This window comes from Hypanus sabinus, chromosome 22 (genome assembly GCF_030144855.1).
Source record: "Hypanus sabinus isolate sHypSab1 chromosome 22, sHypSab1.hap1, whole genome shotgun sequence".
NCBI lineage: Eukaryota > Metazoa > Chordata > Chondrichthyes > Myliobatiformes > Dasyatidae > Hypanus > Hypanus sabinus.
Window position 1 is genome coordinate 28,456,457 of NC_082727.1, and position 144,179 is coordinate 28,600,635.

At 41.8% G+C, this 144,179-nt stretch overlaps 1 protein-coding gene across 4 annotated transcripts; it reads right to left on the reverse strand.

Annotated features, from left to right (window-relative positions):
• Nucleotides 1–7,978: 7,978 nt before the first annotated feature.
• Nucleotides 7,979–106,542, reverse strand: cabcoco1 (ciliary associated calcium binding coiled-coil 1). 4 transcript variants are annotated; one of them, XR_009507430.1, is made up of 9 exons: nucleotides 106,442–106,542; nucleotides 86,983–87,089; nucleotides 73,927–74,096; nucleotides 72,431–72,575; nucleotides 52,881–52,953; nucleotides 38,366–38,482; nucleotides 38,138–38,269; nucleotides 13,656–13,781; nucleotides 7,979–13,523 (listed from the first exon to the last, which is right to left on the reverse strand). XR_009507430.1 is itself a non-coding variant. In XM_059947370.1 (8 exons), exons 1-8 carry the CDS (start codon nucleotides 106,520–106,522, stop codon nucleotides 13,707–13,709), a joined length of 900 nt encoding a protein of 299 aa, XP_059803353.1. In that variant the 5' UTR covers nucleotides 106,523–106,542; the 3' UTR covers nucleotides 7,979–13,706. The 4 variants fall into 4 exon arrangements, 2 of the variants coding, with proteins under 2 accessions (XP_059803353.1, XP_059803354.1); XR_009507429.1 differs by having other exon boundaries at nucleotides 7,979–11,726; nucleotides 13,467–13,781; XM_059947370.1 differs by having other exon boundaries at nucleotides 7,979–13,781.
• Nucleotides 106,543–144,179: the final 37,637 nt, after the last annotated feature.

A 144,179-nucleotide genomic window follows, 5' to 3' on the forward strand; every position in this document is an offset into this window, starting at 1 on the left:
ACCCTTGCACTCAAGAATTGGTGGATTTATTCAACAAAAGATTGATAATATTGTAATAATTTGTCATGTGATAATTCTGATGTCTCAACTTTCAATTTCATGCATAAAATTGTGGCAAAATCAACTACCAGGATCAAAATGTAAACAACTTTCTTCTAATGAATGAAACATTTTTGTAACTCACACAATAAACAGTTCTGTGAATTATTCACCACTTTAAAAAATTTCTTCCCCCAGCAGTTAATCTGATCAACCATTCTAATTAGCCACCCCCAGCCCCATCTATTACTAGATGAATTACTATATAGTTCAGGAGCATCTTTGCGAGAAGAGGAGTTGTCAATGTTTTCAGTCAACACTCTGCACCGACTGATTTTTCTTATATTTGTCAGGCGGCCCAGCAGCCATTTGGGAAGAAGGATTATAGGCAGTACAACCAGCAGGTGTAAGAACAGAATCAGTCTTTGAATGTCGAAGGTGCACGAGGTGGGAGCAAACGCATATCCATTACCTCAGTCACTGCACTGTAATACGTTAACTATATTTTATAATGCCATTTACATTGTAAATACATGCTGGCATTAATGTACTTCTGCACATTTTATTTCATATTTGTTCTTTAGCCTTTAAGTTTACTTTTATGTATTTATTTATTCTTTTAACTGTTAAACGCTGTTTTTGTTCATGTCTTGTCAACACACTACAGCAATTTCCTAATACATGTAAATGTTTATGATGAATAAAGTTGATCCTTGTTTAATGATCTTAGTTGCGGGTTCCCATAAGTCATGGCATTTAAATCTAGAAAGAATGGAAACATATCATATGTGGCATTGTGAAAGAAAAATACTGACGACTAACACCCTTACACTGATCAGATTCTGGGACTCAGCATTTAAAAGGGAAATTGATGCAGTCACAACAAAAATGCCTTTGAAAACAACTGCCTTAAAATGCACACGAACCACTACTTAACAATAGAGGATTGTCTTCCAAGCACATTACATTTTAATTGACAAATCCATTAAATTTACCATGGTTTCAATAGAAATGTAATCTCGTATATCAGGAAGAAGCTCGTCCAGTGTCTGCTATATTAATTAGCAGTGCAGAGTGAGGGAGAGATGGACTAATGCGTGTGGGGGATGTGAAAGCAAAGGTCAGCCTTTACAATCAGTCAATTGTTCACTGTATAAAATACAAAATTTCATGAATGAACAATTATACCACTGACAAAACAGACTTTCATTTCAATGGAGTGATTAAGAACATATGCATACCAAATGAAATTAAGTACATCATTATGTATATATCCATAAAACTAAGATAACTTGGTCAATTACCAAACAAAGGGTAGGAGTGAAACATATTACAATAAAGGATATGACCATCTAGTAATTCTGTGATAATCTCATACCTGAGTAATTCCTAAAATAATGTGAGATCTTAAATCCAAAATCTAAATCTTGGTTCTAAATAGTAATATGCCAATACTAATTTAAGAACATTACATTTCAAAATGGGGGTGTTATGATCTTGTAGCGTGATGCTGTTACAGCTCGGGGGGGGGGAGCGTTGGAGTTCAGAGTTCAGTTTTGACACCATCTGTGAAAAGTTTGTACAACCTTCCCATGAGCACATGGTTTTCCTCCGGGTGCTCTGATTTCCTCTCACAGTCCAAAGACATAAGATTAGTAGGTTAGATAGTCATTGTAAATTGTCCTGTGGTTAAATAAGTGGATGATGGTCTGTGCAGCTCGTGGGGCCAGAAAGGCCTATTCCATGCTCTTCCTCTAAATAAATAAATCAATGAATTCGTCAGAAACTGTCAGCCTTGCACAGGATAATGAAAAAAAGAAAATATTTCAATTGTGCCTTCCACCTTTATGCAATCTTTAAGCATGCAGATACTAGCAAGTTTGAGAAGTTAGACAATGAGAGCCACATTCACATTGTTTGGTGGTTATAATAAAGGGGGCAGCAGGCTCCGGGTTGTTAACAAGGGAGAGGACAGGGAAGTTAATAGAGAAGGTGATATTTTCATTCCTTGTACTTTAGTAAACATTCTCTGTTCCCAGGGTGTTGTGAGAAGGAGAAGGTGGAGATCTAACAAAAAAAAACTACTTGTATTCAGATAAATCTTTTCACTCTCTCAGGTAGACATAGAGTCACTAAAGCCAATGAAATACTTTGAAGGCTTTGTCACTGTTGTAATTTTAGGAATGCTGCAGCTAATTTACAAACACCAAATTCCCAAAAACTGAATTGTAATAAACAGTCAGAAAGCTGAGCTCAGAATTGTCTCAACTGTGCTGTGTGATCTTTTATACTTGCATAAGAAACCAACTTAATGATGAATCGGTGCAGAGCAGCACTGCAGTGAGGTAAAAGCCTGGCTCTTGCACACAGGTTTCAGGGGTTAACTCACACCCATGGCCTTTGCACTCAGGTGACAGTACCCTGCTGATACCTCCCTCATTTTCTCTCTCCTAAGTTATGATTTATACATAATTTGATTTAAACATAGAGCAAGCCTGGTTTAGTAGTTCCTTTTCCTAGAAATTCCTGAAATTTTACAGGAAGCTGGAATTTAATTAACTCAGTTATATCAGAAATGTTTATTGAATTCCGGGAAAGCTTTTTAGACCATGACACACTCTATGAGCAGTTTAGAACTGACTGCCCAATCATCCCCAGCCGGAGGCAAGACTGATGATTAAGGCATCGTCTGTTTTTTATTTAAAGCAGTTCCAATTTATTTTAAATTAAAATTACTGTCATGGTGATCAAACATATTTTTATGTTAACACAGTAAAAGATTTCAGTTAATATGACTTCATTAAGCTACAGACAATCTAATCTGTGAGGAGTCTTCTACTCGAATGACATGATATTCTACATAATCTTTTCTGTATAATGAAAAGGATAAATTTGCTTCCATTGTGACTTGACTTTTGTAAACGAATAAACCACTGAGAGGCACTGTCAGCAAGAACTTAATGCTAATTCTCTACTGATCACTGGTTAAACCTCGGCAGGAGAATCGCTGCAGTTCCACACATCCTACTTCAGCAAGGATTATCAGGTGAGGAGATGATGGAGAAAAATGACATTAGTGGCACAACGGCATCAGCGCCGGACTCCAGATCGAAGGCTCCGAAGTTCGAATCCAAGTCGGGCCACCCCCGAGCATGCTTTCCATCCGTGCCGGGTTGAGCATTGAGCTAGCCACTTGGCCTCACACAAAAAAAAACAAGGGTTGAGTCAGGAACGTTCATATCGTGACCCAGTTAATCTGAAAGGAGACCAATCCTGACACCATGCGCCAGACAAGAATGGCTGACTGTCTGGTGCGACTTGCTAATAAAAATTTTATGGAGAGGCATAATAAGTGAGGAGTGGGAGGAAACTTGTAAGTGGTGCTTAAGATTATTGAGGTAGCAAACAGTATAGAGCATAAAAAGGATAGAGTTACTCGGAGTAACCCACACAAAATGCTGGAGGAACTCAGTAGGTCCGGCAGCTGCAGGAGAATAAGCAGTCAATGCTTCGGTCTCTCAGCCCAAAACACCCATTATTTATTCCTCTTCGTGGATGCTGCCTAGCCAGCTGGGCTCCTCTTGCATTTTGTGTGTTTTACTCTGCATTTCCAGCATCTGCAGAATCTCTTGTGTTTAGAGTTACTCAGCCAAGTCAGGGAAGTGTGTCTGTGGAGAAAGAAACAGTGATAATAGTTCAACAGGTTAAAAATGGGTGAGAAACTGTTTCAACAAGCAATCTGCTGGAAGAGCTCAGCTGATCAAGCAGCATCTGCAGGAGGAAAGGAATTGCCATGAAACCCTGCACCAGGACAGGGAGTGCAGAAGCGAGATGTCTAGTCTTAAGAGAGTGGTAAGAAAGGAGTCTGAGGTGATGGGTGGACTGAAGAGGGGTATGAAATGACAGGCAAGTTGTACCTGGCAAGGGGATCGCTCCAGATTCTAGCATCTATGTGTCTTCAGAGACACTGCCAAGATTTAACATAAATGGTTTTTAAAAACCTGCAGACTGGGTTTAGGAAAAGGAGCGGATGGTGCTGAAGTTGATGAAGAGAATTCTATATATATATAGTAATTTCTGAGTCTGAAGTGGGGTTAGTGATTATTTTTCAAGGGGGACTGGATGAATGCAGGAAAGGGGAAAAGTGATACTATAAGGAAGCTGCCTGGGAGTGTGATTAATCGGGAGCATTTTCAAGGGACTGCTAAAGGCAGAGTGGGGGAATGGCATTGATTCTGTGCTGTGACAGTTTATCAGTTTATGATTTAGTTTACAGACGTAGTTTGACTAAATCCAGTGAAATCAATAAGATTGAAAAACTACAGAAAAATCTTACAAAGATATTGCTGGGACCTGAGGACCTGAGGTATAGGGAAAGGTTGAACAGATTAGGACTTTATTTCATGGAATTTAGGAGAAAGAGGGAAGATTTGATAGACATATACCAAATTATGAGTAGTATAGATAGATAATAGATCACCTCTGTCCCAACTTTTGCTGAGTGTGTTGCAGCCATCAAATTCTAAATTTGTGTATATTTACAAAATACAATTAAGTTGGTCAATAAAACTATTGAAAATCTTTTCTTTGTACTTCTGTCAGTTAAATAAAAGTTCACGTGAATTAACAGATCACAGATTTTTGTTTTTATTGCATTTTGGAAAATATCCCAACTTTTCTGGAAATAGGGTTTGTACATCCTGAAATGCTTTTTCTTCACAACCACCCATGAAAACAGAGGAGTCCCCCACAGAATGAATGACAGTTAAATGTTAGAACCCCAAAGTCACCCCCAGCTCCCCTCCCTCCCGCGTGTAAGTGCCAGCAAGCAACGATCCCCTCTTCCCCCACCAGCAAAGCAAAAGCATCAAGCATGAGCAAGGCAACAGCAAAGAGACAGACTTGCAGTTACTCAAAGTCTACCTGTTCACCTGGTATTCGACATTCCACAGGCTCTCTCTCTCTCTCTCTCTCTCTCTCTCTCCTCCCCCTAATAAGGGAGAAAGAGGTATCTTTGTTTCACAATGTTATTTGCTTATTTCTTATTGCTTTTTTTTTTGCAAATTGGGTCTTCTATTTTTTAAATGGGTTCTATTGGGTTTCTTTATTTTGTGGCTGCCTGTAAGGAGACAAATCTCAAGTTTGTATATAGTTATACCTACTTTGATAATAAATGTACTTTGAACTTTGAGAGTAAGAAACAGATGTAGGGGGCTTTGGTTTTCGAGCGCTATTGAGGCCCTGATTAAGAAAAAAAGGAGGTGCATAGCAAGTATAGGCAGGATAGCACTTCCTTTCCCAGTGGGGAATAAGGAAGCAGCTGTGAGCTTTGAGTGTCTGGTGATCTTTACCCTCCTAGGCCTCAGCAGCATGCCTCGCAAAGGTAGGATTATATGTCTATGTGGTCTCAAACATACAATAAAAATGTTATTTCAAATTCTATGTTTAAATATTGATATTGCTATCTACATGTAGCTGCCCTGGACTCACAGTCTGCTCCTACCTCTTGTGATTTTGTGAATTAGTCTAGTGAATTCAGCCCATTGAGTCTCCTTAGCCATTCAATCATGGTGGTTTTCACTAATCCATTTTCCTGCCTGCTTCTTGTATTGCCTTTACCTATCATGAACCCATCAATCTCTGGCTTAAATACACTGAACAAATTCACCTCCTCTGCCCTCTGTGGCAACAAATTCACCACCCTCTGGTCTTCTCATCTCAGATTTCAAGGGACGTCCTTTTAGGCTGTGCACACCACTGGATCCGGGCCTTTCAGTATCCATCTGGTTGAGTGAGATTCCTTCATTCTTCTGAACTCCATCCAGTACAGGCCTAGGCCTTTTAAGCCCCTGTGGTATCCTATTTTTCAATCATGTCCTCTATCACTTGAGTTCTCCATAGCATAGCAAGTGGTAGGTCCCTGCAAGGGGATGCCAGGGATGGTGGTGGAAACAGATAAAATGACATTTAGACAGGCACGTGAACATGCAGGGAGAGCAGGGATATGGATCATGAGCTGGTAGATGGGTTTAGTTTAATTCAGCAATGTGGTCAGTACAGTTATAGTGGGCCAAAGTGTATGTTACTCCGTTATAGCTTTCTGTATTGGACTGTGGCGTCTTGTGGTTAGTACACATCTGCCTTGTTTGCTATTGTGAAATTGGCTCATTATATTAGACATTGCAATTCAATTCATGAACAGCAGAGTTTTTTTTTTAGCCAATTCAGTACAAGCCTTCTCACTTCTAACAGCTGTGGAAATGTTCTATGGCCGTGGAGGTGTCATTTTCTTTTAACAAAACTGCTAAGTATTTCTGTTGAACAAATCTAAGACATATGGAAATAGTGGTGGAGGCATAATCACAGTTAATTGGAAAACTTAAAGTGAAGCATAAATGAAAATAAAACATCTAGAGTTCAGACATATAATTGCTGTAATTAAGTCTCCTATTTTGTCTAATCAGGCCTAAATCGGGAAGCCAATTACTGTACTACATTTCCCAGTATTCACAGCAGGGCACTATTCAGTAAGAGGGAGAAGAAGAAAATGCTGAGCTGATATAATCTGATTACTTGGGTAAAGTTCAACAATTTGCAGGCTAGGTTGCAAATACAGTTCCATTTTATTAACTGATATTACACATTTGGAATTTAAATCTCGCATTTTGAAGTGGTTCCAGTATGCAATTTTTTTTTGGATAACAAGATCACAGGCTAATTATAGATAAGGAAAATCTTCCTGACCAACTTGACTGGTCTATTCAGAAACACACTAACACTTCTTCAACATGCCATATAATTGTTTATGAATATTTCCTGTAATTTTGCCTGAACTTGAAAATCATTCTCTGTATGAATAATGTCCTTGCAAGAACTTTCTTGAAAAATAATATCCGAATTTTATTTATTTTGTTTTATTTAGAGATAGAGCACTGTAACAGTCCTTCCGGCCCATCGAGCTCACGGTGCCCAATTACACCCGAGTGACCAATTAACCTACTAACCCATACATCTTTGGAATGTGGAAGGAAACTGGAGCACCTGGAGGAAACACACAGAGTCACAGAGAGAATGGCCAAACTCATTATAGATAGCAGGAAGAATTGAACCCAGATCACCGATGCTGCGATAGTACTATCGTACTGCCCCTAGTAGTGAAATGATCATTAATGAATTCAGTGGGGAACTCTAGAGAAGTCTTTCTTTTACCTAGATCCAGCTTGTATCACATAGAATCTATTTCTCAGGCACTAAGCATGTAGATTTGGTTTTACAAAGAGTAGATCATGTTAGCAAACATACTGAGTAAAGCCACACAATCACAAGATTCAACCAGATGCCTCTTTGTGTGATTGCAGTGGGCATATCTTAACTCTTTCTACCTGCAGTCATCCATTGTGTGATGTTACCAGTTAAGTATTTCTGTTGACATTAATTGGAGTCCAAAGTGTCAAATTATAATGTTGTAGAATGATTTTATCAGAACTGAGTGGGTAATGTGCTCATCTCTTGATTCACTTCAGTTTGATATACCCTGATGCTGACATCAGAATTGATCAGGTAACTTAAGAACTTGCTGCAGACTTTTCAAATACTTAGAAAACCTGAACATGGTTCACCTGAGTGCATGGTTTAAGCAGAGGGCTCTAGGTAGAAGGTGCAGCCCTTGGAAGTAGCCTCTTCACAGATGGGGACATGTTTGCCTTCTGCTCAACGTGTCCAACTCATACTGTGTGGCCATCGAGATTCAACTGTGATCAAATAACTACTTATCAGATGATGAGGCTCTGAATGAAACTTCCTTGTATTTTCCTCAAACACTGGCAATACATTGTTTAACTCTGGCCAATCTTTCCAAATTTATCTTTTTTTGTAGTTCCCTCCCACACCTCAAAACCCATCATTAATAAATTAAAAATAAGACACTGAAAACTGCTGGAAATGTTCGTGAAATGTTTACCAGCTATCAAATGCCAATGGTTACAAATAATCACAGAAAGAATTATTACTCAATTAAGAGGGATCCTCAAGTTATTCAGTGCTAACACACTTTAGAGTAACTGTACAGAAAGATGAAATATAACATACTGATGAAAGGTTATCAATCTGATGTGTGAATTTTGTTTCTCTCCACAGGCTGCTGGAGGGTGTACTATGTACTATATTTGAAGTATACTCATTGTTGTAATGTAGGAGATTAGGAAACCAATTTTTATCATGCTGGCATAGTGAGCAGTACCTCTGCCTCACAGCTCCTGCCATCTGCACGCTCTCCCGACCACAGGGCTTTCTTCTGGATATTCCCACTTCCTAAAGTGTGCGGGTTGGTAAATTAGTTGGTTATTGTAGACTGCCCCAATATCAAAGTTAATTTATTATCAAAGTACATGTATGTCATCACGTACTACCTTAAGATTCATTTTTTGCAAGCTTTTACAGGAAAAAGAAATACAATAGAACTTATGAAAAGCTATACATATTTACTGACATACAACCAATTTGCAAAAGAAGATAAATTGGGCAAATTTAAAAAATACTGAGAACATGAGTTATTGTGTGCTTGAAAGTGAGTCCATAGATTATGGAATCAGTTCAGAGTTGAGGTGACTGAAGTTATCCATGATGTTTCAGGAGCCTCATGGTTGGAGGGTAATATCTGTTCCTGAACCTGGTGCTGTACGAACTAAGGCTCCTGTACCTCCTGCCTGATGGTAGTACAGAGATGAAGACGGTCCTTGATGATATGAGAGGATGGTAGAAAAGACGGTAATAAGGCATGTGAGAAAATGTGATAAAATGTTTCAGGGAAGTAGGGGAAGAGAATTGTTGAAAAACTCTGCAATGGCTCCCCATATTTTAAGGATATATGGGAAAATATCCAATGAACATCAATGTGATCATGATGAAATAAACTGTTGAGTGAGGGTTAGGTATTGATGCAGATCCCGGAAAGAACTTCCTAGCTATATGAGATAGAATCTAGTTAGCACACCAACAGCTTCATCAGAGCTGTCACCTTAAGTCAGCATGGTTTACCCCATTATATATAACTGACCTCTGGTGGAATGAAATGGATGTTTCTTCTTCCTTAACATACATCTTCGTGGCAAGACTAGGAAGCAGCTTAAATGCCAGCTACAAAGACATGCAGTGCCAATCTTCCAGGCTAAATACAGTTGCATGGGACTAAACAGCCTGGTATAAAAATGTGTAGTATACAATTCTGCCTTTTATAAAATAAAATTACCTGGTAATATAAAACATTTTTGGTTTAATTAAAATGTCCAAGCCAGATATATGCACAAAATCAAATATTTTCAACAGATGAATTTAAAATTATAGCTGAAGTTTCAGAGTGATGGATCTGCAAATATTTCTACTATTAATTTTCTCATCACTGCAATTATCAAATTGAACAGAAGGGGGCAAGATTACAACAGGGTCACTTTGTCAAAAAATGACTAACTGGGAGTTAATCACAATGATGCAGCCAGTTCAGAGTTGTTTTGCAGATAGCTGCAAAAAACTCTGTAAATCTGTAATTAATAATCAACTACCACATTTTTAAAATGTCTTCACTGCAGTCAACCACAGCTTGATAATCCCTGTCATTAAGTCTCCTACCCCAGCCCCCTGAGCATTTGATTTTCTTCCCCACAACAAATTGCCAAACCTTCAGCAGCCCCAGCCACAAACCCTCTCTGAACCTCTTAATCTCTTTTTCCATCTTTTAAGATGCTTCTTAAAACCCGTCGCTTTATCAACCTTGTTTATTGGCTCAATGCTAATGATGCTACATAAGTACAAGCTGTTGCTGAGAATTTGAAGTGCCACTCTGTTGTAATCTGTAGAAAGCAATGTGCGCAGCAGGACACTGCAGGGAAAACCACCCAGTCACAAACAGGTTACCTCTGTGTACAGAGCAGCAGAGTTTTGAATTAGTGAACACAAGATGCTGGGGAAACTCAGCAGGTCAGGCAGCATCTATGGAGAGAAATGAACAGTTGAAATTTTGGGTTGTGAATCTTAATGTGAACTCACATCTGGATTTCAACTTGTGAATGTGGGAACTTCCATCACACTCATTAATCTAATTTTAGTTGCATTTTATTTTCATAATTCATCTTAGGAAAATAAATACTCTATCACACAACTTTGTTGATTAACATGTTGCAGATTGTAATTTTTCAGGTTGTAATATAATCTCAGGATCATAAGGATTTTAAAACTGATCATTCCCTCTCAAAGTTGCTCATCAATAATCACAGGCACATGAATGAGCAATCATGTGATTGTTCATTGTGTAGTTCAGATGATTATGTCTAAGGCTACGTCCACACTAGACCGGATAATTTTGAAAGTGCTGGTTTTGCGTAAAAACGATAGGCGTCCACACCAGGCGTTTTTGAAAATACCTCTGTCCACATTAGAACAGGTATTTGGGCAAATCTCCTCCTGCTGGGCAAGCGCAGGAGAAAACAAGCAACATGTTTGGTGTCGAATCTCGCTGTGAAAGACTTGGAGCGCATTTGTCCAGTTACAGACTAGTAAAAACTTAGGAAATTGCCAAACAACAGACAGCCATTGGCTCTTGCGCAGGAGGATTTAAAACTAAAACAAACCACTGGAGCGTATGGAGTCAACCAACAGGGAGTTCATGAACAGTACTGGAAACATTTCCTACAGCCATAGTTTCTTTACTGATTAAAGGAATGATAACTACCACTAAATGCAATAAGTTACTGGGCAAAAGTGAAATTTGCTGTTACCTCATTTGTTTGCCTTTACTTTTACCATGTCTTTCTGTATTATTTTGCTGTATTTAACATGTGCAATAAAACTACTGGGCAAAAGTGATTTTATTTTTACCTGAGTAAAAGTGAAACTTACAATTTTCCTGTTTTGGCCTTAATGTTTTTATGTCTATGCCAAACATAAGCTACTACTTAAAAATATCATTTTGGAAATAGTGCCAATTGCATCTATTGAATGTTTGCACAAGCAATACATTAATAAAGCACCCTGTTAAATGTATAAAACATGTCTGAATCAGTGTTATCTTGTATTTGCGTACAATGTTACATTAGGCTGTAACACATCTATTGTCAGAGAAGTACTTGCATAAACAGGGCCAAGTGAGTACACTTATTTATTCAGTAAGTTATGGGTCAAAGTATTCGGTGAGTACATTTCTAACTATTCTGGTTTTAGTCTTGTTGCCGTCTGTTCTGAAATTGTTAGGTTGTGTGGGGGTTTGAAATTCTCTGTCATACTGCAAAGCTGCAGTAACATTCTGCTCAGGGACAGTTTCCTAAAGCCGTCAGCCATTGTTGTGGTGCTGGAGGTTGCGTTCAAGAAAATTATGAAATGCCGCGCTGCCGCTACCATCTGTTTTGGTACGTCATGACAGCGCTTTTAAAAAGCTCCATTACCCCGTCCACACTACACTGGCCAATCGGCATTTTCAGATTTAAACACACTGGAGAGCATTTTAGAAAAGCCCCATTTTCAGGAGAGGGAAACGCCATTTCAGTGTGGACGGAGGGTCAAAACGAAGAGAAAAAGCTTTGGTTACGGATTTATCCAGTCTAGTGTGGACATGGATGTCAGTACAAACTTGAAAATTTACTTTCCATCACCTGAAACCCATGGAGTCACCTGGACAAGATGGACTACACCCCATAGTTCTGAAAGAGGTAACAGAAATAATTGTGGAGGCATAAGTCAAGATCTTTCAAGAATCATTAGTCAGGAATGGTTCCAGGCTACTGGGAAATTACAGATTTACTCCACTCTTAAAAAGTGAGGTAGGCAAAAGGCAAGAAATTATAGGCCAGTTAGCCTGACTTCAGTGGTGATAAGATTTTATAGTCCATTATTAAGAATTCCTGCTTTACTACTAGTAGGTGAAGGTGGGGAGAAAGAATGTATATTGTGGATTATAGTTCTATTAAATGTAAATAGATTTAAATAATAAAAATTTTTGTGCATAATTTTCAAAGAAATTTAAGTAGTGGTTACATTGCTAAGTAACAGTGGTTTTGACTGCTAGTCTATAAAATGTGAATTCACAGTGGTTGTTTGTGAAGGTTCAGGAGCTTGAAGATTCGTACGGCCAGATTTGGGAACAGCTTCTTTCCAACTGAGATAAGACTGCTGAACGGATCCTGACCTGGATCTGGGCCGTACCTTCCAAATATCCGGGCCTGGCTTACACTACCATACTTCTCCTTTTCTGTTTTCTAATTATGATTTATAATTTAATTTTTTATTATATTTACTTCAATTTGTACTCCAGGGAGCGTGAAGCGCAGAATCAAATATCGCTGTGATGATTGTACACTCTAGTATCAACTGTTTGGTGACAATAAAGTAAAGTAAGTAAGAATGGCAGCTTAATTTTTAAGGATACAATCTCAGTAAAATTTATCATGAAGCGTATGAGTGATAGGAGGTGTTTCCTATACTGTGGGCAGGATAATTGCTATCATTGATTGGTCTGATTCACACCCCCAGCAACATCTGACTCCTATTAACAACTGGGCGAAGAAACTCCATTAAATCTCACTTCATTCTTTCTCCTCCTCACCTAGGTTCACCTCTCACCTTCCAGCTTATAGTCCTTCCCTGCCCCCACCCCACCTGATCAAGCCTGCACAAGCAAGGACCGCTCAGTCTCCACCCAACTAACAGGAGTCACCTGCCAGTTGTTTCTAACGTATCACTTGCATCCTATTTAAACCCAGCTGTTAACCACTGTGCTTGTTCACCCATTGAAACAGCCAGCCTCAACCTGTTGCTCTAAGCCTTCAGTTACCTTGTTACCTAGAGTTTAGTATCTGTTCTCTCTTGTTTTGTGGCCCCTTGTGGTTTGTAATTTTGAAACTGAATATTAAAGCTAATGTTCATCACTAAGTCATCTCTGCTGCTCTGCTTTTGGGTCGAGTCTCCCCTATGTTTACTGACAACCACCTCAGTTTGGCTTCTTCCCCTTCCTTTCTAGTCCTGATGAAGGTTATCGGCTAGAAATGTTGACTATTATTTCCTCTCTATAGATGCTGCTGACCTGCAGTGTTCCTCCAGTACTCTGTGTGTGTTACTTTTAAATCTAACAGAATGGACTATTTTTGTTGTCTTTGCACAAACCAGTGATAAATGTTTATTTCCTTTGTCTTTATTCTTTCTACAGGAATCGCGCCTCTCTAGTTCCTCTCCCTTCCTCTTCAATCAGTTGTTTCCTCTTCATTGTAAGTTAGTCTGAGACTGTGCTCTGGAGGCAGGGCAAAAGCCTGTTCTCCCAGCTGGAGCTGGTGTGCGCAGTGGAGTACACAACAAAATAATTTCCACTGAATGTATAGTTAAACTAAGAAAATTATTAATATCTATAACTGAGCAATGAACAAAACAGCTATGGACTATAATCCTACCAGGAAATGTGATTGGCATCATCTTGAGAATCTTTGATAGTTTCTTGTAAACATACACTACATAAGGAGACAAAACACAAGGCAACAAAATGTTCAATGCTTTTTCATGAAAACAAGGAATGGTTTTGAGATCTCTCCTCACTTTTGCCTACTTTCCAATGGAATAATTATCTTAGCAAACAGCAACACCTATGGGGCTGTTGTTTCCTGGAAATCCAGCAGCTGCTCCAATCTCAATGCTCACAGCTTTCTCAGTTTATTGATTCTTGCAGCGAAGGCCTCTTCTTGCCTTTGTAGCTTTTCGCCTATCTCGCTCTGTGGAGATGACAGGATAGGGTTAATGAAGAAACTGTTGTACAATTATAGGTTTGTACTTGGCTACTGTTGGTTGGCAACACTTGTACTCCCTCCTTCCTGTTTTTCATAAATGGAGGAGATATCCCTGACTATGTGTGATAACAGTTTATCTTATAGTTTACAACATTGCCCATCCAGCCCTCCCAATATGTATTATATCTACTATGAACAGAAGGTGAGAGGAAGTGTATATTCTGATTATTACTCATAGATTGAAAACAAGAGATATACTCTTTTGCTGAGAAGGCCTGAAAGCTCAGTCAACAATATAGTTACAGCTGATGTGCTGAAATGCAATTTAACTGGATAAGAAATAGACACAAGTATTATATGCTGAGTACATGTATTTCTTATTTATGGCAAGAGCCATGCAGGAAACTAATTTTAGTTTTAAGTTGTTCACTTCAAACTGTTTAATTGAAAAGGAACAGCATAATGGCTCTCAAGTACCTTAATAACAGGAAATTAGACATTTTTAAAAATATCACAAAATACTTTTAGCACCAGAACCACATCCCTCTTGCTTTTTAAAGAAGGAGTCAATCATAGAGATTGCCCAAGAGAATCAATGATGGGCAATGGGATGAGAATGCATGTTTATCTGGTGCACATTAAAGAGGTTATCAGAGAAATGATAATTGTGTGAACTGGACATAGTTCTCCAGAGGTACAAACTCTGTATAATTGTATTGGCTTTGGATCTAACTGAATATGTGCAATAACCGTCTAACGTACTAAGCAAGTGCAGTATATAAGACCACTAGCCACTTGGCCTTTTAATTCTCCAAATTAAACTATTGAGATTTCCCTGAGTATTTTCCAAATCTAATTGTTTATTATGGGACCCAGGTCAGTTGCCTAAGCTTTCAACACCCGATACTAAAAGTTGATTAAGTGCTGTGCTGAAGTTTGACAAGGTCCAACCGTGCAGCCTTTCTTACAAGGGCAATGGGACCTGGCCCCCATTATAACGGACTCTGGTAGATCTACTTGGTTCAAGTATCAAATGATTTGTCAGTTGTTCAGGAACAAATCAATACCAAGTTTCCACTAGTAAATTTACTTGTAGAAAACTTGTACTGATTTGGAATATGTAAGTAATTACATATTACTAATCAGTACAATTTTACATATTTGTATATATTATATATTTGTCATGTATAACTATATTTCAAAGAACTTTAGTCAACAGGAATTAGTGATTATAAGGAACTATTTTTAAAGAAAAATAACAATGAGAAATGCAGGTTTGTATTTTTAATTGGTATTTAAATCACCCTATATCTTGCACTGAACTACACTCCCATCAAACTTCTTTCATCCAATGTTGGCTATGCTCTCTAACACAAAAAAACATGCATATTGTCTTTGTTGCCTAAACCCGGGGTGAAAATAATTTAAACTTACCCCCAGCATGGTATTTTGGTAATATTCCCCATTTAATCCATTCATTGGCCACTTTCTAACTGGCAACGCCTACTTCATCCTCTGTCTCAATACCTCCAACTACATTTAAATATTTCCTCAAAACATCAATGCCTTAGCTTTGTTGTGATTCCTCTAAATCTTCCTTTTAAAATGAAATCCTTTTTTTCCCCTAACAATTCCACGAAGATCTTAGAATTTTTTTTTCAATCTTAAAGGTGTGACACACCTGTGTTAGGGAATCAAACCACAAAGGAGTGCAGGTTGGAGATCCAAATTTAGTACTGCAATGCCCATTCTACAGCCTTAGTTCCCTTATAATGGTGCCCTGATCAGGACTAGAATTCTGATGAATTTTGCCTGATCCAATAAGTACAACTCACTTATTGTAAAATGGCAAAAGCACTTCATAAACTCATCTATCTATTGTAAAGTACCAGTGAAGCAATAGAAAATGGTGCTGGCAGTGCAGCAAAAGTGGCAATTTCCAATTACTTGATCACCAACACCAGTTGGGTTCCACAAGCACTACCTGCCCACACACTTCATCCCAGACTTGGTTCAAACATGAACAACAAGCTGAATTAGAGAGGCAAGATAAAAATAGTCAACTTTAATGTTATGGTAATGTTTGACTTAGTGATATCAAGGAGTCCTAAAAGAGTTGACATCAATGGGAATTAAAGTGAAGACTCTTGTCCACCTAGCACTACACCCAATCCAAAGGATCTTTGGAAGACAAGAAGGAGGCATAAAACTTGTTGCTGATGGCCATTTTATTAAATGTTACACGAACGAAAAATAAATGAGAGAGGATCCAAGGGAACAAAGAAAAGAAAAAAGAAAGAGCAGTTGTGGATGTCTGTGGTAAACTATGTATACCTGTCTGGACACGCCCCTCTGCTGACTGCTCCTGTGGCTCCTCCCTCAGTCTCCGAGATGCCGTGCTCCGTTTTGCTGCTAATAAAAGCCTATCGTTTACCTCCCGTCTCTGAGAGTTATTGATGGTAATTTTATTAGCAGCAATTTTAAAACATGGAGAGCATTTTACGACCTGACAGATTGCATCTTGATCCTCAATCCCAGGAAGCCGGTGACACTTTCAAACTCTGGCTAGCATGCTTCGAATCGTACCTGGTGGAGATTCACGTGACCAACCATGCCACATTGCGCAGGGTTCTCCTCTCCAGAGTCAGTGCAAGGCTTTACTCCATGATCAGAGACCAAACGGACTACCAGGGTGCGATGGATGCCCTCAAAAGACAATACCGGCAGCCGGTGAACACCGTCTATGCAAGACATCGCTTAGTGACACGGTGGCAGTGGGCCAGAGAGTTGAGCGCTGAGTTTGTCAGAACCCTAAAGACACTCGTGCAGGCCTGCGACTGCAGGGGACTGACGGCGGAACAGCATGCGGAACTGCTAATAAGAGATGCGTTCGTTACAGGGATCAGGTCAGTGTACGTGCACCAGTGGCTGCTGGATCTTACCTTACATTCGGTGATCGAGCTTGCTGACATTTCGGAGACTGCTCTGCACGATGCTGATGCTGTCCAGGCGCGCGATCTCCCGCTGGCCCCATGGACGCTGCAGACCCCACAACCCACCGGCGAATCGACCTCGGCTCTTGCCAGTCGCGAGTCCGTGAAGTCCCCACAACCCGCCGGCGAGTCGACCATGGCTGCTGCCAGTCGCAAGTCCGCACAGTGTTACTTCTGCGGACTCGAGAAGCACCCCTGAAAACGCTGCCCAGCCCGAGAAGCTACCTGCCCCAGCTGCGGAAAGAAGGGCTACTTCACCAAGGCCTGTAAGTCCAAACCATGAGTGGGGTCGAGCAGCGCCGCGTGCGAGGCATGGGGGCGGCCATCTTTGTCGGCACCAACTCGCCCTGCTCCAACCCATGGGTGCTTACCGGGCACCAAGACGGCGATTCAACTCTGGCCTCCGTGACCCTCGACCAAAGTGCTCCACACCAGCTTGCAAGGTCAATGATGGACATCCTGGTGGAGGGGCACAGGATTAGCTGCCTGTTTGACATGGGCAGCACGAGTTTTATTCACCCAGACACGGTGCAACGCTGCGGACTCCTCTGTGCTATTGGAGCTCGACTTCCAGAGCCACCCGAAAAGTGTGACAATGGAGTATGACGGGCCCACCCACCAATCACTGTCAGATATCAAGAAGCTTTCAAGAAGGAGCTAGATAGATATCTGATGGATAGGGGAATCAAGGGATATGGGGACAAGGCAGGGACTGGGTATTGATAGTGAATGATCAGCAATGATCTCAGAATGGCGGTGCAGACTTGAGGGGCCGAATGGTCTACTTCTGCACCTATTGTCTAATGTCTATATCCTCAGTTCTGTGGGACTTTGTCATATACCCTGCTACTGACCACACGCACACACCGACCCAAACATCCCACCCAGCACCATGCCAACAGCCACGCTACTGACACCACTTGCAGCCTCTCCACCCTCAAGATACCTCCTCCACTGCTGTTCGCCAACCTGACCCCCGACTGTAAACCTGTGGCAACTAAAAGCAGGAGGTACAGCGCGGGGGACAGGGCCTTCATTATGTCGGAGGTGCAGCGGCTACTCAGGGAGGGGATCATTGAGCCAAGTACAAGTCCTTGGAGGGCCCAGGTGGTCGTTGTTCGGACCGGGCAGAAAAGTAGGATGGTCATGGACTATAGTCGGACCATCAATAGGTTCACACAGCTTGACGCGTACCCCCTACCCCGCATCGCGGATATGGTCAATTAGATAGCTCAGTACAAGGTGTACTCAACCATTGACCTGAAATCTGCTTACCATCAGCTCCCCATCCGCCTGGAGGACCGCCCCTACACTGCCTTCGAGGTGAGCGGCAGGTTCTATCACCTCCTGTGCGTCCCCTTCGGTGTCACAAATGGTGTCTCTGTCTTCCAGAGGGAAATGGACCAGATGGTGGACCACTGCCAACTGAAGGCCACGTTCCCATATCCAGATAACATCACCATCTGCAGTCACAACTGGCAAGATCACGACACCAACCTCCAATGATTTTTCCAAGCAGCCAAAGCTCTTAACCTTACCTATAACAGGGACAAGCGTGTGTTCGGAACCACCCGACTTGCTATCCTTGGGTATGTCATGGAGAATGGGGTCATTGGCCCTGACCCCGAACGTATGCGCCTCCTGTTGGAACTCCCTCTTCCCACCACCCTCAGATCCCTCAAACGGTGGCTGGGTTTCTTTTCCTATTACGCCCAATGGGTCCCTAACTACGCAGACAAGGCCCGGCCCTGATCAAGTCCACCACATTTCCCCTCTCAGCCGAGGCCCGCGCAGCCTTCAGTGCATTAAAGGGGACATTGCCAAAGCAACAATGCATGCGGTGGACGAGACTATTCCCTTCCAAGTAGAGAGTGACAGCTCCGATTTCGCGCTGGCTGCTACCCTCAATCAGGCAGGCAGGCCAGTCGCATGCTTTTCTCGTACCCTTCAAGGCCCTGAAATTCGGCACTCCGCAGTGGAGAAAGAAGCCCAGGCCATAGTGGAAGCTATTAGGCACTGGAGGCACTATCTCGCTGGCAAACGGTTCACCTTGCTGACTGACCAGCGCTCAGTTGCATTCACCAACAGCGCGGTAAAATCAAAAATGATAAAATTTTGAGGTGGAGAATAGAACTCTCCACCTACAACTATGACATCCTGTACCAACCTGGAAGACTCAATGAGCCCCCTGATGCCCTATCCCGGAGAACATGTGCCAGTGCGCAGCTCGACCAGCTATACACCCTCCATGCAGATTTTTGCCACCCGGGGGTCACTCGACTTTACCATTTCGTGAAAGCCCAGAACCTGCCTTACTCCCTTGAGGAAATCAGGACGATGACCAGGGACCGCCAAATCTGCGCTGACTGCAAACTGCACTTCTACCATCCTGAAAAGGCACAACTTAGCAAGGCCACCCGCCCCTGTGAGTGACTCAGTGTCGACTTTAAGGGCCCCCTTCCCTCCACTGACTGTAATATGTACTTTCTCAACATAATCGACAAGTACTCGCAGTTTCCCTTTGCCATCTCCTGCCCCGATGCCACTGCCACGTCCGTCATAAAAGCCCTGCGCCAGCTCTTCACTCTGTTCAGATATCCCTGCTATATCCACAGTGATAGAGGGCTTATGAGTGACGAGCTGCGCCAGTACCTGCTGGCTAGGGGTATTGCTACTAGTAGGACCACGAGCTATAATCCCCGGGGGAATGGACAGGTGGAGAGGGAGAATGCCACTGTGTGGAAGGCCACACTTTTAGCCCTCAGGTCAAAGGGATTGCCAGTCTCTCGCTGGCAGGAGGTCCTCCCTTAGGCACTCCACTCCATCTGCTCCCTGTTATGCACGTCCACCAATGCCACCCCTCATGAGCAACTCTTTTCTTTTCCCAGGAAGTCTGTCACTGGGACCACCCTACCTGCTTGGCTGACGTCCCCAGGGCCAGTGCTGCTCCGGAAACATGCGAGGAGCAATAAATACTCCCCGATGGTCAAGAGGGTTCACCTACTTCATGCGAACCCCCAGTGTGCCTACATGGTCTTACCTGATGGACGGGAGGACACGGTCTCCGTCCGCGACCTGGTACCCGCAGGAGCACCAGACCCCTACCCCGAACACTCCACGGTGACTATGAACCCTGTACCCACCGATGTATATACCCACCAGACACTACACACACCAAGTCCTACACAGACTCCTCAGGACACTCCCATACTGGGCGTCACACACACGCATGAGGGATTACTGATGCCTAACGGGCTGGCACCTCAAGTCAGGCCGGAGCCAGCACAACCATCAGCACTAGTGCAATCACCACCGGTGCTATGTAGATTGCAGCAACAGACTCGACCGCCTGATAGACTTAACCTGTAAATATACTTGTAAGAAACTTTGCCCCGTAGGGACTCTCTTTTCAAACAAAGGGGGCGTGAATGTGATAAACTATGTACACCTGTCTGGACACGCCCCTCTGCTGACTGCTCCTGTGGCTCCTCCCACAGACCCCTGTATAAAGGCAATTGGAGGCACTGCTCCTCCCTCAGTCTCCAAGATGCTCCATTTTTCTGCTAATAAAAGCCTATTGTTCACCTCCCGCCTCCGAGAGTTATTGATGGTGCATCAATGTCTCATACTCAGACTAGAGATAACAAAAAATCCTGTAATACTGTAACAATTAACCTGTAAAATAGCCAGATTCAAGTGACATAGTTATTGGAAAATTCAATGAAAAATTACATGTATATAGATGATTATATAAAAATACAAGCAAGCATAGGAAAGTTAAACTACAAGTAAAATAACAAGTCTACTCCCCAATAGCAGGATGTGTGATTTTGTTTTAAACCAATCATGTCAGCCTGAGGAAATCAGAGCAGGCCATCACATCCTCAGTTGCATTTTCAGTGACCTTACTGAGGAGGTCAGAAGTGGTAATATTTGTTGATGTAGCAGGGCCTTAATAACACTTAAGCCTGAACCAATAAGTAGCGTGTAATACATGTGCCGGGCAATCACCATCTTCAAAAAGGTAGAGATTTCACAATAGCATTCCGAGCTAACATTTGTCCATCTGAAAGTGGTTTAAAGATCAGCTTAGGGCTTCTTACTGAATTAATAATTAAATGTTGTATGTTATTTACATACCAATGTAAAAATGCAGGCTTCAAGTTCTCCAATTCTCAATTTCCAACAATTATCTTAAACATTTTGCTCCTTTAATTTCATCTGATCGTAAATTTTCCATTTCAATCCACAAAAGCCACAAATTTTCAGCAGAGGGCAAGATGAGGGTTCTTGCAGGCTTCAAACTTACAAAATAACCCACCAACCTTTTGCACACTCCTCTTAGGTCATCTGGTTTGGTCTCCAGTTTGTGCTTTTGCAATTTTCTCTACATTTAAATTTTTTTTCTTAGCAATCCACCTATTCCACTTTGATTCACATCATCAACAAGATCAGTATCAATTGTTTATTTACTGCCCTTGGACCAGTGGCGGTGAATTGCTACAGTCTTTCAAATGAAGGTACTCCCACAGTTGTTTCATGATATCATGAGGAGTGAATTGAAATTATTGAAGTTAGGCTTCTCATGGAGTTTCTGGAGGTAGCAAGATGGATCATCTGCTCAATATTTCTGGTTGAATGTGAATGTTAATGCTTCAAGCTTGCCTTTAGTACTCAAATGCTGGGCCATGTCCTCATTGTGGATAAATGTATTCCTGGAGAATCTTCCTCACATTACCGCATCAATTGTCCACCATCATTAATGACTAACAGTGTCAAGACAGCAAAGGTTTGATCTAATCCAAGAATTCCCAAACTGGAGTCCATAGACCCCTTGCTTAATGGTATTGATCCATGGCATAAAAAAAGGTCAGTAACCTCTGAAATCCATTGGTTGTGAAATTACTTAGCCAGGGTCGATTGAAGGATAGAACAGGAAGCAACATTGTGGAGTTAGACATTACCGCTGTGTTTGATGGTCTACCGCATCTCATGGATACCAGTTTTGACCTGCTAAATTTGTTCTGGGTTTGTCCCACATAGCACAATTGTCAAACACCTGGTGTTGGGATTAAGGAGAGTGCTTGCCTAAATAAGGATTCTGCAGTGGTTAGTTCTAGCACTGCTATCAAGGACAGATGAAGGTGCCACATGAGACTGGTGAAGAAGAGATCATGTACAGTGCGTATAAAAAGTATTTGCCACCTTTGGAAGTTTTCATGTTTTATTGCATCACAGTGGATTACACTTGGCTTTTTTGACATTGATCAACAGAAAAAGACTCTTCCGTGTCAAAGTGAAAATAGATCTCTACAAAGTGATATAAATTAATTACAAATACAAAATAATTGATTGCATAAGTATTCATCCCCTTTAATATGACACGCCAGATTATCACTGGTGCAGTCAATTAGTTTTAGAAATCACATAATTAGTTGAATGGAGATCACCTGTGTGAAGTCAAGATGTTTCACTTGATTGTGGTAAAATTACACCTGTATCTGGAAGGTCAAACTGCTTGCAAAGAAAAATGGTGTTTTAAGCTTTCAGTAGCTAAAACACAAGTTATATGTTTTACAAAGAGGATCAATAGACCTGCACTTAATTTGAAATTATAGTCAAACTCTTGAAGAAGTGCATAGGTAGGATTTCTTGGCATGTGTCTGGATAATAATCTGACATGGAAGCACCATATCAGTAAGATAATTGACAAAAGTAAATGGTATTAAATACACTTAGGTGTCTATGTGGGTATACTTGGGGTGCTACACACAAATCTCTGTTAATGATTTATATTTGTTTAATTAGATCTCTACTTGATTATGGCTGTGTGGTTTATGGATCAGCTTTATCTTCAAATTTAAAATGTTTGGATGTGATACAATCTCAGGCTTTAAGACCGTTTTGTAGTGTGATAAGATCGTCCTGTTTCAGCTTTCCGGTTGAAATGGGACAATTATCCTCTACAATTGAAGAGGCTGAAGTTGTTAACATGCTGAGGAGGCAGAGGAATGATCACTGTGCTAAAAGTGTATTGGAAGACTGTTGGGAACATCAGAAGAAGTGTTTTTAGTTTTGGGTGCTGGGTTCTTATCACACTAGGAATATGGGTTTGTTGGATTATGCAATATATCCCACTGTAGCTCTTCTGGTAATCCAAGGATCCTGATATGCCTGGGAGTCTGTTGGTTTATCAATATGTTAAGGAAATTATTGTGATATGTAACCATTTTTACTGATGGATCAAAAAGTAATTTAACAGGGAATGTCAGTGTGGCTGTTTTATTTCTGAATTACAGTCAATAATAAAGAAATGTCTTTCCAACCATTTATCAGTATATACTGCAGAGCTGGTTGCTATCATTTTGGGCTTACAGTGAGTAGAGGAAATCTGTCCTTGCGAAGCATGGTGACCTGTCTGACCCGCTCCATCTTGGATCCCCAGACGAATCTGAAGATGGCTCAGGTGATTTCTGAGATGCAGGAGTGGGGGATGGGTCACATGCGCCAAGTACAGCAACCCTGAGAGCGCCTCACACCTGATTACCAGGTTCTTGCCCGTTATCAATAGGGAGCACCCTTCCCACAGTCCTGGTTTCCACTTTACCTTGGCGGTCTGCTCCATACAGTTCTTATTGCTTGCCTTGGCCCCTCCAAACCAGATCCTCAACACCTTCATGTAATCTGACCTGATGGTGAAGGGGACACTGCATCGGTCAGGCCAGTTGTCAAAGAGCATGGCTTTGCTCTTCGTGCAGTTGACTATGGCCCCTGACGCCAGTTCAAACCAGTCGCAGATGCTAATCAGCCTGTGAACTGACCTTGGATCAGAGCAGAAGATGGTGACGTTGTCCATGTACAGGGAGGTTTTCACTTGGGACCCTCCACTGCCTGGCAGCATTGCCCCTCTTATGCCCTCATCCTTCCTGATGGCTTTGGCATTGGGTTCATTGCAGCACATGAACAAGACAGGGGAGAGAGGACAGCCCTGCCCGACTCCAGACTTGATGGGGAGGGGAAGCTGTCTATTTCCCACCCATTGACCTGGACTGCAATACAGATGTCTGTGTAGAGCAGTTTGATCCAATTCCTGATTCCCTCCCCAAATCCCATTTTGGAGAGTACTTCCACCATGTACGTGTGTGATATCCTGTCGAAGGCTTTCACCTGGTCCAAGCTGACCAGGCAGGCGTCCACTCCACTGTCCTGCACGTAGGCAATGGTGTCCCTCAGCAGTGAGGCTGTTCGAGATCTTCCTGCCCAGTACAGCACAGGTCTGGTCCAGGTAGATCACCTGTCCTAGAGCAGACTTGACCCTGTTGGTGATAGCCTTGGACAGGATCTTGTAGTCTACATTTAGGAGCGATATAGGTCTCCAATTTTTAATGTCATCCCTTTCTCCCTTCTGCTTGTAGATGAAGGTAATAATGCCCTTCCTCATGGATTCCGACATGCTGCCAGCCAGAAGCATAGCATTGTACACTTCTAGCAGGTCTGGGCCCATCCAGTTCAACAGAGCCGAACACAACTCAACCGGTAAGCCATTGCTTCTGGGAGTTTTACTGGACTCAAAGGAATGGATGGAGCCTGTCAGCTCGTCCAGGGTCAGTGGCTGCTCCAGAAGTTCCTGCTTGCCATCGTCTAAGACCTGTGTGGCAGATGACAGGAAATTCTGGGAGGCCATGGTGTCCGTGGTCTTTCTGTTATACATACTGGCATAGGACCTGCAGATCTTCAATATGTCTGTCTGCGAGGTTGCGACTGAGCCGTTCTCTTCCTTAAGGCTTGTGGATCGCAGAGCCTCCTCATTGCAGCTTTTGGAAGAAGAAGCGTGAGCACATCTTATTCTGTTCCACTGTTTGGACCCTTGATCGATGATGATCTTGGAGGTTTTGGTGCCAAAGTGCTGGGCTTGCCGACCCTTCACCTCTTGCAATTCGTCCCTGACATCTACCCTCTTTCAACTGCAGAAGGAAAATTTGCTGCAACCCTGTCTGGTTTTCGCAGTTCCCTCTGCTCCTGGTTGCTTTCTGGATCCCCTTGCAGATGAAGAACCTCTTGATGTTCTCCTTGGTGGCTTCCCACCAGTGAACCGGGGAATCAAAGAAGGCTTTCAAGGTTCTCCAACCCATGTACTCCCTCTCTAGTTCCTTAATGTTCTCTGGGGTCAGCAGCTTAACATTCAGCTTCCACGTCCTCCTGTAGGTGACAGGTGGCTCACAGAAGGCAGTGGTCAGAGAAGAACACTGGTGTGACATCAGCGGATCTGACTGTGATGGACTCTGAGAGGAAGAGGAAGTTGATCTGGGAGTGGGTTGAGCCATCCGATCGTATCCATGGGGCTTGTGGCTGTGCTCCACCAGTGGGGTGCCAAAGGCGTTGCGCAGCTTTGCTGTTTTGACTGTCTCCATCAGGAGTCTGGAGGTGCTGTCCAGCCTGGGGTCGGCACTGCCAGATCGTCCAGCCACACCAATCAAGGAGCGGGAGCGGTGTGTTTCGCTATTTGATGTTGGCTACCAGGAAGCACCCCGCAGCCACCTCTTTAACTTGGGTGATTGAGAAGCTGCCACCCCGCAGCAGAATCCCTTAGTTTTATTTTTAAAACAAAATATACTTTATTCAAAAATAAAATTATGTACAATAAACCATTCAATGACTCTCAGTCCTTTACAAATGTTTCCATTACAGTCTTTACATTCCCACACTTTTGCCACCCAGGTGGCACTCTGTTACTTCATATTTACATACACTTGTTCAGGAGTATACACCCCGCCCCCCCCCCCCCCCACCCCTCAACTCCCATGGGAGAAGAACCCTAGACTGTGGTCCTTCCCCACCGGGCCCTTGCGGTGGCTGCACCAAGTTTGAGTGCGTCCCTCAGCACGTACTCCTGCAGTCGGCAGCATTCCCCCACGGACATCTCCGTGCGCTGGTAGACCATCAAGTTTCGGGCCGACCAAACAGCATCTTTGACCGAGTTAATGATCTGCCAGCAGCACCGGATGTTGGTCTCGGTGTGCATCCCCGGGAACAGCCCGTAGATCAGAGGGTCCTCTGTTACACGGCTGCTGGGGATGAACCTCGACACTGTCCCTTCAATCCTCCTCCACACTTTTTCGGCGAACCCACAGTGCACAAAGAGGTGGGTCACCTCCTCACTGCAGTCCTCCCGTGGGCAGAGGGGTGTGGAGACAATGTTCTGGGCATACAGGAGGGATCGGACTGTGAGGGTCCCTCTCACTGCCAGCCAGGCGAGGTCTTGGTGCCTGTTGGTGAGGTCTGGTGATGAGGCATTTTGCCAGATGAACTGGACGGTCTGCTCAGGGAACTACCCCACGATCGGAAGGTGGAGAAGGTTTTGCGCTGACGTAGGGGTGGATCCTAATGCTAATCCTAAATCTAACACCCCTTCCCAGCAATGGTGAAGACAGCGGTGAACAGGATGGCTGCAGACAACAGTGCATCAACCCAAGGCACGGGCATCAAGATTGCCAGAATGAGGGCAACAGCTTCACGAGGGAGACCTTCATCTGGAAGGTCTGGATCGACTGCTGTGGATTTACAGTTGACGACATCTACTGCGTCCAGGACTTTGCTGGGTTCTTCGACGTCACCTTCCGTCAAACCGCAGGGTAGAAGAAGCTGCCCCAGCAATTCCAGGAAAAGGGGAGAGAAGCCCCGATGTCACTGCTACAAGCACAAGCTACAAGCACAGCCCCTCTTTGCTGCTGCCCAGCAAGAATGGACTATCACCATGCAGATGTTCAACCCACATGTGCCAGTGGTTGACGTCCTTATATTCCTCGCTCAGTATGTGGAGAGCGTAGGAACTAGTCTGGATGTGAAGGACAGCCTGGGGTTCTGGACCAGCAAGCGGCAAGTCGAGGTAAAGCTGAAGGTAGATTCTAATGGCTGCGTCGTCCACCCCCCTCAGTCTTCGCCATTGGAGGGAACCAAGGCTACATGGTCTATGCCGGGCAACCCAGGGTGTGCCGCTGACATCGCACCAGTGTTCTTCTCTGACCGCTGCCTTCTGTGAGCCATCTGTCACCTACAGGAGGACGAGGAAGCTGAATGTTAAGCTGCTGACCCCAGAGAACATTAAGGAACTAGAGAAGGAGTACACAGGTTGGAGAAACTTGAAAGTCTTCTTTGATTCCCCTGTTCACTGGTGGGAAGCCATCAAGGAGAACATCAAGAGGTTCGTCATCCCAAGGGTATCCAGAAAGCAAGGCGGGGCAGAGGGAACTGCGTAAACTCCAGACAGAGTTGCAGCAACTCTTCCTTCTGCAGTCGAGGGGGGTGGATGTCAGGGAGGAACTGCGGGAGGTGAAGGGCCGGCAGGCCCAGCACTTTGCCGCTGAGTCCTCCAAGATCATCTTCCGATTGAGGGTCCAAACCGTGGAGCAGGACGAGACGTGCTCATGATTCTTCTTCCAAAAGGTGCACAGGGGGAACTCTGTGATCCACAACCTTAAGGAAGAGGACGGCTCAGTCGCATCCTCGCAGACGGACATACTGAGGATCTGCAGGTCCTTATATGCCGGTCTGTACAGAGAAAAGGCCACAGACTCCACAGCCTCCCACAACTTCCTGTCGTCTATCACACAGGGCTTGGACAACGGCAAGCGTAAGAGTCTGGAGCAGCCACTGACCCTGGATGAGCTGACTGGTTCCATCCGTTCTTTTGAGTCGGGTAAGACTCCCGGAAGCGATGGCTTATCGATCGAGTTGTATTCGGCTCTGTGGAACCGGATGGGCCCCGACCTGCTGGAAGTGTACAACGCTACGCTTCTGGCAGGCAGCATGTCAGAATCCATGCAGAAGGGCATCATCACCCTCATCTACAAGCATAAAGGGGAGGGGGAAGACATTAGAAATTGAAGGCCCATCTCACTCCTGAGTGTGGCCTACAAGATCCTGTCCAAGGCTATCGCCAACAGGGTCAAGTCTGCACTGGAGCAGGTGATCCATCCGGACCAAACCTGTGCTGTGCCAGGCAGGAAGATCTCAGTAAGCCTTGCGCTGCTGAGGGACACCATTGCCTATGCGCAGGACAGGGGGGTGGATACCTGCCTGGTCAGCTTGGACCAGGAGAAAGCCTTCGACCAGGATTTCATACACGTACGTGGTGGATGTACTCTCCAAAATGGGATTTGGGGAGGGAATCCGGAATTGGATCAAACTGCTCTACACGGACATCTGTAGCACAGGCCAGGTCAACGGGTGGGAAACAGACAGCTTCCCCATCAGGTCTAGAGTCAGGCAGGGCTGCCCTCTCTCCCTTGTCTTGTTCGTGAGCAGAATCCCTTAGTTGTCATATGATAAGGAACTAGTAGGGATTTTATTTCCCAACTCTCTGAACCACTCTCCAGTCCAGTTGGTGGTGGTAATGCACCTTTAAGTTGGAAGAGGAAGAGGAAGAATATCCAACTGCTGGTGAATTAGAATCCTGGCAAAATCTACACCATGAAGACAAAAGAACACTCCAAGCAACTCCATCTAAAGGTTATTGAAAAGCACAAGTCAGGAGATGGATACAAGAAAGTTTCACTAAATATCCCTTGGAGTACAATTAAGTCAATCATCAAGAAATGGAAAGATTATGGCAGAGTTATAAATCATGGGGTACCCTGTCAAATGCCTTGCTGAAATCCATATACACTACATCTACTGCTCGACCTTCATCAATGCGTTTAGACACATCCTCAAAAAATTCAATCAGGCTTGTAGGGAACAACCTGCCTTTGACAAAGCCATGCTGACTATTCCTAATCATATTATGCCTATCCAAATGTTCATAAATCCTGCCTCTCAGAATCTTCTCCATCGACTTAGCAATCACTGAAGTAAGACTCACTGGTCTATAATTTCCTGGGCTATCTCTACTCCCTTTCTTGAATAATGCAACAACATCCGCAACCCTCCAATCCTTCGGAACCTCTCCCGTCCCCATTGATGATGCAAAGATCATCACCAGAAGCTCAGCAATCTCCTCCCTCGCCTCCCTCAGTAGGCTGGGGTACATCTCATCTGATCCAACTTCTTGCTTTCCAAAAGCTCCAGCACATCCTCTTTCTTAATATCTACATGCTCAAGCTTTTCAGTCTGCTGTAAGTCATCCCTACAATCACCGAGATCCTTTTCCGTAGTGAATAGTGAAGCAAGGTACTCATTAAGTACCTTTGCTATCTCCTCTGGTTGAATACACACTTTTCCACTGTCACACTTGATTGGTCCTATTCTCTCATGTCTTATCCTCTTGCTCTTCACATATTTGTAGAATGCCTTAGGGTTTTCCTTAATCCTATCTGACAAGGCCTTCTCATGGCCCCTTCTGGCTGTCCTAATTTCTTTCTTAAGCTCCTTCCTGCTAGCCTTATAATTTTCTAGATCTCTATCATTACCTAGTTTTTTGAACCTTTGATAAGCTTTTCTTTTCTTCTTGACAGATTTACAACAGCCTTTGTACACCACGGTTCCTGAACCCTTCCATCCTTTCCCTATCTCATTGGAACATACCTATGCAGAACTCCATGTGTCTGAATGAATACGTACGTGGCTGTTCTCTCCAACTTAACCAAGAGCTGTGTGGATGAGTGTGTGCCTTTGGGAACATACCAGGTATCTCTAAAAAAAAAGGTGTAGATGAACTAGGAGTTTTGTAGTCTGCTGAGGGCTAGATTTGTGACATTCAAGACCAGTGATCCAGAGCTACACAAGAAATCCAAGTACAACCTATGGAAGGCTATTTTAAGTACGGAAAAATAATTCCAATTGAGGTTAGAGATGGAATCAGATGCACTTCAGCTCTGGCAAGGTTTGCAGACCATAACTTCCTACAAAGTGAAACCTAACATCGGGAATGGCTGTAATGCTTCACTCCCAGATCAGCTCAATGCCTTTTATGTGCAATTTGAAAGGAAGGATAAAACTACACCTGTGCAAATCCCTGCCGCATCTGGTGACCCTGTGATCAGAGGCTGACGTCAGAACGTATTTCAAGGGGGTAAAACATTTGATGGTGATCATGGTAGGGCTCTGAAAACCAGCAGGAATGTTAAAGGATATCTTCAATCTCTGTCTCCTGCAGTCAGAGGTTCCACCTGCTTCAAAAGTGTGACAGTCAGACCAGTGTCCTAGAAGAGCAGGGTGAGCTGCCTCAACAACTATTGCCCAGTGGCACTCACATCTACTGTGATGAAGTGCTTTGAGAGGTTTGTCATGGCTAGAATCAACTTCTAAGCAAAGATCTGGACCTGCAGCAATTTGCCGATCACCACAAATAGGTCTACATTGGCTGTTCACTCGGCCTTGGAATACATAGACAATAGTAGTACTTGCGTCAGGCTGCTGTTTATTGATTATTGTTCAGCATTCAACACAATCATACCCTCAGTTCTCATCAACAAGCTCCAAAACCTGGGCCTCTGTACCTCCCTCTGCAAATGGATTCTCGATTTCCTCATCAGGAGACCACAATCTGTGAGGATCAGAAATAACATCTCCTCCTCACTGACAATCAACACTGGTACACCTCAAGGATGCATACTTAGCTCACTGCTCTCCATACCCACGATTGTGTGGCTAGGCACAGCACAATTGCCATCTATAAATTCACCAACATCATAACTATTACTAAAACTTCAGATGGTGACAAGCAGGTATACAGGAACGAGATAGATCAGCTGGTTGAGAGTTGTGGCAACAACCTTGCACTCAACGTCAGTAAGACCAAGGAATTGATTGTGAACTTCAGGAAAGTGAAGGCTAGGGAACACAGACCTGTCATCATCAAGGGATCAGAAGTGGAAAGGATGAGCAGTTTTAAGTTCCTGGGTGACAATATTTTTGAAGATCTATTCTAGGCCCAATATACTGAGGGCACGGCAGTGGCTATATTTCAATGGCAGTTTGAGGAGGATTGGTATGTCACCAAAGACTCTTGCCAATTTCTATAGATGTACCATGACAGCGTTCTAACTGGTTGTATCAAAGTCCAGTATGGAGGGGCCATGCACAGAATCGGAAAAAAAGCTGCAGGAAGTTGTAAACTCAGATAGCTCCATCATGAGCATTAATCTCCCCAGCATTGAGGCCACCTTCAAAAGGTGATGCCTCAAAAATGCAGCATCCATTATTAACAACCTCCATTACCCAGGACCTGCCTTCTTCTCATTGCTACCATCAAGGAGGTACAACAGCCTGAAAACACACACTTAACATTTCAGGAACTGCTTCTTCCCTTCTGCAATCAGATTTCTGAATGGATAATGAACCCATGAACACTACCTCACTATTTTCTTTCCCTCTATTTTCTTTCACTCCCTCAGTTTTCACACTAGCTTCTAAATACCAAAAGAATTACTATGAAGAACAGTAAACAGTAAAAAAAACTAAATCAAATCAATATTTGGTGTGACCACCCATTGCCTTTAAGACTGCACCAATTCTCTTAGGTACATTGTCATGCAGTTGTCAGAAAATTGGCCGATAGATTGTTCCAAGCATCCTGGAAACTTGCCACAGTTCTTCTGCAGACTTTGGTTATCTCACTTGCTTCGGTTTCTCCAGGTAATCCCAGACAGCCTCGATGATGTTGAGTTCAGGGCTCTCTGGAGGCCATACCATTGAAAACCATTTAACAAAAAATCAAGGGTCCATTTTATATATATAAAACACTATAAAAGAACAATTCATTAAGAGATCTGCGGCACTCTATCAAATGCAAGTTGAATGTGCGTATTAAGTGATGTTAAGCATATTAGATTGAAGTGTGTGTAGTTCAATGCCAGCAGTAGTATGGGTAAAGGAGAGGTACATGGAACTACAATGCTGTGGCTGTAATGGTTACTTGGTTGAGGGAGGGACATGAATGGATACTTTAGTAAAGACACTGGATCTTGTTAGACACACTTTGCGTATATGGGCTCAGATCAGGAAATGCTATGGTTTCCAGGGGTTTTCTGTTTCCAGCCCTATTGCCCATAATCATCTTTTTTTACCTACTACATACGATTCAGCATTCCAGGTTTGGTATAGGAAGGGCATTAGACATTTTGAAGATCTTTTCATTGATAATCGCTTCGCTTCTTTTCAGCAGCTCTCTGTTAAGTTCAATCTGCCCAATGTTCATTTTTTCAGTTATCTCCAAATCCGACACTTTATTGCTCCTTTAATTCCTAACTTTCCTGAAATACCTGCGAAAAATGCTATGGACCTATTTCTTTCCATGAATCCACTAGGTAAAGGCTTAATATCAATCATCCGAGATAAACTAGCAGCCTTACGACGGGCCCCCATGGATAAAATCAAAATGGCCTGGGAGCAGGATTTAAATATCTCCTTATCTGAGGAGAGCTGGGATTCAGTTCTCAAATCAGTTAACTCAACCTTTCTTTGTGCTCGCCACTGCCTTTTACAGTTTAAGATTGTTCATAGAGCCCATTTGTCCAAATCTAAACTATCTCGATTCTAGCGTTAGTCCGCTCTGTAATAAATGCAAGAGGGGCGTGGCCTCTCTCATCCATATGTACTGGTTCTGTCCTAGCTTGGAGAAATTCTGGAAAGATGTCTTCACTACGTTATCGTGTATTCTGAATCAGCATCTAGAACCAAACCCCTTAATTGCTCTGTTCGGTTTTTGGGGCGAGACAGATTTATGTCTGGGTCCGACCAAATGCCGAATATTATCCTTTGCCTCTCTCCTGGCTAGACGCTTGATCCTCCTTAGATGGAGAGATGTTGCCCCGCCCAATGGGTCAATGGCTTAATGACATCATGGCCTGTTTGGACCTCGAAAAAATTCATTATTCAGTTCTCAATTCGGATCTAAAGTTCCATAGGGTCTGGGGACCTTTTATCGAGTACTTTCATAACCTTCCTCTTGACTAGGGTTTTTTTTTCTTTTCGGTCCCTTGCTTTCAGCTCCTTTTTTTTCTGGTAGAAGGCATTATTATCCTCTGTTGCTAAGTGTATTCACAGTCTGGGAGTTTGGCTGTCCTGACTTATACTCTCTATATTGTGTTGTGGTTGGCCTGGAGTTGCTGTTGTTTTTTCTTGTGTTGTGGGGCTTGGGGAGGACACTAAGCTTACTTGTCTTTAATTCAGGTGCTTTTTTTTTTGCTAAATTCTCTTCCTTTGTAGTATATTGTTATTGTATGCTTAATTTTGCACTGTTTTAATGTTCCTCATTGGGATTTGGGGTTTTTAATTTGTAAAATGTTTTGAAAAACTAATAAAAAAAAAGGCATTAGAGATTCTGGGGGGAGGGGGTCACTGAGGGATGGCATCCGTTAGTTTCGCGAGACCATGGACCTGCGCCTGGAAAGTCTTGCAAGTGTCCTCTCCAGGGCGTAGGCCTGGGCAAGGCTCTATGGAAGACCGGCAGTTGCCCATGCAGCAAGTCTCCCCTCTCCACACCACCGATGTTGTCCAAGGGAAGGGCAAGGGCCGATACAACTTGGCACCAGTGACATTGCAGGAGTTGCCAGAGTGAGGTTGAAGGCAGCTTTGGACTGCCTTAGGGACTCCAGCTCAGGATTTGTCCTCAGGGTTTACTCCCGAAGCCTTTCCCATGAGTGGGTACGGCTGCAAGGCAGCAGAGGTTTGAAATTGGAGTTTTCACAGAGGGAAGTTGCACTATTAATCAGGGATAGTATCACAGTTGCATTCTGAGGGAACATAACAGAGGGCTCATAACTGTCTATATGGGTAAAACTCAAAGATAAGCAAGGTGCAATCACTTTAATGGGACTATACTACAGACCCTTCAATAGACATCGGGTTACTGAGGAACAGGTATGTAGGCAGGTTAGGGAAAGGTGTTAAAACAATGAGGTTATTGCAGTGGGTGACTTCTCCTTCCCTGATAGAGACTGGGACCTCCTTAGTGCTAGTTTTGGATGGTGCATAATTTGTTACATGCATCTGGGAGGGTTTCTTAAATCAATACGTAGATAGTCCAACAAGAGGAGGGGCCATATTGGACCTGGTGTTGAATGAGCTTGGCCAATTGACTGACCTTTTAGTGGAGAGCAGTTAGGGCAGAGTGAACACAGCTCCTTAAATTTTAAGGAAGCTATAGAGATGAAGATAAGTTGCTTGGTGGAAGAGTATTAAATTGGGCTATGGTAAATTACGAGAGAATTAAGCAGAAACTAGGAAAGTTAATTGGGAACAGTTGTTTTATGGCAAATCTACACCTGACAAATGGAAGGTCTTTAAAGACCAACTGTACAGAGTACAGGACAGAATGTTCCAATAAAAAGGAAGGACAAGGAGAGCAAGGTAAGGGTACTTTGGATGAAGAGAGAGGACTGTTCTATGTTCTACGTCAGTACATTCCCAATATCAATACATTGCTTCCTGAAAGTACTGTAAAGTGCTTTTGGAAATTATATGCTTTTAACAAATCAACACTGATTGTCCTTAACTAAATTATGTAGTTCTACTGGACACTAATTTTTATGTCATGTTATTGAAGTTGGCAGTTCCTTTGGCACAAGTTCTATATTTGAGGGTGTTTAAAAAATTGTGTTCAGATCAGAGCCTTGCTATTTCCTGCTAGATTTTCCTCAGAATGCAGAGGTGCATGCCAACAGAATCCGGCTCTCTTTCCAGGCTGAGTTCCACTGACAGTTTTGTATAATTGCCCTGTGTAACTGTTCCAGTTTCACTTGTATTCTTCATACTCACTATCACACTCATTCTGTGAATACCAAAGCTATTCAGGAGCTCTAACATTCTGATGTCCTCATTAAGAATCACTTCTTATTTATAAGATCCTTCACTCATTCCCCTTATTTGACACACCAGTTTTCTTTCCTATTTCCTTTTGGCCTTACTAGTTTTTATTAGTTTTTAGCTTGCCCTTTATTTTCATTATTAGTCCTTTTTATTTCAAACTTTTCTCAAATTTGGAACTGCAGTTTTTTTTTACTGTGCTCACATTTCTCAGTCCATGTACAGTCCATATAAAACTTTTGTATTGTATTGATTACTTTTTCATTCTCTATGCACTATTTAAAGAAAACTGGGCACCTCTTGATATCCTAACAATGTTCTTCCATCATTTGATGTCATGAAGAATAAAATCACTGTTGTTTGTGAAACTAGACACAGCTGTGGTGCTGTAGTTTTTAACTTGATCTTGGACTGTAAGCAATAATTATTGGCAGCAAGGATTGACTACTGAAAGCACAATTTAACTATGTGGTATAGACCAGAGCCATCTACAGGCCAGACTAGTTAAAGATGGGATGATTTCCTCTTTGAAAAACTTTAATGAACGCAAGATTTTACAAGGGGATAATCACCAAAGCACAAAAGACCATTTATCCTGAATTCAATTCACATTTATCATAATGAGATCCTGAACCTGTGCCGACCAGCTGGTTGGAATGTTCAAGTCTCTCAAGACTGCATTCGAAGGTTCCCATCTGCTTCAAAAGGACATCAATCATATTGGTGCGCAGGAAGAGCAGTGTGAGCTGCCATAACCATTATCGCCCAATAGTGCTCAAATCTACTGTGATGAAGTGCTTTGAGAGGTTGGCCATGGCCATGTGCCTAAGCAAATACCACAACAGCTCCATAGTAAATGCATAATAAATCTCACTGGCTCTTCATTTAGCCTTGGATCACCTGGACTATAGCAATACCTGCATATGGCTGCTAGTTATAGATTACAGCTCAGCATTCAACACACTTATCCCCTCAATACTAATCAATAAGCTCAAAGCCTGGACCTGTGTACCTCCCTCTACAACTGAATCCTTGACTTCCTCATTGGAAGACCATTGTCAGTGTAGATTGGAAATAACCAATCCCTTGCTGACAATCAACACAAGTGCACCTCAAGGATGCCTGCTTAGCCTACTGCTCTGCTCTCTCTACAACCAGAATTACATGGCTAGGCACAGCACAAACACCATCCATAAATTTGCTGAAGACACAACTGTGTCAGCTGAATCTCAGATGGTGATGAAGAGGTGTACAGGGTTGAGATAGGCTGGCTGAGTGTTGTTCCAACAACAATCCTGCACTCAATGGGAAAATTGAGGGAACAAACACTAGTCCTCATCATAGGGTGAGCAGTGGAAAGGGTGAGTAGTTTCACGTTACTGGGTGCCACCACCCAGGACATGGGCTCTTCTCGTTATTTTAATATTACTACCTCATTATTTATACATTTTTTACTACTATTTATATGTAATGTTCTGGTTACGATTTTTACCGCTATGCAGTAGGTATTTCATTTTAGCAGTTCTGTAAAAGCAGTGCATTCTGCTTTTAGGACGTTTTGATTTCAGCTAAAATATAAGAGGGTATGACATTCAACTTAGGAATCAAGATGGCAGAATCAGAAGAAAGTTTGAGAGAGCAGGGTAGAGTGACATTTGTGATGGACAGTGTGATTCAGGGTTTTTTTTGGCGGGAACTGCAGAGAGGACAGAAGGAAAGCTGGTTGAGAATGCCATGGGAATCCCTTTTACATGAAGCGTTTTGTGCGGATGAATGCCTCCAAGGAGGGACCAATACTCCTGAGAGAGAACCCGTTGGTTCAAGATGGATTTTGATTGAAGTTCAGAATGTGGGGTGTGTTTTCACACAGACCTTGTGTCCAGCACGGGAGTAAAAAGGACACCTCCAAAATGAGATCCAACTTTATGTGCACATTTGGACTAGGTTAACTGTAACGGACCCTTTTATTTATTTTTTTCTTTTCTTTTTCCTACTAACTGTTCTATAATGCTGTAATTTGTAAAAATTCTTTAAAATTTTATGTAATGTACGATCTGTTATTTCATGCCGACCGACAATTGTGTATGCACAGTATTTACACAGCATTAGCTCAAATCAAGGTTTCTTTAATCGGAACATCACAACGTTCCTGTTTGGCTGAACCCCAAATCATATCAACTCTATTGTTTTCATATCAACTCAACATGTATTGTTTATGAAAAGTGACCTTCTCACCACTGAGTCCTATAGCTGTTAGCAGAGCCGGCTAAAGGGCAAAGTTTGCCCTTTGAGGGGGTTTTTACATATATTTCTTATTGTAATTTATAGTGTATTTTATATATTGCACTGTACTGTTATTGCATAAAAAGTTTCACGACATATGATTCTGAACTTGTACCTAACACTGTAATGGATTCATTAATTTCAGTTGCCACTCCTCTTCCTTTTAAATCATATTTCCTTAATATTTTATTATACGTATTTCATAAGAAATAATTTGTTTTAGTTCTGCCCAGGCACAAGGTATACATCTGTTTGTAGCTAGTATACCACATCCAAATCAACAGACTAATTTTATGCAGAATATTTCTACTATTGCACTTACAAAGCACCTTAACAAAAATAAACTGACCTACTGCACTTCATAGAGATTATTATGTTCAGAAGGACAGTTAATTTTGTTGAGATTTTTTTTTAAGTTCAACTTACTGTTGAAATGGAAGAAAAATTAATTTTAGGAAACAAAAAGGAAAATAACTAAAATACAAGGAATGTTAGAAAGACAGGCATTTAGTTTGTCAGCAGGAGGACCAGTTAACACTAGAGTTTATTTTGTGTAATACTGGGAACCCTATTAAAGGAAGGATGTGGAAGATTTGGATAGAATGCAGAAAAGGTTTACCAGATTTAGAAAGTGTGAGCTATGAGGTGGTGTTGGACCTGACAGAAGTTTATAACATTATGAGAGCTGTACATTGCGTATACAGTCAGAATCTCTTTTTTCCCCAATACTAGGCAACATATATTTAGTGTGTGAGGGAGAAAATTTAAGGGAGATGTGCAGGGCAAGGGTTTTTACACATAGCAGAGGGTGCCTGGCGCAGGCTGCTAGGGTTAATAGTGGAAGCTGATATTATGATGTGCGTAAGAGACTGAAATGAACACATGAATATGGAGGAATATGGATCATGTACAGGAAGGAGGATTTTAGTTTAATTTGGCATCATGTTCATCATGGGTCGAAGGGCTACCATGTACTGGACTGTTCTATGTTCAACGTTCTCTGTTCTATGGTTGTAATACTGCAACAAGTTTGCTCATAAAGGTAAACAGAAAGTCAAAGATTTAAATAATAAGATTTAAAAAAATAAGGATTTAGAAAGAATTATAAACTGAGGAACCAACAACTAGAAGCTGTTATTAATGCTCGATGAAGGGAATACTGAATGGAGATGTACTTGTAGAGCTCCAGTGTTCCATGCTTACTCTATAATTCACCTCATTGGATTTTATTTCTTTGGCTTCCCTCACTATGCATGGACTGTATAAATACAAGTTACCAATGAATCCACTTTTAATTTTTAAAAGTGAGAAACTGCAAACCTGAATATTGGCAAGCACTTTGTCTGTTACTTGACTCAGCACTGATTTGACATCATCTATGCTATAACATGCCAGAGGATCTTCAGTTGTGAAGGCTTTAACTTCCATATTCTCCTCAGTCTCTGCCTCAACCTAGAAAAAGATGTTAGCCCGTGGTTAATTTATCTAAACATGAGAATATGTGCACATATTCTTGATTAACCATGAGCTTAGAAAACTGGATAATACCTCAGCCTCTGGTTCCTCTGTTGACTGCAGTACGAAGGATGAGTAGATATCCCAAGTTAAACTCTCTTCCAATGGTGGAGGAAACGGATCTGCTGACTTGATGACTTCAACCTCAAGCTTAAAACAAGAAGAAATGTATTCTGAATTCAGACACTATGTCCAGTTCTCTGTGTTATGATAAACATAGAAAAGATAAAGTTCATCAAACAAAGCAAGTAACTAAACTTATTGGAAAATGAAAATGAAAAAGAAGAAACTTGTATAAGCTTAAATCTGAAAGCTGGAAGTACTCAGTAGGTCAGGCAACATCTCTGGAAGCAGAAACAAACTTAACATTTCAGATTAGAGACTTTTGCTAGAACTCTTTTCTAGGGGACACTCCTCTTTCTCCGTTCTGATGAAGGGTCTTGGACTTGAAACATGAATTCTGTTCCTTTTACAACAGTAACTACCTGATCTACTGAGTGTTTTCATCAAACACATCACTTCCTTACTTGAATGAATCATGAAATGTTTAAAATAATCTGTGCCCTCAAAGGCTTGCTTCTCTTTTCTGCTTTTCCTACGTTTCTGCGTCCAAGATATTTTCTTTAGGATTATCTACCAGATTGTTCAAATACAATGAGTTTCATTCATGTGCCAACTCCTGGCTACTATATGCCCAGACTCCTCTATAGAGCCACAGCTTTTCCCTGCGTGCATAGATTTGAAATTTTCAACTCTCTCTACTCCATTGCTGCCCTTTGGACTCCATCTTCAGGTCCTAATTTTTCCACTGAATTCACACCTCTTCAATTCTTTTCTCCGAAAACATCTTCCAGAATGCTAGCCCTTATAATTTAATGAGAAGGAATACAGAAGAGACGGTTTAAAATCTGCCCAGATATACACTGGGTGAGAAAACGAGGCAGCACGATGGTGCAGCGAGTAGAGCCTCTATGTCGCAGCACTAGAGATCTGGGTTAAATCCTGACCTCAAATGCTGTCTGCAGAAGCGGTGTGTTCTCCCTGTTTTAACTGGGAGCTCTGTTTTCCTCTCTCATCCCAAAGATATGCAGGCTGGTAGGTTAATCGGACACTGTAAATTGTGCCTAGTGTGTCAGAGAATGGTTGAAACTTCAGGGGGGTGGAGATGTTAAAGGAAGTATGAGTAAAATAATAAAATGATTGTAAATCACTGTACAATTAATGTAAATGGATGGCTGATGGCTGACAAGGACTGCTGGTCCAAAGGGCCTATCTCTGTTCTGTGTTTCTCTGACTCTTAGTTGCAAGTTATTTTAATACTTACCACCAATGTTTATCTACAGTTTTCAAAGACCTAAGAATAATTTATTATCAAAGTATACAACTCTGAAATTCTTCTTCTCCAGATAGCCATGAAAACAAAAAAGTAAAGTACGGCAAGACAATCACCAACCCCCAAATCCCTCCTTCCCCACACACAAAAAAATGAGAAAGATTGGTCAAAAAACACAGAATATAAACACATAAGACTCAGGAAAAAATGTCTACAGTCCAAGTCCATATCGAAAATGCAGAAATCTGGGTAACATTCTCCATGCACAGTGGCAGGCCTTCCCTCTCTGACAGCAGAGCTATCTCACCAGTTATCAAAAGGCAGTCTTCCCTCTCCTTTAGCAGAGTGATCCCCCAGTTATCAAAAGGCAGTCTTCCCTCTCCTTTAGCAGAGTGATCCCCCAGTTATCAAAAGGCAGTCTTCCCTCTCCTTTAGCAGAGTGATCCCCCAGTTATCAAAAGGCAGTCTTCCCTGTCCTTTAGCAGAGTGATCCCCCAATTATCAAAAGGCAGTCTTCCCTGTCCTTTAGCAGAGTGATCCCCCAGTTATCAAAAGGCAGTCTTCCCTCTCCTTTAGCAGTGATCCCCCAGTTATCAAAAGGCAGTCTTCCCTCTCCTTTAGCAGAGTGATCCCCCAGTTATCAAAAGGCAGTCTTCCCTCTCCTTTAACAGAGTGATCCCCCAGTTATCAAAAGGCAGTCTCCCCTCTCCTTTAACAGTGATCCCCCAGCGATCAAAAGGCAGTTATCCTTCTCCAGTAGCAGAGTGATCTCACCAGATATCAAAAGGCAGGAAAGCTAGCACTCACCCTCCTCATTCGCTTCAATGTTTCAATCTCCCTCGTCACTTTAATTGACGAACAAGGGAAGCTAATCGGTACAATGGAGTCAAACATCGGCTCATGCCCTGCCCTACAGCGTTCTCACCACGAGATTCCCACACGATGCCTCTACCTCCCAGAATTTTCTCGGAGACTGCTGAGTGCTGAAACACCCAAATGATCTCCAAACTGCAAATTACAGGCACCAACAGTTCCAAAATCACATTCAAGACAAAAAAACAAATGGAAAAGACATAAAAGACATGATCTATCCAGAAGATGTTGATCGAAAGAGCGTTATGTGCAGGTGCTATCTTGACCCAAAGTCATGAATAATCCGAAATAATCCGAAATTTGATGTTTTGTTCATGCAAGCCCATTGTTGTTCAAAGAGCCCTCATCCTTACATACTGTGGTTCTCCATTGTTAAAGTTATTCCACACCCTGCATTTTGCAGCTGGCTCTTTAGTAGGCACTTGGGTCTGACTGTTCCACTTAGAAATGCACAAGCCTTTCATTCTACCCCAACTTCCTTCCTTCTTCAATATATACCTCTGTAACCCTCTTTTGCCCTTTAGTACCATTGCCATTTAACCTTCTTTTCCCTTCTGCAGAAAAAGAGATGTACTTATGCTAGCCAACGAGATAAGTTCCTGATAAGTTATTCTGAAAGTATGACATTGTTAGTAAACGTAACAACAAACTTGCTTACAGTAAATGTCCATATCCAACAATGTGATAATGAATAGATAGTCTGATTCAGTGATGTTGAACATATTAGCCAGCACACCAAGAGAACACCTTTATTACTTTTATGAGCTCTTTTACTTCTGTCTGACAGAGCAGGTGGGTTGCCCATCATATCAAGACTGCATTTCTGACAGTATTGTGCTCACTCAGTACACCATGGAATCTTGAAACAGGACTTGAAAAGATTATTTAACAAAATATGTGTTCAGATCTTTAAAACAGAATTTGAACCCAAAAATGTGTGGCTCTGTTAGTTAAATTTATAAATTTAGATGTATGTACATAACTAACAGTTTATTCTTACATTGTATATTTCCCTACTGATTATTTCAAAATTACTTTCAGATATTGATTGTTATCTTAAGCTCCATTCCATAAGTGAATATGGTAGTCTACCAGATGGAATTTTTACCCAAGTGATGTGGTGCTGGTATCACTGGATCACCAGGGGTTTGGTATCATTATAAATATCCAGGCATACTTTATTATAATAATGGGCTGAGCAATGCTGCTGCTATTCAGTCAATGGCTTGAAAGAGAACCACTTGCTAGATGTTGAGTGTAGATCAGTTCATTCCTGCTATATGTGCAAGTCCATTGCAGCACAAAGATCAAGTGCACCTGACCTACATACTGGGTACAGAGTGGAACATATTTTTGTTTAGTGCTGTGGGCCCAGGTGTACTAGCCCCTCAGCCTTACATCTATTCACTGTGAAAGTCCAACCCTCATTTGTCTTCCCAAATACAACTACTAGCACTTTAAACACACCCTTCCTATAATGGGTGACCAGGACTGAATTCAATACTCCAAGATGTGGACTGATTAGAGTTTAATAAAGCTGTAACATAACTTCCTGACTCTTGAACTCAGTTCCTTGACTGATAAATACAAGGACGCCATGTGCCTTCTTGAGTAAAACTGTTCTGAATTATTTCTCGTCAACTATCAGTGACACTAATCACTATTTTTTGAACACGAACAGACTCAATTGACTATATTTAAAAACATTTTTCTCTACGCATGGTGTAGTGTCCAATGGGTGACACTAGTTAGAAACTGCCCCAGTTAAGTGGTATAGTATCCAAAATAGACAAAGAGAATCCCAGCTACTTTCTTGATTAGTTTTTGTTAACTTTAAAATCTGTCTCAAATAAGTGGCCGCCCCATTTAAACCATGGCCCAATTAACCGGAATCCACTGTATTTTCATCAGGGACCTCAGTGTTGCCTCCATTCTGTGGAATAGAATGAAACAGAAGTCCCATATGTTATTATGGTATGTGCTTTGATAATTCAGTTTCCTCCAATTTTCCAATGCACAGTATTCCTGGATGATTAGTGAATGGGGCAGCAAACAGGTGTCCAGCATCATTGTTTTAATATATGGTTTATAATTTTAAAATAATGTTAAATTATAACTGGAGGAAAGTTTAACTGTCAGTTGCATTGCACATGTTTATTGAGAGCTTTGTAATTAAAAATCAATGTAACTCATTGAATACTTTGAAACTTATATGTGTTTCTACTTATAACATCATCTGCAGAGGAATATTTAAACCATACTCTGTACATCTCCATGTAAAATTAATGCCATATGAATTTGACACAATATGGCGTTAATTTTACATTGAGATAGTGGTTCACCATTGGACAGCTGATTGCACCTTGATGCTTGACTCCTCATTAAGTTCAACATAGGAGTGAGAACTGGAGCATGCCCAGACCTGATCAGGTCTTCCTGAAGAATCCTGCACCAAATTGCATAAGAGGAATTGCTTTCTTCTTATTGTTTTAAGTGAAACAGAATGAAAATCTCAGGTGTAAGTGCTTTTCACATATAGTCTTTTAATGTTAAAACTGCACTTATAACCTTTTTAATTTTTTAACATTTACTTAAAATATATAAATTTAAAAAGCACAAGCTGTTCTGACCCTTGTCTCACAATTTCAGCATTTAGTTGATTTCTTTGTTCTACAGTACACAAAGCTTTACTGCTCTTTTTTAAAAGATTTGATGAGGGCAGGGGTTAGACTTGGTCTACTCAGACATCAGTGAGCCTTCGTTAAGGTTTCATATGGTAGATTGCTATGAAATGTTAGATCGCATGGGATCCACGGAGAGCTTGCTAATTGTATACAGAAATGGCAGAAAGCAGATGATGATGGTAGAAGGTTATTTTATGGATTGGAGGCCATGGCAAATGGTATTCCCCAAGGCCTGAAGTTAGGCTCATTGCTATTTGTCATCTATATCAATGATTTGAATGTGATATAATTAATAAGTTTAATTATGCATTCAAGACATTGTTAATAGGTTTGCAGATGACACTAAAACAGGTGGTAGCTTGTTGTCAGTTAAGATGGTAATAAGGATTTATAAAGAAATTTCAGCTGGGTAAGTGGTCCAAGGAAGGGAAAATGGAATTTAATTTGGATAAGTGCGAGATGTTGCATTTTGGAAAGTCGAATGACAGCAGGACTTTCACAGTGAACGGAAAGATCCTGTGGATTGTTATAGAACAGAGACCGAGGACTATAGGTACCTAGTTCCTTGAAAGTGGTGTCACATGCAGATGGAGTGGTGAAGAAGACTTCTGGCACACTGGCCTTCATCAGGCAGGATACTGAGTATAGAAGTTGGGGTATTATGTTGCAATTGTACAAGATATTGGTGTGGTCACATTTGGAGTATTGTGTTCAGTTTCAGTCACCTGTTATAGGAAAATGCCAATAAGCTAAAGGAGTGCACAGGGGACTTACAAAAATGTCGTTCAGACTCAAGGGATTGGGTTACAGAGAGTTTGAATAGGTTGGGACTTTTTTTCCATCAGAGAATGGGAAAATGAGGGGTTATCTTATAAGACTGTATAAAATTATGTGGGATATTGGTAGGGTGAATGGTCACAGTCTTTTTCCCAAGACTGGGAAATCAACAACTAGAAGGCAGAAGTTTAAGGTGAGAGAAAAGAAATTTAATACAAACATGCGGGGCTTACTTTATCATCCAGACAGTGGTCAGTATATGAAAAGAGCTGCTAGGAAAAATGGTAGAAGCTTGTACAAACATATATTAACAACATTGTATACTAACATACTTGGACAGGTACGTGGATAGGAAAGATTCCAAAGGATGGGCAAATGGGATTAGCTGAGATGGGAAGTCTTGGTCGACATAGACCAGTTGGGCTGAATAGCCTATTTCCACGCTCTACAACTCTATGATTCTATTCTCAGTTCTCCCTGTTCTCCATCCAGCTACAGACCTAACATTTTGTTTTGTCTCTACCTCCATCCATCCTTCTCTGCAACATAAGAACTTAATTAATTTGTAACCTTTCCCAGTTCTGATGGGAGTATTTTATCTGGAGCTGCTGCTCAATTGACTCAGCTTTCCAGCATTTTTTTATTTAATTTTAAAATAACAAATAATTTGAGAAAAGGAGAATATTAAATAGAAATATTATTTTAAAACATCTAAAATATTAATAATTGAGATTTTAATAAAAATAAAGGCTATGAAGTGCATTTTTTTTTACAGTAAAAGACTTTACATGACAAACACTCACCTGAGACTTTCATTCTGTTCCACTTAAACTAAGATGAAGAAAACACGAGTGAATCTGCAGATGCTGGAAATAAATAAAAACACAAAATGCTGGCAAAACTCAGCAGGCCAGGCAGCATCTATGGGAGGAGGTAGTGACGACGTTTCGGGCCGAAACCCTTCATCAGGAGAGTTCCGCCTGATGAAGGGTTTCGGCCCGAAACGTCGTCACTACCTCCTCCCATAGATGCTATCTGGCCTGCTGAGTTCTGCCAGCATTTTGTGTTTTTATGAAGAAAACAATTGTTCTCATCAGATTCAAGGTTCCTCAAGAAGTCCTGATCATAAGTGTAAAGAGTAAAGAGATGCAGTCAGTTACTCACTGATGAGCTGTTGACTGCAACTTTCAGATTTTCATGTTAGCATGCATATCTCCATGCTTACAAGATATTGCGCAGAGTATGGTTTAAATATTCCGCTGCAGATGATGTCACATGTTGAGTTCCTTAGTTGATCTTATTTTATTGTCTACTGCTCTTAAATAGCTACATAGTAGAAAAAATAGTTCATATTTAATTTGGTCATGATATTTTTAAAGTACACGTAGCAAAATGACGGCAAAATTCCAAATACCTGATCTAATCACAGTACAATATCCTAATCTGAGATTACCTTGCTGTGGAACTGTGCTTGTTGCAATAGGGTATGGTTATATGCCACTTTGGGTCATTATCAGTTTATCACCATCACCCACCCCATCCCACATGCCAAATTTGAGTCTAATGAAATTATTTCTGAACCAGATATACTAAAATGAACCCTAATAAAGGTATCCCAAAATAAATACAATCTGCACTTGGTAGATATTTTATCTCAATCATGGATTTGTTATAGTAAAGCACATGAGTAACAGGCATGATTTGTCTTCATTTCTATGTATTTCAGTGTACTTAACATTCACTGTGTATTGATCTGCAAGCTGAGGTGGAGATGAATGAAGGAAAATCATGTTAAAACAAATTGATGGGTTAAAGCTAAATGTCATGTAGGTATTTTCGTTAAAAAATCATCAATTCCACTGAACAGTTCAATGAATTCAATATATTTTATAAATATGATGTATTGCTCTTTAACCTTTTGAAGCTTCCAATGCAATTTGTGTACAATATTCATCCTGTTTAATATTTGCTAAATTCTTTCAATAAAATTGAAACAACTTTCTTCATTTATTTGTCAAATGCAATTAGATAATCAGTGGTTACCAAATCAACTATCAAATCCTCTGTTCTCAAAATTAAATATCCATCTGACAACTGACATTTCACAATTTTAATTGTACAATAATCCAGTTAACAGCGTATTTATTTTTAATCATCAAATTGCTTTCAAAGATAATAAATGAACTTTTGTCAAAGGTTTTAATAAACATATTGACTATTTTATCAGATTCAGATCCATGTGTTCATTACATGTACATGAGAACTCACAAAATTTACAGCAAGTTAAGCTTTCAGGGAAATATTACAAGGGATGATAGGACAAATGGAATATCTGTTAAGTTAATCAACTTAAACCAGGACATAAATGGCTTATGCGTTCATAAACTAGATTGAAACAAAGACAGGAAAGAGTCTGGACTTCATCCAGAGGTTAATGCCCTTCTTTAGATTATCAGACTATTTCCTTGAACTTTAGAAAGGCTGATTTCACGCACCATGTGTCAGCGCCTCACTATCATCAAAAGAAAACTGCTATCTGAAAACTAAAGCAACATGGATGCCTGTAGACGATAATTAAGCTCTATTTCAATCAAAATAACATGGAAAAATGGTTTCTCAAAATATTTTTCTTGAAGAGAAGTTAAGTTAGAAAACAACAGGAAACTTCCCACCAAACATACAGATTTTGTGAGTTGCATCATTGTGATTGAAATAAGTCTGAAATTATATTCCAACAATAGAATTAGAAATAGTTAACTTTCCTACTATAATAAATGTTTCTAAAAATAATTCCATAAAATAAAACCATATCATGTTAACAATGCTGACTGCTAGATGCCCCTGCCCATCTTAATTCAACTCTGTCACAATAGCATTTTAATCTTATTTTAGCATTTAGGCTTTCTAGCTCCATTTTAAATGCATCCTCATCAGTTGTGTTAGTTACCCAAATCCAACAGCAGCAAATTGCATTTTTACTCTATACTTTAGGTGAAAGAGGTTTCTTTACAATTCTCTCTGATGCTTAAAACAATCTGATACAATAACTTAATAACATAATACTACCTTTTTAACATTATACAATTGAAAATTAGCTATACTTTGAGTGAAATATGATAACAACCACTTCTGTGTCATTGCATGGGGCATTTTCTAGAGCAGTTCGCTTTTGTGTGCCTGATGAGACCCACGTAGAGTTGAGCACAAGATGATATAATTTTCCATGCCATGACATTCTACTGCATTGCAGAAGAAATTTGCTCTAACTGATCCAAGGGTGACTATGAAAATAGACCCTGGCACAGAGTCTGGCCCTGTGGCTCAGAAGGGTAGGGAAAGGAAGAAGGCAGCAGTAATAGGGGAATCTATTGTTCGGGGGTTAGACAGGTGATTTTGTGGATGCAAGAAAGAAACACGGATGGTTGTTTGCCTCCCAGATGCCAGGGTCCAGGATGTTTCTGACTGTGTCCATAATATCCTGAAGTGGGATGGTGAACAGCCAGAGGTCGTGGTATATATTGGCACCAATGACATGGGTAGGAAAAGGGAGGAGGTCCTGAAAACAGACTACAGGGAGTTAGGAAGGAAGTTGAGAAGCAGGACTTCAAAAGGTAATAATCTCGGGATTACCGCCTGTGCCACACAACAGTGAGTATAGGAATAGAGTGAGGTGGTGGATAAATGCGTGGCTCAGGGATTGGAGCAGGAGACAAGGATTCAGATTTCTGGTTCATTGGGGCCTCTTTTGGGGCAGACATGACCTGTACAAAAAGGACAGGTTGCACTTGAATCTCAGGGGGACCAATATACTGGCAGGGAGGTTCGCTAAGGCTATTGGGGAGAGTTTAAACTAGAATCAAACTAAAGAGAAGGAGGAAGGGGCAGTTGGCTCACATATAGAGAAAGCTTGGAGACAGTGTGAGAGAGAGGATAGGCAGGTGACAGAGAAGGGACATGCTCAGACCAATGGTTTGAAATGTGTCTATTTAATGCAAGAAGCATCATCAACAAAGTGAATGAGCTTAGATCATGGATCAGTACTAGGAGCTATGATGTTGTGGCCATTACAGAGACTAGGATGCCTCAAGGGCAGGAATGGTTACTTAAGAGTAACAGACTTAGATGTTTCAGAAAGAACAGGGAGGGAGAAAAAAGAGGTGGGGCGTGGGACTGGTGATCACAGATAGTGTAGTGGCTGCAGAAAAGGGGGATATCATGGAGGGATTGCCTACTGAGTCTCTGTTGGTGGAAGTTAGAAACTGGAAGGGATCAATAACTCTACTGGGTGTTTCTTATAGACCACCCAATAGTAACAGGGACATCAAGGAGCAGATATGGAGACAGATTCTGGAAAGGTGTAATAATAACAGGGTAGTTGTAGTGGGAGATTTTAATTTTCCAAATATTGATTGGAGGTTTGGGTGGGGTGGAGTTTGTTAAGTGTGTTCAGAAAGGTTCCTGAAACAATATGTAGATAAGCCAACAAGAGGAGAGGCTGTACTTGATCTAGTATTGGGAAATGAACCTGATCAGGTCTCTCAGTGGGAGAGCATTAGGAAAGCGTTTAATTGGAGATTAGAGTAAGGAGAAATATGAAGCTAAACGAAGCATAAAGTGGGAACAGATGTCCTCAGGGAAATGTACAGCAGAAATATGGCAAAAGTTCAGGGGATATTTACATGGCATTATGCATAGGTACATTCCAATGAGACAAGGAAAGAATGGTAGGGTACAGGAACCGTGGTGTACAAAGGCTGTTGTAAACCTAGTCAAGAAGAAAAGAAGAGCTTACGAAAGGTTCAAAAAACTAGGTAATGATAGAGATCTAGAAGATTATAAAGCTAGCAGGAAGAAGTTTAAGAATGAAATTAGGAGAGCCAGAAGGGGCCATGAGAAGGCCTTGGCGAGCAGGATTAACAAAAATCCCAAGGCATTGTACAAGTATGTGAAGAGCAAGAGGATAAGACATGAGAGAATAGGACCAATCAAGTGTGACAATGGAAAAAGTGTGTATGGAATCAGAGGAGATAGCAGAGATTCTTAATGAATACTTTGCTTCAGTATTCACTACGGAAAAGGACCTTGGTGATTACAGGGATGACTTAGAGAGATTGAAGAGCATATAGACATTAAGAAAAAGGATATGCTGGAAGTTTTGGAAAGCATCAAGTTGGATAAGTCTCTGGGACCAGATTATGTACCCCAGGCTACTGTGGGAGGTGAGGGAGGAGACTGCTGAGCCTCTGGCAATGATCTTTGCATCATCAACGGGGACGGGAGAGGTTCCAGAGGATTGGAGGGTTGCAGATGTTGTTCCCTTATTCAAGAAAGGGAGTAGGGAAAACCCAGGAAATTATAGACCAGTGGGTTTTACTTCAGTGGTTGATAAGTTGATGGAAAAAATCCTGAGGCAGGATTTATGAACATTTGGAGAGGCGTAATATGGTTAGGAATAGTCAGCATGACAGTAGATGTAGTGTATATGGATTTCAGCAAAGCATTTGATAAAGTACCCCATGCAAGGCTTATTGAGAAAGTAAAGAGGCATGGGATCCAAGGGGACCTTGCTTTGTGGATCCAGAATTGGCTTGCCCACAGAAGGCAAAGAGTGGTTGTAGATAGGTCATATTATGCATGGAGGTCAGTGACCAGTGGAGTACCTCAGGAATCTGTTCTGGGACCCCTTCTCTTCATTATTTTTATAAATGATGAGGAAGTGGAGGGATGGGTTAGTAAATTAGCTGATTACACAAATGTTGGGGGAGTTGTGGATAGTGTGGAGGGTTGTCAGAGGCTACAGCGGGACATTGATAGGATCCAAAACTGGGCTGAGAAGTGGCAGATGGAATTCAACTCAGATAAATATGAGGTGGTTCATTTTGATAGGTCAAATATGATGGCAGAATATAGTATTACTGTTAAGACTCTTGGCAGTGTGGAGGATCAGAGGAATCTTGGGGTCCGAGTCCATAGGACGCTCAAAGCTGCTGCGCAAGTTGACTCTGTGGTTAAGAAGGCATTCGGTTCATTGGCCTTCATCAATTGTGGGATTGAGTTTAGGATCTGAGAGGTAATGTTGCAGCTAAAAATGGCCCTGGTCAGACCCCAATTGGAGTACTGCACTCAGTTCTGGTCACCTCACTACATAAAGGATGTGGTGCAAAGGAGATTTACAAGGATGTTGCCTGGATTGGGGAGCATGCCTCATGAGAACAGGTTGAGTGAACTCGGCCTTTTCTCCTTGGAGCGATGGAGGATGAGATGTGACCTGACAGAGGCATACAAGATAATGAGAGGCATTGATTGTGTGGTTAGTCAGAGGCTTTTTCCCAAGGCTGAAATGGCTAACACAAAAGGGCACAGTTTTAAGGTGCTTGAAGTAGGTACAGAAGAGATGTTAGGGGTAAGTTTTTTTACGCAGAGAGTGGTGAGTGCGTGGAATGGGCTGCCAGCAATGGTGGTGGAGGTAGATATGATAGGGTCTTCTAAGAGACTCCTGGATAGATACATAGAGCTTAGAAAAATAGAGGGCTATGGGTAACCCCAGGTAATTTCTAAAGTAAGTACATGATCAGCACAGTATTGTGGGCTGAAGGGCCTGTATTGTGCTGTAGGTTTTCTATGTTCCTATGTTTCTAAAATCAAAGTAAAAATGCGCATGTTGGAAATCTGAAATAAAAACAGAAAATGCTGGAAACGCAAAATTTTAGATTAAAAAAGATCCCTGTCAGAAATAGAAAGGAGGGAAAACAAAGTCAGTTTTAAGTTTTCAGAGAAATGGGATAAGCCAAAGGGAATATGTGTGTGATAGGGCAAGGTCAGGGTCAATGGGGCCAGTTAGACAGTGATTAAAATAAATAACAAATGTTCGTGTTTAGCAAATAGCAGGACTATGAGTCATGCCAACAGGCCAGACTTTACTAACAGAAGATAAAATCTGAGAAAAATTGTATGTGGGAAATCACATCATGAATTTCACTCAATTTTTTGAAGAGATGACAAAGAGGATTGATGAAATCAAGGCAATAGACATTGTTTACATGGACTTTAGCAAGGCCTCTGAAAATTTTCATCTGATAGGCTGGACTGGGAAGGTTGGAACACATGGGGTCCAGGGGTGGACTCGCCAGCTGCATACAAAGTTGGCTGAGTAGAAGGAGACAGAGACTGATAGAGTTGTTTTCTAATTTGGAGGCCTGTGACTGATGGTGACTATAGATCCTTGTAATGTCTCCTGTTGTTTGCTATACGCATGAATGATTTGAATGGGTGTGCACGTAGGATAATTAGTAAGTTTGAAGATTCCATAGTGATATGGTGGACAGTGAATAAGGTTGTCAAAGATTACAAAAGGATATAGATAAATTGAGAAAATGGGCAAGGGAATGGTAGACAATTTAACTCAGGCAAGTGCAGAGAGATTCATTCTAGGAAGATCAAACAGGGCAGTGTATAGCATGGCTCTGGCAAGTATTGTTGCACAGAGAGACCTGGGATACAAGAGCATATGTAGTTCTCTCAAAATGGCAACACAGGTAGACAAGGTATGAATAAAGAATAAGACATGCTTACTTTCAATGACTGAGGCATTGAGTATAAGAATTAGTACACCATGTTGCAGTTGTAAGAATATCATTCAGGCCTTACTTGGGAGTTTCAAATACAGTTCTGGTTGCCACACTCAATGAAAATTGTGATTAAGCTAGAGAAGGCTTAGAAAAGATTCACAATAATGTTGCCCAAAGTTATAAGGATCGCTTGGATAAGGGATTATGTTGAAGCAGAGTAGCCTGTGAGTTAACCTGAGGTATATAAATTTAGGAAAAGCTGTTTCCTATGACAAGGGTGTCTAAACCTAGACAGCATAGATTTAAGGTTACAGGAAGGTAACTTAAAGGGTACCTGAGTAGTAAATTTATAAAATGTTCACAATAAAAGTAGCTAGTATCTACAATGAGCTGTCAGAGAAAGCAATGAGGCAAGAAAAGCATTTAAGATGTATCAGGATAGGTACTTGAATGAGCAAGGCAGAGAGGGATATAAAATTAATGCAGGTGAGTGGGATTAGTGTAAATAGGCCGGATGGTCAGCATGCTATTTCCATGCTATACACTTAAATGATTACTGCACCATCCCCACCCCAAACTTCCCTTCCTAGCCCCAATCTATTTGGCATTCCTCACATTTAATTCTTGTCATTTAGATGTTACACAGTATTATAGCAAAATATTCAATAAACTCAGTAAATTCAGAGGTAGTGCATGAACCAGTTCCCCGTGGTTTGAATGGAAGCATAGAAACTAGAGCTTCTGCAAGTTGAATGGGAATGTGGGAACTGGGGCTCAGGTGAGTTGAATGAGAGTGCATCAAACGTTAGCTGGTGAGCCGGACGCTGAAACATTAGGATTAGCCAATAGTGAGGTAGTGGATTATTGCTGTTTTACATATTAACTTTGATTCTGTCTCTCTCTAAAACACAGCATTCTGTCAGTTAAACAAAATCATTTTAAGGCATTAAATCTATTTCGATTTGTGTAAAGCTGCTGCAAAATAAATGGATTTTCTTTACCAAAAAGCTCTTAATAATTTATAAAATTTACTGAACTATGCCAATTAAAGTCCATTTTGAATCCACAATTATCATATTTGTCTTAAGGTTTCTGAGCAATTTTTTATGACATATTTATGTTAAATTAAACTCCCTCAAGGCTGAATAGAGATATTCAGTGAACAACTAAGCCTTATAATGCTAGACAATTTCCGTTTAGATTTCCAGTCTATGAGAAAGAGCTTATCTCATTTAGGCTCACAGTATGAGACCTACATTAATCTCATTGCCCCAAAATTGATATAGACTTTTTTAAAGTTACGCATTACTGACCTTAGTGTCCAGAATCTCTAGGTCAGGAGTATGATGGAAAAGGAACTCATATAATCCATAATGCTGAAATACACTAAGAAATAAACACAGTTAATGTAAAATAGCCTCAGGCTTTCTAAAATAAAATCATACATTATGCAATATTTAGAAATGAAATGATATTAAATGTACATGAAATATAGCCCAAGTGCCAAAACCTGTCTGTCAAAGACAAGTAATAAAGTGGTATGGTTTTCAGAAATATGACACAAAAGCAAGTCTTCATTAATCAATGACATACCCTGAAATGATTGATCTTACTTGTTAACCAGAATATGCAAACCTGAATTTTAAGGTAATGCATAACTGAACTTTGAGACTAGAAATACTACAGTTGCAGGTCAAATCGACTCTGCTAAATACAGTTAGAGGCATAGCTAAGGCCCAAGAATTGATTACAGTTGTTTATCATCCTCTTTCCTGATCATTGCTCATGGATTCATGATCTGAGAATCCAAATACACCAGGACAGGATGGTGTTGATTATGATATACTCTACAGTTTAATCACATTTCATACTTTATTTTGGATCTTGCGTGGAGGATCAACCTTTGCATAGGGAACTATTATTCTACCCTGATAGTTATTTTTGTTGTACCGTGAATCACACTTCATTTGTAATTTAGTTTCCTATTAACAGGAAGTCTGAAAGGTTCATTTTTTCATGGAAATTACACAATATCCACCATACACCTTTATTTGGTAATATCTATATTCTTTGCTTATGGACTTCTTTCTTCAGTGGACATAATTCCAATTCTCTTACAATGAAATTACATGAACAGTGACAAGAATAAAATTCAACAAAGCACAAGGACTTTCAGGAAAGAAGACAGCAAAAGGAGAATGCCAGTAAAAAAACTCATAAAATAAATACATAAATACCATCTTGTCTCAAGCCCAGATTATGCAAACACTACAAATAGGAGCACTAAGGATTAAAAAGAGTTGTAATTTAATAGAATTATGATACTGAATAGATACTGATAATAGGCTCCAGAACAGTATCTTCTACCAGGCCATCAGCCTGATTAATTCATGCTGATACAATTGTATTTCTATGTTATATTGACTGTTCTGTATACTATTCATTACAAATTAATATAAATTGCACATTGAACATATAGAGAGAGAAGTAACAAAAATTTTTAGTCCTCATGTATGTGACGGATGTAAGTAATGAAGTCAATTCATTCAATTCAATGAATTAGATTCAATAGGAAACTAGACTGGGGAACTTTCAAATACAGACATAAGAAATTCTGCAGATGCTGGAAAGCTTGAGCAACACACACAAGAACTGCAGGATGAACTTAGCAAGTCAGGCGGCATCTATGGAGGGAAATAAACAGCTAAAGATGGTGCCAGAGGGCCATTTTTCCCAACCCATCAGCGAAACAGTTTTAATTCTTCTTCTTCTTCTAATGCCTCTTTTTTTCACTTTTCAAGGTGGCTGGGGTCTTGTTGGAGTCCATGATCTACAGCTGCACTCAAACTGCAGTTCTTCACAGCAGCTTTCCCATTCTTGGAGCTTACTGATCTGCTGCATTTTTGGTATGTCCAGGAGTGGCTTGGAAAATGGTACCTTCAGGGTGTGGCCTTACCTGGACCTGTGGACCTGATCTCTCACCGGTGTCATGAACTGAAGTGTTGCAGAGAATCGGAACATCGAGAGAGCAGGTGTGGCTGTCAGAGGCTGCTGCACTCGGGTGATCGCACTCTCTCTATGGTGAGTGAGAATGTGCAGCCGATTCTCAACCTGGCGGAAACTCAAAATAAAAGCAGAGCTATGAATGCAGCAAGCTGTTTGTCCACCTCTCGCTGTGGAAAGAGTGATATATATCTCTCCCTTTTTGGTAAGACAGAGAACCTGTGGGATGTCAAACTGTTGGGATGATCAGTAATTTCTTACAGACCATGACTCTCTTTGGGGCTTTGCTGGTGCTTGCATGGTGGCTGACATCCTATGCTGGATTAAGTGAGGGGTGGGGAGAGGTCGCTGCTTGTGCACAGGAGGGAGCAGGAGGCTCTGGGGTTCTCACATTTTTTTCTGTCATTCATTCCTTTGGGGTTTTTTCTTCTGTTTTGAGCATGTCTGTGGAGATTACGTGTTTCAGGTTGTATATTGTATACATTCTCTTTATTAAAGGGAACCACTGAACCACTGAAGTTTCAAACCAGGTCCCTTCATCAGGACTGTAAAGGAAGGGGTAGACTGTTTATTTCCCTCCATAGATGCTGCCTGACTTACTAAGAGTTTCTCCAACATTTTTGTGTGCTGCTTCTTTTAAACACATCTGGATCTTTGAATTTTGCTGGAAAAGAAAGAATTACTGACAGCATTGAGTTAAGAACATGTTAAATCTTTAAAAGGAATTGCTCTAGCTCTTCCTCCCCTCAAATAAATTAGTTTATAAATTACAAACAGCAGGAGATTAACTTGGGAACTAGCAGAAACCAGATTATATCTATCAATCACTAATTGGGTCTCAAACAGACAGTCCAGGTCAGGATGAGTTAAAACAAATTAGATAAACTCCACATTTGAGGGAAAATGATCAGATATCATTGGCATTAGAGAGAAACTGGCCAAGGTTGACTGGAAAGGGACACTGGTGGGAAGGACGGCAGAGTAGCAGTGGTTGGAGTTTATGCGAGAAGTGAAGAAGGTGCAAGACAGATATATTCCAAAGAAGAAGAAATTTTCAAATGGAAGAAGGATGCAACCGTGGCTGACAAGAGAAGTCAAAGCCAAAGAAAAGCAAAGCAGAGGGCATACAAGGAAGCAAAAATTAGTGGAAATACAGAGGATTGGGAAGTTTTTAAAAGCTTACAAAAGAAAACTAAGGTCATTAAGAGGGAAAAGATGAACTATGAAAGGAAGCTAGCAAATAATATCAAAGAGGATACTAAAAGCTTTTTCAAGTATATAAAGAGTAAAAGACAGGTGAGAGTAGATATAGGACCAATAGAAAATGATGCTGGAGAAATTGTAATGGGAGATAAGGAGATGGCAGAGGAACTGAACAAGTACTTTGCATCAGTCTTCTCTGAGGAAGACATCAGCAATATACCGGACATTCAAGGGTGTCAGGGAAGAGAAGTGCGCGCAGTCACAATTACGACAGAGAAAGTACTCAGGAAGCTGAATAGTCTAAGGGTAGATAAATCTCCTGGACCAGATGGAATGCACCCTTCTGTTCTGAAGGAAGTAGCAGTGGAGATTGCAGAGGCATTAGCAATGATCTTTCAAAAGTCGATAGATTCTGGCCTGGTTCCGGAGGACTGGAAGATTGCAAATGTCACTCCACTATTTAAGAAGGGGGCAAGGAAGCAAAAAGGAAATTATAGACCCATTAGCTTGACATCGGTGTTTGGGAAGTTGTTGGAGTCAATTGTCAAGGATAAGGTTATGGAGTACCTGGAGGCATACAACAAGACAGGCAGAACTCAGCATGGTTTCCTTAAAGGAAAATCCTGCCTGACAAACCTAGTGCAATGTTTTGAGGATATTACAAGTAGGTTAGACAAGGGAGATGCAATGAATGTTGTGTATTTGGATTTTCAGAAGGCCTTTGACAAAGTGCTGCACATGAGGCTGCTAAACAAGATAAGAGCCCATGAAATTACAGGAAAGTTACATACGTGGATAGAGCATTGGTTGATTGGCAGGAAACAGAGAGTGGGAATAAAGGGATCCCATTCTGATTGGCTGCCGGTTACCAGTGGTGTTCCACAGGGGTCCATGTTGGGGCCGCTTCTTTTTACATTGTATATCAACGATTTGGATTATGGAATAAATGGCTTTGTGGCTAAGTTTGCTGATGATACAAAGATAGGTGGAGGGGCCGTAGTGCTGAGGAAACAGAGAGTCTGCAGAGAGACTTGGATAGATTGGGGAAATGGGCAAATAAGTGGCAAATGAATTACAATGTCAGAACATGTACAGTCATGTATTTTGGTAGAAGAATTAAACTAGCAAACTATTATTTAAATGGGGAGAGAATTCAAAGTTCTGAGATGTAACGGGACTTGGGAGTCCTCGTGCAGGATGCCCTTAAGGTTAACCTCCAGGTTGAATCAGTGGTGAAGAAGGCGAATGCAATGTTGGCATTCATTTCTAGAGGAATAGAGTATAGAGCAGGTATATGTTGAGGCTCTATAAGGCACTGGTAAGACCTCACTTGGAATACTGTGTGCAGTTTTGGGCTCCTTATTTAAGAAAGGATGTGCTGACATTGGAGAGGGCTCAGAGAAGATTCACTAGAATGATTCCAGGAATGAGAGGGTTAACGTATGAGGAATGTTTGACCGCTCTTGGACTGTACTCCTTGGAGTTTAGAAGAATGAGGGGGGGGAACTCATAGAAACATTTCAAATGTTGAAAGGCATGGACAGAGTGGATGTGGCAAAGTTGTTTCCCATGGCGGGGGAGTCTAGTACGACAGAACATGACTTAAGGATTGCAGGGCACCCATTCAAAACAGAGATGCGAAAAAATTTTTTTAGACAGAGGGTGGTGAATCTATGGAATTTGTTGCCATGGGCTGCAGTTGAGGCCGGGTCATTGAGTGTATTTAAGGCAGAGATTGATAGGTATCTGAGTAGTCAGGGCATCAAAGGTTATAGTGAGAAGGTGGGGGAATGGGACTAAAGGGGAGATTGGATCAGCTCATGATGAAATGGCGGAGCAGACTCGATGGGCCGAATGGCCGACTTCTGCTCCTTTGTCTTATGGTCTTATATCACAGGCATACAAAAGGACTATATTCTGATTGATGTAAGGTATTTTTTAAACAAGTTTTACATAAAAACAAAATAAATAAGGCCTTCAACTGTGAAGGATTTGGAAAAGCAATCTAAATGAAAATACAGAATACTTGCATCATGGCCTGGTATGGAATCATCAATGTCCTTGTACAGAAAAGCCTACAAAAAGTAATGGATACAGCCCAGTTCATCACGGGTAAAGCTCTCCCCAGCATTGAGCACATCTAGATAGAGCACTGCCGCAGGAAAGCAGCATTCACCACCTAGGCCATGCTAGGTGCTGCCATCAGGAGGGTGGTCCAGGAGGCTCAGGGCTTGCACTACCAGATTCAGGAACAGTTACTACTATCAGGCTCTTGAACCAGAGGGGACAACTTCATTCACCCATCACTGAATATTCACACAACCTATGGACTCATTTTCAAGGATTCTTTATTTCATGTTCTTGATATTTATTGCTTAATTATTTATTAGTATCATTTTGTTTGTTTTCTCTTTCTATTTGTATTTGCAGAGTTTGTTGCTTTTTTTGGACATTGCTTATTTGTCTGTGGTCTTTTATTGATTCTATTGTGTTTGCTTTGTTTACTATGATTGCCTGCAAGAAAATGAATCTTATGGTTGTATATGATGACATATATGTACTTTGATAATAAATTTCCTTTGAGCTTTGTACCATTTTCTATTGTTCACTAAATCTAAACATATTACTGACTCTCTGCAATTAAATAATCTACTGTTCACTCTCAAATGATCATTTCCAAAGTGAAGACACAGTTGCTAGATCTGCTTTTTATATGTGGCTAACCCACAAATCTGTGCATGTAGTTATCTCATTTCCTCTTAAATCATTTTCTTCTGAGCTCTAATCTGCCAATTGTTATGCCATTAAAAAGACATTCCCAAGAAATCTGTTCACTCTCTATCACTATTTCTTCTTCATATCAATGACATTTTGCACTCATATCCCACTTTAATTAGAGGCGAGTGTACAACATTAAAGCTCATGGGATTGGGATTTATTTTCTGGCATGGAAAAACACCTCTTTTTCCCTCTCCCACCCCCCCCCCTCCACCCCACAGCTATCAGTGTTCGGGACCCAGCTATTTGCAATGTGTAACAATGATTTGGATAAGGAAACTAAATATAACATCCATATGTTTACTGACAACGCAAAGTTGTGAGAGAATGTGGGCTGTGAAGAAATTACAAAAAGGCTCCAATGTGATTTAAACAAGTTGGGCAAGGAAAATAAATGGCAGATGCATCTCAATGTGGATAAATGCAAGGTTTTTATCCTGTCCCTGGGTCATGAGCATGTTCTGATTTAATAAATGTTAAGTAAATTTTATCCATAAATCAGAAAATACATAAAGTCAATAAATATTGTAATGAGTGAGTACAGATTCCTTAAAGTTGTTATAGCCAGGGGTGATAATGGGGACAAGCTCCCACTACCTATTAAAGGCTCCCAATGGTGTGCTCCTCAAATACCCTGACAACCAAGTCCAGCTCCTGGCCTTCATGTGAGGCTTAGCTACTAAGCCCAGTGGAACCATTTCTACTGACAGGAGAAAGGGAAAAGGCCGGTTACTGGCGCCTTAAAACCAGTCGCTTCAGGCACATGGGGCTCATCAGCCGTGGTTCGCAGCTTATCTGGGAGAAGGAAAACTCTGATCTCAAACCTCCGCTGCCTTGTGGCTATACCCACTCATGGGAACCTTGAGGCAAAAATCTGGAGCTGGAGTCCCTAAGGCAGTCCTTCATTGAATTCAGTGCTGACTGGCAACTCCTGTGAACAGCTGGTACCAAACTGTATCGGTCTCTGCTGTTCCTTTGGGTTCATCGGCTGCATGGAGAGGGGGAAGCTTGAGACATGGGCAACAGCTTGCTCCCCATATCGTACTGCCCTGGCTTGTGCATCTAGACAGTTAGGATGCAATATCCATGGTCAACTCTGACCGATGGAGGCTTCAGATGTTGATAAGAGTCAATTAACAACGTTTATTTATTGTCTTCCCTTGTTTAATTATCACGGTACAGAATCAAGATATCCGACATTAACTGGCTGGTTTTGATGTCTTTGAAGTATCAGTACATGTTACAATGTTTAATAGAGTATCATTACACAAATATCAACAGAGCAACTGCTTGTCAAAGCAACCGTGTAAAATGGCCTCCCAGCAGCCAATGTCTTTTAGAGATAATAGTATCTGATTACTGATGGGTAAACATGTTACATATAAACTGTTAAACGTAAACAGTTTTTTCCAACACTGGCTTTCAATTGAATTTAGTATAATTCATGGGAGCATGCTCGTATAGGATGTCCATAAATTGGGCATTTGTAACCTGGAAAGGGTCAGTATTATCTTGCAATAAGTGAATTTTCAGGCATTGATCAATGGGCAAATACACAGTAAAATATACATATTTGAAAAAGATATAATGAGGTAGACCCTCAAGGTGGTGCAACTGAAAACAGCTGACAACTTATTGGTGGTTCATAAAGCAAGAAATACAAATAAATAATTTATTAATAACACTTTTTCTGTGGAAAATTGTGGTAAATGATCACTGCAAATACTGAAGAGGTGAGGGAAGGTCTTGATGGTCGAGGTGTGCGGGTGCAATTCAAAGTTGGAGTGAGGTCGAGGCATGTTTGAGAAGTGGTTGGAGTGAGGATAAGACATGGTCGAGATGGAAGAAAAGTTGGAGCAGAGTAGTTTCGGAGCCCGTCCACCTAAACCGAGAGTGAGGTCTGATCAATCTAAGCACTGGGCCAATTTGGAAAGGTTGGGTACGGGCAGAAACATGGCAGCTTGGTCCAGGCCCAGAGCATGTCAATGTGACAGGGCCCAAGTCCTAGTGCGGGAAACAGCCCAGTGTTTGCAGCCAGATGAATTGAAAAGGCAGGGCAGCAGGACCAGAGGCAATGGTCAGGCCAGTTCTGTTTGCTGCTTCACGACGTTTGTTCTGTTACACTGACAGACATCCCACCCTGCAAAAACTCATTTCAGGGAGGTAGCACCATCAATTTGCGGGAGACTCCTGGAACTTCCGGGAGAGGTGTGATGTCTGCAATAGAGTAGCTCCTTAGCGGCCAGCCAGCTAGCTTAAATAATGTTAGCTATGCTAATGAAAGAATGACACCTGCTATACTCACCTCAACAGTCACTTAACCCACCATGGGCAATAGAAAAGTCACTGTTGCAAGCAGTGCAGCGAGCAATACTGTCATTATTTTGACCCCTGTTAGGCAGGGGTACACTTTAGTGTAGTCTGGGGTGAAATACGTTTTATATTTTCTTTGTTTGGAACACTCTGCCATTGTGCACTCTCTCTCTCTCTCACTCTCTCTTGTGCACTCTCTCTCTCTTGCTCTCAAAAAAATCAATTTCCAGGATATTGTTTATAATTTGTGGGTGTCAGGGAGCCGCTATCGATATGCGGGAGAGTCCAGGAACTTCCGGTAGAGGTAGGACATCTGCACTGAGGCTGGGGCTGTGGGCCTGCGCTGGGCTTTTTGTTTGTGAGCTCCGCTGTGTGATGAACTCAGGCTGATGCCATGGGCTGGCTCTCGGCTTCGTGTATTTGTGTCAATGCTGCTCTTATTGTTTGCACCGTGCTTTTTCTCTCTCTGGTCATTGGGTGTTGGCTGGTCTTTTTTTAATGGGTTCTTTTAGGAGCCAATGTGTTTTAGAGATAATAGTATCTGATTACTGACGGGTAAACATGTTACATGTAAACTTTTACATGTAAACAGTTTTTTCCAAGAATGGCTTTCATTTGAATTTAGTAAAGAGGGGGAGGGAGGGAGGGAGAGAGAGGGGGAAGAGAGGGAGAAGAGGAGGGAAAGGAGAGAAGGGGAGGGGGAACGGGGAGGGGACAGAGGGAGTGGGAGAGAGGGAGAGAAAGAGAGAATGTTTTTTTTGTGTGGGAGCGGAGCTGTCATTATTGTTGTTTCAAGTCAAGACACTGTCTCAAGACTGAAAGTGGAGAGGGAATGTAATCAGTATAAAGAAGAAAAGGGGAGGGATGAGACTGGGGCCAGTAGATGATAAATGGACAAGAAAGGGTGAGGGATGATGGGCAGGAGCCAGGTGAAAGGTGGTGCAGCAGTGGAACTGGATGACAGAGGCAGTGGGTGATAGGTGCACCTCCTCCAATTTCATCTACTGTATATGGTATCCCCAATTTGGCCTTCTCTACATCAGTGAGATCAAGCACAGACGAAACAACCAGTTTGTCGAGAAGCTCTGCCCTGTGTACAATGCCATTTCCAGCTCCTGGTTGTGCATCATTTCATTCCCCTTCCCATCTTCAACAGAATCTTTATGCTGTAATTTCTATGTTCATTCTTAATCAGCATTTCAGTTTGAAGTATTTGGAAAGGAATCAAAATTGACATTAGGTCATGTTATTCGATTGTGAAATGAATACATTATAGAATTAGAACTGTGCTTACTTAAAGCAGAAAAGGACAGATACTGGCTGTATTATAACTGCAACCTTGTTGCCTTCAGAGGGGAAATAAAAACAGAAAATGCTTTAAAATATTCAGCAGCTGAGGACACGGTGTGTGTGCATGTGTGTGGGGGGTGTGTGGGGGGTGTTTGTGTGGGTGTGTGTATGTCTGTGGGTGTGCGCGTGTGTGTTTGTGGGTGTGTGCGTGTGCATGTGTGGGTGTGTGCGTGTGTGCGTGGGTGTGGGTGTGTGGGGGGGGGGTGATTCAGTGTGAGTGCTTCAGGTCAAAGCCCCTCATCAGAATACTGAAATGAGGCCTGACCTGTTGAGTATTTCCAGCAATTTCTGTTTTTACTTCAGATCTGTTGTTTAATTATTTTGACTTACTTTCAAAGGCCAACTACACAGCATCATCAGTTTACATGAAAATATTAGAACAATCAGATATAATGCAGAACGCCATGTGTACGACGTATGTCCAAATGTTATTTTATAATTTAATGTGTGATACAATAGTATAAATTGGTAACAGGCAGAAAGGAATCCTTTGGAGATTGATCATAAAGTGATTCAGTTTTAAACTGCTTTTGAATGAGATGTATTTAAGACAAAAACTAGACATAAGCTTGAATAAAACCAATTGCACTGGTATTAGGAATGAATTGGTGAAGATAACTGTAGCTGGAAAATATATTAAAAGGCAAATAGAAAACTATTTTATAATACTTCACTCATATCACCAAATGTACAAAATACAAAATAATTGGGGGATACATAGTTTTCTTGGCTAGCTAAAAATATTAAAGGCTTAAAAATGGCAAGAAAAATGACAAGTCTAAAGATCCATCAACTGATGCTATAATATTGACAGAGATAAACAGTAGAATATGCAGTAAACTAACAGAAAATACAAAACAGATAGTATGAGCTTCTACAGCTATGTATGGTGAATATAAATGCAGGACTTTTCAGGGAAGAGCAATTTTAAATGGAGTTAAAGAAAACACTGTAGATTAAACAACTATCTGTTTCTGTAGTCACGTCAGAAGAGAAAAAATCAGAAACATGGGGAAAAGAGAAATCTAATAGCAATAAAGAACAGAGTAATTCATAAGAGCAAAAAATTATATGCAGATAATTAAAATGATAAAAAAACTAACAGATCTCCCTGAAGATAGTCTATATCCAATTTAAACACAAAACCTTCTATATTATATTTCTTTTTATCAATCAGTACCGGAGTTGGAATTGCACTGACTTGAATTGGTTTCTGTTGAGATAGTCTGCCAAGTACCTACACTGACAGTAAACTGCAATACCATTATTTCAGGTGTTTAAAATTCTAAATAAATTGTGTTAGTAATGAGTATAATTTTAATTTGAAAATATTCACGTGAGGAAAAAAAAACAGGCCAGGATAATTGGAAATGGCACAGCATCAGTTCAAGCTCTTTCTACTTGGAAGATGTATCTAATAATTGCAAGATTGTACTAAACTCCAGAAAACGAATGCCTAGAAATTGTATTTCACCCTCCTTAAATGCACTAAACATGAATAGCATATAGCAGAAACCCCACTTGAAACTCTGGAGTGAAACAGTCTTAAAGGATCTCAATGGTTTATCACTCACAGACTCAAGCACGAACATGAGAATTGAATTGATTCATTTCAAGAACTGCACAAAGAATTTCCGGCAACTGCATCATTATGATCAATGGGAAGCAAGTCAAAGCATAAAGAACCCTCTTCCTGTTAGCCACCATTAACCTGCAGAAAATGTTGCTCTGGAGGCAAACGACGGGGATGTGAGAGAAGGCTTTTTCATTTTACTTAGTGATACAGCTCAGAGTAGGCCCTTCTTGCCTTTTGTGCCAAGCCAAGCCAGCAACCCCACAACCCCATTTAATCCTAATTTAAATGACCAACTAACCTACCAGGTACATCTTTACATCTTTGGAATACAGGAGGAAATCGGAACACTTGGAGAAAACGCACTGGGAGGATGTACAGAGACTCCTTGCAGAATGGGGCCGGAATTGAATGCTGAACTCCAGAACACCTTGAGCTTTAATAGTGTCATGCTAACCGTAACAACCATGGCTTTTCTGTATGTTCATATGATTGTTTGTTCAAGGTGCCAATGACCACATAATATTTACATTTGTCTGCATTTCTGAACATTAAATGATCCATCACTGATTATCCCAACCATTGAAAACTGAGGCAGGTGGATGTGGTTAGATATCTGATGCCATTGTGCAGATGCTCAAACTGACTTTCCTTTTCCAATCCATGTTTTTCTCTAGGTGATCAATAAAGATCATACATTATAAGATCTTAAGGCACAGGAGAAAATTAGGCCATTCAGCTTTATTTTCCTTCTCAACACCATTTTCCTGCTTTCTCCCTGTAACCTTTGATGCCCTTCTCAGAAATAAACAGGCAAAAAAGTATATCTTGTAGTTGAGAAAGGATTTGTGTCTTTTTAACAATGAAGAAAACTTAGAGTTCCTGTCCAGAAGTCTTACATACAAAGTACTCGTGATTGACCATGTCGCTGGGGCACTTTGGCAGGGCAGCACTATAAACTACAATGTGTAAAGGTGCAAAGTTCATGTGAAGAGTTGTGAAAAACGAATTTAGAAATTGGAAAATAGTTTTTTGATTGATATTTAGAAAACTTAAGAGTGCACTGCAACAATTTAGCTGTTCAGATTAGTAGGTTCTTGTCGCTTCAGCTTTGGGGTGAACAATTTGCAATTGAGTATAATAACATTACACTCCTGAGCCTTCTTGAGAACTTAGAAGTATTAAAGGGTGCTAACATTTTGAAGCGTGAAGTCTGAAGTAAGCCACTGTGGCAGACTTATCTAGTTAGGGTAAGTAAAATACCTAGTATCAAAGGACTGGATAATGACAAACATGAATGGGATCCCTCTCTAGATCCACTGTAAAAGATGTCACCCAAATGGCAAAGTACATGCTGTAAGAATCTGGGAGCAGCATGAGATTCATAACATGAACAGAATATATGTGACATTTTACAAATAGAATCTTAAGAGGTAGAAAAAGGTTAAAGAGCAAGACCTCAAAGATGGGGGGTACTTGATTACTTCCAGTGTTTCATGTTAGTACATGCAGAAGCAGAAAATTATACAGGTGAACAGCTGAAGGCTTGAGAAGTTCTGCCAGAGAGAGATTTTCAGATTCTTCGGGACTGGCACAATCAAAGAGATTGTATTCAAAAAGGACTAGGATTAGTGTTTTTTCAAGAGAAAGGCTACATTACCCTGGCTGAGAAAGAGCAACCAAATGCTGCATAAAGCAAAGACAAAATGTAACCTAAGCCAATAAGTTCACACAGAAATACAAATGATATCGTAGGAACAGAAGGAATTAGATGGGAAGACAAAGAGCAAAGCCAAGCAGCACTGCTTTAGAATGTTGATGTGAGTAATAATACAAATATGAATTAACAGTGAACAAATCCTTTAGCCCATCATGTATGTGCTCATTATGATATCAATGTAATCACATTTGTCTACTTGTGCATTATATTGCTGTACTCCCTGCCTGCTCATGTGCCAATCTAAAGGCCTCTTAAACAATAGTACTGTATCTGCTTCTACCACTTCCACTGGCAGCATGTTCTTGGTACCTATCACTCTGGACAAAAATGTCGACTTCACACATCTCTTAAAACGTCCTCCTTCTCCCTTAAGTTCATGCCCACTAATATTTGATATTTCTACTTTGGGAAAAAGATAATGACCATCTTTGCTTTTTATAATTTTATATACAGCACTGGGCAGGCATCGGACCTGAATGGTGATCACTTATGATGTAAAACGATTGCACTAACTGCAACATTACTGTGCCATCTTAGGCACATATATCAAGCTACGGAGTCTAAGACTTTTGCACAGTACTGTATTTGTCAATGTGGAGTGGAGAGTGAGTCTGTAAATCTCATGGGAGCAAACGAGGTTGGGAATGGTGAGGGTCGAGTGCCATGAGAGGGGTGTGGGACAGGTGACAGAGGAGTGCCAGGGTAACACGGCTACAGCCACATCCAGCCCTGAGACACCAGGAAAGGTTATTTGATTCCAAACAATTGGTTTAATAATGACTACAGAATGTCCCTCAGATGTTTCCCACTCCTTCCCCGCTCCCTTCCCCTCTTTTACTCTCAGTCCACAACAGATACTCATATTTATCATCACTCACATATGTCATGAAACTAGTTTTTTTTGGCTGCAGCAGAACAGTGCAATACATAAAATTACTATGGTTCTGTGCAAAAGTCTTAGGCACCCTAGCTACCTATTACTGTATGTATGCCTAAGACTTTTGTACAGTACTATAATTCTAGCAGGTTGTCCCTCAGGGTTTGATTCCAAGTGAAAGGATTCCAAGTTTGTCCAATCTATCCTTGTAGCTAATACACTTCAGTTCGGGCAATATTCTACCAAACCTCTTCTGTAGGACTGCGAGCTGATCTCTGTTTACCTGTGCTGCATACTACACACATTTTGAATTATATTTTATTATTTATGGTAATATTTTGGTTTATGTGTAGCTTGTGATTCGTGTTTTGTGGGTGCACCATGGTCCAGAGGAACGTTGTTTTGTTTGGTTGTATGTATGTACACTCAAATGACAATAAACTTGAATGAACTAACACTCAACTCTTTAAGAAGGGAGGGAGGCAAAGATAGGAAATTATAAGCTAGTTAGCCTGACTTCAGTTGTTGGCCAGATAGTAAAGTCCATTATTAAAGTTGAGATTCTGGGATACTTGGGGGCACATGATAAAGTTGGCCAACGCCAGCATGGCTTACTTAAAGGGAAATCTTGCCTGACAAATCAATGGATGTTGTTTACTTAGATTTTCAGAAGGCCTTTGACAAGGTGCAACACATAATAAGACAACTAAACAAGATAAGTGTTACAGGAAAGATACTAGCATGGACAGAAGATTGACTGACTGGCACAACGCAACCAGTGGGACTAAAGGGGACCTTTTCTGGTTAGCTTCTAGTGACTAGTGGTGTTTCACACGGGTTGGTGTTGGATCCGCTACTTCTCAAGTTATATTTCAATGATCTAGATGATGGAAATAAAGTAGACACTGGGAGAATGTTTCCAGTAGTGGGGGCATCTAGGACCAGAAGGCCTTGCCTCAGTATAAATGGATGTACCTTTAGAACAGAAATGAGGAGGAATTTCTTTAGCCAAAGGATGGTGAATCTGTGGAACTCATTGCCACAGATAGTTGTGGAGGCCAAGTCATTGGGTACATTTAAATCGGAGGTTAATAGGTTCTTGATTAGTAAGGGCTTCTTTTGCTCATTACGCCTCTGGCATTTATAGCAGCAATGAAGGTCCACTATCTCTGGCTGCATTCACGCTTCCTTCATTCAACATGTCAGTAGCTTCCTCTCGGTTTACTGTTGGTCGTGCACGTCCTGGGTGGCGATTCAGGAATACCATTGCATACAGATGTAGAAGGATTCTTCATTGTTGTTTCTGTAACAGTTTTGTGTGACCAACCAGGGTTGTTAGCCCTGAGGTGAACCCCTGAACCTGGAGTGATCAGTGGATCACTCTGTCTGGCCTCTACCCTTTGACTTGTGTGGCATGGGTGACCCTACCAAGAGCAAAGGCATAAAGCCCTGACTCTAGCCGCATTAACTCTCTAAATCATTGAGGCACACAAGCCTCCAAACTATGTCAAAATTGTGGTCCACTTGGAGGGATTAGTAAGAGTGTCAGAGGTTAAGGGAGAAAGCAGGAAAATAGGGTTGAGAAGGAAAATAAATCAGCTATGATTGAATGGCCAATCAGACTCAATGGTCCAAATAGCCTAATTCTGCCCCTATATCTTATGGTCTTATAGTCTAACTGATCAAAATTCTGCTGTAAACTATGATGATCTTCTTCACTAACAAGAAGACCTCCTAATTTTGTGTCATCTACAAACCTACCTTACAAGCCTTGTGCCTTTTCATTCAAATCCTTTATATAAATAATGAATAACAAGTATCCCAACACAATCTCCTGCAGCACATCACTAGTCACCAGTCTCCATTCTAAGAAAAATTCTTCAACCACAACCCTCTGCTTCCAATCTTGGAGCCAATTTTGAATCCACTTGACTAGCTATCCCTGGATTCCATGGGACTGAACCTCAAGACCAGTCTGCCATGTGCAAACCTTGTCAAAGGTCTTGCTAAAGTCCAATGTATATTAGCTACTGGTGACTTGTGGCATTTCACAGCGATCTGGTGTTGGCTCCACTCTTTTCAGGTTACATATCAATGAACTGGATGATGGAGTGGATTTGGGTCAAAGACAATCAGAGTGATTACAAGAATAAACTAGTTAAACAACTAAAAATACACATAAGCTACTTTGGCAAAGTATTTTAACAGATACACGAATATTACTCAAAAGTGAAATCACAGATTAAAAATATCTCAGAATGTATCAATAGGCCTGTTTAAATTACTTAGAGACCGTGGTCAAATTCAAGTTTTTATCATCATGTATTGGAAAAGGGGCATTTGGCCAAGTTTCCTCTCATTAAATATTACTTAGAGATCAATGTTGATGTGTTTGGTTGGAGATATGTTTGACTTGATAAAATGGAACCTCACAGTCAACACAAAAGATAAGGAACAGCTAAATATATGGCCTGTCTTGTAAAACTGTATCCAGCATAAGACTTCAAGAAAGCTGGAGGTACGGCAGAATACACAAACAGGACATTAGAAAGTTGACACCAAAACACACATGTTGAATTACAGTACAATTACAGGACTGGAGAAGACATAAGGTCCATGGCATTTTAAGACTTATATAAAAAGAAATATTATAAGCCCATACCCTTATTATTTCACCAGAGCTGAAATAGATTTTTCTTTTCAAGTATAATGCAATTTCCTACTGAAAGTAATGATTAAAATTGTTTTTACCACTCTCTTTGGCAACACTTATTGCATTAAAAAATCCTTCTCAACATCTTACAGACTACAGGAATTATGCACACAACAAACATCTTAGGTACCAAACTTACCAACAAAACCCATATGTGTAAAACTTTTACTTCTCTGCAGACAACTGATCTCCACATTCAAATCTATTTTCCACTACTATGTCACTCACAGATTAATTATTAATTTAATGACAGTGTTTTCATAGTTTACATGAATCTTGTATCTTCTGGAGAAACAAGTTAAGAAAATCACTTTCACTAATTATTTTTCCCACATATGATTTCAACCCTTTGTGGGGTTTCTTTGTGTACTTTATCGAGTGCCAGAATCCTGTCTAAATAACAAAATAGCAGAACTTGGTGTGCAAGATTAGTTCTCTTGGGTTGGTCAATGAGACTGTGTGTTTCTATTAGGAAATAAGATAAAGGGAACATGGTAAGGAAATTCAAACAACAAAGACTGGTTTTGCTATCAAGCCACTTCCACACTTCATAGTGCAACTGAATAATATGACATCAGTCATTCCTATCTTGCTATTTAATCATGTAATCTTATGGAAAAGGCAAAAAGGAAATCTGAGGATAATCTGAATCCCTTGCGTAACTAAGCAGAAGGACAAAGAAATTAGAAGACTTGTCTCTGTTTTCCTGAGAACTCTGGAAGCTCTCACTGACATTGAAAATCATGTGATTTAAAATCCACTCAGCTTTAGCATACTGTAGTATCAGTCCTGGAACATAAATTGCATGGATTTCTACTGTATGTCTTGCCCTATCACATTTAATGAAAAGCGTGATCTATTCATGGCTAACTAAAAATATTAAGGAGGGTATCAAATTGAGGCATACACCCAGAAATATGTTCAAAATTGCTGTACTCAATGTCAATCCAGATTTGAACAACAGGGAACTATCTTCTTAATAGATAAAGGGATAAATGAGTGGGCAGAAATTTAGCAAAAGGAGTATAAAAGTGGGAAAAGCTAAGTTCATCCACTTTAGTTAAGAGGAAAATAGAGTATTGCTTAAATGCAGTAAGACCACAGAATGCCATTGTTCACAAGAATAGAATATCCTTATATGTGAAACACAAGTCATTTGAAAAAGAAATCGAAAATTAGCCTTAATCACATGGAGGACAGAAGATAAATATAGGTGAGTCTTATTAAAAACTACCATTTAATCAGGACAATTATAAAAATTTTCAAGGCATAGTTTTGCGGCGGTTTTTCTTAGTTGAGGAGCAACCAATCAACAGGAGGGATTCATCAGAAAGGGTCAATAAAAATAACTCAAGTGCCAGTGGAGCGGTCATTTTTGTGACTGCGCCAGTGTTGGGCGAGGTAAACTATCTGGTAAGTTTCTCTCTTTCTCTTGTTATTTGTTCATTCTTCATCTGTTAGGGCATAGTAGTTTAGTGAGAATGGCTCCAGGGGCAGTGTTTTGTACTCTGTGTGGGAGGTGGGAAGTCTGGGAGACCTTCACTCTCCCAGACAAACACATCTGCACCAGGTGCACTGAGTTGTAGCTCCTGAGATAACATATTAATGAACTGGAGCTGTCGATCAATGACTTTCAACACATACGGGAGAATGAGGAGGTGATAGACAGGAAGGTACTCACCCCTAGATTGCAGGTGACTGTCAGGAGGAGAAAGAGAAATGTACAGCCGGTGCAGAGAACACCTGTGGCCATTCCCTCAATTAATAATTATATAACGTTGGATAATGTTGAGGGGGACGGCCTACCAGTGGAGAACCACAGTGACTGGGTCTCTGGCACTTGAATATGGTGTTATGGCTCAGAACAGCAGAAAGATGACAAGGACTGCAGTGTTGATAGGAGATTCCTTAATCAGAGGGACAGAGAAGAGGTTCTGTGGGCACAATAGAGACATCTGGATGGTATGTTGCCTCCCTGGTACCAGGATCAGGTCCATGGCATTCTCAAGGGTGAGGGTAAGCATCCAGATGCCTTTCCCCTAGTAGACTCAACCACAAACTGTTCTTAAAAACCATTTTGTACGCATTCTACAAAGGACCTTTGTTGGAATCCAGCACCAACTTGGTTTTTCCAAGTATACTTGCCTTCTGCAATTCCTTATGACCATCGTAACACTGCCCATATTACATGTCTTTTCTATTTCCCATTGAAACTTATATCCCACATCCCGCTTACTATTCAGAAGCCTGTATATAACTCCCATCAGGCTCTTTTCACTCTTGTAGTTCTTTGATTTTACCCACAAGAATGCTACATCTTCCGATCCTATGTCACCTCTTTCTAAGAATTTGATTTCATTTTCTACCAACAGAGCCACCTCACCCTCTCTGCCTACCTGCCTATTCTTTCGATAACAGGTGTATCCTTGACAATGATTTTCTTTCAGTCATGGTTCAGTGATGCCCACAACGACATACCTGCCAATCTCTAACTGCGCTACAAGATTATCCACTATATTCCGTATACTGTGTACGGTCGAATGTAATGCCTTTAGTTCTGTATTCTTCGTCCTTTTCAAATTTGCCACCACCTTACACTTCAACTCATTCCACTGACTGCAGCTTTGCTCTAACATCTGTCCTTCCTCTCAGTCTCGCTGTTCATCACTGATTACATGTATCATGTGAAAGCTGATTTTAAAAATAAAACAACGGTCTCTTTAATATTTCTGAAGCAAAGAAAAAGTACTTACTATATTAATGTAAAAAGTTAATCATGGAGAATATATTTCAATTGTGAATATCACTATTTGTGAGTAAAAGCGAATCAGATTAGCAGAATAAGGTGAATAAGTCAATAACGAGAAAGGGAGAGCACTGAACACAGGGCAATGAACAACGATTCAATAATATTAAAAGAGGAAAATACATTGTGGAAGCATATCATATCTTGCTGTGATTTCCTATGCGCAGAAGTAGATTGGTTCCCAAGATATTGTTTTTCAATTAGGTTACATTATCTGATGACTTCAGTTGTGATGACATCATAAATGTCCATGGTAACTACAAAACGACTTTTTCTAAGTTCCATATGTCTTAAGACATGCCAAGGTATTTTAAGTTTAGTTGGTTCATAAGAAGAATAAGGAAACTAAGGAAAGCAAGAAAAAGTTCATCTTTCTCATTTTTATTCCAATTTATAAGAAAGAAAATGCAAAATGCCCCCAAATATGAAAGATTAAATGACTTTGATCTTGAAGAAAAGCCTCTCACTGTGGCTGAACAACTACAACTTGGGCGCTACTAATGTTGAGGAAGAGAGAGAACTAGTACCTGATCTTCATGTAATCAATAATGGCCTTGGCTTGGTCGACAGTGAAGAATTCCACACCACGACTCTTATCTGAACTTGACTGACTAACTTCAGTCATGAGTTTCGTGAGCTCTCTTAAGTTATCTAACAATGGCAAGTGTTTGTCTGTAATAAAACATAACACCAACTGAGTGAAAACCTCAGAAGATATTCTGATTTGTGTAAAATTATAAAGCAATAAGCAGTGACAAAATAAATTTGAAAACTTGTTTTATCTACCATTAAAGAAATAATCTTATATATATATATATATATATATATACATGTATCAAAATTTTATCTTTCAATTTGTAAGATTAATATGAATTTAACCTTTTCAAAAATCATAATATTTTCTTTGTTATGAGGTTTCTTTGCCCTTGGAGGTAAAACCCATAAAAAAAATGTATGCATCGTTACTTACCAACGACAATCCAGAAATCTGTTCAGACAAACAAGCAAAATATTTCTTTGGTGTTCCTTTCCCTTTTTCTTGTAAACTACCTGTACCCCAGCTATCCCAGAATCTAGGTTCCCACTGACGCACCACCGCACCCCATCCCCACCAAGTGAACCTTGAGCACTAGCAACATTAATATTTCCTCACTTACAGTCCAACCAGCATGCTAGTCCACAATCACTCTTGGAAATTCAAGACTCCAATATTCCCAGATCTAGAGTTATGTAATAATCCAGATACGGCCAAAAGTTCTATACAACATATTTCATGCTGCAACTCAACTCTTCAATGTTATGTCCTCAAATGATTAATTATTTTGTCTCTATTCCAAATTACTTCCAGATCTGAATGTGTAGGTATTATGACACGAAAATGAAAGCACTTCATATCTGACTGATCATGACGAGATTGAGTCATTTACTTACACAGATAGATGCTGCAGGGTAGTGGTTAACGTAATGCTATTACTACACCAGTAAACTGAGTTCAATTTATCCACTGTTTGTATATTCTCCATGTGGATCTCTCCTGGCTGCTCCAGTTTCCTCATATATTCCAAAGACAGATGGGTTAATAGATTAATTGGACACATGGGTGTATTTGTGTGGCACAGGCTCATTGGGCTACAGGGGCCTGCAAGTGCACTGCATATCAAAATAAAATAAAATAGAACTCTACTTATGCAGTGCAAAAGCACAACCAAAGACATTATTTTTGTAAATATCTATTTGTGCTAAACTTTAAGAAACTAAATACATCTGGTAGGAAAAGTATTTCCAGAAACAATTTTTATGAGGTACCTGGCAAATAGCCAAGCCATTTATTTACAAATCACAATAGCATGCTGATGTAAAGAACAACAAAGGTTCCAGACATGCTTGTTAGTCAATTTCCAGTAAGTGCCTATCAACTAATTCCATCTTCCAATTTAATGAAAATAACTTTCTGTTAAATTACTTCATTCACCTATGATTGATCAGGTATCTGTACATAAGTGGCATCAAAAATTATACTTACTGCTGATGTTCTCCAAAACGATATTTAACATAGTCATGAAGACAGATATTTGAAGTAGTGTGAAAACTTGCTTCTTGGCCCACCAGAACCCAGAGACATAATAATCCAAGAGACTGCCTTCTTTCATGCAATACTGGTACTGTTTCAGTTGTAGAATTTCAGCCAATACTCTTTAATGAATAGAATGAAAAAAGTAAAATTACATTCCTATTCAAGCAATTTCATGGGTAACATACTGTATGCCTTTAAAATACAATACCATGGAATCCAATAACTGTGAATGAAATCTTCAAGGCTATTTCATTCTGAAAATATTGTTAGCAAATCCAACTGTGAAATTGTTTTCTGTACATTACTGTTCACTGGAACCGAATTAAGCACGGATACCACCAGGTTCAGGAACAGTTATTACTTTTTAACCATCAGGCTCCTGAACTAGCATATAACTTCATTTACCTTAACATTGAACTGATTCCACAAACTACAGACTCACTTTCAATTATTCTACAACTCCATATTATTTATATACTATTTTTGTTATTATTTGCATGGTTAGTGGTTAGCACAAAGCAACTGGGGTTCAATTCCCACTACTGTCTGTAAGGAGTATGTAAATTCTCCCTATGAATGTGTGTGTTTCTTCTGAGTGCTCCAGTTTCCTCCCACAGATGTACCAGTTGATAGGATAAATAATCATTGTAAGTTGTCCCATGATCAGGCTAGGGTTAAATCAGGAGATTGCTGAGTTGGCCACCTCAAACGGCCAGAAGGACCTAGTGCAAACTATATTGCAATAAATTTTTAAAAAAGATGTCTTCTTTTGCACATTGGTTGTTGTCAGTCTTTGTTATTTATAGTTTTTCATAAATTCTATTGTATTCCTTTATTTTCCTTTAATTCCTGCAAGAAAACTTATCTCAAGGTAGTTTCCGATGACATATATGTACTTAGATAAAAAGTTTACTTTGGATTTTGAAGAGTAAAGATGCAGTTATACAGCATCTTTCCCAACCTCACTAAAACCCAAAGATTTTCACATCTAATTAAGTGCATACTTTTAAAGTGTGGTCACTGTTACAATTAGAGAAACACAACAGTGAGTCTGGAAGAATGTAGTAGATCCCTACAAACACCAATGAAATCAAGTCAAAGTCAAGTTAATAGTCATATGGACAAATACATGTACACATGCACAGGTGCAATGAAAATCTTACTTGCAGCAGCATCATAGGTACATAACATCATATAAGCAGCATTCACAAAAAAAAACATGAACATCAATTTTACAACAAAGAACACAATTAGAACAAAAAAAAACCAAAGCAACACACACAAAATGCTGATGGAACACAGCAGGCCAGGCAGCATCTATAGGGAGAAGCAAAACAATTCATACATAAGATCTTGAAATTCCCATGCCTCATGTAACAGGAAACAACAATGCCTCACTCATCAATGTGAAATACGCAAGCATAGGTCACTGGGAGACTTTCAACGCTGAAACAGGGTTTAGTTTATTTTATGGTAAATGTTAGTGTCTTGGCATTTTGTTGTACAATGAAACATGATCTCTTTTCTTTTTCAAAGTGTTAAATCCAGTGCTTTGGACTAGAACCATGCTGTACAATGTGTTAACTTATTTTTATAGTAGGCTTTGCTATTTAAAACAAAGATGAAGAGAGGTTTGTCATTGTTTTGCACGCTTGCACCATGGCTCATTTTTTTTTAATAACCTATGCAGACGGATCATTGGGGTGGAAAAATTAAACATTGCACTGAAGCATCTAAGGATAAATTAGATGGCTGTAACGCGAGTTGATTCCCTTGCATTCATACACTGACCACAACCACCTGCTCTGGTCTTGGCCTGTCCTTTCATGCCCAAGCATATGATCTTGAGTTGCATTAAATTTCATTTACCTCAATTCAATCAAAATATTATGACAATGTAGTCTTGTTCTAACACGTTCAAGTGCTCCTGCTGAATATTTCATTTTGAAGGCAGCTGGGAACTTCCTGCAATATTTGATGCATTACTTCTTGAAAAGGAGCGTCTTTCACTCTTCAGGTATTCCCTAAATGTCATTAGGTAGATCAGAGATGCCATGCATAAGCATATTTCCCTTCTACAGAGCACATGGTACTCATTCCTCTTCTGCAAGTGTATCAATATGCATATCCCACACATTCTGCTCCCACTCACACACCTACTCATTGTAAGCAAAGTTCCACTAGCATTGCACAGATAACTGACTCCAAGGAGATGAATGAAGACAACAGGGAACAGACATTGTCACTTGAGATCTGTCAGCAGAGCAGCTGCAGGTCTGGAGGTCGAGACAATGGTGCAGTGTTTGAATACCAGCTGATCATTGCACCATTACCTACCCACTCCTCTGAAAAGCTGCCTCTTGTGCAGGGATTAAGGGCATCAATTAAAGTTCTCATTAGACTCCCATGCACAACATTAACCCACTTATCCATGCTCTACAGCTAGCCATCCCCTTTGGTCTGTCAAAAGCCCATGGCAGCAATATGAACTTAGCCAACATTCAGTGGCCAATTTAGTAGGGACTTCCAGTACCTAATAAATCTGCCACTGAGTGTATGTTTGTGGTTTTCTGCTGTAGCCCATCTACTTCAGGGATCAATGTGTTGTGTGTTCAGAAATGCTCTTCTACACACCACTGTTATAACTCATGTTTCTTTGAGTTACTCTTGCCTTCCTGTTAGTTTGAACCAGTCTGGCTCTTCTCCTCTGACCTCTCCCATTAACAAGATGTTTTTGCCCACATAACTGCTTCTCACTGGACTTTTTTTTTTGCTTTTTACACCATTCCCTGTAAACTCTAGAGACTGTTGTACGTGAAAACTCCAGGAGATCAGCAGTTTCTGAGATACTCAAATCTGGCACCCACAATCAAAGTCACTTATATCACATTTCTTCCCTATTGCAATCTTTGGTCTGAACAACAAATGAACCTCTTGACCATGTCTGCATGTTTTTATGCATTGAGTTTCTGCCATATGATTGGTTGATCAGATATTTGCATTAACAAGCAGCTACAGGTATACCTCATAATGTGGCCACTGAGTTGATTATTATTTCATGTTTTTATTCCTTGCTTGTTCTGCTGTTGCAGTATTATCACAGTCAATTCTAAATAAAAGACTTAAGTGTGAGATCTGCTCTAAATTGCAAAATCTGTTACTGATCATTAAAATTACACCAGTTTTAACTGAAAAGGAAAGGAACCAGCCTTCCAGTAGCCGGATGGCAGACACCCAGGAGGCATTTTGATAGACTACTAAGATATCAAACCACATCTGTCATTCTGGTGTGGCACTTTACACTCTGTGATTCCCCTGTCCATTCATCCCTCCTGGCACTTATCCTTGAAAATGGCAGAAGTGCCACACTCGTCCGATCATTTCCTCTCTCACCTCCATTCAGGGCCCTAAACCATTGTTTCCAGGTGAAGCAACAATTCACATATGAATCTGTTGGGTCATCTACTGTATCCATTACTCCCGGTACAGTCTCCTCTACACTGATGAGACCTGATGTAGTTCGGGAGACTGCTTTGTTGAGCATCTCAGCTCCATCCTCAAAAAGTGCAATTTCCGGTGGCCAATCATTTCGAATCTTATCCCCATTCCCATGACATGCTCATCCATGACTTCCTTTACACATCCATGGGTGTGTTGGTTGTTAATGTAAATGACACATTTTCAGTATGTCTCCATGCACATGCAAATCTGAATCTGAATCCAGGTACCCTGGCTTCTTTCCACATCTCAAAGACATATGGACAGGCTAGTTAATTGGCCTCTGTAAACTGAACCCCTAGTGCATTTGTAGGTGGTAAGATTTATGGAGAATTGGTGGGAATGTGAGAAGAATAAAGTGCGTTAGTGTAAGATTAGGGGACTTGATGGTAAGAATTGTTTCAACAGACTGAAGGGCCTGTTCTGCATTATATCTTTCTATGAGTCTAAAACAAATAAAGAGTAATATACTGCGGTGATCTACATATACCTGTCTGGACACGCTCCCCCTGCTGACTGCTCCTGTGGCTCCTCCCACAGACCCCTGTATGAAGGCGATTGGAGGCACAGCCCCGGCCTCAGTCTCCAGGATGTTGTGTGGTGGTCACTTGCTGCTTGTTCTTTCTTCCAGCCAATAAAAGCCTATATCTCGCCTCACGTTTCTGAGAGTTATTGAAGGTGCAAAATATTGCCAACTTTTGTTTCTAAATGAAGATGAGTAACATAAACCAATGGAACCACTTAGACAAATAAGAGAAAATCTGCAGATGCTGGAAATCCAAGCAACGCACACAAAATGCTGAAGGGTCTTGGCCCCAAGCATCGACGGTACTCTTTTCCATAGATGCTGTCTGGCCTGCTGAGTTCCTCCAGCATTTTGTATGGGTCAGCTTGACAAGCTAGTGTCCTTGGCTTAATGATTCTCAAGACTCATCTCAACTCAGATGTGCATACTTGTGATTTCCAGTGCTTTCCTGATATCCATGAAGCATGCAGGCATAAATATCCAAAACATACTGGCATATGCACTACAGCTAACTAGCATTTCCTTAGGGAACCACCAGCTGGCATCATGTTGAGGCTCATTATTCAGCTGAGAGGTCCAGATAGGATGTGTCATCTCTATAGATTTTCTCAGAGTATAATCTTTATAAATGGGTTTATTGTTTCCCTGTCATTAGACTCCCAACCCTCCCCAGTGGTTAACTTTGTAACCTAGTAATGCAGTATCGCTACTGCTATCACAGCCGTGGCATCCAAATGGAAGAGTAGCACTCACTATGAACACAGTCTGTGGATCTTGAGTGTTGCCTGAACAGCCCACATTCAGTTTTGAAGATGTTTAAACAGCCAAGTGTTCCTTGAAGGAGTAAGCTAAGCAACATCTAGTATCCTATGCTCCTAATTATATTCAAACTGTTCTAGATCAGTCTTGTGTGCAGCTTGGAACTCCAACATTAGATTGTACAGATAGAAATAGAGCAAAATATCAGGCATGTTAAGGAGAGAGAGTGAGCCTGTGGTATGTCGAATACTGGGTGAACAAGTAGTCCTTGCTGTTGTTTTGCTCACGCTTGAGTGCTTGGTGGCGGGAGGGAGGGGAGCTGGTGGGGACTTTGGGGTTATAACATTTAACTGTCATTCATTCTCTGGGGGCACTCTTCTGTTTTCGTGGATGTTTGCGAAGAAAAAGCATTTAAGGCTGTATATTGTATACATTTCTCAGAGATTAAAAGTACCTTTGAAATCTTTGAATTGTGACCAGGAGTGCCTGGTCCAATTTTGTAATGAGCAATTTCATACATCCTGATTCAGAGGTTAAAAAAAATCATCTTTGAATAAATAGCAGCTAAGCAATACCAATACCAAGCAATCCAAATGCTGAACTGCAGTATTTGACTTACAAATGATATTTATTGTCCTAAACCATGTCTGATTTCCATTTGCACCATGAAATCTTATATAAGCTTCTGAAAACAAATGAGATATAAGTAATTTTGTATACTTAATTTGAATTACAATAGAGAATTTTAAAGATGTTTTTCTATTTAGTTCAATTAATAGATGTTTGACTCTCACAATGTCACATTAGCAAGATTTGAAAGAAAATATATTCTTACATTCTGCAGTACTACATTTGTGATTTATTTGAGATTATATTTATTTGTGATATACTCGAGATCCTGACCCAAGTTTTAAAGAGCACTAATGTTGTTATATTAAAAGCTCCTGTTGATCTTCTCAAACAATCTTTTATCTCAGGAAATACTTGCTCTGAAAGCTCACATCCTGTAGCTAATTCTTTGAGATGCAAATCCAGCTAATTTATACGGAACTCCGAATATCTTTATATAACAAATATACTTCCCTTGTGACAAACTGCAATTATTAGGACTATTGAGGAGTGTAGTGTGGGAGAACACATATGAAACTGAACAGATCTGTTTTTACCCACTTAACCAGGTGGAAACTCAGGGCTTCTGAACACAGGCTTGCACTCAGTTAAGGGTTCACCAGGATTTCGCATGAACTGGGGAACTTCAGTTATAGGAAGAGGTTAGATAGGCTGCGTCTTTTTTCCTTAGAGTGAAAGAGGTTGAGGAGGATCCTGATGGGAGGTATGGAGGTGTATAAAATTATGAAATTAATAGATTGTCAAATCCTTTGACCATTGTAGGCATGTCAAAAAACAAGAGGTTTACAGAGAGAGGAAGGAGTCTTGAAGATTTTTTTTAATGCATGGAGTAGTTAATATTTAAATATCATGCCAGAAGAGATGTGGAATCAGATACAATCACAACGTTTAAGAGGCATTTTGACAAGGATACTTTTCCAAAGTGGACAAATGGGATTTGTCTACATGGACTAAAAGCTCAGCATATACATGTTGGATCAAAAGATTTTTACTGTACAACTCTATAATCCTTGGGACTCATATACTGTATGAAAAAGCATCTAGTGTTTTCCAGGTGTATTTGATGAATACAGGTGTCGATTATAACCAACACAGAAACTCCAACGTTTCTATGATAAACTCTTCCATCTTCTTCAGGGATGATGCCTGGGTAAGTCTAGTCCAGTGGTACCCCTTCATCATTCTGAACACTTTCTATGTTCTTTCTCAAACTTTTACCTCGCAATAAATGTAGCCCAGTTTTCCAAACTTGTCCCCAATATCAGATTCTGTAATTCTAGTGAATCTAAGCTGCACTCATTCATGGAATCATCTGCTTCTACCGTCCATTTCATTCCATCTTTCATTTAAACGAGGTTCTCAACTAAGTTATCATTTTATCTCACCTCACAGACCTTGGCCTGATGGTGAGATGGCTTTGTCCAGTCTGATGGTGAGGCCATCAGTCTGGACAAAACAGAGGCCTTATTTCACAACTGAGGCTGTGCTGCTTTCCATCACCATCAAAGGCATAACACTGAATTTAAGTACCTCGGCAGTGCCGTCTCCTGTGACGGTTCCTTGGATAAAGAAATCAATGTGAAGTTTTGGGCTACCTGTGACCACGGGCTAAACCAGCACAATAGCGTACTTTGGGTAAACTTGCTCATAGCAACTTAGAAGATAGGTGACATGCAGACCTGGAGAACACCCAGAAGAAGAAGAAAGCAGCAGCAACAGCAGTGTCTATAATATCAGGATAACTCCCTTTTCCCACTGTTAATGTCTATGTTGTCAAGAATTGGCCTCTTAAGTCACCTTCACTGACACATCAGATGTGCTGCACAAATACAATTGTTGTCATTGAAATCAACGGACAACCAACACAGGTCTTTGCCTAAACGGAAAATAGTGCCCCTTTTCACCTAGACCATTGAAAACATTGTTCTCCATTAACAAAGACCACTAAACATATTCCATTGATTATGGGAAAATAATGATAGATTGATTAACATTGATTACATAAAGGCACTCCTGCATCCTCTTTTCAAATCAAATGTTTGGGTTAACAATCATGCTTTAAACATTTACTGCAAATTTGTTACCACATGAACCAAAGCAGCCTAACTTATAAGTTTGTGTAAGCCACTGAACAAACTCTAAAGTGTCCAGAAGTGACTCATTAGTCAGGGGACCAGACAGGAGATTCTGCTGACGTGAATGGGACACCCAAATGGTATATTGCCTCCCAGGTGCCAGGGTTAGGAACGTCTCAGATCGTGTCCGCAACATTACAGAGAGGGAGTGAGAGCAGCCAGACAGATGTCTTGGTACATATTAGTACCAATGACATAGGAAGGAAAACAAAGAGGTCATGAAAAGAGAACTGAGAGAGCTAGGTAAAAAACTGAAAAGCAGGACTTCCCAGGTAGTAATTTCTGGATTGCTGCCTGTGGCATGTGCCAGTGAGAGTAGAAACAGGATGATTTGGCAAATTAATGCATGGCTGAGAAGCTGGTGCAGGGGTCAGAGTTTCAGGTTCTTTGATCATTGGGATCTCTTCTTAGGGAGGTATGACCAGTTCAAAAGTGACGGGTTGCACCTGAGCCTGAGGGGAACCAATATTCTCGTGGGCAGGTTTGTTAGAGCTGGGAGAGGGTTTAAACTAATTTGGCAGGGGAGCGGGAACCTGGGTGAAGGGATTCAGGATACAACGCATGGTAAAAAAAAAGCAAAGGTAGCATGCAGTCAAACTGTCAGGAAGGATAGGCAGATGATAGGGCATAACTGCAGCCAGCAAGGTGAGTATCAGTGCATTAGGAATGCAGTATCAAAAATGGCAGCAAATGTAGTACTCAAAGTGTTACATCTCAATGCACAAAGTATAAGAAATAAGGTGGATGATCTTGTTGCACTATTACAGATTGTCAGGTATGATGTTATGGCTATCACTTAATCATGGCTGAAGGATGGGAATTGGGAGCTGAATGTTCAAGGTTACATGTTGTATTGAAGGGATAGGAAGGTAGGCAGATGAGGTGATGTGGTTCTGCTGGTAAAGAACGGCATCAAATCAGTAGAAAGATGTGATATAGGAACTGAAGAGTTAAGAAACTGCAAGGGTAAAAGGACGCTGATGGCAGTTATATACAGGCCTCCCAACAGTAGCTGGGATGTGGACCATAGATTGCAACAGGAAATAGAAAAGCTGTGTCGAAAGGGCAATGTTATGATAGTTATGGGAGATTTCAACATCCAGTTCGATTGGCAGGAAATGGATCTCAAAAGAGTGAATTTGTTGAATGCCTATGAGATGGCTTTTTAGAGCAGTTTGTCATTGCGTCTACTAGGGGCTCAGTTATACTGGATTGGGTGTTATGTAATGAACTGGGGGTGATTAGGGAGCTTAAGGTAAAAGAACCCTTAGGAGGCAGTGATCATGACATGATTGAGTTCAACTTGAAATTTGATAGGGAGAAAGTCAAATCTGACATAGCAATATTTCAGTGGAGTAAAGGAAGTTACAGTGGTATGAAAGAGGAGTTGGCCAAAGTAAGTTCGAAGGAGATGCTGGCAGGGATGACAGCAGAGCAGCAGTGGTGCAAGGTTCTGGGAAAAATGAGGAAGGTGTAGGATAGCTGTATTACAAAAATGAAGAAATACTCAAATGGCAAAATAGTACAACTGTGGCCGACAAGCGATGTCAAAGCTAATATAAAGCAAAAGAGAGGGCAAAGCCAATATAAAGCAAAGCAAAAATAAGTAGGAAGACAGGATTAGGATGCCTTTAAAATCCTACAGAGAGCAATTAAGTGGATTGTAAAAGCTTTTATGTAAATGACTATAAATTGGACATTGCATATTTAAATGGAGATGTAACATAAAGATTTTTACTTCTCATGTATGTAAAAGATGTAAGAAATAAAGTCAATTCAATTCACTTCAAAAAATAAAAGAGAGATGAGAGTGGATAAAGGACTGCTAGAAAATGAGGCCGGAGAAATAATAATGGGACAAAGAAATGACAGATGAATTGTGCCGGAGGATTGGCGTATTGCTCATGTGGTTCCATTGTTTAAAAAGGGTTCTAGAAGTAAGCCTAGCAATTATAGACCTGTCAGTTTGACATCAGTGGTGGGTAAATTAATGGAAAGTATTCTTAGAGATAGTATTAATAATTATCTGGATAGACGGGATCTGATTAGAAGTAGCCAGCATGGATTTGTGCGTGGAAGGTCATGTTTGACAAACCTTATTGAATTTTTTGAAGAAGTTACGAGGAATGTTGACGAGGGTAAGGCAATGGATGTAGTCTATATGGAATTCAGCAAAGCCTTTGACAAAGTTCCACATGGAAGGTTAGTTAAGAAGGTTCAGTCGTTAGGTATTAATGCTGGAGTAATAAAATGGATTCAACAGTGGCTAGATGAGAGATGCCAGAGAGTAGTGGTGGATAATTGTTTATCGGGATGGAGGCCGGTGACTAGCGGGGTGCCTCAGGGATTTGTTTTGGGCCCAATGTTGTTTGTAATATACATAAATGATCTGGATGATGGGGTGGTAAATTGGTAGGTATGCAGATGATACTAAGGTAGGAGGTGTTGTGGATAATGAGGTGGGTTTTCAAAGCGTGCAGGGAGTTTATGCCGGTTAGAAGAATGGGCTGAACGTTGGCAGATGGAGTTTAATGCTGAGAAGTGTGAGGTTCTACATTTTGGCAGGAATAATCCAAATAGAACATACAGGGTAAATGGTAAGGCATTGAGGAATGCAGAGGAACAGAGAGATCTAGGAATAACAGTGCATAGTTCCCTGAAGGTGGAGTCTCATGTAGATAGGGTGGTGAAGAAGACTTTTGGAACGCTGTCCTTTATAAATCAAAGCATTGAGTACAGAAGTTGGGATGTAATGTTAAAATTGTACAAGGCATTGGTAAGGCCAAATTTGGAATATTGTGTGCAGTTCTGGTCACCGAATTATAGGAAAGATATCAATAAATTAGAGAGAGTGCAGAGACGATTTACTAGGATGTTACCTGGGTTTCAGCACTTAAGTTACAGAGAAAGGTTGAACAAGTTAGATCTCTATTCATTGGAGCGTAGAAGGTTGAGGGGGGATTTGATCGAGGTATTTAAAATTTTGAGAGGGATAGATAGAGTTGACGTGAATAGGCTGTTTCCATTGAGAGTAGGGGAGATTCAAACGAGAGGACATGATTTGAGAGTTAGGGAGCAGAAGTTTAAGGGAAACACGAGGGGGTATTTCTTTACTCAGAGAGTGATAGCTGTGTGGAATGAGCTTCCTGTAGAAGTAGTAGAGGCCAGTTCAGTTGTGTCATTTAAGGTAAAATTGGATAGGTATATGGACAGGAAAGGAGTGGAGGGTTATGGGCTGAGTGCAGGTAGGTGGGACTAGGTGAGATTAAGAGTTCGGCATGGACTAGGAGGGCCGAGATGGCCTGTTTCCATGCTGTGATTGTTATATGGTTATATGGTTAATTAAATGAGTATTTTGCATCAGTCTTCACTGTGGAAAACATTAGCAGTATGTCAGATATTGAAGGGTGTGAGGGAAGAGAAGTGAGTGCAGTTACTATTACAAGGGAGAAGGCATTCAAAAAGCTGAAAGACCCAAAGATACCTAAGTCACCTGGACCAGATGAATTGCACTCTGGGATTCTGATATATGTAGTGTTACAGATTGTGGAGGCATTAGTAATGATCTTTCAAATAGCATTGGACTCTGACATAGTACCAGTGGACTGGAAAATTGCAAATGTCACTCCACTCTTTAAGAAAGGACGAAGGCAACAAAAAGGAAATTATAGACCAGTTAACCTGACCTTAGTGATTGGGAAGATGTTGGAGTCAATTGTTAAGGATGAGGTTATGAAGTACTTGGTGACACAGAACAAGGTAGGATAAGGTTAGCATGATTTCCTTAATGAAAAATCTTGCCTGGCAAACCTGTTGGAATTCTTTGAGGAGATTACACATAGGATAAATTAAGGGATTGTAGTGGATGTTGTAAATTTCACCTTTCAGAAGGTCTTTGATGAGGTCCCACACATGAGGCTGCTTACCAACTTAACAGCCTATGGGATTACAGGAAAATTACTGACATGGTTAGAGCACTGGCTGATTGGTAGGTGGCAGTGCGTGGGAATAAAAGAATCCTCTTCTGTTTGGCTGCCAGTGACTAGTGGTGATCTGCATGGGTCGGTGTTGGGACCACTTCTTTTTATACTGTATATCAATGATTTAGATGATGGAATAGACGGCTTTGTTTCCAAGTTTGCAGATGATATGAAGACTGGTGTAGGAGCAGGTAGTGTTGAGGGAACAGGTTGGCTGCAGAAGGACTTAACACATTAGGAGAATGGGCAAGAGAGTGGCAAATGAAATACAATGTTGAAAAATGCAAGGTCATGCACTTTGGTAGTAGAAATAAATGTGCAGACCTCTTTCTAAATGGAGAGAAAATCCAAAAATCTGACATGCAAAGGGACTTGGGAGTCCTAGTGCAAAACACCCTAAAGGTTAACTCGCAGGTAGAGTCAGTGGTACGGAAGACAAATGCTATGGTAGCATTCACTTCAAGAGGTCTAGAATACAAGAGCAGGGATGTGATGCTGAGGCTTTATAAAGCATGGGCAAGGCCTTGCCTTGAGTATTGTGAACGGTTTTGGGCTCCTCATCTAAGAAAAGATATGCTGGTATTGGAGAGGGTTCAGAGGAGGTTCACAAGGATGATTCCAGGAATGAAAGGGTTATCATATGAGGAACGTTTGATAGCTCTGGGTCTATACTTGCTCGAACTCAGGATGAGGGGAAATCTCATTGAAACATTTTGAATGTTGAAAAGCCTAGACAAAGTAGATGTGGAAAGGGTGTTTTCCATGGTGGGGGAGTCTGGGACAAGAGGCCACAGCCTTAGTACAGAGGGATGTCCATTTAAAACAGATGCGGAGAAATTTTTTTAGCTGGGGGTGGTGAATATGTGGAATTTATTTCCACAGGCAGCTGTGGAGGCCAGGTCATTGGGTGTATTTAAGGCAGAACTTGATAGGTAGAAGTAGAACTTGATTGGACTTGGTATCAAAGGTTATGGGAGAAGGCCTGGGAGTGGGGCTGAGGAGGGGAAAAAAGGATCAGCCATGACTGAATGGTGGAGTGGATTCGATGCGCCAAATGATATAATTCTGCTCCTATGTCTCATGGTCTAAAAATAGCAAGTGACTCAAAGTCAACTTCTCTAAGTTTTATATTCCTTGTGATCTTTATGCTGTATTTTAGTGGTAGATTCTTGTGCATGTGAAGTTAATCTAATATTATACACCACATAACATCACTATACATGCAAATAGTTCCTCTACACCAACATGGTATCTGCAAAGAACTGAAGAATGAAAATGGCCATCCAAACACTGATAATTGGGAATCTCCATTCTGTAGTCCCTGCTGGCTATATAGCACTACCCTAAATATTCCATTCCCAAACTTTCCTGAACATTTCCAAACCTTCCAAAACAATTATTCTTTAAGTGGCATTTACAAAGAGAAGATATAATTGAACATGTTTTTGAAGAGTTTAAAGTGGTCTTTACTACTTACTTCTCAACGAACTCCACGTTTAATAGTATAAGTTCTGACATCTCGGAAAAGGAGATAAATTTCCAGGCCAGTGGATTTTCTCTTTCCTTCACAGTGACCTCTTCAATCTATTTAATAAACAGAAACATAACTTAGAGTAAATCACAATGATTCACTATAATGTGGATTTATTGGTGCTATATTTGAAGTCAACGTCAGATGTTCATTTCATGTTCATTAAGTTTTATTTGTAGAAATTCTCCCTTAGCCTTTGTTTCATGAAAAATGTGCCTACATATAACTCTACAGCAAATCAACAAATTATCTGACTACAGAGATAATGCAATTTAAGTTCATAATTCTTTTCATCACAATAAAATTCTTATCAGTTCATAACCATGATGCAGCCAGCCAATATATTCTCTCCACCACACATCTATAGAAGTTTGTCAAAGTTTTAGCTGTCATGCCGAATCTTCACAGACTCCTGAACAGCGTGTCACTAAATGTAAATGAACTGTGTTTAGACTACTTTGTTAGCTGGTGAGGTATCCATAACTATCTATAACTGGGTTGGGCTTAAGATCACTGCCATATAAAACTCATCAGGTTTAATGTAGAACCTTCTACACAGTTAATGCTGGTGTGGCTGTGATAGTATTAGGTTTGCTGACTGTGAAGTTCTAAACTCAAACAATGATCTTAAGCCCAACCCAGATGCTGCCTGGCCTGCTGAGTTCCTCCACCATTTTGTGTGTGTTGCTTGGATTTCCAGCTTCTGCAGATTTTCTCTTGTTTGTGACAAAATCAACATGAAATTTCCTCATCACGCACCATTTTTTCTGAAATTACCTATATTTGTTAATTCAATTCATACTTTAAGTCAGAATAACCAATGCCAAAAATTACACGGACGTCAGTCAAGAATGCTGCTGAAAATTTTATTGGCAACTTCAGAGTATCAAACTACTGAGCTGGTTGACAACATGCTTCAAGCATACTAAACCATGAAGTGCAACATTCATTCCCATTAATACTTCTTCACTGAAAATCTTGGCGCTATCAGTGACGAGAATATTGAAAGGTTTCACCAGAACATTGTGGTCATGGAGAAACGGCATCAGAGCTACTGGAGTCCATCAATGCTGGCTGATTATTGTTGGACACATCAGCGCGAAGTCTCAAAAACACCGAATACAAATGAAAATCATCAACAAAACATCTTTAGCTGAGTTGAACCATTGCAAAGTGTCAGCACTATCATGCAATTTAAATGCATTATATGCAATTAAAATTAATTTCTTGTTTCTCAAAATATCTATGTGACACAAGTAGAATGGAATTATATTTGTGTTCAGCTTCAAAAGCTCTGTCACAGGCACAAAATAATTGTGAGGAAGCAATATTTTTGAAAAAAAAAGGTTGTTGTCCGATGCTATTAAGAGATCGGCTCTTTGATATGCCAAGTGATAATATCAATCTGGTCTGCAAGCTTCCTTAAACTAAATAACCTAGCTAAACTGTCTGGTTTGAAACAAGCCCAATGAAATAATCCCATTGTTCTACAATGCAAGTTTTGAGAAATTAGTCCAGGTGCTGTGACCAGGCATCCTGGGTGCTACAGTATATTTGTCTGCAAAGCTCTCCTTTTAAATTCAGACTAATTATTGTTTATCATTTACATTAAGAACTGAAAACTGGCTTCTGTTTTTGAGAAGGAACTGAACAAAGGATATTAGTTGGAAGTTTATAAAAAACACAAAATGCTGGCAGAATTCAGCAGGCCAGACAGCATCTAAGGGAGGAGGTAATAATGACGTTTCGGGCTGAAACCCTTCATTAGGAGTGAAGTAACATGGGATAGTCGAGGGGGGAATAAGAAGTGGGGGGAGGGATAGAGAGCTGGGAAGTGATAGGCTGGAGGGAAATGGGCTAGGGGGAAGGTGGAGAATTATGGGAAATAAAAGAGAAAGAAAGGTAGGGCTGGGGGGAGAGATTATAGTGAGGGGGGAAAAGAGAGAGAAAGAGAACCAGACTATAATAATAGATAGGGTTGGGGGTAAGGTTGGGGGGCAGGGGTATTAACGGAGGTCAGTGAGTTGGATGTTCATGCCGGCAGGAAGGAGGATACCTAGGTGGGAGATAAGGTATTGCTTCATCAACCTGTGTGTGGCCTCATCTTGATGGTAGAGGAGGCCATGGACAGACATGTCGGAGTGGGAGTGGTCTGTGGAATTGAAGTGTGTGGCCACAGGGAGATCCCGCCACTGCTCGAGGACCAAGCGCCGACATTCGGCGAAACGGTCTCCCAGTCTGCGGCGGGTCTCCCCAATGTATAAATGGCCACATTGGGAGCACCAGATACAGTATATCACCCCAGTTGACTCGCAGGTGAAGTGCCTCACCTCAAAGGACTGTCTGGGGCCTGGGATGGTGGTGAGGGAAGAAGTGTGGGGACAGGTGTAGCACTTCTTCTGTTTGCAGGGATGAGTGCCCGGAGGGAGGTCCGTGGGGAGGAATGGGGGGGGGAATGAATGGACAAGGGAGTCACGTAGGGAGCGATCCCTGCGGAAAGCCGAGAGTGGGGGGAAGTGGGGAAGATGTGGTTGGTGGTGGGATCACGCAGGAGGTGGCGGAAGTTAAGGAGGATTATACGTTGGATCTGTAGGCTGGTAGGGTGATAGGTGAGGACCAGGGGACTCTATCCCTGGTGAGCTGGTGGGGGGATGGGGTGAGGGCAGAGGTGCGTGAAATACGGGAGACGCGATGGAGGGCAATGTTGATAGTGGACGAAGGGAAGCCCCTTTCTTTAAAAGAGGAAGACATTTCCTTTGTCCTAGAGTGAAAGGCCTCATCCTGAGAACAGATGCGGCGGAGGTGGAGGAATTGAGAGAAAGGGATAGCATTTTTGCAGGAGACAGGGTGGGAGGAGGAATAGTCTACTTAGCTATGGGAGTTAGTAGGTTTGTAGTAGACATCAGTGGATAGGCTGTCTCCAGAGATAGAAACAGAAAGATCTAGAAAGGGGAGGGAGGTGTCGGAAATAGACCAGGTGAATTTGAGGGCGGGGTGAAAGTTGGAGGCGAAGTTAATGAAGTTGACGAGCTCAGCATGCGTGCAGGAAGCAGCACCGATGCAGTTGTCGATATACCGCAAGAGGAGGACAGATACCGGTGTAGACTTGGAACACAGATTGCTCCACATGGCTGACAAAAAGGCAGGCATAGCTAGGACCCATGCGAGTGCCCATGGCTACACCTTTAGTTTGGAAAACTAGTTCGCAAACCTGCCTGTCCAGGCAGACCCATTGTCTCTGCTTGCTCCTGCCCCACTGAACTCATTTCTGCCTATCTCAACTCTGTTTTATCTCCCCTTGTTCAATCCCTTCCCACCTATGTCCGTGATACTTCCCATGCTTTACATCTCTTCAAAGATTTCAAGTTCCCTGGGCCCCACCACCTCATTTTCCCCATGGACGTCCAGTTCCTATATACCTCTATCCCCTACCAGGAAGGTCTCCAAGCTCTCCGTTTCTTCCTGGATTCCAGACCCAGCCAGTCACCTTCTACCACCACTCTTCTCCGCCTCGCTGAATTAGTCCCCACCCTTAACAATTAGGCTACCCCCAGCATACCTTCAATTGAGTTGGTTGTGAATGCAAACAATGCATTTTATTGTTTGCTTCATTGTTTACCTGATAAATAAACTTGAATCCTGAAATAGTGATAGATTAAATTTGATCAGATACCTCTTTCAAAGACCCAGAGACTCAAAGGGTTTAATGACCCTTTCCCATGTTGTGCAAGGACAAATAAAGAACTTGAAAAGATCAAACTGTCAAATTGTCATTTGTAAACACGATTTCTTCTTTTAAACAAGAAAATGTGTTTCAATAGTGAGTTTCTACTTGTTTTCTTGCCACACATGACAATATCTCCTGTAATGCTATGTCCTGAGACAAAACAACCATATGGTTGCTCAGAGGTAAAAATTCATGACAATCTTCTAGTAATCTAGCTAGGCTAAGCCAAAACCACTCCTGACCTTAGCTCTTGTCATGTTACACCCAGCTGTGGATTTCTATGTACCTGTTTGACACCAGTCATTGCACAGACAAGCTATAGACTTGCAGCTGAATGGAAGGATATGCATCATATCTGGAACTTCCAGCTTGGCTGTGCGCAACTGGCTCCTTATCCTCTTGTCATATCACAACCCCCCCCCCCCCACACACACACACATGATAATCCAATGACAGTTCAGAATATTCAACCTGCATCTGACTTATCTCTATATGTGTATAATCCACTTGCTCACCCAATTCCCATAAAAACGTTGTCTACCGAACAACCATCCTGAACAAAATCTGTCTCAAGAGCGCATTTGGAACAAGGAAAGGGAATCAAATTCCACATTATGCCAACTACTTCATGTTTTGAAGCAGACTCAGCCTCCAGATTTTGGATGGGGCAATAACAATGCAAAGACAATCTTCACCTCTGAGCTGGGCATGCTCACCTTGTCACAGCTATGGAGAATGGTGCTTGTTGTTAAAGTTATCCCTTCCCCAAATTTAGCAGCATGACAAGTGTGCACTCAGCAAGCAATGAGATTGTCATTTAGCTTTGTTGAGTAAATAAATGGAGGGAAATGAATAGTTAACATTTTAGGCTGAGACCCTTGGTTACTTCCCATGTATAACATACAACTACTAAATAAAATACAAAAAAAAATTTTATTTCACAACCTTGTGTGGCATAGATTATACTGAATGTGTAGACCCTCAGAAGCTTCTGTATGTTGAGATGTTCTCACTACTCGTTCTATTGTCCAATGAAATCAATACATTGCTGTTTGGTTTGTTAATAGGTTTTCAAGCAGCACCAATTCAGATTGAAGACCGATTACTCTTTTTCAAAATAAAAACTTACTCTCAGCAAACTTTTTGATTCATGTGCAAATTATTTCATGTATTCCAAATTCTTAAAATTACTAAGTGCATGCATCCCTCCAGACATTGTGCTATCTGCAGGCTTTCTTTATTGTTTTTACACTGATTTTAAAGAAATATTTCAAGTTTTTGCAATTCTGCTGGAGAATCCAATTTTCAAAGGAATTAAGATTTTCCTGAGTTGTTAATCCTGTGTGGATGCTGTATGTATTGTAAGAACACCTCAAGCACGAAGCAATAATGTCCAATGGTAGGGGGAAACCCAACAGAAACAATACATTATCATCATTGTTATACAATCAAATTACAAAGAAATGCAAAGTGTGCAATATCACCATTGTTCTACTATTAATTATTGATATTTCTATGACAGAAGCATGATGATAACCACTAATGGGTCACTTTGTGTCACTTAGAAAATTTGACCAGACACTTCCTATCATCAGTCACGCCTGTAACACCAGCACCAGATCCACATCTAGACTCCGTGGGAAGACATAATTCCCTATCCAGTGTGTCCTTTGGAGCTGTGAAGGGAAATTTGGACCACAATGTTCCCAGGGGTACCACCGAGCATTTTCAGGATGGTGATATTTTGCTGCTACAGCACTAACTTGGGAGATATGCTGGTGAATGAGAATCCTGAATCCTGTCTTCACTACATCCCCTTCCCAATTAAATCTATATCCTATGTTTCAAACCACCAACTTCTTCATCGCCACAGATGTGCTGTCAAGTTCCAAAATATAGTTTTCTCCCCCACACAAACAATTGGGAGGGAAAATGTGCCAATTGCTCTCTCTCCCTCCATAACCAGCAAAATCGCTTTGAAATTCGAATCCAAGACCTACACCACCCTAATCTCACCACCACAGAATTGCCTGCAAATTCAATTTATCTTTCCCCCCAACCCCCACCACAGAACTGTCGACCTCTTCCTCCCATCATACAACTCTGAACTCAAATCTGAGAGAGTACTAGAGTATTCCTGTAACACAGACAGTAAGTGAATCACAGATCCAATGTCCATCTATACTGGCCAAAGACCCCATCAGACTGAAGCCACAGAGAAAGTGGAAGCAACACATTTTTGAAAAGGAATCTGCGAAATACCTGCTTTCTTGCAACTGAGGCCGCAGATGTCCAATGCAATGAGCTTTTGAGACAATGACCAAGATATTTATTGTCTCACATTTACACTTCTTCAGTACATCTACACACGAAGATCTCTATCCAATCATATTTTTGTACTGAAGTTTTTTTAACTGCAGTAAATAATTTTAATAAATAGATAGAAAATAAATAACTAATGAATTGAATATTTATTTCAACAATCAAGGTGACACCTACATACTTTTATATTACGCAAAAGTCAGGGATATTCCACTATCTGGACTTCGTTTTAGTCCAGAAGGAGTAAAAAGCAAAAAGCAAGTTTCAGATTATATACACACGAGATTCTGCAGATGCTGGAAATCCAGAGTAACTCAGCACATCAGGAAACATAAATGGAGAGGAATAAAGAGTCAACATTTTGGGTTGAGACCCTTCAACTGATTTATTCATCTCCATGGATGCCGCCTTACCTTTTGAGTTCATCCAGCATATTGTGCATTTTCAGGTGAAAAGACATATGATCCATTTATAAGTGCCATTAGGTGAAACAAGCCAGAAAATGTCTAATAAATCAGGATAATAGTATCATTTTCTTTATTGTTCAATGAATTTGACACAGTTCTGACTTCACAAGACCTTCCATTAGTCCGTCAACTGTACTCTTTTCCATAGATGCTGCCTAGTCTGCTGAGTTCCTCCAGCATTTTGTGTGTGTTGCATGAGTTTAAATTTTGCACAGAGCCCTTACTGCCATATTTTAAAATTCCACTAGATTGTTCAAAGGAGTGATATTCTCCTCCCTTCATCATAAATTAAGTGCACATCAAATGTACCTCTTTCTTTCTTAAATACTTTGAAATATTCTGAAAGGTACGATGTAAATCAAGACCTAATTTCAAACAACCTGCTGGCCTCAGATATACAAAAAAAAACAAACTGTTAGAGGAATTCAGTGGGTCAGAGGCAGCATCTATGGAGAGAAAGGAATAACTTATGTCTCAGCTTGAACCACTGCATCAGGATTGAAGTTCTATTGGGGAGAGGATGTTTCTGGATTCCAGTTTGACACTCAACAGCATTGTCTCTCTAAAAGATATTGTAAATAGCCTATGGAGCCCTGCAATTTGATCCTAGAGATTGGAAAAGCTTTGTCAATTCAGCAACAGGGAATGTAGTGCTGACAGATTAAGCTGTTAGTACATTGAATAGAAACTGGTGTATTGGGTTGCTTCCTGCTGTTTGCTTGTAAAGCTAGTTTATCACCTCAGCCAGACTAGCTGGAGGTAAATTTTAAAAAACTATTATGTGAATAAATCTAAGTGAGCCAAATTTTTCTAAATTTCTTTAGAAGAATCTGAAGTAAAATATAAAGCAGTATTGCATTTACAGTTATCCAGATCTTGGTCCCTGAGCTCAGTCAAATATTGACTGGTTTACACAGGGGTAAATGACAAAATTTCTGTTGAATTCTGCTGACAAAATTATTCTACTTCTGAATAAGATGGCGGCGCGACGCAGTTTGCAGCGGCAACTCCGGAGCTGATGTCTGTTATTTGTTAAGCAGGGTGCTGTGCACAATCCTAATCTGATGAAAAATGGATGTGGGAGCATGGAGGAACATCCGGAAATCTCCAGGAAGGCCTTTTTCATTGCTGCTGCTGCTGTGAGGTCCGGGACTCTGCTGAGAAGAACAGGACCCCAGTCCTCAGGGTCACGTTACCAGTGGCCATTGGCGGGGGTGTCTTAATGCGCTCAGCAGAGGGCGGTGCTCAGAGAGGCTGTGCTGGAGGGGATGGTCGGAGGCTCGGAAGTTCGACAGACTCAGAGTCTGCTGCAGTTCGGGCACTTTCACCTGTGTGCTGCGTCTGCAAGGCTGGGTCCGACGGAGCTTTCATTGTGTGCTGCGTCTGCAAGGCTGAGTCTGGCGGCGCCTTGGAAGTCCATAGCGGGGGTACTCCCTTCTGCCGCTGGCGTGGGATGACGAGTCTATCGGGACCCTGAGAACTTGTGGAAACTGTCTGGTGGTTTCTTTTGAACTTACAGTCCTTTAACATCTTTGGACTATTTTTTTTACTGTGCCCATGGTCTATTTTTTTTTATATCAATTATGGTATTGTCTGCACTGTTGTAACTATATGTTAACTATAACTATATGTAACTATGTGGTTTTGTGTAGGTCTTGGAGCTTTAGTTTTTGGTTTTTTGGGTGGTAAAGTTGGTCTCTTGACTTGGTATGTCTGGGTAGTCTTGTTTTGTCTGGTGAATTTGGAACTCCTTTCCGGGGAACGCGATAAGATGGTAGTGTGATATTAATACGCAGCAGCCTCTCTAGACTCTGGATTGGGGATTGCCAAACAATATGTGGATTTTCTGGTGTAGTCTGTTTTGTCATGTGCTTTTGTGATATCATTCTGGAGGAATGTTGTCTCATTTTTTAACTGCATTGCATTTGTGGTTTCTAAATGACAATAAACAAATTCAATTCAATTCAAATTTCAAAGAGCATCAACATAGACATTAGGTGAGGAGGGATGGGGAAATTTAATCTATGGGGGTTAAGAAGATAATTGGGGATAGAGGATAGGCAGAAAAGTGGTTGGGGAGAGAGAAGGTTGGTAGGTTTCAGGGAGAAATAAGAGAGATATTCAGTGAAGAAAGAGGTCAAGGGGAAGAGTGGGCATTAGATGGGGAAGAAACAACAAGCAATTGGGAATAGAGCCAGGCAGGATGAGAAGAGATGAGCAGCAGTTTGTAGGGTTGGGGGGCAGTGAATCAGACAGATAGCACGAAGATGCTCAGTGGAAGAAATGGGCCAAGAGAAGGAGGGCACGATCATGGAGAGGAATGTAAGTTGGGGCATTGGAAAAGGGTAGAGAGATGATAGGTTTAAACAAGGAAGAAGACAACTGATTGCATGATTTAAGGTGAGATGGGAAAGATTTAAAAGGGATCTGAAGGAAAACTTTTATTCAGAGAGGTGGGTATGTAAAATGAACTGCCAGAGGAAGCTGTAGAGGAGTGTACAATAATAATGTTTAAAAGACATTGTAATTGTACACATTTTTTTTTGAGTAGCGGCAATCAGCGATTGGAAGCGTGAGAGAATGTAGCTCACTCAGGTTTGCCGGTTGAGCACTGTTATGATCCCAGCCCCCTCCTTTGTGAGAATCGCAAGAGCACTGGTTGAGGGGGGGGTCAGTAGACCCAGGAAGTGGGAGAGAGAGAGACGTGCCGAATACCGCATTCCACCGGGATGCAAAATAAGGCGACATTGACTATTGTCTCATGGAGACCACGTGTAAAGCCCTCGGGCAAAGTAGGCTGGTTGAGAGAGAGATTGCATCATCCCAACCTGATTGACACCTGCGACCCCGTGAGGAAGTATAAAGGAGGGTCGGGGGGGGGGGGGGGGGGACAGCCCCTTCAGACGCACCAAGAAGACACGTTAGCGATCCCGTCGTAGCAGGAAGCCATGTGCATTAGATTCTGGGCTTGGAATCTGTGGCTGGAATCATGGAAAACCGCTTTTAACTAACATCGGGGGGGGGGGGGGGGGGGAGCCGCTCCCCTGATTCAACGGTTGCTTCATAAAGACCCGGCAAGTTTTTCCTTTTCTCACCAATCTCTCTCTCGCTCTGTCGCAACATGTGAAACCTAGCGATTCCCAAAAGGCTGAAGCCTGCAGACTTCTGAGTGACTTTTATATTTCCAACAGACAATATATTATCCCCTAGACAACAGTAGAGCTTATTTCTTAATGATGATTATTACTATACCCGCATTTTAGATTGAGTATTGACGACGTGCATATTCTGAATGTTTGTATTAACCTTACTTTTGTGCCCCTTTTAAAATAAAAACATTTGAAAATAGTGCCATCAGACTCCAACGGACCTCTCTATCTTTGCTGGTAAGTTATCCAGTTACGGGATACGCAACAGCACATAAGGCATCAATTTGCAGCATTTTGGTGTTTTGAATAGTGGCCAATCAAGGATCAGGATTGATTGACAAGAGCAAATTAAAATAAGGAAGGAGCAAGAAATGCGGCCATTGTTGGAGCAGACAATGTTAGAGTGGTTATTTGAGGCTTTAGCTCTTCGAGGCTTCAGCAAGGAGAGGCGGGTATGACAGCAGACAAAAAAAGCTGTAGGTAGATTTTTTCCATGATTTAATTATTGTTTTTCATCTTTATATATGCACAATTTAAACAGTGGGGATGCTCCTCTTGTGGGATGTGAGAGGGCAGGGAGACCTCCAGTGTCCCTGACAACCACACCTGTGAGAAATCCATCCAGCCAGAGATTCCAACACTCCATGTGAAGAAATTGGAGCTGGAACTGAATGATGAACGCTGGATCATTCAGGAGGCTGAAGGAGTGATTGCTAGGACGTATAGAGAGGTAGTTACACCCAAGGTGCAGGACACAGGAAACTGGGTGACAGTCAGGAAGGGGAAAGGGGTTAAACAACCAATGCAGAATACCCTTGTGGCCATTCCCCTCAAGAAGTACACTTTGGATACTATTGTGGGGATGGCCTAGTAAAGGAAAGTCACAGTGGTTAGGTCTTTGGCAGTGAATGTGGCTCTGTGACTCAGGAGGGAAGGGGAGGGAAAGGGGGAGAAGAGGTGAGCTGTCATAATAGGGGATTTCTTAGAGGAATATAAAGGAGGCTCCTGGAGAATGAGATTCCCAGATGTTATGTTGCCTCCTGGGTGCCAGGATCCAGGACACCTTGGATCGAGCCCTCAGCATTCTTAAGTGGGAGGGGGAGCACCCAGAGGTCATGATCCACGTGGGACGTAGGTACGAAGAGTAACCAAGTTCTGCAAAGTGAGTCCAGGGAGTTAGTGCTAAGCTGTGATCTCAGGATTGCTACCCTTGTCACATGCTGGTAAGACCAGAAGTAGGAAGATCATACAGTTAAACACATGACTAAAAAGCTAGTTAAGGAGGGAGGGTGTCACATTTTTGCATCATTGGGCTCTTTTCCAGTGTAGGTGGGACCTGTACAGAAGAGACCGCTTGCACTTGAACTGGAGGGGGGGCTAATATCCTGCAGGAAGGTTTGCTGATGCTGCATGGTGGTGGTGGGGGGGGGGGGTGTAAACTAGAGTTGCATGAGTATGGGAAACAGAGCGCCAGAACAGATAGTGGAGAGGATGTGAAGACAGATGTTGTTAACCTCCGATAAAGTCATGGTGTGACTAGTATCCTGAGCTGTGTATATTTCAATGCAATAAATATCGTAGGAAGACACTTGAGCTCAGGGCATGGATCAACACATGGATATATGTTTTAGCCATGAGTGAAACTTGGTTGCAGGAGGGGCAGAGGACTGACAACCTAATATTCTGGGATTCCATTGTTTTAAATGTGACAGGGTGCAAGGCATTTAAAGGGGGAAAGCTGGTGTTTCTAGACAGGGAAAATGTCATGGCTGTGCTCAATCAGGACAAACTGGAGAACTTATCCAATGAGGCTTTGAGTGGAACTAAGAAAGATATAACCATGTTAATGGGGGTTGTATTATAGACCAAGCAAAGTCTGCAGGATATAGCAGAACAAATTTGTAGAGAGATTGCAATTATTCCAAGAAACATAAGGTTGTTATAGTAGGTCATTTTAACTTCCCACATATTGACTGGGACACCCGTACTGTTAAAGGATGAGATGAGATAGAGTTTATCAAATATGTTCAGTAAAGTTTTCTTAATTTGTATGTAGAAGTCCCAAATAGAGAGAATGTGATACCGGACTTCCTATTAGGGAATGAAACAGGGCTGGTGACAAAAGTTTGTGTAAGGGAACACTTTGCATCTCGTGATCACAACGCCATTTAGTTTCAACAAAAACATGGAAAAAGATCCCTCTGGTCTGCGAGTTGAGATTCTAAATTGGAGAAAGGTCAATATTGATGGTATAAGCTGAGGGTCGGCAACCCGCGGCTCTTTCATCTCTGTGCTGCAGCTCCCTGTGGCTTTGGAAAATAAATGGTCAGTATTTAATTAAAATGTATTTTATGTTAGTTTGTTAGTTTTTGAAATGTAATTCTAAATTTGAAGAATATGGTGATCTTGTACAATCTAAATAAAACGTTGTGGTGACCCATTTCCTGGCACATCCGAACCAGCTCACAATTAGCCAGCGTTCAGGTTAAGGGAGATAGCCTACGGGGGTTTGTGAGTACGTGTCTTTTGGAGCATCCGCGCCCATGGGGGGTGGGTTGAGGGAGGCTTAAAAGCAAGGCTGTTTAGTTCGAATAAAGTCATCTTTGACTGCAGTTTACTGACTGCGTGTAGCACACCACTACAACGTGTTTTTATCGCTGGCTGTCCAGAGGGGAGGTGCTGAAACGCTTTGTCGCGTGTCTGGAAGAAGTGAAAACTTTCCTGGGCAGCAAAGGGCTCACCTTTCCTGAGCTGGAACAGCCTAAGTAGCTGGAAAATCTACACTTCATGGTAGACATGACAGCGCACCTGAACACGCTGAACACAGCTCTTCAGGGGAAAGGACGTACAGCCCTACACATGTTGGAGGATGTTTTGGCATTCGAGCGCAAGTTGACAGTGCTTGCCAGAGATTTACAGAAAGGCACACTGTCTCACTTCCCCAATTTGAGAGAATTCAAAAAAGGTCACAACATGATAAATTCGGAGTATTTACATTCTGCAATCATCGCAATGCAAACATCATTTGGGAAATGCTTCTGTGAGTTCAGAGAGGAAAAAAACACATTATCCTTCCCGGTCACTCCCCGAAGCGTCGATCCATCCCTACTGAATACGACTGCATTGGCAGGTGTGAGTCAACCTGATCTTGAGATGGAACTGGCCGACATAGCCGACAAAGACATATGGGTGTCCAAGTTTAGACGCTTGACAGCAGACCTTGAAGATGTTGCCCGTCAGAAGGCCGTTCTTGCTCAGAATCACAAATGGAGTGATATTGAAAACCTCCCCCAACCGGACAAACTTGTGTTCGAAACATGGAATGCTATCCCTGACATTTATGTAAACATTAAAAAGTATGCGCTTGGAGTCCTGTCGATCTTTGGATCCACATATGTATGTGAGCAGGTGTTCTCCAACATGAACTTTATTAAAAACAAACATTGCGCATGCCTCACAGATGACAGCTTGCGATCCTGTGTAAAGATGAAGGTGACGTCATACAGCCCTAATGTGCAGACTCTGTGCGCTGAGGTCCAGGAGCAGAAATCCCATTAACCAAGTATGATAAATATTTTAATTGCCTATTATTTTACGTATATTCATATTTTTTCATTGTTCAGTGAAATAGTCCTTTTATTTTTCAGGTTGACAGCTGGCTGACGTTATTTTTGGTTTGGTGCTGGCGGAAAATTTAAGTTTGGCATTTTTCATAAATACAAGAAGGACTCAAATAGACATTGAGTATTTTACTTAAAAGTAACCTTCAACCCAACGTCTTTTTTTCAGAGTTCAAAATGTTTTTGTTGCATGCAGAAATGTAATTTCGTTTTCTCTGCAGGAGTTCATCGATTTCATAAATGCAACACATTTTAGTTTGTTTACACATAGCATAAAGGCAAAAAAAACGTATGCAGTGTTATTTCATTTTAAATGTCAAACAGGTTTTGTGGCTCCCAGTGTTTTCTTTTCTGTGGGAAATGGGTCCAAATGGCTCTTTCAGTGGTAAAGGTTGCTGACCCCTGGTATAAGCAATGATCTGACAAGTGTGGATTAGACAGGCTTTTTTCTGGCAAAAGTATACAGTATAAAGCTAGTATGTGCCTGTCAGAATAAGAGGTAAAGATAACAGGTTTGGGGAATCTTGCTTTTCAAGAGATATTGAGGCCCGGATTAAGAAAAAAAGGAGGTGCATAGTAGATATAGGCAGGTAGGAATAAATGAAGTACTTATGGAATACAAGAAATGCAAGAGAACACATAAGAAAGAAATCAGGAGGGTGAAAAAAAGGCACAAGAGTACACTAGCAGACAAGATGAAGAAGAATCCTAATGGATTCTGCATATATTTTAAAAGCAAAGGGATTGCATGAGACAAAATTGGTGCTCTGGAAGATCAGAATGGTAATCTCTGTGTGGCGCCGAAAGAGATGGGAGAGATCTTAAATGGATTTTTTTACATCTGTACTTACTCAGAAGATGGACACAGAGTCTATAGAAGTGAGATCATGGACCCTATACAGATTAGAGAGGGGTAGGTTTGAAATATTGCTGAATATTGGTGGCTCGGGTTGGCTATTTGGAAGGTTGGTTGATTGCCAAGCTTGGCAAAATGTTTGCAGATGTTTCAGTTCCAATCGAGAAGCTATCAGGGTGTTGTCTCCCCAGAATGCAGGATTTATGAACATTTGGAGAGGCATAATACGATTAAGAATAGTCAGCATGGCTTTGTCAAAGGCAGGTCATGCCTTATGAGCCTGATTGAATTTTTTGAGGATGTGACTAAACACATTGATGAAGTGATGTAGTAGATGTAGTGTATATGGATTTTAGCAAGGCATTTGATAAGATACCCCATGCAAGGCTTACTAAGTAAGGAGGCATGGGATCCAAGGGGACATTGCTTTGTGGATCCAGAACTGGTTTGCCCACAGAAGGCAAAGAGTGGTTGTAGATGGGTCCTATTCTGCACGGAGGCCAGTGACCAGTGGAGTGCCTCAGGATCTGTTCTGGGAGCCCTACTCTTTGGGATTTTTATAAATGATCTGGATGAGGACGTGGAGGGTTGGGTTAGTAAATTTGCTGATGACACAAAGGTTGGGTGTGTTGTAGATAGTGTGGAGGACTGTCAGAGGTTACAATGGGACATTAATAGGATGCAAAACTGGGCTGAGAAGTGGCAGATGTTCAACCCAAATAAGTGTGAGGGGGTTCATTTTGGTACGTCAAATATGATGGCAGAATACAGTATTAATGGTAAGACTCTTAGCAGTGTGGAGGATCAGAGGGATCTTGAGGTCCAAGTCCATAAGATACTGATACGCAAGTTGACTCTGTGGTCAAGAAGGTATCAATCATGGGACTGAGTTTAAGAGCCGTGAGGTAATGTTGCAGCTATATAGGACACTGGTCAGACCCTTCTTGGAGTACTGTGCTCAATTCTGGTTGCCTCACTATAGGAAGGACGTGGAAACCATAGAAAGGATGCAGAGGAGATTTACAAGGATGTTGCCTGGATTGGGGAGCATACCTTATGAGAATAGGTTGAGTGAACTCGGCCTTTTCTCCTTGGAGTGATGGAGGATGAGAGGTGACTTGATAGAGGCGTACAAGATAATGAAAGGCATTGATCGTGTGGATAGTCAGAGGCTTTTTCCCAGGACTGAATTGGCTAGCACGAGAGGGCATAGTTTTAAGGTGCTTGGAAGTAGGTACAGAGGATTATCAAGGGTAAGTTTTTTTTACGCAGAGAGTGGTGAGTGCATGGAATGGGCTGCCGGAGGCAAAACCGATAGGGTCTTTTAAGAGATTCCTGGATGGCTACATGGAGCTTAGAAAAATAGAGGGCTATGGGTAAAGCCTAGGTAGTTCTCAGGTAGGGACATGTCCAGCACAGCTTTGTGGGCCGAAGGACCTATATTGCGCTGTATGTTTTTAATGTTTCTAAATTTTCAATTGTCTTTGGTGAATATACCAAATCTCCTCAAACTCCTAATGAAATATAGCCACTGCCATGCCTCAAAAGCTGCTGGTAAGCCTTTATTGATGTGTAATTGAGAGCAAACTGATCTACTGGACGATAGAATGGTACACTAGCTATAAAAAGATTGACCAAAAAGCACATCCATGAGTAATACGGACTGCACAGAACATCAATGTGACGCAAAGAGCAGGTATGCAAGCCATCTACAACTCACACTGTCTACAGTGAGTTCACCAAATCTTGATGGACCCAACCCACCCTAGTCATAGGATTACTTTTACGAGATGGATCTTAAAGCACCTTGTACTAGAGCCTACCAGGGAGAAGGCAATTCTGGATCTAGTGTTGCGTAATGAACCAGATTTGATAAGGGAACTCCAGGTAAAGGAGCCATTAGGAGGTAGTGACCATAATATGATAAATTTTAATCTACAATTTGAGAGGGAGAAGGGAAAATCGAAAGTGTCAGTATTACAGTTGAACAAAGGGGACTATGGAGCCAAGAGGGAGGAACTGGCCAAAGTTAACTGGAAGAATACCCAAATAGGGGCGACAATGGAACAACAATGGCAGGCGTTTCTGGGAATAATACAGAAGGTGCAGGATCAGTTCATTCCAAAGAGGAAGAAAGAGTCCAAGGGAATAGGGAGCGGCCATGGCTGACAAGGGAAGTCAAGGACAGTATAAAAATAAAAGAGAAGTATAACAATAGCAAAGATGAGCAGGAAGCCAGAGGTCTGAGAAACTTTTAAAGAGCAACAAAAGATAACTAAAAAAGCAATACAGGGAGAAAAGATGAGGTACGAAGGTAAGCTAGCCAAGAAAGGAGGATAGCAAAAGCTACTTTAGGTATGTGAAGAGGAAAAAATTAATTAAGACCAAAGTTGGGCCCTTGAAGACAGAAATGAGTGAATTTATTATGGGGAACAAGGAAATGGCAGAGGAGTTGAACAGGTACTTTGGATCTGTCTTCACTAGGGAAGACACAGACAATCTCCCAGATGTAATAGTGGCCAGAGGACCTAGGGTAACAGAGGAACTGAAGGAAATTCACATTAGGCAGAAAATTGTGTTGGGTAGACTGATGGGACTGAAGGCTGATAAATCCCCAGGACCTGATGGTCTTCATCCCAGGGTACTTAAGGAGGTGGCTCTAGAAATCATGGATGCATTGGTAATCATTTTCCAATGTTCTATAGATTCAGGATCAGTTCCTGAGGATTGGAGGGTAGCTAATGTTATCCCACTTTTTAAGAAAGGAGGGAGAGAGAAAACAGGGAATTATAGACCAATTAGCCTGACGTCAGTGGTGGGGAAGTCAATTATAAAAGATGAAATCGTGGCACATTTGGACAGCAGTAACGCAATTGGTCCAAGTCAGCAAAGATTTACGAAGGGGAAATCATGCTTGACTAATCTTCTGGAATTTTTTGAGGTTGTATCTATGAAAATGAACAAGGGAGAGCCAGTGGATGTAGTGTACTTGGACTTTCAGAAAGCCTTTGATAAGGTCCCACATGGGAAATTTGTGGGCAAAATTAGAGCACATGGTATTCGGGGTAGGGTACTGACATGGATAGAAAATTGGTTGGCAGACAGGAAACAAAGAGTAGGGATTAACGGGTCCTTTTCAGAATGGCTGACAGTGGCTAGTGGGGTACCGCAAGGCTTGATGCTGGGACTGCAGCTATTTACAATGTACATTAATGATTTAGATGAAGGGATTAAAAGTAACATCAGCAAATTTGCAGATGACACAAAGCTGGGTGGCAGTGTGAAATATGAGGAGGATGTTAGGAGAATGCAGGGTGACTTGGACAGGTTGGGTGAGTGGGCAGATGCATGGCAGCTGCAGGTTAATATGGATAAATGTGAAGTTATCCACTTTGGTGGCAAGAACAAGGCGGCAGATTACTATTTGAATGGTGTCAAGTTAGGAAAAGGGGAAATACAATGAGATCTAGGTGTCCTTGTTCATTAGTCACTAAAAATAAGCATGCAGGTACAGCAGGCAGTGAAGAAAGCTAATGGCATGTTGGCCTTCATAACAAGGGGATTTGAGTATAGGAGCAAAGAGGTCCTTCTGCAGTTGTACAGGGCCCTGGTGAGACCATACCTGGAGTATTGTGTTCAGTTTTGGTCTCCAAATTTAAGGAAGGACATTCTTGCTATTGAGGGAGTGCAGCATAGGTTCACGAGGTTAATTCCCAGGATGGCAGGACGGTCATATGTTGAAAGATTGGAGCAACTGGGCTTGTATACACTGGAATTTAGAAGGATGAGAGGGGATCTGATTGAAACATACAAGATTATTAAGGGATTGGACAAGCTAGAGGCAGGAAACATGTTCCCAATGTTGGGTGAGTCCAGAACCAGAGGCCACAGTTTAAGAATAACGGGTAGGCCATTTAGAATGGAGTTGAGGAAAAACTTTTTCACCCAGAAAGTTGTGAATCTATGGAATGTTCTGCCTCAGAAGGCAGTGGAGGCCAATTCTCTGGATGCTTTCAAGAAAGAGTTAGAGCTCTTAAAGATAGAGGAGTCAAGGGATATGGGGAGAAGGCAGGAACAGGGTACTGACTGTGGATCATCAGCCATGATTACCGTGAATGGCATTACTGGCTTGAAGGGCTGAATGGCCTACTCCTGCACCTATTGTCTATAATAACCTGTTCAATACCCTACAATCCAACAGGAGATACAGAAACATCTCTACACAGACATCCAGACTGAAAAACAGCTTTTCCATAGGGCTGTCGCGCAACTGAACAATGCCCCATTTTAGAGCAGTTTGTTTTTAATTCCACTGTAATTTAGAGATAAGTCCTAATTAATTCAAACATTTTATTAGATTTAGTAATTGAATTTCCAGTATGCTGTTTTGCACTGAATGAAGGAGCACTGCAATCTCACTGTCCTCGGGAATGACAATGAAGCTCTAGCAACCAAATAAACAGATAGTGCAAAACAAGTATCCATGAACCATTCAGAAATCTAATGACAAGAAGGGAAGAAACTGTTCCTAAAACATTGAATGTGGGTCTTTGGGCTCCTTTTCTCATTAATACCATACAGACAGAAGTACTACAGCTTGAAGACCCACACTCCACGTTTATGTTGTGTATATACATCACTATTACTACTTGAGGCAGAAAATATCCCTGGCATTTTTTTACCCAACCTGCTGCTTTACTTCACCCAAATAAATTCTGATCTAAAACAACTTGAACGAGGAGAAGCGGTCTAAAGTGTAAGGATGATGAAGGTGAGAGAAGTGGGGGTGATGGATGGGAATTTGAGTGGGGGGAGGAAGATGAAAGGGAGTGTGGAGGTGGGTGGGGCGGAGGAGGATGAAGGGTGGCCAAGACAGATGGTGGAGGGGGAAGTAGGCAGGATGGTTGGAGATGGAGAGGAGGGTGGGCAGGGAAGAAGGAAGGGTTAGGGGCTGGGAGGAGGGAAGGTGAGGGATGGGGGGTGAACAGTGGGAAGAGAGACGGTGGAGGGACAGTGGGTGGAGGTTGGAGGAGGCTGTTGGGAGAAAGATGGAAAAGCAAGATTACATTGGGACGAAGAGTCGTTGGGAGAAGGGTGAGAGTGTAGGGGCGGGGGCAAAGGGGGAGAGTGGGGGAGCTGTGGGGCGGTAGGAGGAAGGGGAAGGACGGGGGGGGGGTCGAGAATGTACAGGGAGGGTAATGAAGGTTGACAATAAGTTTACAGCCTGTTGAAAGACTGCCATTGGTACAACTCCGCTCCCCTACCCGAGTGCTGTCAGCGACTGCCTTTTCGTTAACTTTGTGGTGCGACTTCGCAGTCCTGATCTTCGTTCGCGACGCCGCCATACCTGATCTCCATGGAGACAGTAAAGGGGGCGGAGCCTCGGCGCGCAGCCGCAGAAGCGCCCCAGTGGACGTTGCTGGGGCGACTGGAAATTTTAGGTGGTTTCTGTTATTTTGTTTTGTGACTTATTTTAACTGTTTTATATTTTGGGGAAATCCATAAGCAGATCTCCCCCCCCCCCCAATTTTATACTCTGTTTCTTTAGCAAACATGATTTATACGATTATAAATGTTGGCCACAGTGCAATAGTTTTCCAGATTTTTATCAACCTGGTGGCAAACTATTTCAAAATGTCATGAAGAACCCAAGTTTTTACAGTTATTTCTGCCCCCGTCGGCTTGGGCAAAACAAAATTGAGTCACCCAAACCGAACCTACAACATATTGAGAAGAATATCTGGTTAGAGTGCCTGGACCTGATGCTCTCTACTCCCGCGCTGCCAGCTTTGAAAAGCAGTAGTGCCATTGCCAGAAAACGTTCGATAATCCAGCACACGGGACGGTAGTTTTCGGACCGGTACATTTTCCGAGCAAACAAGAACTTCGGTATCGGGCAATATCTGTGGCGAGGAATGAAATTCGAAGTTTCAGGTCGAGACCTAAACGCAAGAAATTCTGCAGATGCTGGATTGCGCTTGTTAATCAGGTTGAGGCTTTCGGACGGGAGAGATAGCCAGAATAAAATTCGACACTTTCATATGAATTAATTTGGCTTATTTCAGATCCTTTTCTCTACTTATACTTGTTCAGGTATGGAGTTCTGGAGTTCTTTTCTTGACACCTTTATATATTTATAAAGTGTTATTATTGCCCATGTTAGTGTTAGTTTAGTATTTTTTTTCATTATATATTTTTTCTCATATATAATTTCAATTTTTTTTTTCTCTTTTTTCGACGATTATTTTTGTTTTTCATATATATTTACATAGACTTGATTGATTTATGCACCTTTTGTTGATGGATGTTTTAATAGGATATTATTATCCTATTACTAATGTAATCTCAAGTTTATTGAATCTGTAATCTATTCATTATTTTGTGTTGTTTTTTTTTATATATGAAATTTAATAAAAAGATTGAAAAAGAAAGAATAAAATGGTGAGGGCAAGAGGTGGGTAAAGATTGGTAAACGGTAGATGGATCCGGTTGAGAACTGGTTGATGGGCAGATAGGGAAGGGAAGGGTAGGAATAGATAGATAGATAGATATTTATAGATCCCAAAGGAAACTAATCTCGCACTAGCATTATAAGAGCACAGATATAAATATTAGAAGAGAAGAATAAAAAATAAGTTACCTCAAACAGTCTAACAGGAGGGGGTCACCACTTCCCTGACTAGAGCCTCATAGCAGAGGGTAAGAATGACCTCATATAGCGCTCTTTGGAGCAGCGCGGTTCTCTTAGTCTATTACTGAAAGTCAAGCCAAGTCACTTCTATTGTCATTTCGACCATAACTGTTGGTACAATACATAGTAAAAATGAGACAACGTTTCTCTGTTCAGCCAAGGTGGCGTGCAGAGGGTGAGAAACGTTGTCCGGAATTGCCAGGATTTTCCTTAGAGCCCTTTGTTCTACCACAGCCTCCAGTGTCCAGTTTGACTCCTATAACAGAGCCAGCCTTTCTAATCAGTTGATACCATTGCCCTAGCACACCACCACATAGAAGAAGATTGTACTGGCAACAACAAACTGGTGGAATAGAGATGGAGTTTAGGAAGTAACAGATGGCGGCGTTGGGGGGTGGGGGAGGAAACAAATGGCTATAGAGGATGGAATCAGATAGGAAATGGGAACAAATAAGGGAGGTGAGAGACAATAAGACATCAGAGAAGAATTAGACCATTTGGCCTTTTGTCTGCTTCAGCATTCCATTTTGGCTGATTGGGGGGGGTGGGGCAGAGTGGCAGAAGTGAATAGTAAGGGGAAGGATACAGTGGACGGAATGTGTGGTGATGGAATTGGCAGAGGTGGGGAAAGAAACAGGGTGATGGGGGGGGGAGATGATGTGAGAGCAACTGAGTAGCTAAGGAGGAGAGAAAGAAGAGGGGGTGTAGTTCACCTGAAAGTGGTGAGTTCAATGTTCATTCTGTTGGATTGTAAATGGCCAAGGTAAAATATGAGGGACTGTTCCTCTGAAATAAGCCTCATCCTAGCTGCAAAGGAAGCCAAGGACAAACATGTTGGTTTGGGAATGGAGAGGAGAATTGAAATGGCTTGCAAATGGGAGCTGCAGAAATCCACGACAGATGGAGCCCTAGGTTTTCAGCAAAGTGTTTGCCTTATATGCAACTAATTTCACTGATGTAGAAGAGGCCACATCAGGAGCACTGAAAATGATAAACAAGCCCAAAAAAGGTGCATGTAAGTATCTGCATCACTTGGAAGGGGTGTTCAGAGCCCTGGATGGAAATAAGAGAGGAGATGTGGAGACAGATATTATATCTGCTGCAGTTATAAGATCCATGACCTTTCATCAGAAATGGAAAAGAAAGATGCAGGTTTTCGGTAGAAGAGAAGGTAGGAAAAGATGTTTTGAACAAAAGGAATATTTGTAATAGGATATTCTCTCACTCACAGCTCTAATGAAGAGAACTCAACCCTCCTGTTTCCACTCTCACAGATATCGCCACGCCTATTGAGTATTTTCCAGGATTTTCTGTTTTTGGCCTTCTATATTGTGAGATTTTTAAATAAAGTTGAAGTCTTTTCTGAACAATCTTTAGTAAAATCTTGCTGGCATGAGGATTGTACGATAATTTTCACACCCCATCAGATCACCTTTCTCCAGTATTGGTAAAAAAACTGATTTCCTTGGTTCACTTGGCCTTGACATTGTCTTCCAGATCAGCTGATAGAGCATCATCAGAATTGCAACAGCTGCATCTGATTGCTCTAGTATTTCAATTGGAATTCCATCAACACCAGGTACTTTGTTCTTTGGTAGGGCTTTAAATGTTACTTCTGCATTTTCCTTCAAAACTATCAGCTCCTGATCTAGTTGATCTTTCTGGTATAAAATCTCAACAGGATCTGGCTACATACAGAGATTTAACTTGTGCAGGCATTGGTGCTCCCAATGACATTATATGGATGCAGAAGTTGAACAGTAAAGAAAAAGTGTATCGATGCCTTTGAATTTTGATGCTGGAGAAAAATATTATGTATCTTATGGAATTCTCACACAACAAGCAAATCGGTCCTCAACAAGATCAAACCAAGTCTCTCTCTGGAGGCTCAAATGACCAGAGTCCACCAATTGTAATTTAGGCATATCATGCGAATAAACAGCTCCCTGGGAGAGGATATCATGCTCAGCAAGGTCGAAAGACAATGCAAGAAAGGAAAGCCGCCTATCAGACAGAGCTGACAACAACCGCCATGCTGATTTGGCTGGGAAACCTCTGCAGCCGATCTCCACAGGGAGCAACCATGCCTGCCATCCCTTGTCTTTGCACTCCTACAGTAAGGGCTGGTACTTCAAGGCCTTTCTCTTGTGGGCCTCTTCCCATCCCTACTCCCATGGCACCGTCAGCTCAACCAGAATTATTTTCCAGTCTTCAGTTGACCACAATACAATGACCAGGCAGAGGGTTGTGTGCATCACCTTGAGGAACAACAGCCTCCTTCCCTCATCGACCTTCATCTCCCAGGACCTGGCTGTTAGCAGCAGATTTGGCTTTAGTTGTTTGGTTATGAAAAGTCTGGCTCCCTCTTTGATGAAGGTGATGGCCTTCCTCAAATCTGTGCCAGCCGTCCTCTTCTTTGCGAGGATCAAAACTCATTTAGGGCAACTAACCATTGGATCGCCATTGATGACACTTAACAACAACAACATATTAGACAATAGACAATAGGTGCAGAAGTAGACCATTCGGCCCTTTGAGCCTGCACCGCCATTTTGAGATCATGGCTGATCACCTACTATCAATACCTGTTTCCTCCCTTGTCCCCATATCCCTTGGTTCCCCTATCCATAAGATACCTATCTAGCTCCATCTAGCTCCTTCTTGAAAGCATCCAGAGAATTGGCCTCCACTGCCTTCCGAGGCAGTGCATTCCAGACCCCCACAACTCTCTGGGAGAAGAAGTTTTTCCTTAACTCTGTCCTAAATGACCTACCCCTTATTCTCAAACCATGCCCTCTAGTACTGGACTCTCCCAGCTTCTGGAACATATTTCCTGCCTCTATCTTGTCCAATCCCTTAATAATCATATATGTTGCAATCAGATCCCCTCTCAATCTCCTTAATTCCAGTGTGTACAAGCCCAGTCTCTCTAACCTCTCTGTGTAAGACAGTCCGGACATCCCAGGAATTAACCTTGTGAATCTACGCTGCACTTCCTCTACAGCCAGGATGTCCTTCCTTAACCCTGGAGACCAAAACTGTACACAATACTCCAGGAGCGGTCTCACCAGGGCCCTGTACAAATGCAAGAGGGTTTCCTTGCTCTTGTACTCAATTCCCTTTGTAATAAAGGCCAACATTCCATTAGCCTTCTTCACTGCCTGCTGCACTTGTTCATTCACCTTCAGTGACTGATGAACAAGAACTCCTAGATCTCTTTGTATTTCCCCCTTACCTAACTCTACACTGTTCAGATAATAATCTGCCTTCCTGTTCTTACTCCCAAAGTTGATAACCTCACACTTATTCACATTAAACATCATCTGCCCACTCACCCAGCCTATCCAAGTTACCCTGAATTCTCCTAACATCCTCATCACACGTCACACTGCCACCCAGCTTAGTATCAGATGTTATTCTCAATGCTTTCATCTAAATCGTTGACTTAAATCGTAAACAGCTGTGGTCCCAATACCGAGCCCTGTGGCCCCACCTGCCATTCCGAGAAACATCCATTCACTGCTACCCTTTGCTTTCTATCTGCCAACCAGTTTTCTATCCATGTCAATGCCTTCCCCCCAATGCCATGAGCTTTGATTTTACCCACCAATCTCCTATGTGGGACCTTATCAAATGTCTTCTGAAAATCAAGGTACACTACATCCACTGGATCTCCCTTGTCTAACTTCCTGGTTACATCCTCGAAAAACTCCAATAGATTAGTCAAGCATGATTTACCCTTGGTAAATCCAGGCTGGCTCGGCCCAATCCTATCACCTTTTATCTTTAATAATTTCACTATTTCATCTTTAATAATGGACTCTAGCATCTTCCCCACTACTGATGTTAGGCTGATGATAGCTATATTGACGTACAGGTATCAAGTTACAATGTGAATGAATTGGGACAACTTTTTGGCCACCAAAGGCAGGAAGTAAATTTATGCAGGACTGAAATTTTACATTGCATTTCTAAGCTATGTATTATTTCTGTACTGTGAAATTATGTTTCCTTGTCAAATCTAGGAAAGCAAATGCCAAACAAAACAGCATTTTTCCAAATTAAATTAAAATTTTATTTTATACTGTCCAGCTGTAAAACAGCTCTAATTCAAGGACAGTATAGGTAGCACTATGATAAGGTGCTGCTGGCTCTTGCTGACACACTAGAGCGAGAGAGATGCAAGAAGAGGAAGGCCATCGCCTTCGTCAAAGAGGGAGCCAGGCCTTTCGTAACCAAACAACCAAAGCCAAATCTGCTGCTAACAGCTAGGTCCTGGGAGATGAGGGTCGATGTGGGAAGGAGGCTGCAGTTCCTCGAGGTGATGCACACAACCCTCCGCCCGGACATTGTATTGTGGTCAACTGAAGACTGGAAAATAATTCTGGTTGAGCTGATGGTGCCATGTGAGGAGGGATGGGAAGAGGCCCACAAGAGAAAGGCCTTGAAGTACCATCCCTTACTGCAGGAGTGCAAAGACAAGGGATGGCAGGCATGGTTGTTCCCTGTGGAGATCGGCTGCAGAGGTTTCCCAGCCAAATCAGCATGGAGGTTGTTGTCAGCTCTGGGCTTGGACGAAAGGAGCAAAAAACAAGCAGCTCGTAGGATAGAGGAAGAGGCAGAATGAGCCTCTTGTTGGATTTGGAGCAGGCGAGAGGAGGGAAGCTGGAAGCCAGGAGCAGATGGGCAGTGATTTGGCCACCACTGCTGGCCCACCAACTGGAGAGTGTCGTGGTTAAGGGTCGAAACGCTCTGTGAAATTTGGGAACCACCTGATGACATCTGCTCCTGGCTGAAGGCTACAACTACCTCATAAGGTATCTGGAGAATGCACCCTAACAGGTGTATGTAACAAGCAAATGTACTGTGAAATTATGTTTCCAGTCAAATCTAGGATAGTAAGTGCCAAACAAAACAGCAGTTTTCCATATTAAATTTTATTTTAATTTAGAGTTACAGTACGGTAACAAGCCCTTTTACACCCACTGACCAATTAAATTACTAACTTGTAGTTGAGGGATGAAACCCGTGTGGTCACAGGGGAACATGCAAACAGGCAGCAGCAGGAATTGAACCCCCATTGCTGGCACTGTAAAGTGATGTATAACCACTATGTTACCATGCCTCCCATTCTTATACAATCATTGTATGCTTTCTTCCTGTCTGGATAAACAACTGTTTTTCAGTTATTGGAAGCACTGTGCTTTTCACTATGGTTCCTTCAGCAGAGATTTTTTTCCATATTTGACATCAGCAGTCACCTAGCAATCTCCCAGGTTAAGGTTATGAAGCCATTTGCTGTTTCACAATGTAGTCATTTTCCGTTGGTGCATGGGTTTGCCTTTGGTCTTTAACCTAACATTACAGCTGGTATCATTCTCCAGACTGGGGAGATCTTCTTTGGACCCTATAAATGGATTTAACTATGTTTCTCAGCATTGGAATGCACTTAAACCATGGACTCCAGTGGTGCAGTGTGAACTTCTACTGATTTCCCTACTCTCAGGCTGGAATGATTGCCTGCTGAGCTGGCCCAGAGACCAACCTGACACAAGTACAAGCTGTTCAATCAAATGTGAGAAATTGAGCTCCACAAGTAGAGCACTGCTTCATTTAACTACATTGATTTAAATGATTTTCATCATTTTTAAGTGAGTCTTTTAATATTATAGCTCAGAAAAAATTAATAATTTTCCTTTAGCATTTGTACTTTTTGATAGGTTGAAAATGATTTTGAGTGTAAATGTCAAGTATTCACAAACATTCAATAACACTAATAACTTTGACAGTGAGCCTGAAGACTATAAGCTGTAGTAGCAGAATTAGGCCATTTGGCCTGTCAAGTCTGCTCCGGCTTTCATCATGGCTGATCCAATTATCCTCTCAGCCCAATCTCCTGTTTTTCTCTACATTCCTTCATGCCCTGAACAATCAAGAATCTATCAACCTCTGCCTTACATGTACCTAAAGCCTTGACCTCCACAGGTGGCTGTAGCAAGGAATTCCACAGATTCACCACTCGTCTGGCTAAAGAAATTCCTTCTCATTCCCATTCTAAAAGAACACCCTTCTGAGACTGTCCTCTGGGTTAGACTCTCCCACTATATGAGTCTCGTTACATCCTCTCTATCAAGGCCTTTCAGCATTCAATACGTTTCAATGAGGTCACCTCTCAATTCTTCTGTATTGCAGTGAATACAGGCACAGAGCCATCAAACACTCTTCGTATGACAAGTAATTCAATCCTGGAATCATTTTTGTGCATCTCCTTTGAACTCTCTCCAGTTTCAGCACAGCCTTTTTAAAGTAAAGGATCCAAACCTGCTCACAATACTCCAAGTGAGGCCTCACCAGTGTTTTATGAAGTTTCAACACTGCATCCTTGCTTTATTTTCCAGTTCTCTTGAAATGAATGCTAACATTGCAATTGCCTTCCTCACCATAGACTCAGCTGGCAAATTAAACTTTAGGGAATCCTGCACAAGAATTCCCAAATCCCTTTGCACCTCATTTTTTGTATCTTCTTTCCATTTAGAAAATGCTGCTGTCAACCCTTTCATCTACCAAATTGCCTTAACATACACTTCCTGACACTGTATTTCATCTGCCATTTCTTTGCCCGATCTCCTAATCTGTCTAAGTCCTTCTGTAGCCTCTCTACTTCCTCAAATATACCTGCTTCTCCATCTACCTTCATATGCTCTGCAAATTTTGCAATAAAGCTATCAAATCCAACATCCAAATCAATGACATATCCTGTAAAAAGAATAGGTTCAAACACAGATCCCTGTGGAACATCACTAGTCACTGGCAGCAAGCCAGAAAAGGCTCCCTTTATTCTCACTCTTTGCCTCCTACCAATCAGCCATTACTTTATCCATGCTAGAATCTTGCCTGTAATACTATGGACTTGAGCTTGTTAAGCAGCCTCGTGTGGCATCTTGTCAAAGGCCTTCTGAAAATCCAAGTATACAACATCAACTGATTCTCCTTTGTCTATCCTGCTTGTTATTTCTTCAAAGAATTTAAACAGGTTTGTCAGGCAAGATTTTCCCTTGAAAATACCATGCAGACTATGGCCCATTTTATCATGTGCTTCCAAGTACCCTGAGATCTCTTTCTTAGTAATTGGCTCCAGTATCTTCCCAACCACCGTCAGATTAACTGGCCTATCATTTCCTTTCTTCTGCCTCCCTCCTTTCTTGAAGAGTGGAGTGACTTTTGCAATTTTTCCAGTCTTCCGGAACCATTCCAAAACCTAGTATTTCTTGAAAGATCATTACTAATGCCTCCACAATCTCGTCAGCTACCTCTTTCAGAACTCTGGGGTGTATACTCTCTAGTCCAGGTGACTTAGCCACTTTCATACCTTTCAGTTTCCCAAGAACCTTCTTTCTAATTATCATAACTTCACACACTTCATGGTCCTGACATTTGGAAGTTCCACCATACTGCCAGTGTCCTCCACAGTGAAGACTGATGCAAAATACTTATTAATTCATCCGCCATTCCTTGCCCCCCATTACTACCTCTTCAGCTTAATTTTCCAGCAGTCCAAAATCCACCTCTCTTTTACACTTTATGTATCTGAAAAAACTTTTGGTATTCTCTTTAATATTATTGGGAGCTTATTTTCCTATTCCATCTTTAATGACTTTTTAAGTTACCTTCTGATTTTTAAAAGCTTCCCAATCTTCTAACTTACCACTAATTGTTGCTCTATTATATGCCCTCTCTTTAGCTTTTATATTGGCTTTGACTTCTCTTGTTAGCCATGAATGTGTCATTTTTCCTTTAGAATATTTCTTCCTCTTTGGGATGCACAGGTATATATCCGAATTGCTTTTAAAAATTCCTGCTGTTGCTGTTCTGAAGCTGACACCTCACTAGCTAACAAAGCCTTTTGGTAAGTTCAGCCACTTGCACTCCACCAGGTCAAAGTGTTAGGAGCTGGACCACTAGTGAAAGAGTGTGGGAGGCAGCCTCTCCACAAGAGATCATGGCCCAAGGCCAAGAAAACTTCTTTAATAACATGGCTTTTTATACAATAAAATTCAACATCTGGCACAAACCTACATTTAAAGAAGTTTTATTTTACCCTGTACAAAGTTCAATACTTTCTCTTTCAGAAAGGCAACAAAGTAATAAAAAAAACAGAAAGCTCTTTCTTACTGAACAATGATCTATTATTCTTAGTGGTAAACATATATTTGCATTGACAATTTAATTGTCTTGAAAAATGCATCTATAATATTAACTTGTGGACTGACTGGACCTGAAGTTGCATGTCAGTAATTCACTCAGCTGCTCTCCATGTTTGATTACATCAACATAACTGACCTTGGGATGTGGTGTTGTATCAAATATGTTATAATAAGTTCTTGTTATCTCTTTTGGTTGTTCTTTTCCTTCATCCTCATTCTATTTTATTGTTTCATCTGTTCCGACATTCATGCAATTAAACCGGTTATCATTAATCATTTACAGAATGGCACCATTGCCGGCTGTACAAATATAATCCCACACCTTTAAATATGCCTGACATGGTGGTAAAGATCTGCCTTCCTGAATGACAATAAATCCTCTGGAGAAGGTACTCTAACAGTATTGTTTGAGTAGGGATTTCCAGGGATTGGACCCAGAAATGATGAAAGAACAGCAATATATTTCTAAGTCAGGATTATGCCAGTTAGGAATCTGCAGTTAATGGTGTACTTGCTGCTCTTATTCTGCTTGATAATAATTGTCACAAGTTGAGAAGATTCTGCAAAAGGAGAGGCAGTGCATTCTTGGTAGGTAGTGCACCTTATGACCACTATGCATTGATGATGGAAGGAATTAATGTATAGGATGGTTGTTTGATAGAGCTGAATATTGACAAGTTCCTTGAGTGTTGTTTGCAGCTGTACATCCACACAAGTGGAAGGTACTCCATCACAGATCTCAGCAAGGGCCTATAAATGGTTCTGCCAGGATGGAGCACATCAGCGGGCGAACTACTCATGATAGGCACCCAGTCTTTGATCTCGTTCAGGTGTAAATTTAAGTTTGATTGTCATTCAACCATACAAATGTATATAGCTGAACAAAACAGTATTTCTCCAGGGCCAAAACAGTACATACAGTCACATACAGCACATACAATTAGGAAAGTATATACAGTCACAAAATAATATTAGCACAAGCCCCTGATTTGCATGCCTGAAGATTGATGGTGCATGGGATGTTGTCCTGTAGCCATGTTTCTGCAAGAACAAGTAGGCTGCAGTTCCTCATCTTGCATTGGTTCAGCAGAGAAAGGCAAATCAGTCTCATGCTAAATCAGCCGCAGGCAATCCAGTTTGTCTTCTATTCCACAATCGTCAGTAAATATCTTCACTTCAGATCTTATGGAGGACTTTGAACAGTTAAAAACTAAAAATAGTGGTAGCCAGGGCATGGCCCTGAGGAATTCTTCAACTGACGTTCTGGGATTATAATGATTAACCTCTAACAGCCACAACCCTTTTCCTTTAGTGTGCAGTATGATTCCAACAATTAGCGTTTTTTTCTCCTCGACTTTGGCTTCTTTTTTCCTTGATCAAATATTGCCTTGACATCAAAGGCATCCTCTCTCGCTTCTTTACAATTCAAGTCTTTAGTCTATCTCTAGTAAGACTGTTAAGATAAGAAGCAGAAGAGATAAAATGCAAATTGAACATTGGCGAACAGGTTAATGATAAGACAGAGGAGCATAATGAGACCATTTGGCCCACAAGTGCCGTTCCTTGGCACAATTAATAACACTCCAATGATGATTAAGAGGAAACACAAAGTGCACTGCAGATACTATGGTCAAATCAAGACGTACAAAAAAACTGGATGAACTCAGCAGGTCAGGCAGCATCCATTGAAAGAAGCAGTCAATATTTCGGGTCAAGACCCTTTGTCAGGACTAAAGAAGGAGGGAGCAGGGGCCCTATAAAGAAGGTGGGGGGGAGGGTGGAAAACCAATCAGAGGAAAGATCAAGGGGTGGGGGAGGGGAAGCAGGGGGGATAGGCAAGAGGTGAAGAAGGAATCTAAGGGGAAAGCACTATGGGTAGTAGAAGAAGGCAGAGTCATGAGAGGTGATAGGCAGCTAGAAGAGGAGAGAGTGAAGGTGAGATGGGGGAAGGGAGAGGGAGGGAATTAAGAGGAAACTGAAAGTGAGATAACCATATTAGTCCTGACGAAGGGTCTCGGCCCAAAACGTCGACAGTGCTTCACCCTATAGATGCTGCCTGGCCTGCTGCATTCCATCAGCATTTTGTGTGTGTTGCCATATTAAACTTGTCTTGCTTCTGGTGGATGCTGTTCAATTGCCCAGTTTTCCAAACTGTCAAGAAACTGTCCATTTTGTAACAATACTGGTAGAGGCAAAGCTAGTTCTTTTAATGAGAGCTCCTGTCTGGCTGTATCAACGCCTGGTATGGGAACTGCACCAACTTGATCACTGAGCACTACAGAGAGTGGTACGGTTAGCCTAGCACAGGGGTCGGCAACGTTTACCACTGAAAGAGCCAATATGGACCCATTTCCCACAGAAAAGAGAACACTGGGAGCCACAAAACCCATTTGACATTTAAAATGAAATAACACTGCATACAATGTTTTTTTTTGCCTTTATGCTATGTATAAACAAACTATAATGTGTTGCATTTATGAAATTGATGAACTCCTACAGAGAAAACGAAATTACATTTCTGCATGCAACAAAAACATTTTGAACTCCGAAAAAAAGATGTTGGGTTGAAGGTTACTCCATAGTTAGCCTACCTTGGATCGAAGAATTAAAAGAAAGCGCGCACTGGCGGGTGTCAGGCATTGGCAGTGGTGATGTATATTAATAGCGATAAAAAACACGTTGTAGCGGTGTGCTACACGCAGCACTAAAATAAAGACACTGCAGTCAAAGGTAACTTTATTCGAACTAAACAGTCTTGCTTTAAAGCCTCCCTCAACCCGTCCCTGTGGGCGCGGATGCTCCAAAAGACACGTACTCACAAACCCCCGTAGGCTATCTCCCTTAGCCCGGAACGGTGGCTAATTGTGAGCCGGTTCGGATGTGCCAGGAAATGGGGTCTCCACAACGTTTTTAGATTGTACAAGATCACCATAATCTTCAAATTTCGAATTACATTTCAAAAACTAACAAACCACGGGGAGCCGCATCACAGAGATGAAAGAGCCGCGGGTTGCCGACCCCGGCCTAGCACATCTGTGAATGTGAACTTCCCTCCATTAAGGACATTTGCAGCAGAAGGTGCATAAAGAAGGCCAGGAAGATTATTGGGGACACCAGTCACCGCAATCATAAACTGTTTCAGCTGCTTCTATCTGGCAAACAGTACCACAGCATTAAAGCCAGGACCAACAAGTTATGGGATAGCTTCTTTCTACAAACCATTAGGCTTACGTATAAATCCACATGTCTGTACATTGCGATAGACTCATAACACAAAGATTTTCACTCCCTCACGTTTTGATGGATGTAAGATTAAATAAATTCAATTAATGCAGTACTTCAGTGCTACAGCTGGGATAGGTATCATCCCACTGTCTTTACTTTATCCCTTGCTCAGCTATTTCTGAAAAACAAGTAAGGAGAATTAATTTACTGTAGACTGCTTTCGGTGATGTTTGGAAGAAGTTGATACCCACTTGACACTTCTGGCTGAAGATGGCTGCAAATGTTTCAAACTTGTATTTGGCACTCATGTGCTGGATTTCACCATCGTTGAGATTTGGGGCATTTTTTGGAGCCACCTCCTTCTCCTCCTCTTTAACTGCCCAGAGCTAATTGTGGTTAAGTGCATCTGCTTTGAGCTTTGAATGTGGAGTTTCCCCCTCCCACCATTTAGTGAGTCCTTTCTGTGTGAAACAGATCTGAATCAGCAATGCAGAGTGGAATAATTGGTAATAGCTTCCTGTGGGAATGATGTTTCACTGTCACTCATGTAGATAAGTTTCACCTTCTAGATATGACCCCCACTCAGTGTTTTAAAAATAACTTCCTCTCCAACATCAGGTTTCTGAATGGTCCATGAACATTTTCTTGTTATTCCTTTTTTGGCACTGTTTATATTTATTTTTGTAACCAATAGTAATTTTTATGTTTTGCATGATACTGCTGCCAAAAACATAACATTTATCAGTGATAATAAACCCAATTCTCATTTTTTAACAATAATTTTCCATTTGTCTCAAATCATTCTTTTTAAGCCTTCAATGCTGACTCATGATTGATATTAAATTGCCACTATGCTTTGCTATTTGGGTTTCTAAATTCTTGTATAAGCTGTTTCATTAAGGAAGATCAATCTCCTTTGAGGAAACTTGAATCTGTATTTCCTGCTATATGTTTTGGCAAGGATCATGGTAAGGGCTGCTTGCCACCAATTTCAGTTAATGTTGTCCAGTACTACAAAAGACCAATGCAAAGTCAATATTGATATTTTATTCCTATTTATTTTTTTCCAAGCATGGGTTGAGCAGCACTTTACACAGGATGATTGTTTTTACTTCAAATATCTAATTAATAACAAGTGCAACGTGGACGTGATAGCCACTGAAGAGAATGGAGAGTCTCAGTTAAATGGATAATTTCTCGGTACATATGAAGTTGTTTACTCTTTCTTAAAGGATAGAATGCAAGTTAATGTAATCAGGAAATTTTGAAGAGGCAACTTTTGGCTCAAAGCATTAATAACTGAATGAGTTCAATAACATGCAGAATTTTTGCTACTTGTTTATTGAAATTCAGCACGGAATAGGCTCTTCTGGACCTTTGAGTTATGCTGTCTAGCAACCTATGATTGAACTCTAGCCTAATCATGGGGAAAATTTCCAATGACCAATTAACCTACCAACTACAAGAGGAAACCCACATGGTCCGGGCAAGAATGTACAAACTCCTTACAAGTAGTATTAGGAAATAAACCCGGCTCATCTACACCATAAAGCATGTTAACCATTAAGCTACCATGCCATGCTGGGAAAGGGTAATTGGAAAGCTCAACATAATCTGGGATGCAACCGTACCAATATCCTAGTGTTCAAGGGGCTCAGGGGAAAAGAATGTCAAAATGATTAATTTCCTATAATTTAGTGTTACTCCCAGACTCAGTCTTCTCTACTCTCTTCTCATACTTAATTCCCCTTCTCTCAAATCACCCTGATGCAAATCCAAGTTTACCTGTAGATCCATCTGATCATTAAATTCTATTTCCACTAAACTTACAATACTCAGTTTCCCTTCCTATTCCCTAGGGACCAATTGTCTCTCCTCAGGCACAATGCCTCTTCCCTTTGAATCGGCCATCAAAATCCCTTTCCTTAAATAATCCACAATGTCTCCATCCCTACAAACTATTAGTGAAAGTGCAACCTCCTTTTCTACTCCAAATGATGTGACCTACCACACGTATCCATCTTTTCCATAACCTCTTTTGGAGGTTGAGATAACATTTTCAGCCACTCCCAATGTACTAAACTGTAAACATAAGACAGAGGAGCAAAATTAGGCCACTTGGCCTATCGAGTCTGCACTCACTGGCTAAAGAAATTCTTCTTCATCTCTGTTCTATTGAGCCATTTTCATAAAAGTATTTTTTATTATTATCCAACACTTACTTGGCTCCATTATAATATATCCAGTCATAGCCAGAATATCACCGCTAAAGGTATTTCCCTTTTTCTGCAATACATTATTGGCTCTGGCCTCCCTTAAGGAATTATCCTTCTATTTGCAGTTCATCTGCTGCCTCTCAGTAATTAATCTTAAGCAGTGCATCAACTTATCACGTTCCATAATTACTTTTCCAATGCTCGGATATACTTTACTTCCTCCTTTCTTGACCTTTCCCTTTCTGAACCGTAAATCTATTATTTTGATACTAGTACTGAATGAACAGAAATTTCTTCCAATAAAATTTCAGAAAGACCAGAGACATTTCCAATTATCATCACAAGCTGTCGCCTAGCCATGACTACAAACCTTACCTGTCAGGTATCAGAAACTATGTGACGTTGTCAGCATTCTTTGCATCTGATATGAACATATGCTCTGTGCCATAACTATGAATGCCTATTTGCAGCTATGACATCATCTTCCTCCATCCCTGCCACAATTGATCTGTTACTGAAACTGCCTTTCATGAAAATGTTATCTCTAAAATTGAGTATTTTAATCTGGGCAGCCTCCCACTTGTATATTTGAGGTCATCCAATACTATGTTACCTGTGTCCTTATGCACATTTCCTCTTCACCCATCACCCTTTATTCCTCTGCTTGCTGACTGCAGTAGCAACACTTAGGTTTCCTCTCTGATATTACTTCCTTCTGTTTCTGTAATGCTCTCCAGCCCCACAACCTTCTGAGCACCCGTGAACCTTCAGTCTTGGCCTTCTCCAGTAACCCCAAATGCAATCACTATAACTGAAATAACGTTGGTGGCAGAACCTTGTCACCAATTCCATTCTGAATTTTCTTATTTGCTTGTTGACTTCATTAACTTTACCTCCAACTTTCACCCTGCCCTCAAATTTACCTGGTCCATTTCCGACACCTCCCTCCCCTTTCTTGATCTTTCTGTCTCCATCTCTGGAGATGGCTTATCTACTGATATCTACTATAAGCCTACAGACTCTCACAGATACCTGAACTATTCCTCTTCCCACCCTGTCTCTTACAAAAATGCTATCCCCTTCTCACAATTCCTCCGTCTACGCCGCATCTGCTCTCAGGATGAGGCTTTTCATTCCAGGACGAAGGAGATGTCTTCCTTTTTTAAACAAAGGGGCTTCCCTTCTTCCACCATCAACTCTGCTCTCAAACACATCTCTCCCTTTTCCTGCACATCTGCCCTCACCCCATTCGCCCGCCACCCCACTCGGGATAGGGTTACCCTTGTCCTCACCTACCACCCCATCAGCCTCCAGGTCCAACGTATAATTCTCCATAACTTCCGCCTCCTCCAATGGGATCCCACTACCAAGCACATCTTTCCCTCCCCCCCCCCTTTCTGCTTTCCGCAGGGACCGCTCCCTACACGACTCCCTTGTCCACTCGTTCCCCCCTGTCCCTTCTCACCGATCTCCCTCCTGGCACTTATCTTTGTAAGCAGAACAAGTGCTATACCTGCCCTTACACTTCCTCCCTCACCACCATTCAGGCCCCAGACTGTCCTTCCAGGTGAGGTGACACTTCACCTGTGAGTTGGCTGGTGTGGTATACTGCGTCCAGTGCTCCCGGTGTGGTCTTTTATATATTGGTGAGACCCAACGCAGACTGGGAGACCGTTTCACTGAACACCTACGCTCGGTCCACCAGAGAAAGCAGGATCTCCCAGTGGCTACACATTTTAGTTCCACGTCCCATTCCCATTCTGATATGTCTATCCATGGCCTCCTCTACTATCAAGATGAAGCCACACTCAGGTTGGAGGAACTACACCTTATATACTGGCTGGGTAGCCTCCAACCTGATGGCATGAATATTAACTTCTCTAACTTCCGTTAATGCCCCTCCTCCCCTTCTTACCCCATCCCTGATATATTTAGTTGTTTGTTTTTTTCTCTCTCTCTGCCCATCACTCTGCCTGTTCTCCATCTCCCTCTGGTGCTCCTCCCCCTCCCCCTTTCTTTCTCCCGAGGCCTCCCATCCCATGATCCTTTCCCTTCTCCAGCTCTATATCACTTTCGCCAATCACCTTTCCAGCTCTTAGCTTCATCCCACCCCCTCTGGTCTTCTCTTATCATTTCACATTTCCTCCTCCCCCCACTACTTTCAAATCTCTGAGTATCTTTCCCTTCAGTTAGTCCTGACAAAGGGTCTCGGCCCGAAACATCGACAGTGCTTCTCCTTATAGATGCTGCCTAGCCTGCTGTGTTCCACCAGCATTTTGTGTGTGTTGTCTGATTTTTTTTTCTATTTCTCTTTATTGTTTTAAAAAATACTTTGACCAAGAATTTTGATATTCCCTTAATATTGCTTTAATATCTTTTTTATGCAATCCTTGATATTTTCCTTAGGACATTTTTCAATGTTTACACTAAGATGAGGACAGGGTTCTAAACTAGTTGCCACACGAGAATCTGAAGTAGAGCTGATGATTGAACGCCAAACCTCAGTTCAGGTGCTCCTTAAATATTAAAATCCTGGCACCAAAACGTGGCCAGCAATTAGTGGGATGGGCCTGAATCTTTAAAAGGGCTGTGCCAATGGTCCATATTTCAAAGAGTGAGTGTATGAACACTGGAATCTGGCATCGTTGGGTGCGTATCGTAACAACTTTCCTCCGATCATTTTAAAATTATGCCCCTTCTTATTAGCCATTATCACCCTGGGAAAATGTCTCCAGCTATCCACTCAATCTGCGTGCCTTCTATCATCTTGTACACCTCTATCAACTTAACTCACATCCTCAATTTTCAGAGCTCGGGGCCACTTCAACTGTAATACAGCAGCAATTGCTGGAGTGTTGTAAATAAGGATGAAAGGCAGGACGATACCAAAGATCATGGCTTACAGGACTACAGGAGACTACAAACAGTGAAGGCAGAAAGCGTTTGGAGTGGGCAGCGGAGTGAGAGGGCTTTGGCTCCATGGGCTTCGGTGGTAACCGGACAAGGTGAGGCAGTTGTTGATTGCAAAAGGAGGTAGTACGTGTGTGAAGCCAGCTTTCTGTAGTCGGTGTCAGATGTGGGAGGTCCTGGAGTCTCCCGGCATCCCGGACAGCCACATCTGCACCCGGGGCATCAAGATGCAATTCCTAAGGGACCGTGTTAGGGAACTGGAGCTGCAGCTCGATGACCTTTGTCTAGTCAGGGAGGGTGAGGAGTTGATAGAGAGGAGTTACAGACAGGTGATCACTCCGGCACCATGGGGGACAGAGAAATGGGTCACAGTCAGGAGAGGGAAGGGGAAAAGTCAGGTACTAGATAGTACCCCTGGCTGTACCCCTTGCCAATAAGAACTCCTGTTTGAACACTGTTGGGGGGTGGGGGAAAGCCTACATCTGGGGAAGCGACAGTGGCCTTGCTCTGGCACAGAGTTTGGCCTGGTGGCTCAGAAGGGTAGGGAAAAGAAGAGGAAGGCAGTAGTGGTAGGGGACTTTGTAGTCAGGGGTTCAGACAGGCGATTCTGTGGACGCAGGAAAGAAACTCGGATGGTAGTTTGCCTTCCAGGTGCCAGGGTCCGGGATGTTTCTGATCATGTCCAAGATATCCTGTGGTGGGAAGGAGAACAGCCAGAGGCTGTGGTACATATTGGTACCAATGACATAGGTAGGAAAAGGGAAGAGGTCCTGAAAGAAGACTACAGGGAGTTAGGAAGGAAGTTGAAAAGCAGGACCTCAAAGGTAGTAATCTCGAGATTACTGCCTGTGCCACGCGACAGTGAGAATAGGAATAGAATGAGGTGGAGGATAAATGCATGGCTGAGGGATTGGAGCAGGGGGCAGGGATTCAGATTTCTGGATCATTGGGGCGGGTGTGACCTGAACAAAAAGGACGGGTTGCACTAGAATCCCAGGGGGACCAATATCCTGGCGGGCTTGATAGAGCTGTTGGGGAGGGTTTAAACTAGTTTGGCAGGGGGGTGGGAATCAGAATGTGAGTGCAGGGATTAAGGTAGAAGGACAAGGGCATGATGCTAAGAGTTCTGAGTTGATGAGGAAGGACAGGCAGGGGTCAGAACATAATGGAAGCCAGTTAAAGGGGTTGAAATGTGTCTATTTCAATGCTAGGAGTATTAGGAACAAGGAGGATGAACTTAGAGCATGGATTAGTACGTGGAACTACGATGTTGTGGCCATTACTGAAAGTTGGTTGGAGGAAGGGCAGGATTTAATGATGCAGGTCCTGGGGTTCAGGTGTTTTAAAAGGAATAGGATGGGAGGTAGAAAAGGGGAGGGAGTGGCATTTCTGGTCAGGGATAGTATCACAGCTGTAGAAAGGAGTGTCCACAGAGTCAGTCTGGGTGGAATTCAGAAATAGGAAGGGATCGATCACTGTGCTGGGAGTAGTCTATAGGCCCCCAAATAGCCCTCGGGACACCGAGGAGCAGATAAGCAGGCAGATTTTAGAATGGTGCAGGAAATACAGGGTAGTAGTTATGGGAGATTTCAACTTCCCTCATATTGACTGGCACCTCCTGAGTGCAAGGCGGATAGATGGGGTTGAATTTGTCAGGTGTGTTCAAGAGGGATTCCTGACACAGTATGTGGACTGGCCGACGAGAGGAGAGGCTATACTGGATCTAGTTCTGGGTAATGAACCTGGTCAGGTGACAGACCTCTTGGTGGGGGAGCATTTTGGTGAGAGTGACCACAACTCCCTTAGCTTCAGCATAGCTATGGAAAGGGATAAAATCAGACAAAATGGTAAAGTGCTTAACTGGGGAAGGGCTAACTTTGAAGGGACGAGGCAGGAACTAGCAAGAGTAAATTGGAAACAGATGGTCAAAGGGGAAAGCACAGAAGTAATGTGGGAGAAGTTTAGGGACCACTTGAGCTGGGTTCAGGATAGGTTGGTCCCACTGAGGCAAGAAAAAAATGGTAGGAAAAGGGAACCGTGGCTGACGAAACACGTGAGGCAACTCGTCAAGAGGAAAGAGGAAGCATATGTTAGATATAAGAAGCAGGAAGTAGGAGGGGCTTATGAGAAATATAGGGTAGCCAGGAAGAAGCTAAAGAAAGGACTTAGGAGAGCTCGAAGGGGGCATGAGAAGGCCTTGGCATGTAGGATTAAGGAGAACCCCAAGGCGATCTATGCATATGTGAAGAATAGGAGGATGACGAGAACGAAGGTGGGACCGCTGAAGGATAAAGAGGGCAATATGTGCGTGAAAGCGGAGGAGGTTGGGGAGGTCCTAAAAGAATACTTTGCTTCAGTATTTACAAGTGCAAAAGATCTTGATTAGGATGAGATCGAAGTAGAGCGGGCCTGTGTGCAGGACAATGTGGAGATCAAGGAAGAAGAAGTGCTGGATCTTCTTAAAAACATTAAGATTGATAAATCCCCAGGACCGGCTATGATACACCCCAGGTTGTTGTGGGAATTGAGAGAAGAGATTGCAGGAGCATTAGCTATGATCTTTGAATCCTCTTTGGCTGCAGGGGAAGTGCCGGAGGACTAGAGAATGGCAAATGTAGTTCCCAAGTTTGAAAAAGATAGTAGGGAGAAACCTGGGAACTATAGACCAGTGAGTCTTACGTCGATGGTATGCAAACTACTGGAAAGGATTCTTAAGGATAGGATCTTCAGAGCATTTGGAGAAGTACATGGATACTCATGATAGTCAACATATCTTTGTGAAGCGATGACCGTGCCTCACGAGCCTGATTGAGTTTTTTGCAGTGGTAACAAAAGAAATTGATGAGGGTAGGGTAGTAGATGTGGTCTACATGGACTTTAGCAAGGCATTTGACAAGGTCTCTCAGAGACTCATCCAGAAAGTCATGAGGCATGGGATACATGGAACCATGGCTGTTTGGATAAAAAATTGGCTTAAAGGAAGAAAGCAGAGGGTAGTTGTGGAAGGAAAGTATTCTGCCTGGAGGTCGGTGACTAGTGGAGTGCCGCAGGAATCTGTCCTGGGACCCCTGCTATTTGTGATTTTTATAAATGACCTGGATGTAGAGGCAGAAGGATGGGTGAGTAAGTTTGCAGATGACACGAAGATTGGAGGAGTTGTGGATGGAGCTGTAGGTAGTTGAAGGTTACAAGAGGATATAGACAGGCTGCAGAGTTGGGCAGAAAAATGGCAGATGGAGTTCAATCCGGACAACTGTGAGGTGATGCATTTTGGAAGGAGAAACCAGAAGACTGAGTACAGGATTAAAGGTCAGTTACTTAAGAGTGCGAATGAACAAAGGAACCTTGGGGTTCAAATCCATACATCCCTCAAGGTCGCTGTGCAGGTTGATAGGGTAGTTAAGAAGGCCTATGGGATGCTAGGCTTCATAAACAGGGGAATTGAGTTCAAGAGTAGAGAGGTCATGTTGCAACTCTACAAATCTCTGGTGAGATTGCATTTAGAGTATTGTGTTCAATTCTGGTCACCTCATTATAGGAAGGATGTGGAAGCTATGGAGAGGGTGCAGAGGAGATTTACCAGGATGTCGCCTGGTTTGGAGAACAAGTCATATGAAGCAAGGTTAGCAGAGCTGGGACTTTTCTCTTTGGAGCATAGAAGAATGAGAGGGACTTGCTAGAGGTCTACAAGATTATGAGAGGCATAGATAGGGTGGATAGTCAGTACCTGTTTCCCAGGGCACCAATAGCAAACACCAGAGGTCATATGTACAAAATTAAGGGAGGGAAGTTTAGGGGAGACATCAAGGGTTAGTTTTTTACACAGAAGGTTGTGAGTGCCTGGAATGACTTGCCAGGGATGGTGGTGGAGTCTAAAACATTAGGGATATTTAAGAGCCTCTTGAACAGGCACATGGATGAAAGAAAAATGGAGGGTTATGGGGTAGTGTGGGTTTAGTACATTTTTTTAAGGATTATATGGGTCAGCACAACAAGGAGGGCTGAAGGGCCTGTACTGTGCTGTAGTGTTCTATGTTTCTATGATTTGAAAGTATTGATGAAAATTTTAAAACAGGCTCAGGTAAACTACAAGCTAACATAGCAAGGGGTGGATGAATGAATGGGATATGTTTCAAGTTAGAATATAAATACAGAAGTTTTGGATAAGTACATATTAAATATGAGCTATCCACTAGAGGAAAATATGGTTGTCTTTTGGCATCTTTGAATGGTATCAAGATGGTTATATCACGAGGTAAAATAATAGGAGACTGCAGGCCTGTCCTGAAATTGGAGGACGTTCCGTGTGTGGGGATGGGAGACATGGGGCTTGTTTTGTTGCTTCTTGTGTCCTATGTTACTTTGCTGAGCTTTGTGAGCATACTATGTTAGCGTCGGAATGTGTGGTGATGCTTGTGGGCTGCTCCCAACTTATCCTGAGGTGTGTTGTTCATTCACACAAATACAAATTTCACTGTATGTTTTGTAAACACAAAGTACACTGCAGATGCTGTGGTCAAATAAACATGTACAACAAGCTGGATGAACTCAGCAGGTCGGGCAGCATCCGTTGAAAGGAGCAGTCAACGTTTCGGGCCGAGAGCCTTCGATAGGACTAAAGGAGGAGGGGGAAGGGGCCCTATAAAGAAGGTGGGGTAGGGGGGAATATCCCAGGTAAAAAATGAATCAGAGGAAAGATCAAGGGGTGCAGGAGGGGAAGCAGGGAGGGGATAGGCAGGAGAGGTGAAGAAGGAATGTAAAGGGAAAGCACTATGGGTAGTAGAAGAAGGCAGAATCATGAGAGAGGTGATAGGCAGCTAGAAGAGGAGGCAGAGTGGAAGTGGGATGGGGGAAGGGAGAGGGAGGGAATTACCGGAAGTTGGAGAATTCGATGTTCATACCAAAGGACTGGAGACGACCCAGACAGTATATGAGGTGTTGCTCATCCAGCCGAAGTTTGGCCTCATCATGTTCATACCAAGGATTGCAGGGATCGTTCCCTCCGCGACTGCCTGGTCCACACGTCCCTCTCCACAGATCTCCCACCTGGTACTTATCCCTGCAAGCGTAATTGCTACACCTGTCCCTACACCTCCTCTCTTACCACCATTCAGGGCCCTAAACAGTCCTTCCAGGTGAGGCAACACTTCACTTGTGAGCCTGTTGGGGTAAACTATTGCATCCGGTGCTCCCGATGCAGCCTCCTCTACATCAGTGAGACCCGACACAGATTGGGGGACTGCTTCGTCAAGCACCTCCACTCCGTCTGCCACAACAGACAGGATCACTTCAACTCTGCTTCACATTCCCATTCAGATATTTCCATACATGGTCTCCTCTACTGCCATGATGAGGCCAAACTCAGGTTGGAGGAGCAACACCTCATATACTGTCTGGGTAGCCTCCAGCCCCTTGGTATGAACGTCGAATTCTCCAACTTCCGGTAATTCCCTCCTTCTCCCTTTCCCCACCCCACTTTCACTCTGCCTCCTCTTCTAGCTGCCTATCACCTCTCTCATGATTCTGCCCTTACATTCCTTCTTCAACTCTCCTGCCTATACCCTTCCTGCTTCCCCTCCCCCACTCCTTGATCTTTCCTCCGATTGGTTTTTCACCTGGCACATTTTACCCTCCCCCCCACCTTCTTTATAGGGCCCCTGCCCCCTCCTTCTTCAGTCCTGACGAAGGGTCTCGGCCCGAAACGCTAACTGCTCCTTTCAACGGATGCTGCCCGACCTGCTGAGTTCATCCAGCTTGTTTGTACGTGTTCACTGTATGTTTTGATGTATATGTGATAAGTAAATCCGTATATGAATGTGAATTCATTTACGGTAAAGGAGAATTCATTAGCGGGGTGAGATTCAAGCACATCCTTGAAACTAAAGTTAACGGCAACAACTTTAAGCCATACAAGAAGTTACTAAAGTGGATGGCTAAGAGCTTTGCAAAGAAGTGGGTTATATGGGTATGTCAAAGGAGGAAAATTAAGGGAAGAAGTTTATGGAAGGAACTTAATAGCTTATCACCTGAAGGTATTGCTGCAATGGGAAGCAAAAGAAAAACAGGGAATTAGAGGAGAGCAAAATTGGAGGAATATAGTTTTACTAGTCCAGAGTTGGAAGAGCTAATGGAGGTAGATGGGTTAAAATCATGGAGGATTTAAGCACCAGAATAATAATTTTAAAATAGAGATTGAAGGTAAATGTAGGTCTGGGTAGTGTGAGGGCAGATGTGGTGGTAACAAATGAAGAGACTTTAGTACAGGGTATGGAAAACAGCTGAGGCATACGGTGGTGGCATTGTGAGATTTAGTAATAACAAGTGCATGCATGAAAATGTCAGCAGAGAGGGGGAGAAAGGAATTAAGATGAATATTATTACCTAAGTATGAGATTGCATTCTTATGTAAAAATTTCATAGTTAAAGCTAGAATCCGCACAGACTGCTCAAATTGGGAAACAGCATTTAACAGAGCAAATATATTTTTTCTACTTATCAATAGAGTATTGGTCTGAAGAGCCTTGCAGAAATTTTGTACTGTTCTTTTATCAGTGTTCCACAAGTAAGGCATTAAATTCTTAAATATGATTCACAGATGAGTTTCAGTCCAGACATTATTGTGATTTATCAAGAAAGCCTGGAAGATGGAGTTTTATGTTTGGTATCATAAATACACATGACTCAAAGCAATATCAGAATAACCATCAGCTGCAATCAATTATATATAAATTCATGGCATCAATGTTGAGAACTGCACTATTAAAAGTTTAATATAATATTTTAAATAATTGGTGAAGGGAAATTTTCAACATGAGAAATTGAAAATGAATTCTGTAAATCTTCTTTGCCAGTTCAAGTGTATTTATCATCAAAATGTTTATATCTCAAGACAATATGAAATTATGAAATGCAATTTATATGCAGAAACTTGGAAATATTTCAAATTCCACCACAGGTGTCAGGACTTTGACTGAATATTGCGCAACCATGATGCCATGTTTTTATTAAGAAAGCCTGTCTCATTTGGCAACTGACCAACCCTGATTTTAAAAAAAGGCAAAGCAATTCTATGCACTGCCAGTTCTTAGCCATATATCTTTCATCTTGAGGCTGTAGCAGTTAAATGCATCAATGCAACTTGTATGCACCACTGCTACAGCATGCAACCATTGACTGCATATAAATAAGCAGAGGGAGAGAGGTAGGAGAGGATACATGTGCTGGATTCACAAGTCATAGAGATGTTAGAAATGTTAATGGAGAGGAACTCTGGGAGGAGACTGCTTCTCTGTGCTTGAGAGGCCAGGGAGATGTAGTGAAGGAGAGCTCCAGGAGGAGGCTGATTCTCTGTGCTTGAGAGGCCAGGCAGTCATAGCTGAAATACCTCCAACAGTGACGGGCCCTGAAATGAAAGAACTTCAGAAGTACATGATCTCACCTGTAGGTGATGTTACTGCACCTTACACTCAATGTAGAATTTAACCTATCTAAAACCCACTTTTGCTCCCCCCCCCCCAATTTACCGGTATTTTGTCCATAACACATATTCCCTCCCTCTCACACTCTCAATTTTCAGACAGGCAATGAAGGACGCTATCAGATCATTTATTAATTGTACTTTTTGCCTTATAAGACATGGTCAAGTGAAATTGCTGTCACAGCAAACAGCAGAAGAATCCTCTCAGGTTTACAAGCTGACTTAATCTGGAAGATTGAATCTCCTGAAGACCATTAGAATAGCAGAATAAGTGATATTGAAAGTACTTTGTGCTTGTTGCATAACTCACAGAAAGGACCATTCTGTCAAAAAAGTGTGCTGGACGCTCCCTACACAGAGACCAGGCACCCATGTTGTTGATGATAATAAAATAAAATTCTAAAATAACTGTGTCCAAAACACCTGCATTCTTATGATTCAAGCATTCCTTCTATTTTACTTGTGCACAAGGAGAACAGCGTGGGCCCCTATCACCCACGCTGTTCTGATATCTGAACAGAAAACTCCTATTTTTATACAGAATTGGCTTGTCAGTTACAAATATTGGTCATTGTAAATTGTATACAGTTTTTTTGCATTTGTTACTCTCAAGATCAATTGCCATTTACAACAGAAGAGTTAAAGCCAACTGAAACTTCAAGCGGATAGCTGATGATATTTTGAAGTTTAAGTAAAGACAATGGAGCCTTAGTTGTTGGGTATGTTTCACATTCTTCTGTTGATCTTATCTTTTCTGTCTCCGGCATCCCCTACTGGGACACTATGTTCTGGGAAGACATTTGAGTAACCACCGCCACAGGTACCCCAGCCTATCTATTCTTTAGAAGAGCTGTCTAGAGCCGGTTTGCTTAAAAAGCATCTCTTGATCCCAACTGTCCCAGGCTATCCTTACCTTACTGCAACTTCCACATCCACGATGTGAATGCTATTGTCTCTGTCATCGATGCAGCTAGGATGTTATTTTGAAGACTTTGGTGAGGCCAAGTATTGTGTGCAGTTCTGGTCACCTACCTACAGGAAAGAATACAAAGAAAATTTACAAGGATGTTGCCAATACTTGAGGACCTGAGTTTTAGGGAGAGGTTGAATTGATTAAGACTTTACTCCCTGGAGCATAGGAGAATGAGGGGAGATATGAGGATGTTGTGTATTTAATATTTCAATAATATTTGAGTAATCTTGTATACACATTGGTTGATTAAACATTCTTGTTTGTTTAAATAATTTGTTCAGAGTTATATGTAAAAATAAATTAAATGCACACATTATCACACTACAACCTGATGCATGTGCACCTCGCTTGAAGTAAATTCAAAGTTACACCCGCACTTCAAACTCCCATGTTTTTCTTTGAATTACTTTAATGTTTTGAAGTTACAGAACTTAGCAGTGGGATATTGATAGGGTATCAGGAAATGTAGAGGAGGCTTGACCTAAATGCAGAGCAACGGAGATGATTGAGAGGTGAGCAATTACTTTAATAATAAACTGCAAAATAACAAGCCACGAGGGTCCACATCAAGAGAGAACAGATATTTCACATTAAAAAGTAAATAGAAGCTAGGAGAAACTGGTTGAAGCTGGCTGGTTCATATGATTAAACAAGGACTATGGATTAAATAGGCTGCAGATGATGAATTAGAAATGAGTGCCAGGTGACTTTTATTAGCCGGATGGCGACTGGATGAAGCCTGATGTACAGGCCTGACAGGAACCCCTTCCCTTTACAGCCGGTATGATCTGGACAGGTCTGGTGGAACTCCTCAATGAGTGATGGATCCAACATGTAACTGGACAACACCCAAAATCTCTTGTACCCTTCCCAGTTGTTCAGGTACTGCACTCCCCGACCATGATGATGTGAATCCATTGACTGGAAAACTGTGTACACTGAACTACCTTCCATGATCCTAGGTTCCAGAGGTGCAGGCTCAAGTGAGTTGAAGGGTGAGGAGTGGGCCTATTGGAGTGCCTCGTGCTGTAGGGCCTGGCAGACTTCATTCTCAAGATACCAGACAGTTGGGGTGAGGATGGAATAGTGGGCCAAGGGTTGATCTCTGGTTCAGCTAGGTCAAACTGTTTTGACAGGGCTTCCACTTAGTGTTCCTGGTGCCAGGTTGGTAGGAAATGCTGAAGTTGAATTGCTCAAAGAAGAGGCCCCAGCGAGCCTCACATAGGTTAAGTTGGCAGGTTGCTGAATGAATATGAGGTTCTGGTGGTTGGTCCAGATCAGGAAAAGCTCGGTGTTCCTCAATAGCTAATGTCTTCATTCCTCCAAGGCTCATTTAATGGCGAATCAGTCCCTGTCTCCTACTCCATAATGGCACGGTATAGAATTGAACTTCCTTGAGAAGAAGGCACAAGTGTGTGTCTTTCCATTCATTCCTTGCTGGGAGAGGATGGCCTCCTGGTCTCAGCACCCAAGTCAGATATATCCACCTCTATCACAAAAGGTCCAGAGGTGGAAAATGTAAGTGGTGGTGAAGTACCCCTTGAGCAAGGTCCATGGCAGCAGACCAGGTTATCTGTGGGGTAGATGAGAGGAGCGCAATCTGGCTATAGTTCTTGAAACGACAGTAGAAGTTGGAAAAAACCAACAAAACCTGTTTGCAGGAGCGCAGTTAGAATCATTCAAAAAAGAGTGAGCACCTTCTCTGGGTGCATGGTTATGTCTTGGGGGGTAAAGGGATGTAATCCAGGAAGGAAATGACTAAAGTGTGGAACTGTCATTTCTCTAACTTGCAGGTGTTCGAGGAAATGCTGAAGGATTGAATGTGACAGATGTGGTCTTGGGTGTCCTTGAAGATGAGGATGCCATTGAGGTAGATAAATGCATACCTCAGAGGATCTTGTGAATGAAGTCTTGGATACAGCTAGGCTGTTGGGAAGTCTGAAAGGCATCACAAGTATTTGTAGTAATCTGTGAGTGTTATGAGATCTTAATATTTCTTTTTGACAAAGAAAAATCCTGCACTGGCTGGGGACTGGGATGGTGGAATGAAGCCATGTTCTGTGCTTTGGCGATGTAGTCATTTGTGGCTTGGGTCTCAGGAAGGGAGAAGGAGAACAGATTACCTTGGGAGGGGTAATGCCCACTTGTACAGTTGTGTGGTTTATGAGGCAGAAGGGTGCTGGCTTCCCTTTTGCTGAAGGCGATGGCTTAGTTGTCGTATTCCTGTGGGAGTTTGGTGAGGTCGAGGGTTTCTTCTGTCTCCATGGATTTATGGGGTTAAGTCTGAGGTTGTAGGCAGGTGGGTTCCCAACTGAGCTGTGAACTGGATGACCAGGTGAGGTGTGGAGAACGAGGAGTAACTCAAGATGAAAGGAGTGTGGGGTGAGTCAATAAGGAGGAATTAGATGGACTTGCGGTGCTCGCCGATGCTCATGTGCACAGCCCATGTGTGCACTCTGACCATCCCAGACCCCAAGGGACACCTGTCAATGGCTGTGATGCAGAAAGGGTGTGAAATAAGTTTGGTAAGGAGTCCAAGCTGTACACTCAGAGTCCGCCCGGAAAGTTGTCTGCTCTGCTGGAATCCACCAGAGCATGGAGGTGTCAGGGTGTAGAGGAGAACAGAGTCAGGCTATGGTACTGGAATGAGGGGCCTGGGGCTCTTACCAGATAGAAGGCTCTTACCTTCGTCTTTACCTGATGGTGCCATTTCCCAAATGCAGTGGGCGGCCGATGCATGAGTGATCAGCTGCCCTGTAGCAAGTACACAAGTTGTTTCTCCACTGATGCTCATGGTCTTGTGGGGTTAAGGGAGCTCTCCCTAACTGCAAGCTTTTCGAGGCATTCCTGCAGCCTGAACAGGTTCAGGAAAACAGAACTAGGGTTCTGGTTGGTGATTATGGAGGGTCATTCCTCAAGATGCTTGTCAGCATGGAGGGTCAGAATGACAAGGCATTCGAGGTCAGTGGACATCTTTCAAGCAATCCATGAGGTTGTGATAATAATGGGCCAACTGCATTTCTGCATTCCAGCCTCACTCCTATGTGAGGGTCCTGAATTCTACAGTTTAATCCAGCACCAAAGTATGCAATCAGCTGCCTCCCTCCCACTTCCTGGATGTTCGAAAACCCAGTGCATCTCAGCAGTGAATTTCTCATACTTATTGCAGATGGTGGTTTTATTGTCCCAGTTAGCAGTGGCCCATGTCAGAGCTTGCCCAGTCAAGAGAGAGATGATGAAGCAATTTCGACTTGGTCAGTAGATTACAGAGATACCTGCAGCTCAAAGTGCAAGACGAATCAGGCAGTGGAATCTGGAACTCCAAGGAAGGAAGTTAACTGGCGTGGTGTTGCTATAATGAGACAGAGAGTTGGATGAGAGTGGCGAGTAGATGGTGAATGGTTTCGTGCTGCATCCTAATCGTGTACTTTTTAATGTGGATGACTTCCTTTAGGCGAGCAAGCTCCGCTAGATCAATCACTGGTTCACTCAAGCTGTCAGGAAAAGTGGAGGAGACTTGACCCAAACCCAGAGTAACTGAGATAACTCAGTGGTGGATGATAACTTGAATAATAAACTGTGAAATAATAAGCCACAGGAGCCAGAAAACAAGAGAGAATAGATACTTAACATGACAAGGCAACTAGTTGAGGTTGGCTGGTTCATATAAGTGAACAAGGGTTGTGGATGAGAACTGGATTTAAGTAGGTTGCAGGTGATGAGTTAAAATGAGTGGCAGGTTATTAGCTAGACGGAGACTGGAAGGAGCCGGTTTATTATAGGGTAAATGCAAGCAGGCTTCTTCTACTGAGGTTGGTTGAGACCAAAACTAGAAGTTTTAGGCTTAGGTTGAAATGTGAAGTCTTTAAATGGAGCATGAAGAGGAACTTCTTTGCTCTGAGGATGGTGAGAGTGTGGAATGAATTTCCAGCAGAAGTTGTGTATTGATTCAGTTGCAGCATTTACAAGAGGTTTGAATAAGTACCTGGATGGGATGTTTATGAAAGTCTATTGTTCAGGTACAGGTTGATGGGACCAGGCAAAATAGAAGTCCACATGATCTAAATGGGCTGAAGGGCCTTTTTCTGCCCTGTAGTGCTTAGTATCTCTATGAACAGATAGAGCACATTGAAAACTGAAGAAAACATGGTGGCAGAAGGGAATACTGCACAAAATCCCTACTTTGGCCAACTTAGAGACTAAATACTGCAAGGGCAGGACAATTTTGAGGGATGCATTATTCAAATAGGTGACAACTGCTCAGGAAAGATATCATTCCAGCTAATGCAAGGGTAACAGAACATGGTAATGCTGCTGCAGAGGAATCAGCTGAGGGCCACAACAGCGAAGTATTTCAGAACAGGCATGGTGAATGAACTTACACAAAATCATGAGTAGGAGTTGGCCTTTCAGCCCCTCTGGCCTGTTTCACGATTCAATTAGACATGATGCCATGTGACTGTCATTCTGCTGCAAGTAATTTTTTTTATTGCATTTGTGAATATATGTACTGCATATGTCAATAAACTCAACTTTGCTTATGGCATCTCCACATTCTCACATATCCCAATAACCTTTCACCTCCTTGCTCCTTAAGAGTCGATCCAACTTTGTCTTAAAAATATTCAAAGATTATGCTTCCACTTCCCTTTTTGTGGTAGAAAATTCCAGAGATTCTTGATGCTATGAGAGAAAAAAATATTAGTTCCTTTTGTCTTAAAGCAGTTGCCTGCTTATTTTTCAGGAAATGTGTGGTCTGTTGCTGGCTGGGCTTTCCATGAGAACATTAGATCTATCATGCAAGTGACAGGTTTAGTCAGCTATCTTTGTCAGTTATCATTTCCAGTCAAGGCGGTGCTGAGATGTGGTCTCCATCAAGACTGTGGCTCAGACTTATTTTTATGTGGGACAGAGAGATTAGGGTTTAAGGACAGTGATGTGGGAGAGTTAGAGGTCAGGCCTATGCTCTGCACTCTGTGTTCAGAGGATGCATGAGGGCCAGTCAACCAGAGAGCCTTGACTTTGAGCTGGGAGTTCAGGGTTCTGTCTTCAGCTAGTCTGGTGGTTGATAACTAAGATCAAATCCCAAAGGTAAGTCGGAAATCAAAGCCCGATCGCTGAAGCCTGAAGAATGGAGGCTCAGAAGCCTGTCCTGGAGTCAAAAGTGCATGTGGGTGAGTTGGAGAGAGGAAAGCGGAACAAGTGCTACACCTGCCCTTACACTTCTTCCCTCACCAACATTCAGGGCCCCAGACAGTCCTTCCAGGTGAGACGACACTTCACCTGTGAGTCTGCTGGGGTGATATACTGTGTCTGGTGCTCCCAGTGTGGCCTTCTATATATTGGTTTCTCTGTCTCTGTCTCTGTCCACCAGAGGAAGCAGGATCTCCCAGTGGCCACACATTTTAATTCCCATTCCAATATGTCAATCCATGGCCTCCTCTGCTGTTAAGATGAAGCCACACTCAGGTTGGAGGAACAACACTTTATATTCCGTCTGGGTAGCCTCCAACCTGATGGCATGAACATTGATTTTTCTAACTTCCGTTAATGCCCCTCCTCCCCTTCTTACCTATCCCTAACTTTTTATTTATAATATTTTTTTCTCTCTTTCCCTCTCACAATAACTCCTTGTCTATTCTCTATCTTCTTCTGATGCTCCCATCCCCCTTTCTTTCTTCCAAGGCCTTCCGTCCTATGATACTCCCCCTTCTCCAGCATTGTATCCCTTTTGCCAATCAACTTCCCAGCTCTAGGCTTCATCCCTCCCCCTCCGACTTTCAGATCTCTTACTATCCCTTTTTACCGTTAGTCCTGATGAAGGGTCTTGACCCGAAACGTTGACTGTATATCTTCCTATAGATTCTGCCTAGCCTGCTATGTTCCAGTGGCATTTTGTGTGTGTTGAGAGAAAAGGGACTTGTTTTGCTATTGATGTTCTGCTGCTTGTGTTCTGTTGTTATGGTCTATGTCCTGCTTTGCTGTGCTCTGTGTTATTCTCCTAAGCACTGTGCGATGTGTGGTGACACTTGCAGGCTGCGCAGAGCACATCCCAAGTTGGTTGTTAACATTGGGTGCCTATAAAAAGTATTTCGCACCTCCCCCCCCCCCAGAAGTTCTCATGTTTTGTTGTTTTACGACATTAAATCACAGTAGATTTATTTTGACTTATTTTTTAACACCGATCAACAGAAAAGACTTTCATGTCAAAGTGAAAACAAAGTTCAACAAATTACTCTAAATTTATTACAATTATTAAACACAAAATAATTGATTGCATAATTATACTCCCCTTTCAAGTCAGTATTTAGTAGATGCACCCCTGACAGCAATTACAGCCTTGAGTCTGTGTGGATAGGTCTCTATAAGCTTTGCACATCTGGACACTGCAATTTTTCCCCATTCTTTTTTACAAAACTGCTCCAATATCTGTCAGATTGCACAGGGATCATGAGTGAGTGAGCCTTTATAAGTTCAGCCAGAAATTCTCAATTGGATTGAGGTCTGGACTCTGACTTGGCCACACATTAACTTAGTTGTTTTTAAGCCATTCCTGTGTAGCTTTGGCTTTATGCTTGGGGTCATTGTCTTGCTGGAAAATCCAACAATTTGCAACAATCCAACCACTGACAGCTTTACCATGTTTCCGTGACTCTGGGCCTGCAGATAAGGAGGCTCAAGAGAAAGTAAGTTTCATTTCAAGGTATTAAGTTTTAGAGTCATACAGTGTGGAAACAGGACCCTTGGCCCAACTGGCCCATACCAACCAAGATACATATCTAAGCTAGTCCCATTTGCCCCATATCCCTCTAACCCAGGGGTTCCCAACCTTTTATATGCTATGGACCCCTACAATTAACCAAGGAGTCTGTCGACCCCAAGTTAGGAACCACGGCTCTAAATCGTTCCTGTGTGAGCTGGACTTTGACATAGAACATAGAAATCTACAGTACATTACAGGTCCTTCGGCCCACTGTGTGTGCTGACCATGTAAACCTATCCTAGAAACTGCCTAGAATTTCCCTACCGCATAGTCTTCAAAGCTCCATGTACCAATCTAAGAGTCTCTTATAAGACCCTGTTGTATCCACCTCTGCCACTGTTGCTAACAGTGAATTCCATGCACACACCATTCTCTGTGTAAAAAAATTTGCCTCTGACATCCCCCTTGTACTTTCTTCCAAGCACCTTAAAACTTTGCCCCTCATCTTCACTATTTCAGCCTTGGGGAGAAAGCCTCTGGCTAGCCACGTGATCAGTGCTTCTCATCATCTTATACACCTCTATGAGGTCACCCCTCATTCTCCGTTGCTCCAAGGAGAAAATGCCAAGTTCACTCAACCTGTCCTCATAAGACATGCTCTCTAATCCAGGCAATATCCTTGGAAATCTCCTCTGCATTCTCTCTATAGTATCCACATCAAGAAGGATATGGATACTATAGAGTGATGTGACCAGAAATGAACACAGTACTCCAAGTGGGGTCAAAGGTCTTATATAGCTTTACCATTACCTCGTGGCTCTTGAACTCAATCCCATAGTTGATGAAGGCCAACACACCACACACCTTCTTAACAACACTGTTAACCTGCGCAGCAGCTTTGAGCATCCCATGGACACGGACATGGACACTGCCAAGAGTCTTGCCATTGATATTATATTCTGTCCTGAAAATTGACCTGCTGAAATGAACACTTCACTCTTATCTGGTTTGAACTCCATCTGCCACTTCTCAGCCCAGTTCTGTATCCTATCAATGTTGCACCATAACCTCTGGCAACCCTTCAGACTATCCACAACATCCCAACTTTTGTCTCATCAGCAAACTTTCTAATCTACCCTTCTACATCCTTATCCACATTATTTATAAAAATCACAAGGGGGGGGGGGGGTCCCAGAACAGATCCCCGCAGAACACCACTGGTCACCATCCTCCATGCAGAATATGAACCATCTACAACCATCCTTTGCCTTCTGTGGGCTAGCCAATTCTGGATCCACAAAGCAAGGTCTCCTTGAATCCCATGTCTCCTTACTTTCTGAATGAGCCTTGAATGGGGAACCATATCAAATGCCTTACGGAAAACCATTTACACTACATCCACTGCTCTACCTTCATCAATGTATTTTGTTATATCCTGAAAGAATTAAATTAGGCTCGTAAGGCATGACCTGCCCTTGACAAAGCTATGCCATCTATCCCCAAGCAGATAATGTCTCTCTAAATGCTCATAAATCCTGCCTCTCAGGATCTTCTCCAACAACTTGCCCACCACTGATGTAAGAATCACTGGTCTATAATTTCTTGGCTATCTCTACACCCTTTCTTGATCAGGGGAACAACACTTGCAACCTTCCAATCCTCTGGTACTTCTCCTGTCCCAATTGATGATGAAAAATCATCACCAGAGGCTCAGCAATCTCCTCCCTTGCTTCCCACAGAAACCTGGGGTCTATCTCATCGAGCCCTGGCAACCTATCTAATTTAATACCTTTCAACAGTTCCAACACATCCTCTTTCTTAATGTCTGTACTCTCAAGCGTCTTAGTCTGCTTTAAGTCATCCCCAGAATTGCCATGTTCCTTTTCACTGGTGAATACTGAAACAAAGTACTCATTAAGTGCCTCCACTACCTCCTCCAGCTCCATGCACGTATCTACTATCGCACTTGATTAGTCCTATTCTCACACACCTCATCCTCTTGCTCTTCACATACCTGTAGAATGCCTTGGGGTTTTCCTTAATCCTGCTCATCAAGGTCTTCTCATGTCCCCTTCTGGCTCTCCTAATTTCATTCTTGAGCTCCTTCCTGGCACCCTTGTAATTTTCTAGAGCTCTAACAGTCTCCTGAACCTTTCATAAGCTTTTCTCTTCTTCTTAACTAGATTTTCTACATTCCTTGTACACCATCTTTTACCCTACCATCTTTTCCCTGCCTCAATGGAATATACCAATGCAGAACACCATGCAAATGTTCCCTGAACATTTGTCACATTTCTGTAGTGCATTTTCCTGAGAACATCTGCCCCCAATTTATGTTCCCAAGTTCCTGCCTAATAGCATCATATCTCCCCCTACCCCAATTAAACGTTTTCCTAAATTTTCTGCTCCTATCCCTCTTCAGCGCTATGGTAGAGGAGACAGAGTTGTGATCACTACCTCCAAAATGCTCTCCCACTGACAGATCTGACACTTGACCAGGTTAATTTCCCAATACCAGGTCAAGTACAGCCTCTCCTGTAGTTGGTTGATCTACATATTGTGTCAGGAAACCTTCCTGAACATTCCTAACCAATTCCACCCCAACTAAACCCCTTGCTCTAAGGAAATGCCAGACGATATTAGGGAAGTTAAAATCATCCATCACAACAACTATTATCATTGCACTGTTCCAGAATCTGCCTCCATATCTGCTCCTTGATGTCTCTGTTACTATTGGGGGATCTATAAAAAACACCCAGTAGAGTTATTGCCTACTTCCTGTTTCTGACTTCCACCCACAATGACTCAGACTCTGCAGCCATGATACTATCCCTGATTACCAATGCCACTTCCCACCTCTTTTGCCTCCCTCCCTGTACCCTTTGAAACATCTGAAGCCCAGCACATTCAACAGCCATTCCTGGCCCTGAGACATCCAAATCTCTGTAATGGCCACAACATCATATTCCACGTACTGACCTACACTCTAAGTTCTTCTGCCTTGCTTATGATACTCCTTGCGTTAAAATAGACACATCTCAAACCATCTGGCTGAGTTCATCTTTGCTCTATCATCTGCTTATCCCTCCTCACAAACTCCCTACAAGCTGTCTCCACTCGTGTGCGAAACACCCCATTCTCTGCCTCTTCACTTTGGTACCCAACTCCCTGAAAATCTAGTTTAAACCCTCCCCAATAGCATTAGCAAACCTCCCTCCAGTTCAGGTGTGACTTGTCCCACTTGTACAGGCCACTCCTTCCCCAGAAAAGGTTCCAATGATCCAAGAAGTTGAAACCCTGCCCCCTGCACCATCTCCTCAGCCACTCATTCATCTGCGCTATCTTCCTGTTCTGACCTTCCCTAGCTTGTGGCACTGGGAGTAATCAGGAGACTGTCAGCTTGGAAGTTCTGCTCTTCAGCCTCCTTCCTAACTCTCTAAACTTACTGTGCAGGTCCTCTACCCCTCTCCTGCCTACGTCATTGGTACCAACATGCACCATGACCTCCAGCTGCTCACCCTCCCCTTCAAGAACATTTTGCAACCACTCAGAAACATCCTGGACCCTAGCACCTGGGAGGCAAAACACGATCCTGGCGTCTCTTTTGCTGTCATTGAATCTCCTATATGTCTCCCTAACTATTGAGGCCTCTATGACCATTGCTCCAGCTGACTCCACTCTACCTTTCCGAGGCTCAGAGATGACCACAGTGCTATTGGTCTGGCTGCTGCTGCCTTGCCAGAAAGGTCATCCCCCTCAGCAGTATCCAAAGAGGTATAACTGTTGCTGAGGGGAATGGTCACAGGGAGACCCTACACTGACTTCTTTCTCCCTTCATCTATCTACTCTCTGAATTCTGCACTGTGGATGTAACCACCTGCTCAAAAGCCTTATCTATCAATTGCTCTGCCTCCCAGATGATCCTAAGTTCATCCAACTCCAGCTCCGGCTCCTTAATGCAGTCTTTCATGAGCTGGAGTTGGCTGCACTTCCTGTAGGTGTAGTCATCCCACATCCTACAGGAGGAGCATTCTACTGCCTTATCTACCACCTTATCTTGCCTGCACTGTTCAATGGGCAACCAAGACCAAATCTTCTAACCAGTTTCTTTGGCCTTAGCCTCTTGAGTCAAAGCGTGATGCTTCCACTCTCATTGCTGGCCCACTCCCAACAATGGCTGCCCAGCTTGTCCCTTCTATACTTTTACTTACTTCGCAGTGCTCTGTTCCTGCTGCTGATTGGGCCTCAGGAAAGTCCAAACACCCGCGAAGCTCTCTTTCTATCCAAGCTTCGCTGACCTGCAAGTAACCTCATCAAAGTGCTCTGTTCCCTCTGCTGACTGAGCCTCTGGACATAAACTTATCAACCATTCAATGCTTTGTGTTAATGTGAACATAACACTAAGCTGGACTGCAGTTGTCTCTGAGAGCAGAGATGAAGAAATTTCATTCTCTGTAAGTGTTCAGACATGTTCTTAATTAACTTTTTAAATTATGGCAGCACAATGGGACAACTGGTACCAAAAACCAGCTGGAGGAACTCAGCGGGTCGACCATCATCTGTGGGAGGGAAGGAATTGTGGATATTTTCAGTTGAAGTTCTG

What these genes read in the sequence shown, in the direction of transcription:
- cabcoco1 (XM_059947370.1), bottom strand. Translation starts at nt 106,522, where the DNA reads ATGGCGGCGTCGCGAACGAAGATCAGGACTGCGAAGTCGCACCACAAA. An exon ending in CAGAGGAACCAGAGGCTGAG is followed by an intron (nt 38,270 to 38,365) that starts GTATTATCCAGT and finishes ATCTTTTTCTAG; the next exon opens with GTTGAGGCAGAGACTGAGGA. An exon ending in AAGTGCTTGCCAATATTCAG is followed by an intron (nt 13,782 to 38,137) that starts GTTTGCAGTTTC and finishes TCATCTCCACAG; the next exon opens with AGCGAGATAGGCGAAAAGCT.